The sequence below is a fragment of the Vulpes lagopus genome, chromosome 8 (genome assembly GCF_018345385.1).
Source record: "Vulpes lagopus strain Blue_001 chromosome 8, ASM1834538v1, whole genome shotgun sequence".
Classification (NCBI taxonomy): Eukaryota; Metazoa; Chordata; class Mammalia; order Carnivora; family Canidae; genus Vulpes; species Vulpes lagopus.
This window is the reverse complement of record NC_054831.1, coordinates 51,046,987-51,191,165: the sequence shown is the minus strand read 5'-3', so window position 1 is coordinate 51,191,165 and position 144,179 is coordinate 51,046,987. Positions and strand designations below refer to the sequence as shown.

At 39.9% G+C, this 144,179-nt stretch overlaps 3 protein-coding genes across 8 annotated transcripts; 2 read left to right on the top strand and 1 right to left on the bottom strand.

Annotated features, from left to right (window-relative positions):
- Positions 1 to 27,850: 27,850 nt before the first annotated feature.
- CKAP2 (cytoskeleton associated protein 2) lies at positions 27,851 to 43,988 on the bottom strand. Of its 3 annotated transcripts, XM_041764929.1 has the most exons (9): positions 43,903 to 43,988; positions 42,852 to 42,930; positions 36,392 to 36,467; positions 35,422 to 36,281; positions 34,785 to 34,989; positions 33,200 to 33,370; positions 31,269 to 31,338; positions 29,300 to 29,549; positions 27,851 to 28,615 (listed from the first exon to the last, which is right to left on the bottom strand). In XM_041764929.1, the coding sequence occupies exons 2-9, from the start codon at positions 42,902 to 42,904 to the stop codon at positions 28,360 to 28,362; spliced, it is 1,941 nt and encodes a 646-aa protein (XP_041620863.1). In that variant the 5' UTR covers positions 42,905 to 42,930; positions 43,903 to 43,988; the 3' UTR covers positions 27,851 to 28,359. The 3 variants fall into 3 exon arrangements, with proteins under 3 accessions (XP_041620863.1, XP_041620864.1, XP_041620865.1); XM_041764930.1 differs by lacking the exon at positions 42,852 to 42,930 and having other exon boundaries at positions 36,392 to 36,470; positions 43,903 to 43,928; XM_041764931.1 differs by lacking the exon at positions 27,851 to 28,615 and having other exon boundaries at positions 29,072 to 29,549; positions 36,392 to 36,470.
- Positions 43,989 to 44,349: 361 nt separating this feature from the next.
- On the top strand, positions 44,350 to 90,873 carry VPS36 (vacuolar protein sorting 36 homolog). Of its 4 annotated transcripts, none has more exons than XM_041766651.1 (14): positions 44,350 to 44,476; positions 67,443 to 67,511; positions 69,612 to 69,682; positions 73,207 to 73,321; positions 74,354 to 74,443; positions 75,187 to 75,273; positions 81,374 to 81,406; positions 81,515 to 81,592; positions 82,216 to 82,350; positions 83,822 to 83,887; positions 85,406 to 85,470; positions 86,046 to 86,130; positions 87,023 to 87,099; positions 87,185 to 90,873. In XM_041766651.1, exons 3-14 carry the CDS (start codon positions 69,621 to 69,623, stop codon positions 87,276 to 87,278), a joined length of 987 nt encoding a protein of 328 aa, XP_041622585.1. In that variant the 5' UTR covers positions 44,350 to 44,476; positions 67,443 to 67,511; positions 69,612 to 69,620; the 3' UTR covers positions 87,279 to 90,873. The 4 variants fall into 4 exon arrangements, with proteins under 4 accessions (XP_041622585.1, XP_041622583.1, XP_041622584.1 ...); XM_041766649.1 differs by lacking the exon at positions 44,350 to 44,476 and adding an exon at positions 60,570 to 60,740; XM_041766652.1 differs by lacking the exon at positions 44,350 to 44,476 and adding an exon at positions 61,321 to 61,543.
- Positions 90,874 to 93,768: 2,895 nt separating this feature from the next.
- Positions 93,769 to 122,276, top strand: THSD1 (thrombospondin type 1 domain containing 1). The gene is made up of 5 exons (XM_041767317.1): positions 93,769 to 93,909; positions 99,079 to 99,220; positions 103,347 to 104,312; positions 114,805 to 114,963; positions 120,630 to 122,276. The coding sequence occupies exons 2-5, from the start codon at positions 99,163 to 99,165 to the stop codon at positions 122,027 to 122,029; spliced, it is 2,583 nt and encodes an 860-aa protein (XP_041623251.1). The 5' UTR covers positions 93,769 to 93,909; positions 99,079 to 99,162; the 3' UTR covers positions 122,030 to 122,276.
- The last annotated feature ends 21,903 nt before the right edge of the window (positions 122,277 to 144,179 follow it).

The following is a 144,179-nucleotide window of genomic DNA, read 5'->3' as shown; positions in this document are numbered from 1 at the left end:
TCAATTATTTGTGATTCGATTAGATTATTTGCAATTCAATTCGAGTATTTTCTATTCGATTCGAGTATTTTCAATTCGATTTGATTCAATTCAAGTATTTTCGGTTCGATTCGATTATTTTCGATTTGATTGGATTCTTTTCGATTCCATTCAAATGTTTTCAATTCGAATGGAGTCCGTCGATTCGACCAATGTATTTTTGATAAGATTCGATTATTTTCAATTCGATTCCTTTCGATTCTATTATTTTCAATATGTTTCGAGTATTTTCATTTTGATTTGAATATTTTCGATTCATTTGACTATTTTTGATTCGATTCAAGGATTTTCTAGTATTTTCGAATCTATTCAAGTATTGTCAAATGATTCCATTATTTTCTATTTGAATCGAATATTTTTGATTCAACTCGAGTATTTTTGGTTCGATTTGAATATTTTCAATTTGATTCGATTCGTGTTATTTCGATTCTATTCATGTTATTTCGATTCGATTCGAGTATTTTCGATTCGATTCAAGTATTTTCGGTTCGATTCGAGTATTTTCGATTCCATTTGAGGATTTTCTATTCAATTTGAGTATTTTCGATTAGATTCTAGTCGATTCAGTTATTTCCGATGCGATTCGAGTATTTTTGATTCGATTCGAGTATTTTCTAATCGATTCAGGTATTTTCAAATGATTGCATTATTTTCTATTTGATTCGAGTATTTTCAATTCGATTTGATTCGATTCGAGTATTTTTGATTCGATTCGAGTATTTTCAATTAGATTCCATTCGATTCAAGTATTTTCGATTCAATTCGTGTATTTTTGTTTCGATTCGATAATTTTCGACTCGAATTATTCTTTTCGATTACATTCAAATATTTTCGATTCGATTGGAGTATTTCAATTCGGCAAATGTATTTTTGATAAGATTCAATTATTTTCTATTCGATTCCATTCGATTCAATTATTTTCAATTCAAGTGGAGTATTTTCCTATCGATTCGAGTATTTTCGATACATTTGACTATTCTGGATTCGATTCGAGTATTTTCAATTATTTTCGATTTGATTCAATTCGATTCGAGTATTTTCGATTCTATTCGAGTATTGTCAATTCAGTTCGATTTTTCTCGATTGATTCGACTATTTTCGATTCGATTACAGTGTTTTCGAATCGATTCGTGTTTTTCAAATTGTTTCGATTATTTTCAATTCGATTCTATTCGATTCGAGTATTTTCGATTCGATTCGAGTATTTTCAGTTCGATTCGAGTATTTTTAATTCGATTCGATTCGAGTATTTTTTTTTTTTTTTTTATTTATGATAGTCACACAGAGAGAGAGAGAGGCAGGGACACAGGCGGAGGGAGAAGCAGGCTCCATGCACCGGGAGCCCGACGTGGGATTCGATCCCGGGTCTCCAGGATCACGCCCTGGGCCAAAGGCAGGCGCCAAACCGCTGCGCCACCCAGGGATCCCCTGATTAGATTCTTTTCTATTTGATTCTACTCGATTCAATTTGATTCTATTCTTTTTGATTCTATTCAATTCGATTCTTTTCTATTCTATTCTATTTGATTCGATTCGATTCTATTTGACTCAATTCGATTCTTTTCTATTCAATTCTTTTCTATTCTATGCAATTCAATTAAATTCATTTCTACTCTATAAGATTCGATTCAGTTCAATTCAGTTCGATTCTTTTCTATTCTATTCCTTTTGATTCTATTTTTTTCTACTCGATTCAACTCGATTCGAATCTTTTCTATTCCATTTGATACGATTCGATTCAATTCTTTTCTATTCGATTCTATTCAATTCGATTCTATGCTATTCGATTCTTTTCTATTCTATTTGATTTGTTCGATTCGATTCTTTTCTATTCCATTCGATTACATTCAATTCAATTCGATTCTCTTCTATTTGATTCATTTCTATTTGATTCTTTTCTATTTGATTCGATTCGATTCTTTTCTATTCGATTCGATTTGATTCGTTTCTACTCTATTCTATTTGATTCAATTCTTTTCTATTGCATTCAAATCGATTCGATTTGATTCTTTTCTACTCTCTTCTATTCGATTCGATTCTTTTCTAATCTATTCTATTCTATTCGACTCTTTTCTACTCGATTCGACTCAATTCTATTCTTTTCTATTCCGTTTGATTCGATTCGATTCTTTTCAATTCTGTTCTTTTCTCTTTCTTTCGATTCAATTCCATTCGATTCTTTTCTATTCGATTCGATTCAATTCGAATCTTTTCGATTCGATTCGATTTGATTCTTTTATATTCGATTCGATTCGATCCGATTCGATCCGATTCGATTTTCTATTCTATTTGATTTGATTCGATTCGATTCTTTTCTATTCGATTCGATTCATTTCGTGTTTTTTCTATTCAATTCAATTCGGTTCTTTTCTATTACATTTGATTCGATTGGATTGGTTCTTCTCTCTTCGATTCAATTCGAATCGAATCATTTCTATTCGATTTGATTTGATTCTTTTCTATCAATTCGATTCGATACAATTCAATTTGATTCTTTTCTCTTCGATTTGATTTGTTTCGATTCAATTCTTTTCTATTCGATTCTACTCGATTCAATTTGATTTGATTTCTTCTCAATTGTATTCGATTCGATTCTTTTCTATTCTATTCGATTCGATTTGATTCGATTTAATTGGATTCTTTTCTATTCTATTCCTTTTGATTCGATTCTTTTCTACTCGATTCGACTCGATTAGATTCCTTTCTATTCCATTTGATACAATTCGATTCGATTCTTTTCTATTCAATTCTATTCAATTCTATTCTATTGGATTCTTTTCTATTCGATTTGATTCAATTCAATTCAATTCTTTTCTATTCCATTCGATTACATTCAATTAGATTCGATTCTCTTCTATTCAATTCGTTTCTATTCGATTCTTTTCTATTCGAATCGATTTGATTCTTTTCTATTCAATTCGATTCGATTCAAGTTGATTCTTTTCTACTGTATTCTATTCGATTCGATTCTTTCTATTCCATTCTATTCGATTCGATTCTTTTCTACTCGATTCGACTCAATTCGATTCTTTTCTATTCCATTTTATATGATTCGATTCTTTTCTATTCGATTCTATTCAATTCTATTCTATTCGACTCGATTCTTTTCTAGTCTATTCAATTCAATTCGAATCGATTCGATTCTTTTCTATTCCATTCAATTCGATTCAATTCTATTTTATTCTTTTCGATTCTATTCATTTTAATCCTATTCTTTTCTAGTGGATTCGATTCTATTGGATTCAATTCTTTTCTATTAGATTTGTTCGATTGGATTTGATTCTTTTCTATTCAATTTGATTCAATTCTTTTCTATTCGATTTGCTTCGTGTCTTTTCGATTCAATTTGATCCTTTTCTATTCGATTTGATTTGATTCGATTCTTCTCTATTTGATTCCATCCTATTCGATTCAATTCTTTTCTATTCAATTTGATTCAAATCGAATCATTTGTATTCGATTCGATTCTTTTCTATTCAATTCGATTCGATACTATTCAATTTGATTCTTTTCTATTCGATTTGATTGGATTCAATTCGATTCTTTTCTATTCGATTCTCCTCAATTCAATTTGATTCGATTCATTTCGATTCTATTCGATTTGATTCTTTTCTATTTTATTCAATTCGATTCAACACCATTCGATTCTTTTCGATTCTATTCGATTCGATTCGGTTCTTTTCTATTCTATTCTATTTTATTCGATTCGATTCGACTCAATTCGATTGGATTCTTTCCTATTCTCTGCGATTCGATTCAATTCATTTCTACTCTATAAGATTCGATTCAATTCAATTTGATTCAATTCTTTTCTATTCTATTCCTTTTGATTTGATTCTTTTCTATTCTATTTGATTCAATTCATTTTCATTCGATTGGAATCTTTTCTATTCTATTCTATTCTTTTTGATTCGATTCGATTCTTTTCTATTCTATTCTACTCTACTCCATTCTCTTTAATTCTTTTCTATTCTATTCTATTCTATTCTATTCTATTCTATTCTATTCTATTCTATTCCACTCCATTCTTTTTGATTCTTTTCTATTCTATTCTATTCCATTATTTCTTTTCTATTCTATTCTATTTCATTCTATATTATTCGATTCGATTCGATTTGATTCTTTTCCATTCTGTTCTTTTCTATTCTTTTCGATTCAATTCGATTCGATTCTGTTCTATTCTATTCTTTTCTTTTTGATTCTTTTCTATTCTATTCAATTCGATTCGATTTGATTCGAGTCATTTCTATTCTACTCTATTCGATTTGATTCAATTTGATTTGATTCTCCTCTATTTGATTCATTTTGATTCGATTCTTTTCTATTGTATTCAATAATAATGGATTCGATTCTTTTCTATTTGATTGGATTCGATTGGATTCGATTCTTTTCTATGCGATTCGAGTCATTTCTTTTCTATTCTACTCTATTTGATTCGATTCTATTTTTTCTATTCTATACCATTTTATTCTATTCGATTTAATTTTTCTATTCTATTCTATTATTTTCTATTCTATTCTATTCTCTCTATTCGACTTGATTCTAATCGATTTGATTCTTTTCTCTTCTACTTTATTCTATTCAATTCAATTCAATTCGAATCTTTTCTATTCTATATTTTTATTTGGTTTGATTCGATTCTTTTTATTCTATTCGAATCTATTCTCTTCAATTTGATTCGATTCAATTTGTTTCTTTTCTATGCTATTCTATTCTTTTCGATTCTATTTGATTCTTTTCTATTCTATACTATTCTATTCTATTATATCTATTTGATTCGATTCTATTCCATTCTTTTCTATTATTTTCTATCTATTCTATTTTATTTGATTCCATTTGATTCTTTTCTATTCAATTCGATTCAATTCTTTTCTATTCTGTCTATTCTATTCTATTCTTTTCTAATCTATTATATTCTATTCTGTTCTATACGAATATATACGATTCTTTTCTCTTCTATTCTGTTCTATTCTATTCTATTCTATTCTATTCTTTTTTTTTTATTCTCTTCTATTGTATTCTATTCTTTTCTATTCTATTCTTTTCTAATCGATTCTATTGTGTTCTGTTCTATTCCTTTCTAATCTATTGTGTTCTATTCAATTCGATTCGATGTGATTCTTTTCTATTCTCTTCCATTCTATTCTATTCTTTTCTATTCTCTTCTATTCGACTTGATTCGATTCATTTCGATTCTTTTCTATTCTATTCTATTCGACTCATTTCGATTCTTTTCTATTCGATTTCTTTTGATTCGATTGGATTCTTTCCTATTCTATTCAATTCGATTCGATTCGATTAGCTTGGATTCCTATCTATTCTATTCTATTCGATTTGATTCTTTTCTATTCAATTCTATTGTATTTGATTCTTTTCCACTAGATTTGATTTGACTCTTTTCTATTCCATTTGATTCGATTCGATTCTTTTTTATTCGATTCTATTTGATTTGATTCAATTCGATTCTTTTCTATTCTATTCTATTCTTTTCTATTCAATACGTTTCCCCTTGATTCTTTTCTATTATATTCGATTCTACTGGATTCGATATTTTCTATTCGATTTGATTCGATTGGATTCGATTCTTTTCTATTTGATTCGTTTCGATTCTTTTCTATTCGATTCGATTCATTTCGTTTATTTTCTATGCGATTCAATTTGATTCTTTTCTATTCAATTTGATTCAATTCGATTCGATTCTTTTCTATTCAATTCAATTAGATTCCATTCGACTTGATTCGATTCTTTTCTATTCGATTCCTTTTCTATTCTATTCTATTCTATTCTATTCTATTCTAATCTCTTCTTTTCGACTCGATTTGATTCAATTCGATTCTTTCTTATTCTATTCTATTCTATTCGATTCGACTCGACTCGATTCGAATCTTTTCTATTCGATTCGATTTGATTCGATTTAATTCTTTTCTATTCTATTTTATTGGATTTGATTCGATTAGTTTGGATTCTTTTCTACTCTATTCTATTTTATTCGATTGTTTTCTATTATTTTCTATTTGATTCTTTTCCACTCAGGTCAATTCAATTAGATTCTTTTCTATCCATTTGATTCGATTCTATTTGATTCAATTCGATTCTTTTCTATTCGATTCTATTCAATTCGATTCTATTCATTTCGATTCTTTTCTATTCTATTCGATTCTATTTGATTCAATTCGATTCAATTCTTTTCTATTCTATTCTATCTTTCGATTCGATTCTTTTCTACTCCATTCGATTCGATTCAATTCGATTTGAATCTCCTCTTTTCGATTCGTTTTGATTCGATTATTTTCTATTGTATTCAATTCTAATGGATTCGATTCTTTTCTATTCGATTTAATTCGATTGGATTCGATTCTTTTCTATTTGACTGGATTCGATTCCTCTCTATTTGATTCGATCCGACTCGATTCAATTATTTTCTATTCGATTAGATTCGATTTGAAGCTTTTCTATTTGATTCGACTCGATTCAATTCGATTCTTTTCTATTTGATTCAATTCAATTGGATTTTTTTCTATTCTATCTTTTTGAATCGATTCGAATTGATTCTTTTCTATTCTATTCTAATCAATTCTATTCTCTTCTATTCTATTATATTATATTCCATACTATTCAATTCTTTTCTATTCTACTCTTCTATTCTATTCTATTCTATTCCGTTATTTATTTTCTATTCTATTCTATTCCATTCTATATTATTCGATTCAATTCGATTCAATTCTTTTCCATTCTGTTCTATTCTATTCTTTTCGATTCAATTTGATTCTGTTCTATTCTATTCTATTCTTTTGGATTCTTTTCTATTCTATTCTATTCTATTCCTTTTTATTCTATTTGATTCGATTCGATTCTTTTCTATTCTATTCTATTCGATTTGAATCTTTTGTGTTCTATTCTATTCTATTTAATTCAATTTGATTTGTTTCAATTCTTTTCTATTCTTTTATTCTATTTGATTCGATTCGATATGATTTGATTTCATTCTTTTGTATGCGATTTGATTCGATTCAATTCTTTTCTTTTCAATTCTACTCGATTCAATTTGATTCGATTCTTTTTGATTCTATTCGATTCGAATCTTTTATCTTCTATTCTATTCGATTCAACTCGATTCGATTCTTTTCGATTCGATTCTATTCGATTCGATTCTTTTTATTCTATTTGATTCGATTCGATTCAATTCGATTCAATTGGATTCTTTTCTATTCTATGTGATTCGATTCAATTCATTTCTACTCTATAAGATTCAATTCAATTCGTTTCGATTCGATTCTTTTCTATTCTATTCCTTTTGATTCGATTCTTTTCTACTCGATTCGACTCGATTCGATTCTCTGCTATTCTATTCTATTCAATTCGATTCTATTCTATTCTATTCGATTCGATTCAATTCTTTTCCATTCTATTCTATTCGATTTGATTCTTTTCTATTCTATTCGATGCAATTCGATTTGATTCAATTATTTTCAAATCTTTTCTATTCTATTCAATTTCTACCCTACTTGATTTGATTCTATTCTATTCGATTCTTTTCTCTTACTTTATTGTATATTGTTCTATTCGATTTGACTTGATTCGTTTCAATTCTTTTCTATTCTATTCTATTCATTTCTATTCGATTCTATTCGATTATTTGATTCTTTTCGATTCTATTTTATTCTATTCGATTCTTATCTATTCTATTCTATTTGATTCGATTCTATTTGATTCTTTTCTATTCTATTCTAATCTATTGGATTCGATTCGTTTCTATTCAAATCTTTTCTTTTGTATTCTATTCTATTCTTTTGGATTCGATTCGATTCTATTCGATTCTTTTCTATTCTATTTTATTCTATTCTATTTTCTGTTCGATTTGATTCGATTTGATTCTTTTCTATTCCAATCTATTCTATTCTATTTGATTCAATTCGATTCTTTTCTATTCAATTCTATTCTATTATATTCGATTCCCCTCAATTCTTCTCTATTCTATTTGAATCGATTCGATTCGGTTTGATTCTTTTCTGTTCTATTCTACTCTTTTCGATTCTATTTGATTCTGTTCTATTCTATTCTATTATTAGCATTCTATTCGATTCTTTTCAATTCTATTCTATTGTTTTCTATTCCATTCAATTCGATTCGATTCTTTTCTATTCTATTCGATTCGTTTCGATTCGCTTTGATTCTATTCGATTCTTCTCTATTCATTTCTATTCTATTCTAATCGATTCGATTCTTCTCTTTCTATTCTATTCGATTCGATTCTTTTCTATTCTACACTATTCTATTCGATTCTTTTCTATTCTATTCAATTCGATTCGATTCTTTTCTATTCTATTCTATTCTTTTCGATTCTTTTCTTCTATTGTATTTGATTCGATTCGATTCAATTCTTTTCTATTCTACTCTCTTCTATTCTATTTGATTCGATTCAATTAGATTCTTTTCTATTTTATTCTATTTGGTTCGATTCAATTCGAATCTTTTCTATTCAATTCGATTCAATTCATTTTGTTTCTATTCTTTTCTATGCTATTCTATTCAATTCAATTCGATTCTTTTCTCTTCTTCGATTCTATTCGTTTATTTTCTGTTCTCTTCTATTCTTTTCTATTCTGTTCTATTCTTTTCGATTTGAGTCAATTCGATTCTTTTCTATACTATTCTATTCTATTCTATTCTATTCTTTTGTATTCTTTCTATTCTATTCTATTCTATTCCTTTTGATTCTACTCGATTCTTTTCTATTCTTTTCGATGAGATTCAATTCAATTCGATTCAATTCTGTTCTATTCTATTTGATTAAATTCGATTCTCTATGATTCCTTTCTTTTCTAATCTATTCGATTCAATTCTATTCTTTTCTATTCAATTCGTTTCCACTCTATTTTTTTTTCTTTTTTTTCTATTGTATTCAATTCTACTGGATTCGATTCTTTCTATTCTATTTGATTGGATTGGATTTGATTCTTTTCTATTTGATTCGATTCAATTCTTTTCTATTCTATTTGATTCTTTTTGTTTCTTTTCTATTTGATTCGATTCGATTTGATTCTTCTATTCGATTTGATTCGATTCTTTTCTATTTGATTCGATTCAATTCGATTCGATTCTTTTCTATTCTAGAAGATTCGATTCAATTAGATTTGATTCAATTTTCTTGTATTCTATTCTATTCTATTCGATTCATTTTTATTCTATACGATTCGATTCAATTCGATTCTTTTCTATTCTATTCCTTTCGAATTGATTCGATTCTTTTCTAATCTGCTCAATTCGATTCGATTCTTTTCTATTGTATTCTATTCGATTCAATTTTATTCTTTTCAATTCTTTTCTATTCTATTCTATTCGGTTTGATTCTATTCTTTGCTATTCTATTTTATTAGATTCGATTCTTTTCTATTCTATTCTATTCTATTCATTCGATTCGATTCTTTTCTATTCTATTCTATTCTATTTGATTCGAATCGATTCGATTGCTTTCGATTCTTTTCTATTCTAGTCCATTCGATTCCATTCGATTCTTTTCCCTTCCATTCGATTCGATTTGATTTTTTTCTATTCCATTCGATTCGATTCGATTCTTTTCTAATGTCCTCGATTCAATTTGATTCTTTTGTATTGTATTCTATTCGATTCGATTTGATTCTTTTCTATTCTATTCTATTCTATTCTATTCTATTCTATTCGTTTTGAATCTTTTCTATTCTCTGCTATTCTATTCGAATTGATTCTTTTCTATTTATTCTATTTGATTCTAATTTATTCGATTCTTTTCTATTCTATTCTATTCTATTTGATTCGATTCTTTTCTATTCTGTACTATTCTATTCTATTCTATTCTATTCTATTCTATTCTGTTCTATACTGTTCTATTCTATTCTTTTCAAATAGATTTGGTTCTTTTCTATTCTATTCTATTCTACTCGATTCGATAGGATTTGATTTGATTCGATTCTTTTCTAATGTACTCAATTCGATTCGATTATTTTCTATTGTATTCTATTCCATTCGATTTGATTCTTTTCGATTCTATTCTATTCTATTCCGTTTGATTCTTTTCTATTCTCTGCTTTTCTATTCGATTCGATTCTAATTTATTCGATTCTTTTCTATTGTATTCTATTCTATTCGATTCGATTATTTTCTATTCTGTACTACTCTATTCTATTCTTTTCGAATAGATTTGGTTCTTTTCTATTCTATTCTACTTGATTCGATACTATTTGATTTGATTCGATTCTTTTCTATTCTATTGTATTCGATTATTTTCTATTCTATTCTATTCTGTTCGATTCGATTATTTTATATTCTATTTTTTCGATTCAATTCGATTTGATTGTTTTTGATTCTTTTCTATTCTATTTGATTCGATTCAATTGTTTTCTATTCTTCTACTCCATTCCATTCTATTCTATTCTATTTGATTTGATTCGATTCGATTCTTTTCTATTCTATTCGATTCAATTTGATTCGATTCGATTCCAATCGATTCTGTTCTGTTCTATTCTATTCGATTTGATTCAATTCCATTTGATTATGTTCTATTCCAGTCTAATCTAATCTAATCTATTCTATTCTATTCTTTTCCAATGTATCTATGCTATTCGATTCAATTCAATTCTTTTCTATTCTATTCTATTCTTTTTTATTCTATCTATTCTATTCGATCTTTTGTATTCTATTCTATTGGATTTGATTCTCTTCAATTCGATTCTTTTCTATTCTATTAAATTTTATTTGATTGTTTTCTATATATTCTATTCTACACCATTTTATTCTATTCGATTCTTGCGATTCTATTCCATTGAATTAGATTCTATTCAATTAGATTCTTTTCTATTCTATTCTGTTCGAGTCAATTTGATTCAATTTGATTCCTTTCTATTCTATTCGATTCGATTCAATTTTTTTCTAATCTATTATATTCTATTCACTTCGATTCTTTTCAATTCTTTTCTATTCTCTTCTATTCGTTTTTTTCTATTCTTTCTATTCTATTCTATTAGATTCGATTCCATTCTGTTCTATTCTATTCTACTCTTTGTTTCAATTCGATTGGATTCGATTCTTTTCTATTCTATTCTATTTGATTCTATTCTTTTATTCTTTTCTACTCTATTCTATTCTATTCGAATCGATTCGATTCTTTTCTATTCTATTCATTTCAATTCGATTTGATTCGGTTCTTTTCTATTCCATACTATTCGATTCAATTTGATTCGATTCTTTTCTATTCTATTCTATTCTATTCTATTCTATTCTATTTATTCCCTTCAATTCGATTTGATTCTTTTCTAATCTATTCTATTCGATTCAATTTATTCTATTCTATTCTATTTGATTCTTTTCTATTCTACTATTTTCTATTCTATTCTATTCGATACTTTTCTTTACTATTCTATTCTATTCAATTCTAATCTATTCGATTCTTTTCTATTCTATTCTATTCTTTTCTGTTCTGTTCTATTCTATTATATTATATTCTTTTCGAATAGATTTGATTCTTTTCTATTCTATTCTATTCTATTCTATTCTATTCTATTCTATTTTTAGCTATTCGATTCTTTTCTATTGTATTCTATTCGATTCGATTCTTTTCTATTCTATTCTGTTCTATTCTCTTCAATTTGATTTGATTCGATTCAATTCTTTTCTATTCAATTCTATTTGATTCTATTCAATTCTGTTCTATTCTATTCTAATATTTCGAATAGATTTGATTCTATTCTATTCTATTCATTTCGTGTCTATTCTATTCAACTCTATTCGATTCAATTCTTTTCTATTCTATTCGATTCGATTCTTTTCTACTCTATTCTATTCTATTCGAATCTATTCGATTCTTTTCTATTCTATTCTATTTGATTCGATTAGATACAATTCGATTTGAATCTTTTCTATTCCATTGAATTCGATTCGATTCGATTTGACTCTCTTCGATTCTTTTCTATTTGATTCGATTCGATTCTTTTCTATTCTATTCTATTCTATTCTATTCTATTCTATTCTATTCTATTATGTTTCGATTCAGTTCTTTTCCATTCTATTCTACTGGATCCTATTTAATTCGATTCGATTAGTTTCTATTCTATTTTATTCTGTTCAATTCGATTCGATTCAATGCTTTTCTATTCAATTCTATTTTAATCGATTCGTTTAGAATCCATTCTATTCTGTTCTATTCTATTCTAATCTATTCTTTTCTATTGTATTCTATTCGATTCGATTCGATTATTTTCATATCTATTCAATTCGATTCTTTTCTATTCTATTCTATTCTATTCGACTCGTTTCTTTTCTACTCTATTCTATTCGATTCAATTCTTTTCTATTCTATTCTATTCTATTCTATTCTATTCTATTCTATTCTGTTCTATTCTATTCTGTTCGATTCGATTCTTTTCTATTCTATTCTACTCGATTCGGTTTGATTCTCTTCTATTCTATCATATTCGATTCGATTCGATTCTTTTTAAATCTTTTCTATTCAATTCTATCCTACTCGTTTCGATTCTATTCAATTCGGTTCTTTTCTCTTCTATTCTATTGTATATTATTCTATTCAATTTGATTCAATTCGTTTCTATTCTTTTCTATTCTATTCTATTCATTTATATTCGATTCTATTCAATTATTTGATTCTTTTCAATTCTACTTTATTCTACTTGATTCTTATCTATTATATTATATTCGTTTCGATTCGATTCGACTCGATTCTTTTCTATTCTATTTTAATCTATTGGATTCGATTCATTTCTATTCGATTCTTTTCTATTGCATTCTATTCTATTCTTTTGGATTCTATTCGATTCGATTCTTTTCTATTCTATTTTATTCTATTCTATTCTTTTCTCTTCTATTCAATTCGATTCGATTCAATTCGATTCAATTCTTTTCTATTCCAATCTATTCTATTCTATTTGATTCAATTCGGTTCTTTTCTATTCAATTCTATTCTATTATATTCGATTCTTCTCTATTCTATTTGAATCGATTCGAATTGATTCGATTCTTTTCTATTCTATTCTACTCGATTCGTTTCTATTCCATTCTGTTCTATTCTATTCTATAATTAGTATTCTATTCGATTCTATTCTATTCGACTCTCTTCGATTCTATTCTATTGTTTTCTATTCTATTCTATTCGATTCGATTCTCTTCAATTCTTTTCTATTCGATTCGTTTCGATTTGTTTCGATTCACTTCGATTCTTTCGATTCTTTTCTATTCGTTTCTGTTCTATTCTATTCGATTTGATTCTTCTCTTTCTATTCTATTCTATTCGATTCTTTCTATTCTACTCTATTCTGTTCGATTTTATTCTATTCTTTTCTATCTATTCTATTCGATTCAATTCTTTTCTATTCTATTCTATTCTTTTTGATTCTTTTCTTCTATTCTATTTGATTCGATTTGATTCGATTCTGTTCTATTCTATTCTATTATTTTGTTCTATTCTATTCGATTTGATTTGATTCAATTCGATTCTTTTCTATTTTATTCTATTTGTTTCTATTCGATTCGAATCTTTTCTATTCGATTCGATTCAATTCATTTCGATTCTATTCTTTTCTATTCTATTTGATTCTATTTGATTCGATTCTTTTCTATTCTCTTCTATTCGATTCTATTCGTTTTTCTATTCTCTTCTATTCTAATCTATTCTATTCTGTTCTGTTCTTTTCGATTCGAGTCATTTCGATTCTCTTCTCTTCTCTTCTCTTCTCTTCTATTCTTTTCTATTCTATTCTATTCTTTTGTATTCTTTCTATTCTATTCTATTCCTTTCGATTCGATTCGATTCTTTTCTATTCTTTTCGATTCGATTCAATTCGATTAGATTCTGTTGTATTCTACTTGATTAAATTCGATTCTGTTTGATTCTTTTCTATTCTATTCTATTCTATTTGATTCGATTCTTTTCGATTCTATTTGATTCGATTCGATTATATACTGAGCACAAGAGGACGTGGGATCTTATTTACGCTCAAATGCTAAAATATAAAACTAACTCTGAGCACAGATCCTGAGTATTTTAAGGTTCTTTCCTATGGCAATAGAAAATTTCCAAATCTATATCCCTTTTTATCACAAGCAGTGGGTATTTGGGTCCAAGCCACTAGAAATAATAAATATTTGTATCAGAACAGCCATCTGCCCTCATGCTCGCTGCTTTTCAAAGCAAAGCCCTCAATGAACTCCATTATTATTTTCTGAGTGTAACGGTTAACATGCAGAATCCTAACCTGCCCGTTCCCTTAACTTAAAAAAAAATTAAAATGTTGGCTGGCCATATTAACAAGCTCTCCAGGTTATTCTTTTGCACACTGACATTTGAGAACCACTGGCTAGGCACCAGGGAGAATTGATTTACCTTAAAATTGCAAAGTTTGAGATCCTATGTCCTTTCCTATTATCAGATCATAATAATTAAAGAAATGATACAGTGAAGAGAGAGGGAAGGAGGCAGAGATAGGGATGGGGACAGAAACAATGTGCCAATCAAAAATGAGATTTACATAAAGTTTGCCTTTAAAAAGGTTCTGAACAGACAAAAGACTCCATACTGATGGAAATATGTTGAAGGGACACAGGTGTCAACTGAAAGAGATCCCGTGGCCAGAATGGAGACAATATAAACAACAAAATAAGTAGTGCTGGGTTATAACCCAAAGCGTAAAATAAATATCCATGAATCTATACTAATATTAAAAATTGTGAAAGAAAGAAAGAGGGGCACCTGGGTGGCTCAGAGGTTAAGCTTCTGCCTTAGGCTCTGATCATGATCCAGGTCCCAAGGCAGGCTCCCTGTTCAGCAGGGACCCTGCTTCTCCCTCTCCCTCTGCCCCTCTCGCTCATGCTTTTTCTCCCCTCTCTCTCTCAAATAAATAAATGACACCTTTGAACAAGAAACAACCAAACAAACCCAGAAGGAAGAGAAATCTCCCGTGTTGAAGAATTTCAAACCATTTGTGCAGACATTCCCCCCTCAAGTTGATGAGCATAGCTTCCCACTCTTATGTGTGGAATACACATAGTAACTTCCTTCTACAAAATATATTATGAAAAAGTTAAAATAATAAAATAATAATAATAATAATAATAATAATAATAATAATAAAGAATCACTTTACTATGGAGAAAGCTGACAAACACTACCTCAGCAAGATGATCAGATCGATACCAAGACTGATAAATCATGTTGATAGTATCTATCCTTTATATGATATGATAAACACAGGTTCCATGGGCACGGTGGGCACTCCCTCCATCCCCGGCCTCCCAGGGGAAGGAAGGAGGTTTCGGCAGGACACAATCCCATGTTGGCCCCAGGGCTCCCTGCCCAGGATGGCACCTGGGGACAGGTCGGGGTCTGTGTCCCTGATGCCGGCTCCTCCTCCCTGGTTTTCCTGCAGGAAATGAAGGAGGAGGCCCTGGTCTCCAGGGACATCGTGCAGGTAAACCTGGACGTCAACAGGATGTTCGGCAGCCACACCATGATTTGGGACTGCTAAGGGGTCGGTTGAGGCTGCTGGGCCAGGGGGCTTTGGGGCCCCGGATGAGGCCTGGGGGTTTCTGGGTAGGGAACACAGGGCTTCTGAGGCCGGGGGGAGCAACAGCAGCCAACAACACACCGCTGCATGGTAGGGTGCTGAGGATGACCCCCGTGCCCCCACCCCCAGGGCCTCAGAGATGAGGAGGCCACTAGGATGGGGCCTCCAGGGGTTGCCATGGGAGCTGAAACCCAAAGGGGTGAGGGACGGCCCCCTGAGAAGCAGGGGGCTGGGGTGGGGGCCGTGGGGGGCAGTAAGGGGACCTGGGGCCAGGTGGCATGGCCGTGGCTGGAGCAGGACACACATCGATCCAATGAGTGTTGGACGGGTCAGGGTGACACCCACCCTCGGTGCTTTATATATTTCTAAATTCTATACATTTTATTTGAGACAATTTGCAATTTGTAAACATACATAGTATGATGACTCCCAGATAATGCCCCCAGTCTAGCCAGGGCCCTGCACTGACCACACGGGGCCCGAGGGGCAGGTGTCACAGCAAACCCCAGAAGGGGGTCGCCTTTATCTGTAGACGTCTCTGTGTGCATCTTAGAGAAAGGGGATGTCCTGTGTCCGCAGGCCCCCCACACCATCCCCCTACATCATCATCTCCCATGCCATCCCCCATACACAATCCTCCTCACACCCACACACCCACACACAATCCACACCCACACTATTCCCCAACACCATCCCCCCTACACCATCCCCCACACTCCACCACCATCATACCCCTTGCCCCTAACCATCCACCCCCACACCTTCGGCCCCCAGCAAGGACCCGGTGCAGGTGCCACCTGTGGGACATGCTCAGCCTCCCCACGGTTCTCTGGACAGCCTGCTCCCATCAGAAGCCCTGGTGTCCCATAGAGTGCCCAGGGGTTGCAGGGAAGAGGTAAGGCAGAGAGCCCCCAACAGCGTGGGTGCAAGTGGGTGGAGCAGAGGATGCACTGTGCCCTGCCTCCTCCCACTGTCCCTCCTGGAGGGCGGCACACCCTGCACAGGACACCAGCACCTAACCCAGAGGGACCTGGGCTGGCCTGGCCCTGGGCTCTCTGTGGGCTGGGGTGATTTGAGCCTCCCCCAAGCCCAACACAAAGACTAATGGGATCCAGCCCCCCATGGCCCTGGCCAGGCCTGGATTCTGGCCCCGGGCTGAGCGAGCCCTCTCACAGCTGGGTGTGGCCTCCTGGGCCCTGGGCATGTCCCACAGATCCAAGTCGTTGATCTAGGGCAGCCCTGGGGATCCCGGGACACCCCAGGCTGGGGAGAGCAGGGGTAGGCCGGTGGGCACCACCCGCACCCACAACAGGAGGCAGAGTCCTCCAGGTGCTGGGGTCCCAGGGGGCACGAGGCCGGGTTCCAGCTGCCCTGCAGGGACCCAGTGCAGGAGCCCATGAGCTGCAGCTCCAGGTCAGCTCTGCTGTCCTCAGAACCATCTCTCAGGCTGAAACCTCAGGACACACGCCCCCACCTGGAGTCCACACTTGCTGCTAGGTGGGGAACTCCAGCACCCGCCCCCCCAGCCCGTGTGATTCTTGCCCTCCCCTAAAGGACAGAAAGGTCTCCCTCCCCAGGGGAAGGCACGCACCCTCGGCTCTGAGCCTGTTTGCTGTAGAAAGTCAATAAAGTGTTGTGGCGTGAAAATGTACAGCCAGCCCATTTCTGTGTCTCCCAGAACTCTGTGCATGGGCTGTGGAGAGACCCCCAGAGAGGAGGAGGGGGCATCACCCAGACCCCAAGTAGCCCCTACAGGGACGCCACCAGGCATATGCAGCTGACGTCCCCACGTGCCTTCCAGGGGTGGCCAGACGCCAGGGTCAGGACCCCACAGACTTTACTGTGACTCAGCCTGTGCCCCTCGGGCCAGGAGGGGCTGGGACAGTGACAGCCAGGGAGCCTCAGGTCACCAGAGTCTGTGAAAAGCGACCTGGGACGTCTTTGCTCCCTCTATCCAGGGGGCTGGGGCTGGCCGGTTTCTGGGGCACTTCCTCCCCTCCCAGCATCCCTGTGCCTGTGTGCCTGGGGCACAGAGGGCCTGCAGGGTGGTCAGCGTGATCCTGGAAGGGATGTCAGGACAGAAGGCCCTTGTGTTGTGCCCAAGATTGCGAATCCAAGAAACCACCAAGGAACCGACACCGATGCAAACACCCCAGGGTTTATTTACAAGCTTGAGCTTGGGTCCAAGTGCACCCGACACAGCGGAGCAGGGACTTGGACCCCGAGACTAAGAGGCGTAGCAGCTTTATAGGGGCCAGTGGTCTATGAGATACGCAGAAAGTTGCACAGTCATGTCGGTCCACATGCAGGTGGCCGATTGAATTACTCCTTACCCTATAGTATCCACTTGAGCTGGCCTATTACTGTGGTCAGAATCGGCGCGCAGTTTTGGCGGGCACAAAGTAGGGTTACATTGTTATGAGCCGATTTCCGATTAGGGTGTGCCCAGCAGCTTGACTAGGGTGGGGCAGCGTCTTAAGCAATAAACAGGTCATGTGGGGGTCATAGGGGAGGTGCGGGTGTAGCACAAAATGGAATCAGTCCTGCTCTGCTTGTCCAGGGGTAGGGGATTTTTGTTAAATTTCCTGGGTCCCACACTTGCAGCTCACACACCTGGGCCACCCTCACCAGGTGAACTCAGCGTGCACACCTTGTGGTGCTGGATCTCTCACACCAGCGTATGGAGGGCACCCTCCTCGCCCTAGTGAGTAGGGGCTGGATGAGCATGGGGCTCGGCCTGAAGGCCAGGCAGCACAGGGGACCGAGGAACCCCAGCCCCATCCCCACCCCTACTCCCACACATAGGCAGCCCCAGGGCTCCCGGCCATGGGCAGCTGGCTCCTCAGGAGCTCCCCCCAGGGTGGCCCCGAGGTCTGGCTCCCTGCTGGAGAGGTATCAGGGAGAAGAGAAGCAGCCAGTGCTCGGCGGGTCCCACTGCCGGACATGGGAATGTGGCCGAGCCAGACCTTCCAGCTCAGCTGACCCTCCAGCAGAAAGGCGCTGCACGAGCGAGCCTTGGGTTGGCCAGGAGAGCCCAGCTTGCCGCCCAGCGTCAGCACCAAAAATGATGTTGTGCCAGCCATTTCGGTGTTTTGGGTGATGCACCCAGAGGATCTGATAGCTGCATGTGATAGACACACACACACCCCAAAACCAACAAAAGTCGGAATCCCCCCAATGTTGTCAAACAGCAGCCGGATGGTTACATACACGACGCTGTGGTCCCCAATAGGATACATGGAAGACGCTATAAACCATGACTGCAGAGGTGCTGGAGGCACAGAGATGTGCCTGCTGGGTTCCAACAAGGAGCGCAGAGGGGCAGGAAGCATCCTACGGGGCTGGGGCCGCTCCTCGGAAAGGACAACAGGTCCCTGTGAAGGCTACGGATGGTGAAATCTGTCCTCCTCTCTTTCAGCTTCTGGTTTTCCTCCTATTTTGTTCTTCCTAATTCTAGTTTAGCCTCCACCCTGCATCCAAGCCAATGACCAAAGAGGCTTCGTTATGACATCAGGTCCTAAAAGGAGGCCGAGCTTTGGCTACCAGGTTCGGGAATGATCATTGCCTAGGTTTATGCTGATCCACCAAACTCGTGCCTTCACGGGTCTTGTCTCCCTGCAGAACGAGGGGAACCACAGGTCTTACAATGAAAGACTCCCACTTCCACTCAGGCGGGACTGTCCCTTCTGGAGGACATCGTCTGGGCCAAGTAGTGCAAGCGAGGCAATCAAGAATAGGTCGCAGGTGAGACATAAGCAAGCACTTACCTTTGACATCATGCTTTATTTGTTCAGCCATTTATTATTTGTTAAATATTTTAGTTTTATGTCCTCTCTATACCGAACATGGAGTTCAAACTCACAACCCTGAGATCAAGATCCCCCAACCAGGCCAGCCAGGCACCCCAGTGCCATGTTTCATAACTCTTTGCTTCCTTGCCTATCTCTGCATTGAACTGGAAGATTGAGTCCTTGACGGGGAGCTTTAGTTATCTCCGAATCCTAGAACGTTCTCACTGTATCCCAATCCTAGATTGACACTTACCATTGAATAGCACTTTAAATAAAGTCAGTAAAATAACTACTACAGTAAAGGAAATTATCAACTTTCACATGTGTGGTCCCTGCTCCCTCGGCTCCCGGGGAAGCTATGGTTTCTTTAACATTGATCAAGATCCAAATGACTCCACCACCACACCTCAAAGCGTGGGCTCAGTTTCTGCCCTGACACATGCAACACCCCTGCTGCAATTAACATGTATCAATCAATCAAAGGGAGCCTGACCAACTCGGTGTGGTTCGTAAGAACATGGGACTTTTGTTCTTGGGGTAGCAAGTTCAAGCCCCTTGTTGGCTGTAGAGATTACAGAAAAATAAAATCTTAAAAAAATCAATCAGTTGATCTTGGGGAGACACAACCCCGGATCCCACAAGGGCAGGGAGCCAGCTGACGGGTCTACGCACAATATTATAAGCAGCAGAGCACAAAATCTGAAATTTCAGAAGTCTGCTAGAGTGGGGGACACACCAGCCTTAAGGTGTTCAGGTGGAGAAGTGGGGGGCAGTCCCTGGAGCGACACGGTGGGCTCAGGATCCCAGCGGTCCCAAGGACGGTGGCGCCAACTGTTCCCAGGCACAGGAGCAGAAACCCGGCTGAGAGCAGCGGGACTCGGGCCAGCTGTCTGCCCTGTGTGGCCATAAGCTGCAAACCCCTGTGCAGTCACAGGGCCGCGTTCCTGGGACAGGCCAGCAAAGACCAGGAGTGGGAGGACACCCTCCTGGGCAGGAAGAGCACAGGTCTCCACCAGGGCAGCCCCTCAAATTTGGAGTTTTAAACTTCAGTCACTTGTCTGTGTGGAGGCTGAGAAAATTAAGGCCGTTCCACTTTATTCAGTGTTAGCACAAGTACTTCCATCCCAGGCCCCTGTGGATAAGAGCTAAAATTTACATTACTTCAGTTACAGGAAAAAAAAAACAAACAAACAGCTTACAGCTTAAGGTCCCAGAAAGCCCCATATTAGAATGAGAACAGAGCTCAATGCCCTTGAAGGCCCCATATCAAAATGTAAACAGAACTTGAGGAATTTCTCCAGCCCTTCTGGAGGTCCCCGAGACCAGCCCTTAAAACAAAGCTAAAACCCACCTTGGGGTCCAAGTCCCTGCTCCGCTGTGTTGGGTATACTTGGACCCAAGCTCGAATTTGTAAATCAACCCTCCTGTGTTTGCATTGGTGTCGGCTCCTCGGTGGTTTCTCGGATTTGCAATCTTGGGCACAACAGTCTGAGATAAAAAAATAAAACCAAATGAAGCTCAGACGCAGACAGTGAACACAGGGTTCTGAGAGAAGCGGCGGAGACCCGGGGGCTTGGGGGGCTCTTCTGTGGAGGCCCCTGCAGACTGGGGAGCGGGATGCTCAGCCCCAGAGCCAGAGGACCAAGCATACCCACCCGGATCCCGCCGAGTCTCAGGGAGCAGCACAGCGCCGCCCACTGGAGGCCAGAGGCGCTGATGCCCACCCTGCCTCTGACGCTGCAGGTGCATCTCCCAGGCAGATGTGCACCTGACAATCAGCGCCAAAAGCCCGTCCCCAGACCCCGCACAGACCACTCGCTGCCACCAAGTGGTCGGACCACAGAAGCTGCAGAGCTTCAGCTCTGCCAGGAAAGTAGAGTCTAGCTTCCTTTGTACTTTGTGCTATATTTTCATTTGTTTTCTTTGATTCTTTTTTATTTATTGCTTTCTTTGAATTTTTATGTATGTACCTTATATATTTCCTATTTTTGTTTACTTTCATGATACTTTAATTGTGTTTCTTATTTTGGGATTTAGAATCTTTTAACAAGCAGGCCAAAATAAACACAGTATCTGGTGTTTCTTTGGGAGGGCAGTTGTTATTGTTTTTCTTGGTTTTTCTTTTTCTTCTGTCTTTTCTGGAAAAAAAATAATGAGATTGAGAAATTCACCTCCATCAAATAACATGAGGCAGGGTGGGGGCAAGATGGCGGAAGAGGAGGGTCCCCGAGTCACCTGTCCCCAACAAATTACCTAGATAACCTTCAACTCATCCTGAAAATCTACGAATTCGGCCTGAGATTTAAAGAGAGACCAGCTGGAATGCTACAGTGGGAAGAGTTCGCACCTCTATCAAGGTAGGAAGACGGGGAAAAAGAAATAAAGACACAAAAGGCCTCCAAGGGGGAGGGGCCCCGCGAGGAGCCGGGCTGAGGCCGGGGCGAGTGTCCCCAGGACAGGAGAGCCCCGTCCCGGAGGAGCAGGAGCTGCACCAACCTTCCCGGGGGGGAAAGGGGCCGCAGGGAGTTAGAGCAGGACCCAGGAGGGCGGGGATGCCCTCCGGCTCCCGGGGACACTAACAGGCACCTGGGCCCCGGGAGAGTGCGCCGAGCTCCCTAAGGGCTGCAGCGCGCAGGGCGGGACCCGGAGCAGCTCAGAGGGGCTTGGGCGGCGGCTCCGCGGAGGGGGCAGCAGGGCGGGAGCGCGAATCCAACAGCACAGGCCCCGCAGCACAGGGCGCCGGGACACAGCCCAGGATCCGGCCTCCCCCGGGACAGGCAGAGGCCAGGAGGGCCCAGGACAGCGAGGATGCTCCTGCCCCGAGCTGAGCAGATCAGCGGCCCCGCCCAGGAGCCTCCAGGCCCTGCAGACGGAGAGCCCGGAGCTACTGCAGGGCGGACTCCAGGGCTGCAGAGCTGGCCCCGCCACTGCAGTTGTTCCTCCTGGGGCCTCATGGGGTAAAAAACCCGCACTGAGCCCTGCACCAGGCAGGGGCAGAGCAGCTCCCCCAAGTGCTAACACCTGAGAATCAGCACAGCAGGCCCCTCCCAAGAAGACCAGCTGGACGGACCAGTTCCAGGGGAAGTCAAGGGACTTAAAGTATTAAAGTATACAGAATCAGAAGATACTCCCACGTATTTTTTGTTTTTTTTTGTTTTGTTTTGTTTTGTGTTTTTTTTTCTTTCTTTCTTTTTGATTTCTGATTGCTTCCCCCACCCCCCTTTTTTTTTCCACCTTTTTCTTTCTCTTTTTCTTTTTTCCTTTTTTTTCTTCTTTCTCTTTTTCCTTTTTCTCTTTTCTTTCCTTCTCTCTCTCTCTTTTTCTCCTTTTCCCAATACAACTTGTTTCTGGCCACTCTGCACTGAGCAAAAGGACTAGAAGGAAAACCTCACCTCAAAAGAAAGAATCAGAAACAGTCCTCTCTCCCACAGAGTTACAAAATCTGGATTACAATTCAATGTCAGAAAGCCAATTCAGAAGCACTATTATACAGCTACTCATGGCTCTAGAAAAAAACCATAAAGGACTCCAGAGACTTCATGACTGCAGAATTTAGATCCAATCAGGCAGAAATTAAAAATCAATTAAATGAGATGCAATCCAAGCTAGAAGTCCTAACGACAAGGCTTAACGAGGTGGAAGAACGAGTGAGTGACATAGAAGACAAGTTGATGGCAGAGGGAAACTGAGGAAAAAAGAGACAATTAGGAGACCATGAGGATAGATTAAGGGAAATAAATGACAGCCTGAGGAAGAAAAACCTACGTTTAATTGGGGTTCCCGAGGGTGCCGAAAGGGACAGAGGGCCAGAATATGTATTTGAACAAATCCTAGCTGAAAACTTTCCTAATCTGGGAAGGGAAACAGGCATTCAGATCCAGGAAATAGAGAGATCCCCCCCTAAAATCAACAAAAACCGTTCAACACCTCGACATTTAATAGTGAAGCTTGCAAATTCCAAAGATAAGGATAAGATCCTTAAAGCAGCAAGAGAAAAAAAGTCCCTGACTTTTATGGGGAGGAATATTAGGGTAACAGCAGACATCTCCACAGAGACCTGGCAGGCCAGAAAGGGCTGGCAGGATATATTCAGGGTCCTAAATGAGAAGAACATGCAACCAAGAATACTTTATCCAGCAAGGCTCTCATTCAAAATGGAAGGAGAGATAAAGAGCTTCCAAGACAGGCAGGAACTGAAAGAATATGTGACGTCCAAACCAGCTCTGCAAGAAATTTTAAGGGGGACTCTTAAAATTCCCCCTTAAGAAGAAGTTCACTGGAACAATCCACAAAAACAAGTACTGAATAGATGTCATGACGACAAACTCATATCTGTCAATAGTAACTCTGAACGTGAACGGGCTTAATGACCCCATCAAAAGGCGCAGGGTTTCAGACTGGATAAAAAAGCAGGACCCATCTATTTGCTGTCTACAAGAGACTCATTTTAGACAGAAGGACACCTACAACCTGAAAATAAAAGGTTGGAGAACCATTTACCATTCAAATGGTCCTCAAAAGAAAGCAGGGGTAGCCATCCTTATATCAGATAAACTGAAATTTACCCCGAAGACTATAGTGAGAGATGAAGAGGGACACTATCTCATACTCAAAGGATCTATCCAACAAGAGGACTTAGCAATCCTCAATATATATGCCCTGAATGTGGGAGCTGCCAAATATTTAAACCAATTAATAACCAAACTGAAGAAATACTTTGATAATAATACACTTATACTTGGTGACTTCAATCTAGCTCTTTCTACCCTCGATAGGTCTTCTAAGCACAACATCTCCAAAGAAACGAGAGCTTTAAATGATACACTGGACCAGATGGATTTCACAGATATCTACAGAACTTTACATCCAAACTCAACTGAACACACATTCTTCTCAAGTGCACATGGAACTTTCTCCCGAATACACCACATACTGGGTCACAAATCGGGTCTGAACCGATACCAAAAGAACGGGATAGTCCCCTGCATATTCTCAGACCATAATGCCTTGAAAGTAGAACTTAATCACAACAAGAAGTTTGGAAGGACCACAAACACGTGGAGGTTGAGGACCATCCTGCTAAAAGATGAAAAGGTCAACCAGGAAATTAAGGAAGAATTAAAAAGATTCATGGAAACTAATGAGAATGAAGATACAACCATTCAAAATCTTTGGGATGCAGCAAAAGCAGTCCTGAGGGGGAGACACATCGCAATACAAGCATCCATTCAAAAACTGGAAAGAACTCAAATACAGAAGCTCACCTTACACATAAAGGAACTAGAGAAAAAGCAGCAAATGGACCCCACCCCCAGCAGAAGAGAGTTAATTAAAATTCGAGCAGAACTAAATGAAATCGAGACCAAAAGAACTGTGGAGACCAACAGAACCAGGAGTTGGTTCTTTGAAAGAATAAGATAGATAAGCCATTAGCCAACTTTATTAAAAAGAAGAGAGAGAAGACTCAAATTAATAAAATCATGAATGAGAAAGGAGAGATCACTACCAACACCAAGGAAATACAAACGATTTAAAAAACATATTATGAACAGCTCTACGCCAATAAATTAGGCAATCTAGAAAACTGGAGCAGGAAGAAATAAAAAACCTGAACAGGCCAATAACCAGGGAGGAAATTGAAGCAGTCATCAAAAACCTCCCAAGACACAAGAGTCCAGGGCCAGATGGCTTCCCAGGGGAATTGTATCAAATGTTTAAAGAAGAAATCATACCTATTCTACTAAAGCTGTTTGGAAAGATAGAAAGAGATGGAGTACTTCCAAATTCGTTCTATGAGGCCAGCATCACCTTAATTCCGAAACCAGACAAAGACCCCACCAAAAAGGAGAATTACAGACCAATATCCCTGATGAACATGGATGCAAAAATTCTCAACAAGATACTAGCCAATAGGATCCAACAACACATTAAGAAAATTATTCACCATGACTAATTAGGATTTATCCCCGGGACACAAGGCTGGTTCAACACTCGTAAAACAATCAGTGTGATTCATCATATCAGCAAGAGAAAAACCAAGAACCATATGATCCTCTCATTAGATGCAGAGAAAGCATTTGACAAAATACAGCATCCATTCCTGATCAAAACCCTTCAGAGTGTTGGGATAGAGGAAACTTCCCTCGACATCTTAAAAAGCCATCTACGAAAAGCCCACAGCAAATATCATTCTCAATGGGGAAGCACTGGGAGCCTTTCCCCTAAGATCAGGAACAAGACAGGGATGTCCACTCTCACCACTGCTACTCAACATAGTACTGGAAGTCCTCGCCTCAGCAATCAGACAACAAAAAGACGTTAAAGGCATTCAAATTGGCAAAGAAGAAGTCAAACTCTCCCTCTTCGCCGATGACATGATACTCTACATAGAAAACCCAAAAGCCTCCACCCTAAGATTGCTAGAACTCATACAGCAATTTGGTAGCGTGGCAGGATACAAAATCAATGCCCAGAAATCAATGGCATTTCTATACACTGAGACTGAAGAAAGAGAAATTAAGGAGTCAATCCCATTTGCAATTGCACCCAAAAGCATAAGATACCTAGGAATAAACCTAACCAAAGAGGTAAAGGATCTATACCCTAAAAACTGCAGAACACTTCTGAAAGAAATTGAGGAAGACAGAAAGAGATGGGAAAATATTCCATGCTCATGGATTGGCAGAATTAATATTGTGAAAATGTCAATGTTACCCAGGGCAATTTACACATTTAATGCAATCCCTATCAAAATACCATGGACTTTCTTCAGAGAGTTAGAACAAATTATTTTAAGATTTGTGTGGAATCAGAAAAGACCCCGAATAGCCAGGGGAATTTCAAAAAAGAAAACCATAGCTGGGGGCATCACAATGCCAGATTTCAGGTTGTACTACAAAGCTGTGGTCATCAAGACAGTGTGGTACTGGCACAAAAACAGACACATAGATCAATGGAACAGAATAGAGAATCCAGAAGTGGACCCTGAACTGTATAGTCAACTAATATTCGATAAAGGAGAAAATACTATCCATTGGAAGAAAGACAGTCTCTTCAATAAATGGTGTTGGCAAAATTGGACATCCACATGCAGAAGAATGAAACTGGACCACTCTCTTTCACCATACACAAGGATAAACTCAAAATGGAGGAGAGATCTAAATGTGAGACAAGATTCCATCAAAATCCTAGAGAACACAGGCAACACCCTTTTTGAACTCGGCCACAGTAACTTCTTGCAAGATACATCCACAAAGGCAAAAGAAACAAAAGCAAAAATGAACTATTGGGACTTCATCAAGGTAAGAAGCTTTTGCACAGCAAAGGATACAGTCAACAAAACTAAAAGACAACCTACAGAATGGGAGAAGATATTTGCAAATGACATATCAGATAAAGGGCTAGTTTCCAAAATCTATAAAGAACTTCTTAAACTCAACACCAAAGAAACAAACAATCCAATCATGAAATGGGCAAAAGACATGTAGAGAAATCTCACAGAGGAAGACATGGACATGGCCAACATGCACATGAGAAAATGCTCTGCATCACTTGCCATCAGGGAAATACAAATCAAAACCACAATGAGATCCCACCTCACACCAGTGAGAATGGGGAACATTAACAAGGCAGGAAACCACAAATGTTGGAGAGGATGCAGAGAAAAGGGAACCCTCTAACACTGTTGGTGGGAATGTGAACTGGTGCAGCCACTCTGGAAAACTGTGTGGAGGTTCCTCAAAGAGTTAAAAATAGACCTGCCCTACGACCCAGCAATTGCACTGTTGGGGATTTACTCCAACGATTCAGATGCAATGAAACGCCGGGACACTTGCACCCCGATGTTTCTAGCAGCGATGTCCACAATAGCCAAACTGTGGAAGGAGCCTCGGTGTCCATCGAAAGATGAATGGAAAAAAAAAAAAAAAAGATGAATGGATAAAGAAGATGTGGTTTATGTATACAATGGAATATTACTCAGCCATTAGAAACGACAAATATCTACCATTTGCTTCAACGTGGATGGAACTGGAGGGTATTATGCTGAGTGCAGTAAGTCAGTCGGAGAAGGACAAACAGTGTATGTTCTCATTCATTTGGGGAATATAAATAATGGTGAAAGGGAATATAAGCGAAGGGAGAAGAAATGTGTGGGAAATATCAGGAAGGGAGACAGAACATAGACTCCTAACTCTGGGAAATGAACTAGGGGTGGTGGAAGGGGAGTAGGGCGGGGGGTGGGGGGGAATGGGTGACGGGCACCGAGGGGGACACTTGACGGGATGAGCACTGGGTGTTTTTCGGTATGTTGGTAAATTGAACACCAATAAAAATTAATTTATTAAAAAAATAAATAAAAGTGAAGCCAACGTTATGATCACTATGTTCCTTGAATGTCGTGCGCTGGGGGCGACAACCGTCCAGGGATGAGGGTAAGGGAATGAGGAAAAGAAAAGAGACATAAACAGAGTGGGAGCAGGAGGGACATATGGCTGGATTCAGCCACAATGCCAACTTTATTTGTATTATTCACTCTTTTATAAAGCAAGGTTGTATAACAAGCAGGATGTCTTAAGCTTAGTTCTCCAAACATGTCTTTTCACAATAGATAGCAATAGTATGCACCCTTGAATAGATAGCAATAGTATGCGTCCTTGAGCCACAAGCCTTCAACAAGGGTGAGACAGGTGGGCCGCGGTTGGAAGAGTCAACAGAGAGCCATTGCTCGATCCATTAACCCCTTCCTGGCACGCGGCTCCCAACACTTGAATATAAACAGGTTTGAACAACTTGACAAAATTTAACCTTCTTAGTAACTCCCTCTGCTGAGATTGACAAGGCAACTCCTGCTATAATGTGAACATCAGTAAAAGAGCTTACTGCCATGAATACTTAGGTACTTGGCCAACTTCTAAGAGACAAAGCCACAACAAGCAAACAAAAACCCCAGAAAAATAAAAGTCCCATTACTGATCGTTGCTTTATTTCTCTTGTGCTGTTCCAGTCTCTGAGTACATCGGGCATAGGGCTGTGTTAGGACGGCATACAAAAGCATCAGTTTCACCTCCCAACTCTGTTAACTGCTCCAGTGAAGACACACATGGATAATGGTCTTTTAACATATCTGGCAATTTAGAAGTTTTCTCTTGAATACGTTGAGAACGTCTAACTGGTGTTAGAAACTTTAGCTCTTTAAATGTAGAATCTGTATTGTCAAACTGTATCTTCTTTTTTATACTAAAACGACACAAAATCATTCCCATAGTTAAAAAACATTAACATTTTCACTTTATTCTCCAATATCATTTATCACACTATAACTTGTAAGTTGCAATCATGTGATTGCCTGTCTTAAAAAAAAAAAAAAAAAAAAAAAAAAAAACAGTTAGGAACTGGTTTCTCTATTTGTCATTACAGTAGACTCTTGGATATCTGTACAATTGGCTAATTGCTCAATTCCAAGACCTACTATTACCAATAGCATACAGACATTAAAGTAAAATGATACCAAAGTTTTCTTTTACAAAATGGCAATACTTAGGGAAAAAGCAAAGCAAATACAGTATTTTAAAAGGTGAAGTGTCCATGGGTGCCTGGATGGCTCACTCAATTAAGCATTTGACTCTTAATTTCAGCTCAGGTCATGATCTCAGGGTAAAGAGATCGAGCCTGTAAGAGGGCTCTGTGCTGGGTGTGGTGCCTGCTTAAGATTCTCTCTCTCTCTCTCTGCCTCTTGTCCCCAACTTGTACACTCTTTCTCTCTCTCAAAAGAAAAAAAGAAGAGGTGATGTGTCCCAGTGATATTGATTTGTTTAAAACCTTTTTATTAACAGTAGTTCTAATTGGAAGCTAAAGTTTAGGTACCGCATTTATTCTTCCTAAACATAAAAACAAATCACAACGTACATTTTGAAAGTTTACCTTTGTAGATATGGTGTAGTAGACACATTATATTTAATTAAGCAACTCCCTCCAGTTTCTGCACTGGGGGTTTTAACATCATTGGTTAGATATTTTGTTTTGTCATCTTGCTCTTTTTCATCATCTTGAAATACCACATTTCTAGGTTTCTTTTCCGTTTCTGGTTTTCCTGACTCTAGATTAACACATATATCTTCACTGCTGACATCCTGGATGTATTCCTTGGTTGCACAAGCCTCAACATTTTCTCCTATAGAAATACGTTAACAGATTAAGCTGTTGATCAAATTTAAAGAGCAAAATCAGAAGACATTAGAGTTATTCATAGTTGGTCAGGTTTTCAAAACAGAAGAACCAAACTGCCATCACCTAACCATTACTTTTCCTAAGCCAATACTGCTGACAAATTATTAAATATTCACTACCACCTATGGGTTGGGATTATAGATACAGATATAAGAATGAAATCATCCCTGTTAAGTTCACATTCCATGGAAGAGACATGCTTGAAAGTAATTAAAATGTGAAAAATTCCATTTAGTTTACATAAGAACAAAGGGCTATGGAACCCATAAAATGTAACAGCTACCTTTGCTTGGGGGACAGGGAGAGGGCTATAGAAAGCTTCACAAATCACATTTAGACTGGCTCTTAAGAAACAAGTACTTGACAAGACCAAGGAAGACAATCTTGGTTATAAAGCTTAAAAGGAAATGGACCTATTAAGACAACATTAACAAGCCAGCATACTTTGAATATACAGTAAATAATAGCAAGGTGGGAACGTGGAGAGGAGATGATGAGTTCAGATAAGTAGAAAGTGCTGGATTGAATAATAATGAACTTTACATGCAAGAATTTTGATTTAAAAAAATCTTCACTGCAGAAATAGAGATACAATCAGATTTGATCTCTATAAAGGATAGTTTAGAATGGCAAAGAATGAAAAGGAATGATCTGTGATGAAAAGACAATAAAAGACAGTAAGGCTGTGGTTGTCTCTATGCAAGGTGGTAGAGAGGTAAGCAGTGAGAAGAAAGAGCCTGATTTGTAAGTTATTTCTAACTTAGGGCTTAACAAATGAATGCATGTGCATTCGGAACAAGGGCATCTCTTCTAACATTTCTTGCTTAGGTCTCTTAAATGGCATAGGATTTTCTTTTTTTTCCTTTTCTTTTTTTGGGAGAAGAGATGATGGTATGGAGAAGCAATGAGGGAAGGACAGTGAGTTCAAAATAAAACATGCTAGGTGAAATACCTGAGACATCTTGAGAAATCCAGCAAGCTGAAAAGACATTTATATCTGACTATTAGAGATTTTCACCAAGAGATGTTTCAGTTATAGGATATACGTGAATCTAGAAAAATTTTACATTTCATATACCTGAGAGCTAAGTGACCTTCTTCCCTCTATCTACTATCCCTAGCAAAGAGAATTCTTTAATGAGCTTCTCTAGAGCACAGAAGAGATGATAGAATTTAATAGGTAAAATTTTAGAGGTCATCTAATCAAACTGCCTCATTTTATTTTTATTTATTTATTTTTTAAAGATTTTATTTATTTATTCATAGAGACAGAGAGAGAGGCAGAGACACAGGCAGAGGGAGAAGCAGGCATCATACAGAGAGCCTGACGTGGGACTCGATCCAGGGTCTCCAGGATCACGCCCCGGGCTGCAGGCGGCGCTAAACCACTGCGCCACTGGGGCTACCCAAACTGCCTCATTTTAACAAAGGGAATTAAGGCCAAAGAGGTAAGGTAACTTTCATAGACACTCAAAGATAAATTTGAGTTTTGAACCAGACATCCTAACTAAAAGTTCTTACACTACATAAAGCCACTGAATCTCAGAGGTATGCCCACAGATGTAAGAGGAGAGAAACATCCTATAAACTTGTTTAAAAAAAGAAAAATATTCAGAGAAATTTAATAAAATCATAATTCACTGGAAAAAAATAAAAAACTTACCATATTTGACTTTTTCTTGACTCTTCATTGTTAAAATATCTGCAATTACATGTCGCATTTCTTCGATAGGCTTAATTTTTTAATAAAAAAATACGTTTTATATTCTCAGACATTAACTCAGTTGTGCAAGTCAAAAATATTAAAAACAGTGATTCTATTTCATACTTTAAAACAAGGCAGTTCTTAGACCACGTTTCTTTTCTTAGAATACTTGTTTTGCCACTTGAATTTTTGAAAATGACTCTTAATTTATAGAAAAAAAAAAACCAGAAGGAATAGAATTATCAGATTAAAATTTTCCCCCACAATTTTTCTTAAGCCTCTGGTAACTATTAACTGCTTGTTTGATATTAGCAAAATTAATGGACAAGTAGCAAACTAACAATATTTAAAGAGCTGATAATATAAGTTTAAAATGAATTTAATATAAAGTTTACTTCTTTTCTCCTACATTCAAGCCTATGGTTATGTTTTTTTCACATGCTATTATGCATCTCTGAACAGCTCAAGGTTGACCAGCATAACATTCACTCATTCAAAAATCAACAGTTGGGATCCCTGGGTGGCGCAGCGGTTTGGCGCCTGCCTTTGGCCCAGGGCGTGATCCTGGAGACCCAGGATCAAATCCCACATCGGGCTCCCGGTGCATGGAGCCTGCTTCTCCCTCTGCCTGTGTCTCTGCCTCTCTCACTCTCTCTCTCTGTGACTATCATAAATAAATAAAAATAAAAATAAAAAAACAAAACAAAACAAAAAATCAACAGTTCACTGTGTCCATTATATGCCAAAACATATAAGCACTTACTATGTTCCTCTGTACTACCATGATTGCTAACGTAACATGTTCAAGATATTATATAAAAGGGAAGTTCTGGCTCATATTCTTAGTTCTAGAACATAGTCCTGGACCACTCACTCCTGCTTTCCACTTTCTTGGCTAATTTTCATCCTTGTTTTCAATATTCTGCTCCAGTGTCACATATTTCTCTTTACACTCTGCTTTCTATGTGAATCCTTGGCTCCAATTATGCATCCTAGCTAACCTCACACCCTTTTCCAGGTGGGATTCTGTCAAATACAATTACCCTTCAGCAAGTGTTTTATACAAATTAGCCATTGAGAGAGTATCTGCTGAATATTTTATTTTTGATTCAAGTGCAAGGTCAAATAGCATTTTTTGGCTTTGCTGAGACCAAAATGAGTAGACCTTTCTTCAAGGCTAAAGAAAATAATTTTTAAAAACTCTCTGCATATAATCTCCAAAAATGCATTTTTGAGAAACTTGGTCAAAAGGAAATACATTTTAGAAACATCTGCCCATAAAAACAAAAACCCCAACCAAACCAAAAAACCTAGAGATACAATTTATTCTGTACCCAGAGCCTTTGGTAGCAACAGTAGGAAGAGGTGAGATCACTATGGGTCTAGTAAGTCAGGGAAACTATTTTATTGTCATTTTCTATGTGTGGACAGGACCAAACATATAGCATAAAAATGTGAGAATATTAAGAAATGCTCTTCAAGTGAAAGACTTCTCTCAAAAAGCCACAGAACCTGCTAATATTTTAAAAGTTAATTTAACTCCACTTGCATTATATCCATTAAATAAATTTTAATATTAAAAATTCAATTTCCCAGATTTCTTAATTATGAAATGTGCGAAATGACATGTTGTGCTAACATTTCTCACAGGTTTCATTAAATGTACATTTCAGCATATATCCATCTTCTAAGGTCTGATTATCACTAGTTCACGGGCAAGTTTTAGAAGGTGGAGAAACAGCTTTTATAATATGTGATCATTGTGGTTTTTAAACATTCATTACTACTACATATGTAATCACAATTTTATCAAGTTACATTGTGATATGCTCCAAAATAACTCAATCCTTTACATTGTGTTAACAAAGATCAGTAAGTCTTAATCTTACCTGAGCCCCTGCCAAAATAGCTTTCTCATAGATTGTGATGATATTTTCAATAGGACTTGCGAGTGGTTCAATACGTGCAAGGCATATCCAATATTTAACAAGTTTTTTAGCATCTGGAATATCTTTAATCAGGTCATTGAGTATGACTAATATTTCCTCTTTTGGGCATCCCTAAAATAGCAAGTAGTGAAGTGAGTGATACCCTTTAGCCTCCAAACTATGAACAATTAAGCTTACTATAATCAAGATCAATAACAAGAGAAAAAGTGGATAGAAAAATCATTCATAAAAAATTCAGTGTTCTCTTCCCTACTGTAAACTTACTCTGAATGGTTAGCAAGAAGCATATTAATCTGAAGTACAAAGCAGGAGAAAAATGAAATTCTAATTGAGAAAAATAATAGTCAAAAATGACTAATACTTTACTTGGTTTGACGATTATCCTTTTATAGATTGTGGGACTCCATTTAATACTTGATGTAGAATTTCTGCACCTACCCAATGTTTGAGGGGGAATAGCTTGCAGGTTTTTAAAAACTGTCTTTGTCAGGTCTTGATATTAAGGTTAAAATCAATCTGTAATGGTTTATGTAAGTAAGAGCTATATACAATTCAATGGTAGGGCTGAAAACTTCCACAGTAATCAATGGCAAACCCCAACTGAACAGAAATAAGGATATAATCAGGGAAACTCCAATTCTAATTTTCACTGGTCCTCAAAAATCACAAAAAGCTTAAGGATGCTCATGAAGACCAGAGTAAGGTTTGAAATCATATTCAGTATATTCAGTCTTACTATGGATCTCAAACACCATGGGTGACCAAAGCAAGATCAAAGAGTAGTCAGGAAATAAAGTCTGGAGTTAGTATACTCTGCAGGGTTTTGTTTTGTTTTGTTTTAAATGATTATTTATGTATTCATGAGACACAGAGAGAGAGAGAGGCGGAGACAGGCAGAGGGAGAGTCAGGCTCCATGCAGGGAGTCTGATATGGGACTCGATCCCAGGTCTCCAGGATCACACCCTGAGCCAAAGGCAGATACTCAACCGCTGAGCCACCCAGGCATCCCACTCTGTAGGATTTTGATCCAAATAGTGAATCTCTACAATAAGTTTAAGACCATGATGATGCTGGTTTAGATTAATGGAATTTTGTTTGCAAGAATTTTGTTAACTTGAATGTAATCTGTGGTAATGAATCACTACTTTATATTGCCTGTCTTCGGTAAAGTATGTAATGAGTGGAAAAAAATATGTAAATATGCTGAAGGAGTGTAAAAAAATAGAGGTGTCAGAGTAAATATCCATTCCAGCCCATTCTATATTAACATCTTAGAGGAATGCAGAATTTCTAAGTTAAAAAAAAAAAAAAAGGTAAAAAAAATCTTATTATTCCTTTGATGTATTTATATGAACTCAATGAAAATGCAGTCCATTTTAGGCTAGGGGAATCTCACAATAAGTCTACAGAACACCACTAACGCATTATATGGTCAAAAGAGTGACAATGTAATTAATTTAGTGAGATAACATTTATAAGATAACTTACAAACTACAATCTACTACACAAATATAAGGACTGTACCTCATTAATCAGATTTAGGCATTCAGAAAATGTCTTGTTCACTTTTTCAGTAAATAATCTTTGCTCATCTTCTTCTACCATGGTAGTCCAGAAGGACCCAGATGATTTTTCATTTCGCCCTTCGGGCTCAGACTGGGTAACTCCTGAGCTAGGAGGTCTTTTTAGCATTTTTCTTTTGCTAGCTTTCCACTCACTCAGACGAGCTCTACAGTGAGAAGCAGGATATAAGCATCACTGATACTGACAGAATTCTGTCAGAGAAGTTAAAAACTAACTCTGGTCTTTGAGTAGCTCCACACTAGTGGCACACAGGTAAGTTCACAAGTTCAAAGAAAAAGAAATCCCAAACATATCAATGTTGGTAATATGATCAGAGACCCTAAGAATGCATTTTTAAATGGAGAGGTTATAAAATATTTCCTAATGGTATTAAGCACTGCAGATTATATTACAACAACTTAATGAAACACAAACACAGTAACTTAGCTCATATTGTCCCACACATAAATTTGCTTCAGTTGGTCTGCGTATGACAGAGGAGAATCCACATACAAATCCTAATACATTCAAGGAGTGTATAAACCAAATTTATAAGTACTCTACTGAAAATTAAGCTAATAAAATTACATCCACTTACTTTCTCTCTTCTGCTGTTTCTTTGGGCTGAATTGATCTATCAATAGTTGCTTTTGCTACAGAGTATCTGCAAGGGTCAATGCTTTTTGACTTCTGGATCAGTCTGGTGTTAAAAGATGAAGCAGGTCTGGCTACAATTTTGGACATCAGGGGTCTTGACACTGTTGTCTTTCTCTCCACATCCTGAGAACTGGTTTTGGCACTAGATGAAACTGTGTTTGATTGCAGTAATTCCTTCTCCTGAGGCCCTTTCCAGATTGTAACACTGGCAGTTCTCCTGATGCCTTGTTTCACAGGGTCCTGAGCACTGTTGCAGTGACTTCTGATAGGAGGCCGCACCAGCCGTCTGTCCTGAGAGGCAGTGTTCACAGGTCGAGTGGTGGTCATCCCGTTTGGGGCTCTGTGACTTCTCACTGTCAAACTGCTGGTGTCTGCGGGCAGAGGCTCTGGGGCTTTAGGGATAGTAGCTGAAAGTTTCTTTGTTGCTACAGAACTCTCATCTCTGGCTGGTAGGGGCTTTCTAAATGAATTAATCTTAGATTTAACAATTTGACCATTGTAAGACCCAAGCACAAGCTTCTTAGGCATGTTAGCATCTTGCTTTGGTTTTTCTGTAGATATTTGTTTCTTTTTACTGTTGTTTTTAAGATGAAACATTTGGCTCAATGTCATGCGTTGACTTTGAGGGCCATCTTCAATTGGTACCGACTGTCTTGTGTGATTATTATCCTCCAAATTATGTGTGTCAGTTATCATTGTTAAATTGGCTAATTCATTCGAAGGTCTTAAAGGAATACAATTTTCCCCCATAGTTATATTATTTTTGTTCACAGGAAGTCTACTGACATTTTCTTCACCAGCCTAAAACAATTATTTAAGACAAATCAGTATTTCAGAACTCATTTCTTTAAGAGTTTAGGAAGGGGAAGGGGGAAAGAGGACAGTTTATGAGGGCTATGTCCATTTCTTACCATTTTTGTTTTGAATATCAGAACTTTTGTCTCTTCCTGGATCTGGCCTTCAGAGTTCATCACTTTCTGGCCTGTACTACTTTAAAAAGTAAAAAATGAAAAAAAAGTTTAACCACATACTAAGGAAGATTTCTCTTTGGTGAGGAGGAATGAGAGAATATTAACAATCATCTGACTTTGTAATATTAAATTAAGGCAAGAATGGAGCTGACGTTTGTCCTTTTTCTTCATTATAGGATGAGTTAATAGTGTAAACAAGATAGGTGAGGAATTTAAAGATATATTTTTAGAAGTCTTAACACCCTCCCCACACAGTGTACATAAACATATGATAACCTCATTCCAAACCATTCTTCCTAGTCACTCAAATCTTCAAAACCTTTATTAGGCAACATTTTCTGTAGTTAGTTTTAAGTACTTAGTAACAGACTTCCATTGAAAAAAATTTAGCCCTCTACACATAAATTGTTTGGGAAAAACTGTACAGCCCAATGCAAAAGAATGAAACTGGACTAATTTCTCACACAATACACAAAAATAAACTCAAAATGCATTAAAGACCTAATGAAACCATAAAACTTGTAAAAAGAAACAGAGGCAATAAACTCCCAGACATCAGCCTTAGCCATATTTTGCTGGATGGGTCTCCTCAGGCAAGGGAAACAAAAGTAAAAATAACTAGGACTACATCAAACTAAAAAGCCTTTGCACAGCAAAGGAAACCATCAACAAATGGAAAGGTGGGGTGCCTGGGTGGCTCAGTCGGTTAAGTGTCAGACTCTTGATTTTAGCTCAGGTCATGATTTGAGGGTATGAGTCAGAGCCTCACCTTGAGTTTCATACTGGGCTTGTAAAAGATTCTCGGTCTCCCTCTGCCCCCCATCCCCACTCAGACACATGTACGCTCTTTCAGTTTTGTTTTGTTTTGTTTTGAGAGAAAAAAATCTAAATGAGAGAAGTTATTTATGAAATACATATCTGAAAAGGAGTTCATTTCAAAATTTATAAAGAACTACTCAGGCTTTTCCACAACAGGTTTGCCACCAGAATACAGGGGTCATGAAAACCACCACTAAACCTAAACCAAAATGGAAAGGAAAAAACTCACACCAGCGTCGTCATTGGACACACAGATTCAGGCAAGTCTACCACTACTGGTCATCTGATCTACCAAAGCAGTGGGATCAACAAAAGATTGAAAAATTTGAGAAGCCGGCTACTGAGGTGGGAAAGGGCTCTTTCAAGTATGCCTGGGTATTAGATAAACTGAAAGCTGAATGTGAACATGGTATCACTATTGACATCTCCCTGTGGAAATTTGAGACCAGCAAGTATTACGTGACCATAATTGATGCCCCAGGACACAGAGACTTTATCAAAAACATCATCTCAGGCTGGCTGTGCTTTCCTGATTATTGCTGCTGGTGTTGATGAATTTAAAGCAGGTATCTCCAAGAATGGGCAGACCTGTGAGCAAGCCCTTCTGGCTTACACACCTGGTGTAAAACAACTGTTAGTGTTAACAAAATGGATTCCACTAAGCCACCCTACAGCCAAAAGAAATATGAGGAAATTATTAAGGAAGTCCGCATCTACATTAAGAAAATTGGCTACAACTCCAACACAGTAGCATGTGTGCCAATTTCTGGTGGAATGGTGCAAAATGCTGGAGCCAAGTGCTAACATGCCTTGGTCCAAGAGATGGAAAGTCACCCACAAAGATGGGAATGGCAGTGGAACCACACTGCTTGAAGCTCTGGATTGCATTCTGCCACCAACTTGTTCAACTGATAAGCCCTTGTGTCTGCCTCTCTAGGATGTCTACAAAATTGGTGGTATTGGTACTGTTCCTGTGGGCAGAGTGGAGACTGGTGTTCTTAAACCTGGCATGGTGGTCACCTTTGCTCCAGTCACTGTTACAATTGTAGTCTGTCCAAATGCACCATGAAGCTTTGAGTGAGGTTCTTTTGGTGATAACGAGGGCTTCAGTGTCAAGAACGTATCTGTCAAAGATGTTCATCGTGGCAATGTGGCTGGTGACAGTAAAAATGACCCACCAGTGGAAGCAGCTGGCTTCACAGTTCAGGTGATTATCCTGAACCATCCAGGCCAAATCAGTGCTGGAAATGCACCTGGGGATTGTTACACAGCTCACATTGCTTGCAAGTTTGTTGAGCTGAAGGAGAAGATAGTCATTCTGGAAAAAAGCTGGAAGACGGCCCCAGGTTCTCGAAATATGGTGATGCTGCTATTGTTGAAATGGTTCCTGGCAAGCCTATGTGTGTTGAGAGCTTCTCTGACTATCCTCCTCTGGGAGGTTTTGCTGTTCGTGACATGAGACAGATGGTTGCTGTGAGTGTCATCAAAGAAATGGACAAGAGGCAGCTGGAGCTGGCAAGGTCACCAAATCTGCTCAGAAGGCTAAATGAATATTATCCCCAACACCTGGCACCCCAGTCTTAATGGTGGAAGAATGGTCTCAGAACGGTTTGTGTCCATTGGCCATTTAAGTTTAATAGTAAAAGACTGATTAATGATAACAATGCATTGTTAAACCTTCAGAAGGAAAGGAGAATGTTTTGTGGACCATTTGTGTGTGTTAAAGTTGTTAGTTTTTAAAATCAGTACTTTTTTTTTTAAGGTAAAGAACTAAAATTTATTTACACTTAACTAGGATGTTGAACTGACAAGAAATTGCTTTTCTTCCTTTGTTTCTTGTATATTTTTTTTATTGGAGTTCGATTTGCCAATATATAGCAGAACACCCAGTACTTTTTAATGGAAACAACCTGACCTAAAATCTTTCACAGAATTTTGAGACCCATTAAAAAAAAACTTAATGAGGGGGAGAAAAAACCTCCTACTCAGGATCTTTGTTCCTGTGATGATTTGCTCATTCTTTGCATCATTAACTTGCCCCTCTACTACATCACTCCCATCAGCATATTAAACACTATGATATCTCATCTTAAAGCCCTTAAGCCTCATATTCCCTTTCAGCCCCTGCCTTCTCTTTGCTTTATATTTATAGCAAAAGTCCTCAAAAGTATGTACCTGTACACTGTCCCCATGTTGCCATATTCCCTGTGCCTATTAGGTACGTGTCCTCAGCCCTCTACTGGAGATTCCTAATGTCATCTGCTTCCATGTTTCTACATTCAAGGGTCAATTCTGTTTCCACCCTCCTGAACCTTTAAGCAGCACTTTCTTCACTTTGTTACCAAACACCAGCTCTTCTCCTTTTCCTCCTACCTCAGTGGTCCACTTCTATTGAGTCTGTCTTTCTTCCTAACTTCGCTAGGGCTCAAAGCTGCATTCAAATTTTAAATTTTTCATCTGCTTTTTAAATTTTTAGTTTTATATTTCTCAGGGACGACTCCTTTTCTGTGCTAACAGAAGCCTAATGCTTAGTCTTGAAACTGTTGGCTCTTTTTTACTTTTTAACTGCTAGCTAAAAAAATTTCAGGGTAAGGAGAGAATGTACCTGATTCACCGTCCAGTATGGAGAGTTATCTGAAAATGCATTGTCCCATTCCATCTTACGATAAAACGTGACCTCACAAGAGTTATCTAAATATATGAGTCTTAAAATACCCACACTAGAGATTGTAAAATAGAATGATTTAATTTTGAAAAGCTGCAACTCTGATTGGTTGTCTAACAATTTACTGCTCAAATAACAGTATTTAAGTTGACATCCGTTTTCTGAAATGAATATAGTACTTGTGAGATTTCTTGGTAAAACCAGAAGAATTTCAGAATTTTCTTTTCTTCCCATTGTGTATAAGAGTATTATAAACCCCACGATCCAGCTGAATTCCTTATTTAAGTAAGTAATTGAGAGTTATGCTCGGTCTTACTTGACTATTCTAAATCACTCTTCAGTAGTCTTATCACACTTCAAAGTTTTAAATAAATATCTACAAACTGATAATTCCCAAGTTTAAATCTCTAGTCCCAATTTCAACCCAACCCTTCAGACACATAACGACTTGGCATTTCCACTTTGATGTCCTTTTGGTATTTCAAACTTAGCATGGCCAAAAGAGAGCTCCTGATTCCCCCATTCCTCCCTTGGTCTTCCCCATCTTGATATATGGTATCACTATCCAGTCACTTATTCAAACAAAAAATCCAGGATTATCTTTGTTTTAAATGAGGAATGTGAGATTTGTAAAAGAAAATGTAAAGCATGTAAAGTAACTCATTAGTGTAAAGTTAAAATTTGGAAATAATGCCAAACTTACATAGAGTTACAAAATTATAAATAGTTCGAAGAATTTTCATATGCTATTTACCCAAATTTGCATAGTGTTAACCTTTATCCCATTTATGTTATCATTTGCATTGTTTCTAAACATGTGTAAGTGTGGAGTATATGCAATTTTTTCTACCTGAATCTTTCCAGATATATACATGATTACCCTTAAACCCTAAATGCTTCATTGTTCAAAAAATAATGATTTTCTCTTACATAACCATAGTAGTTATAAAATCTATAATGTCCCATCCATACCTAATCCAGCATCACCAAGTCCTGGCATCTGTACCTCCTAAATATAAGCACCATCTGACCACCTTCAACCATGAGGAAGGGTATTAAGTATTTACAAAGACAACATATAGCAATAACGGTTTGGAGAAACGAAAGAAACCAGAATAGAGTAACTCAAGAACCAGTACTCTTGTGTGTAAAGCCACTGAGAGATCAGGAAATAACAGCTACCACTTACTGGGGTTCTCTCCATATACCAGGCATAGCACAATGCATTCTGTATCTCATTTAATCCCCAAGAAACACAATTATCCATTTTTAATAGAAGTTATATGGACTCTAAGAGGCCATGTAACTCCCCTGAGGTTACACAGCTATAGTAGCAGACTTACAGAGTTCAGTCCTTATCATTCTAAAGCCAGTGCTCTTAGAATGCACAGAAAGGGCCTAAAGGTTGTTACTAACAGTTATCTCTAGAGGAGGCCTTTTGATCTTCTGCTTTATATACCTTCACGGGGTTTTCTTTTGCCACAACTATGTACTACTTTTAAAATTTTACCACAGTAACACCTACATATTCCTATCCAGAGTTGAGACTAAAACAAATAATCTCTAAACATTTTGGGGGAGCCACCTCCCAAAGAATAACCATCCATGTCCCAGCCCCCGAAACATACTGAGTATAAACCTTGCTAAATTAAGACTGACCTTTGGGGCCAGCCCCGGTGGCGCAGCAGTTTAGGGCCGCCTGCAGCCCAGGGCGTGATCCTGGATACCCGGGATCGAGTCCCGAGTCCCACATCAGGCTCCCTGCATGGTGCCTGCTTCTCCCTCTGCCTGTGTCTCTGCCTCTCTCTCTCTCTAGCTGTGTCTCTATGAATAAATAAAATCTTTAAAAAAAAAAAAAAAAAAAAAAGACTGACCTTTGCAGTGCTGCATAGACCATAAGTCAATGATTTTATACAAACACTTTGCTTTAAAATTGTTTCATCTGAGAGTCTGAATTAATTTACACAGGAAATGCTGTGCTATCCAAGAAGGTATGGCTACTGAACACTTGAAATGTGGCTAGTCCAAATTGATGTATGAAAGTGTAAAATACAGACACTGATTTTGAAAACTCAGCACCACACACACACAAAAAAATAGTAAAATATCTCAATAACTGTCAAGAATTACATGTTAAACTATAACATGGGATATACTGGATTAAATGTTATCACAATTCATCTTTTAAAAAGACTTTCCATGGGATCCCTGGGTGGCGCAGCGGTTTGGCGCCTGCCTTTGGCCCAGGGCGCGATCCTGGAGACCCGGGATCGAATCCCACGTCGGGCTCCCGGTGCATGGAGCCTGCTTCTCCCTCTGCCTGTGTCTCTGCCTCTCTCTCTATCTCTCTGTGACTATCATAAATAAATAAAAAAAATTTTAAAAAAAAGTATTAAAAAAAAAATAAAAATAAAAATAAAAAAAAAAAAAATAAAAATAAAAAGACTTTCCAGAGGGCACCTGGGTGGCTTAGATAAACTCAGGTCATTATCTCAAGGTCCTGGAATTGAGCCCCACCTCAGGCTCCATGCTCAGCGAGGAGTCCCTCTCCCTCTGCCCACCCCCACGCCCAGCTCTCTCTTAAATAACTAACATATTCTGTTAAATAGACTTTTCAAATATGGCTACTAGAAAATTTTTTAACGATTTACTTAAGAGAAAGAAAGAACAGGCAGGGTGAAGGGCAGAGGGAGAGGGAGACAAGCAAACTCCCCACGGGGGAGAGCCTGAAGTGGGGGATTGATCTCAGGACGCTGAGACTATGACCTGAGCCGAAATCAAGAGTGGGATGCTTACCTGAGCATCCCAGGCACCCGGAAAATTTTAAATTACGTTACAACTGTGGTTCCCACGACATTTTTATTAGACAGTTCTGATCTAATTTTATAGATCTGAAATGAGAAAATTTGACCTCACCTGGATATATGATTTTCCTGTTTATATGCAAAAAACGTTTTTCTTTGTAACATCCGTTCCTTGAGTTTTTGTTTTTGTTCTAAGTGACAAAAAAGCAACAAGTCAACATTTGTTATAACATTATCAAATAAATATTCGCTAAATGAACACCTCATTTTGAAAAGTGACCTACTAGAGACATCTTACAAACAGAAAATATCTCAATGAGTACTGGCTTTGAGAAATAATCCCATTTTTTAAGGGATCGGTACCATAAAAGCTTCCCACAACCACTTCACGAGAATCGCATTCTCTTTTGTCTGAAAGTGAAAAACACGGAGAACATATCTTCAACATATGGTTACCGAAAGCCAAGCTTTAGGAAACTGAGGAGAACTGAGACACTAGACTCCAAGTTCTAATCGACCAGAACTGGGTTGGGTGAGAGTGTCTTTCCTCTGTGTTCCCATGTGCAGGACAAAGAACAATATGATTTCTGAAAACCCAGCCAAACCCAGAATCCATAAAGCCGATTCAGAAGAGGCAACCCCACGTCTCCCCAAAATCTGTTTCTCCGCTCAGGAGGCGGGAGCGCCCTGCGCAAGCGCAGTCGTCTCCAGCCCGGCGCGGCCCCGCCCGCCCGCCCGCCCCCCGGGGTCCCGAGTGCCCGACGCCCGGGCCACCTGAGAGGTGAGGCCCGCGCACCGTCCCTCGCTAAACCGGCTCTCCCTCAGCAGGCCCGCCCCGCCACCCGAGGGTCACGCCCGGCCAGGGACGGCCGCACAGGAGGCGCTCAGCCCGCACCCAACCACCACGGACCGGGCCCCTCTCCGTGGTCCAACTCGCAAAAACGGAGGATGCAGCTGAAAGGCCGGGGGAGCTTCCTGGGGCTCTCGCGCGTCCGGGCAGGGCTGACGCCGGTCGGCGCACTCGAGGCCCCGGCTGCCGAGTCCGCGCCCCTCTCTCGCCCACGGTGGCCCTCGTCCCCCGCCCCGGCCCCTCCGGGAAACCAGGCGCCCGCGGGCTGCGCCGCCCCGGCCCCCGCGGCCCCCGCGGCCCCCGCGGCCCTCACCTCTGAAGTTCTCAGTGAAGGCTGAGTTCTCTGACTCGGGGGCCGCTCGCCGCCACCAGCGGAGCCGGGCGCGTGTGCGCTCTGCCGGCCGGACGCCGCCGCCTATGAAGCTCGCGGGCCGCAGAGGCCGCGGCGTCAATTGAATCAGCCAATGGGCGCCAGGGGGCGGGGCCGGGCCGGGGCGGGCCGGGGCCAGCTGGAGATCCTCGGTTCGGTGAGGGCTGCTCCGCGGCGTCCCGGCCGCCACAGAGGCCTCCTGCTCCCGAGTCTGACTGGCGCCCTTGAGGAGGGTGGGGAGCCGGCTGCTAGGTCCCTGCTGCGTGGCGGCTGGGACTAGTGTGTGGACGTCCACAGCGCACGGAGGAGGGCGCACTAGGAAAGTGTGGGTGGCTGCGCTTAGTAAACCCGGGCGTGCAGGCCCAAGAGGCTGTGAGCGCCCACTGCTGTCCCGAGCGCAGGGGAGTCCCCTTCCCGCACCGCGGCTGCTGGCCACCTTGACTCCTCCTCCCGCGGGCCGGCGGTTCATGCCCACGCGGTGGCTTCCCTCGGACCCCGTGTTCCAGGCACCTTGCAGGTGAGCGTGTGCCCTGTCCGGGATGCAGGAAGGTTTGCTCTGGTTGTCCCTAAAGCGGCACACAGGAGCCACACTTTAGGGAACCTAGTGCACTGGACGGTCCCACAAAAGGTGCCGCTTTAATCACTGTTTGAGCCGGGCTTTAAGCATGGAGACTGAGACAGTTTTTATATCTCCTGCACAGGTCTGAGAGCTTCCAGAGCTGGCTCTCAACTGTCCGTTTCTTCCTATCTTTCTCTGCTTTTTTCCTAAAGGTATCGAATGTATGGTAGCATCTTGCTAATAAGGAAGTTAGTTTGGAATATTCTGTTTTTTTTTTTTTTTTTTTTTCTTGATGAAATGTCAAGTGTAGTTGTGTAACTTTGCACTTAAGGCCAATTCTGGAAGAACCAACAGCCAATCAGCACCCAACACTGTCCCTAAGACAACACTGCTGTTGGCTATTACTGTTAATATTGTCAATTATGTACTAAAGTTTCATCAGACAGGCTGGGTAACCAGGGATTCCCATTAAATAACAGAGAACAGTTTAACAAAATAGAACAGTTTTAAAAAGACTCAAGAACCTCCAAGCCATTTTGCTAAGTGAAAGCCAGCCACAAAAGGTCACACATATGGTATGATTTCCTATGAAATATCCATAATAGATAAATCCACAGAGAAATGGACACAGATTGGTGGTTACCAGGGGCTAGGAGTAGGGGGGAATGGGGAGAGACCACAGAGCTGTTCACTTTTAAATGATTTGTGTTATGTAAATTTCAGTGTGTGTTTTTTAATAAATGGGCGTTGTTAAAAAATAGTGACTCAAGAAAACTGTGGAGAGGTCGTAGGCTGAGATGGTGAGTAGGAAATCCTGCAAAACTGCTAGGTTTCCCAACATAGCAAATACCCCCATCTCCAAACTCACCCACTCCAAGAATGAATTTTTTTTTTTTTAAGATTTTATTTATTCATGAGAGGGATCCCTGGGTGGCGCAGCGGTTTGGCGCCTTCCTTTGGCCCAGGGCGCGATCCTGGAGACCCGGGGATCGAATCCCACGTCGGGCTCCCAGTGCATGGAGCCTGCTTCTCCCTCTGCCTGTGTCTCTGCCTCTCTCTCTCGCTCTCTCTATCATAAATAAATAAAAATAAATAAAATTCAAAAAAAAAAAGATTTTATTTATTCATGAGAGAGACACAGAGAGAGGCAGAGACACAGGCAAAGGGAGAAGCAGGCTCCATGCAGGGAGCCCGCTGTGGGACTCGATCCGGGGTCTCCAGGATCACACCTTGGGCGGAAGGGGATGCTAAACCGCTGAGCCACCCGGGCTGCCCAAGAGTGACATCTCTTTAAAGACACTTTTTAAAATATCATCATCCCACAATTGTTGGAGGAAAGGCAGACCATTCCCTAAAAGATCCAAGAGAAAATTTCAGAACAGATCATCACCAACTTAGCTGACCATTTAACTGCAGCCACCTGGAGCATAGTTGATTGGGTTCCTGTGAAACAGTGAGAGCACCTGTGGAATAGCAGGATGAGGACACAAAGTCTGGGGAGGAAAGAGACTAAAAAAAGGAGTAATGGTCCAATGTTGGCACTGAAGAGGTCTAGTAGGATTGGGACTGAAATAAACCCTTGGATTCAGAAGCTAGGAGGTTCCGGCAAAAACATTCTGTGGACAAATACAAAATATTGCTGAGAGATATTAAAGAAATCCTAAATAAACGGAGAGAGATAAGATGCTTATGGATCAGATGACCCTATGTTGTTAAGATGTCTATTCTCTCCAAGTTAATCTATTAAATCTCATTCCAATCGAAATCCCAAAAGCCAAAAAGGTGTTTCTATAGAAACTGACAATCAGGGACACCTGGGTGGCTCAGCAGTTGAGCCTCTGCCTTTGGCCCAGGGCGTGATCCCAGAGTCCTGGGATAGAGTCCCACATCAGGCTTCTTGCTCGAAGCCTCCTTCTCCCTCTGCCTGTGTCTCTGCCTCTCTCTCTCTCTCTCTGTGTGTGTGTCTCTCATGAATAAATCTTTTTAAAAAAGAAATGGACAGATTCTAAAATTTAAATGGAAACGCAAACAATCTAGAGAGGCAAAACAATTTTGAAACAGAACAAAGTTGGCGGACTTATACTACTTGATATCAAGATGTATTATAAAGCCATGGTAGTAATCAAGACAGTGTGGATGGCATTGGTGTAAAGAAAGATAAAGAAATCAATGGAATGCAGTAGAAATGCCAGAAATACACTCAGGTCTCTACAGTCACTTGATTTTCCACAAAGTTTCCAAGACAACTCAATGGAGTATAAAAGTATAATCTTTTCAACTAATACAAGTACAGGGACAACTGGATGTCCACGTAGAAAATGTTAACCATGACCCTTAACTCACCCCTTGTACAAAAAAACAAAACTCAGAAGAGAATGTAGACCTAAACGTAAGAACCCAAAGTATAAAACCTCTAGAAGAAAACATAGAAGAAAAATCTTAGTGATTTCATGTTGGGGAAAGTTTTGTTAAATAGGAGACAGCACGAACTATAAAAGATACAATACACTGGATTTCATCAAAATTAAAACCGTTTGCCTTTCAAAAGACACTTTAGAAAACTCAGAAAGCAAACTACAGAGTAGGAGAAAATATTTGCAAAGCATATATAATAAAGAACTTTCACCAGAAGCACTCTTACAACTCAAATTTTTTTAGTGTGCAAAAAAAAAAAAAAAAAGAACTTCAAAGAAGATACAGGAAACTAAAAATAAGCACATGGGAAGATACCTAACATCCTTAGTCATCAGGAAAATGCAATTAAAATCACAATGAGGGATCCCTGGGTTGTGCAGCGGTTTGGCGCCTGCCTTTGGCCTGGGGCGCGATCCTGGAGACCCGGGATCGAATCCCACATCAGGCTCCCGGTGCATGGAGCCTGCTTCTCCCTCTGCCTGTGTCTCTGCCTCTCTCTCTCTCTCTGTATAACTACATAAATAAATAATAATAAAAAATTAAAAAAAAATATTTAAAATCACAATGAAATACCACTCACTATGTACCCACTAAACTGACAAATACTTAAAATACTTAAAAGGTTTGGCAAGGAACCGGAACTCTCATATACTACTGGTAGTAATAGAAAATAATATAGCTATTTAAGAAAACAGTTTGGCAGCTTCTTATAAAGTTAAACTTGCACTTACCATATGACCCAGCAATTACTCTTCTAGATATTTCCCCAAGAGAAATGAAAGCATGCACACAAATGTTTATAGCATCTTTATTCATAATAGCCCTATGCAGAAAATAACCTAAATTTCCACCAACTGATGTGTAGATAAACAAAAGTGACATAGTCATACAATGGACCACTACTCAGCAATAAGAAGGAACAAAATACTGAATAATGCAACATGGATAAAATGAAAAAACTCAGTTTTTTTTTTCTTTTCTGTGCAGGGAAACATCCAACTCCTCCCTATTGTGTTTCTTTGCAGTGTGTCATTTTTAGTTTCACACTGAACACTTCTGACACCTCTGGTCACCAAAGGTATGGAGGGTTTTAGTCCACAACAAGCAATTCTCTGTGACACCAGCTGTGTGTCCTACAATTGAACTCAATTCTAACACAACCTGGAGAGTGTCAGCTACCACAGGCTAAGGACTCAATCCCACAGGACTCCTTCCCTTCAACTTCAGATGCCAGTGGAAACCCAGGTTATCACTTGTGCTTCTCCCTAAACCCCTCCTTGGGTTTGAATAATTTGCTAGAGCAGCTCACAAAACTCAGGATACAGGTGAACTGCCAGGTGAAGAGATATAGAGCAAGGTCTTGGAAGGATCTGGAATGTAGGAGCATCTGTCACTGTGGAGTTGGGGTGTGCTAACTCCTGGTGTGGATGAGTTCAGCCTGGGAGCTCTCTAAACCCCTAACTATTGGGATTTTACAGAGGCCTTCTCATGTAAGCATGATCGATTTTTTAAAAATTTTTATTTATTTATGATAGTCACAGAGAGAGAGAGAGAGAGAGGCAGAGACACAGGCAGAGGGAGAAGCAGGCTCCATGCACCGGGAGCCCGATGTAGGATTCGATCCTGGGTCTCCAGGATCGTGCCCTGGGCCAAAGACAGGCGCTAAACCGCTGCGCCACCCAGGGATCCCAGCATGACTGATTATTAACAATGTGTTCAGTCTCTCTCCTTTCTCTGGAGAAGTGGGGGGGGTCAAAGGGAACCTGAAAATTCCAAGCTTCTTATCAGGGCCTTCTGGTGACTAGCCCTCATCCAGAAACCTACCAAGAGTCACCTCGATAAAATGAAAAATTCTCCTAGTGTGCTTATCACTTAGAAAATTACAAGGGTTTCAGGAGCTCTATGCCAGGAACCAGGGATAGAAACCAATAAATATTTTCTATTACCTCACCATAAGTGAATCCCAAAAATATGGCATTACATTTAAGAAGCCAGAGACAAAAGACTACATACCTTATGATTGATTTCACTTATATGAAATTCTAGAAAAGATATAGATTCCACATGAGTGAATCATATGGTATTTGTCTTTCCCTGCCTGAGTTATCTCACTTAGCATAATGCCTTCTGTGTCCATCCATGTTGTCATAAATGACAAGATCTCATCTTTTTCTTACAACTGAGTAAACTGTGTGTGTGTGTGTGTGTGTGTGTGTGTGTGTGTGTGTGTGTAAAGAGAGACAGAGAATAAAACCTCTTTTTTATCCATTCTTTATCCATTCATCTATTGGTGGGCACTTCAGTTGCCTCCATATGTTGGCTGTTGTAATTAATGCAATAAACAGAGGGGTGCATATAGCTTTTTGAATTCATGTTTTCATTTTCTTTGGGCAAATAGTAGAATTACTAGATCACATGGTATTTCTATCTTTAGTTTTTTTTTTTAAGAAACTCATAATGTTTTCCACAATGGCTATACCCATTTACATTTCCACCAACAGTGAACAAACATTCCTTTTTCTCCACAGCCTAACATTTCTTTCTTGTCTTTCTGGTTCTAGCCATTCTGACAGGTGTAAGGTAATACCTCATTGTGGTTTTGATTTGAATTCCCCTAGTAATTAGAGACGAGCATCTTTTCATGGGTCTGTTGGCCATCTGTATGTCTTATGTAGAAAACTGTCTATTCAGGTCCTCTGTCCATTTTTTAATGGGATTGTTTGGGGGGGTTGCTGTAGAGTTATAGAAGTTCTTTATATATCACTTTATGTATTATCTTTATCACATATATCATTCACAAATATCTTCTGTCATTAAGTAGGTTGCCTTTTTGTGTTGTTGATGATTTCCTTTGCTGTGCAAAAGCTTTTTATTTGGTGTAGTCCCGATTGTTTATTTTTGCTTCTGTTTTCCCTACCTGGAGACATATCTAGAAAAATGTTGCTATGCCCAATATCAAAGAAATTACTTCCTATGTTTTCTCCTAGGAGTTTTATTGTTTCAGGTCTCACATCTAGGCCTTTAATCCATATTTTTTTTGTAATAATAAATTTATTTTTTATTGGTGTTCAATTTGCCAACATACAGAATAACACCCAGTGCTCATCCCGTCAAGTGCCCACCTCAGTGCCTGCCACCCAGTCACCCCCACCCCCCGCCCTCCTCCCCTTCCACCACCCCTAGTTCGTTTCCCAGAGTTAGGAGTCTTCCATGTTCTGTCTCCCTTTCTGATACCCATTTTGATTTTATTTTTGTGTATGGTGTAAGTGGTCCAGTTTCTCCTAATACCATTTATTGAAGAGACTGTCTTCCCCATTGTATATTCTTTCCTCCTTTGTCACAGATTGATTGACCATATAATCATGAGTTTATTTCTGGGCTCTCTATTCTGTTCCATTTGTCTATGTGTCTATTTTGTGCCAGTATCTTACTATTTTGATTATAGCTTTGTAGTATATCTTGAAATCTGGGATTGTGATAGTTCCAGGTTTGTTTCTCTTTCTCAAGATTGCTTTAACTATTTGAGGTATTTTGTGGTTCTATATAAATTTTAGTATTCTATGAAAAATGAATATGGTATTTTGAAAAATGTCATTGGTATTTTAATAGATTGTGTTGAATCCATATATTGTTTTGAGGAGTATGGATATTCTAACAAGATTAATTCTTCCAATCCATGAGCATGGGATGTCTTTTATTTGTTAGTGTCATCCTCAATTTCTCTCATCAATGTTTTATAGTTCTCAGAGTTTAGGTCTTCTCCTTGGTTAAATTTATTCCTAGGTATTTTAGTCTTTTTGGTACAATTCTAAATGGAATTGTTTTTTTTTTAATTTCTCTTTCTGCAACTTCATTATTAATGTATAGAAATGCAACTGATTTCTGTGCATTAATTTTGTATCCTGCAACTTTACTGAATTCATTTATTCCAATAGTTTTTGGGTGGAGTCTTTATGGTTTTCTGTGTATAGTATCACATCTGTAAATTGTTTTTCTTTTTTTTTTTTTTTATAAGATTTTACTTGTCTATTCATAAGAGACAGAGAGGCAGAGACACAGGCAGAGGGAGAAGCAGGCTCCATGCAGGGAGCCTGATGTGGGACTCGATCCCGGGACTCCAGGATCAGGCCCTGGACCCCAGGCAGGCACTAAACTGCTGAGCCACCCAGGGATCCCCTGAAAATTGTTTTTAATCCCCCAAACTACTCAAACTTTCATCTGAGAGTACTTTGTTCTATCATTCTCATTTTATAGCTATCAAGATGAGCAATTTCTCATGTTCACTTTTCATTACCTCTTCTCTTAGAAAAGGAGAATTAGGGGATTATGAATAAATAAATAAATAAATAAATAAATAAATAAATATTTTTTTAAAAAAAAAGAAAGAAAAGGAGAATTAGTGATGTTGAAACTCCTTTCTTTTTGAAAGAGGATGGCAGTGTTCCCCAGAGGCAAAAACACATCATGCTTATTCAGCATCACTATTTATTAGGGAAATGCAAATCAAAACCACAATGAGCTGTGTCGCCTCTCACTGGTTAGATTGGCTATTATTTTTAAAAAAAATAAAAAATAAAAAAAAAGTGTTGGAGCAGATGTGGGAAAAGGGAACCTTCATGCACTGTTGGTGGGAATGTAAATTGATGCAGTCACTGTGGAAAACAATATGAATATTTCTCAAAACATTAAGAATAATACTACCATATGGCCCAGCTATTCCACTTCTGAGTATTTATCCAAAGAATATGAAAACACTAAATCAAAAAGATATATCACCCTTATGTTGATTGCAGCATTGTTTACAATAGCCAAGATATGGAAGCAACCTAAGTGCCCATTGATAGACAAATGAATAAAGCAGCATTGTGTACACACACACACACACACCCCAGTGGAATGCTAGTAAGCTATATAAAGGATTGCAATTTAGCTATTTGCAAAAACATGAATGGATAAACTTGAGGGTGTTATGTTTAGTGAAGTGAGTCAGGAGGAGAAAGACAAAAAAACATGACTTCACTCATATGTGGAATCTAAAAAGAAAACAAAACAAATGAGAAAAGAAAAGAAAAACTTATAGACACAAAGAATAGATTGGTGGTTACCAGAGGGCAGAGGGTTGGGAAGGATTAAATGGACGAAGGGTGTCAAATGTATGGTGGTGGATGATAACTAGACTTTCAGAGGTGATCACTTTGTAATGAATACAGATTTTATATAATGTTATACACCTAAAGCATATATTAAATACCAATTTTACTTCAATTTAAAAATAAAACAGGGATCCCTGGGTGGCGCTGCAGTTTGGCGCCTGTCTTTGGCCCAGGGCACGATTCTGGAGACCCGGGACCGTGTCCCACATCGGGCTCCCGGTGCATGGAGCCTGCTTCTCCCTCTGCCTGTGTTTCTGCCTCTCTCTCTCTCCCTGTGTGACTATCATAAATAAATAAATTAATTAATTAAAAATAAAAATAAAACAAAATACATCATGCTTTTAATAAAGAATTAGAGATCCAGGGACACCTGGATGAATCAGTCCATTGAGCAACCAATGCTTGGTTTCAGCTCACATCATGAGATTAAGCCCCTGTGTTCTGCACTAGTGGAGAGTCTCCTTGAGCTTCTTTCCCTCCACCCTTCCCCATGTTTGTGTGTTCTCTCACTCTCTCTACAATAAATCTTTAAGAAAAAGAACCAGAGTTACTAATAATATACCAACTATGATGATCTATAAGATCTTATATGATCTTATATAAGATCTTATAAGATCTTATATGATCTTATAAGAACAAAAATCTTCCCATTACATACTCAAAAAAATCATAATGTAGAATAATTTTAAGTAGTGATAATAAAAATACCTGTACCAGTTTTTAATATTTTACCACTATTATAGAAGAACATCATCATTTAAAAAGTTGTATTTTAGGGGCACCTGGGTGGCTCAGTGCTTAAGCATCTGCCTTTGGCTCAGGGCGTGATCCTGGAGTCCCGGGATCAAGTGCTACATTGGGCTTCCTGCATGGAGCCTGCTTCTCTCTCTGCCTGTGTTTCTGCCTCTCTCTCTCTCTCTCTCTCTCTTTCTCTCATGAATAAATAAATAAAATCCTTTTAAAAAATCATATTTTAGAAGGGGAACATAATGCTGGCAGAAAAACAAAACTCACAAATCAAGCTTTTCTTCTGTCTCTAGCTTTCTTCTCATATCTTTACTCTGGTTTTGGTCTCAAGGTTTATGAGCTATGCTGTATAAGATACTTAACTCAAAAGGTTTATAACCTGGTGTGTGTGTGTGTGTGTGTGCGTGTGTGGCTTTGGTCATGAAATTACGTTCTAGGATGTTCTCCCACGGTTCACAGGAAACAGGGGATCCTATACGATTTTCCCTACATGTAGTGGAATACCAGGTCATGGAACCCAACCGTGTATACTTTTATTATCTCTGATCTTCTTAGGGAGCTGACTGGTGGATAGTTTTAATCTTGATTGTTGCATTCTGAGTGAAAGAGGATCTTTTTCTTGGCCCTTCTGGCTTCTGAGTTTTCTTTCTCCCTGACTCCCATCTTTGGAGACTTCTCCTAAGTCAGGGATCTAGGAACTGACAGCCCTGTTCATTGGATTTCAACATCTTTTAGTTAGATGCTATGATGGTTAATTTTATATATCAACCTGAGTGGATCACAGAGTGCCCAGATATTTTGTCAGATATTATTCAGGATGTTTCTGTGATGGTGTTTTGGGTGAAGTTGACATTATTTTTTTTTAAGATTTTATTTATTTATACATGAGAGACACAGAGAGGCAGAGACATAGGCAGAAGCAGGCTCCCTGTGGGGAGCCCGATGTTGGACTCGATCCCAAGACCCTGGGATCTTGATCTGAGCCAAAGGCAGATACTCAACTGCTGAGCCACCGAGGCATCCCTGAAGTTGACATTTAAATTGGCAGACTCTGAGTACAGCAGATTGTCCCTTATAATGTGGGTGGGCCTCATCCAATCAGTTGAAGGCCTGGACAGAACAAAAGGCTGACTCTCCCCACTCCTAGCAAGAAAAATTCTGCAACAGATGGCTTTCAGACTCAAAGTGGAACATCTGCTCTTCTTAGTTCTCCAGATCAATGGCCTGATGGCCTTTGGACTTGAACTATATAGCCTTAGCTCTCCTGGGTCTCCAGCCTGCCTGCCAGTCTTGCAGATTTTGGACTTGCCAGCATCCATCCATAACAGCACAAGCTAATTCTTTATTCTGTTTCTTTCTCTGGAGAACTCTAACTAATACAGATGCCCTGTTCTCATTCTTTGATGATTTATCAGGCAGGTACTCTGGCCTACTCCATTCTCATATCTTGATATGTCTGAGACACATGGCCTTTCTCCTTGCCCAGCCTGGAAAGAGAAAACCCTTGTACAAGTGTCTATCCTAGCAGCTGTCATATGTCAGGCTTCAAATTGTGGGCACCTCAAGGACAAAAAGCATTCCTTCTTTTCATATCCATACTGCCCACCATATCAGTCATCGCAAGGTCCAAGAATTTGGACCATTGCAAGGTCTGCACAATTCTCCATCAGACTAGGACACTTAGCTTACATGATATTAGTTTCAATAGGAGAAAAGACAAAAAAAATCATAAATAATCTAATACTAAAAAATCAGGAAATGACAGTAAATGATCACATGTAATGATATATTACCATGATTAAAATGTCAAATAGGGATCCCTGGGTGGCGCAGCGGTTTGGCGCCTGCCTTTGGCCCAGGGCGCGATCCTGGAGACCCAGGATCGAATCCCACATCGGGCTCCCGGTGCATGGAGCCTGCTTCTCCCTCCGCCTGTGTCTCTGCCTCTCTCTCTCTCTGTGACTATCATAAATAAATAAAAATTAAAAAAAAAAAGTCAAATAATGTTTAGTACTTTGAGATATTTTCAGGATATTAAATGAAAAATACAAAAATACCAAGAGAAGGGTCAGAAATAGACCAGAATACACAAGGATTTTAGAACGTGATAAAGGTGGCAGTTTAATTCAGTGGAGAAAAGATGGTTTCTGTTCATTGGAAAGAGTCTTCTCTTTCTTATAGAACCTGTGCTACAGATCAGTGACTCCATGATTAGGGGAAATGCAGAGCCCTGAGAGTAGAGAGGGAAGGAAGGGAGACTTCACTCTTCTGCCACATGGGCAGGCATGCAGCTTTGGTACTTGAAAGACTGGGACAAGAGTGAGGTAAGTGGCCTCACACACATGGCCTGGTCTCATTCACCTTGGCCTAATTCTGGCCTGTTGATCTTGTCTTTATTTAAAATGATATTTTATTTATCATGGATTTTTTGGAATTAATTTTGGATTTTTAAAAACATACTGCTTTATTTTACCAAAATAAAAAGTTTTTGGACAGCAAAGTAAACCAACAACAGCACTAAAAGGCAACCTACTGAATGGGAGAACATATTTGCAAAGAATACAGCCATTAAGGGGTTAATATTCAACATATGTAAAGAACTTATAGAACTCAACCCCTCAAAACCAAACAATCCAATTAAAATGGGCAGAGGACCTAAATTGACATTTTTCCAAAGAAGACATGCAGATGGCCAACAGATACACGAGAAGATGCTCAACATCACTAACCATTAGGGAACTGCAAGTTAAAACCACAATGAGATATCACTTTATACCTTTCAGAATGGCTAAGTTAAAAAAGATGAGAAAAAATAAGTGTTTGTGAAGATGTGGAGAAAAAGGAACCCTTGTGCAATTTGGTGGAAAGGCAAACCAGCAGCTTCTCTTGCCAGCAGCATCACGGAGGAGTTGAACAGTGCCTCTTCAATAAATATCCAATAAATATTTTTTGAATACTTATTGAATGATTGAGTAGAGTGAGAACCAAGAGCCCTGTCTTGAAGTGACTCAGAAGAAATGTTCTCAAATTTGGTGGAAAATAGTATGGAGGTTCTTCAGAAAACTAAAAATAGAATTACCATATGATCCAGTAATTCCACTACTGGTTATTTACCCAAAAAAAGTGAAAGCACTCACTCCAAAAGAAATATGCACCTCTGTGTTTATTTCAGTATTAATTACAATAGCCAAGGTATGGAGGCAACCCAAGTGTCCATTGATAGATGAATAGATAAAGAAGAGGTGGTATATATACATACAAGGAGTATTAGTCGTAAAAAGAATGACATCTTGCCATTTGTGACAACAGGAATGGACATAGAAGGCATTCTGCTAAGTGAGATAAGTCAGAGAAAGACAAGTACCATATGATTTCACTCATGTGGAATCTAAAAAACAAAATAAATGAATAAACAAAAAGCAGAAAAGGACCCATAAACACAGAAAACAAGCTAATGGTTGCCAGAAGAGGGTGGAGGGGAGGGCAAAATGAGTGAAGGGAAGTGGGAGATACAGGCTTCCAGTTATGAAATGAATAAGTCATGGGAATACAAGGTACAGAATGGGGAATATAGTCAATTAAGAGAAAAGAACAAAAACCCACACATATTGCTTTAACCTATCATTCATATGGATTACTGAATTTTTTGGCACCCTCCCCCCCACTAAGTTTTGCACCCAAGAGGAATGCTTCCTAAATGTCAATCCTGCCCAGCTTGGGAGAAACCAGGGGCTTCTCTTGCCAGCAGTACCAGAGAGGAGTTGAATGGTGCCTGACCATAGCAGGTATTCAATAAATATTTTTGGAATACTTGTTGAATAAATGAGTAGGCTGAGAACTAAGAGACAGACCTGTCTTGAAGTGACTCAGAAGAGATGTTCTCAACTTACTGACCTCCTTGCCTACGGGTCCTTGTGAGATTTTAACAGGCAGCCTTACATAGGCACTGTGAGATTTCACGTACACGGATACTGAAAGGCAAAAGTGACTATAAGACACTTAAGGAGACAGTGGCTTAAAGCAGAAGGAACAAGAGAAATTAGAATAGGAAACCTCTGTGGAGGGTGTACTCAGGGATGTCATAGAAGAAAACTTTATTAAAAATAAAATGAGGGCAGCCCCGGTGGCGCAGCAGTTTAGCGCCGCCTGCAGCCCAGGGTGTGATCCTGGAGACTCAGGATCGAGTCCCACATCAGGCTCCTTGCATGGAGCCCGCTTCTCCCTCTGCCTGTGTCTCTGCCTCTCTCTCTCTCTCTCTGTGTGTGTGTGTGTGTGTGTGTGTCTCTCATGAATAAATAAATAAAAATCTTTTTTTTTTTTTTTTAAATTTTTTTTTTTTATTTATGATAGTCACAGAGAGAGAGAGAGGCAGAGACACAGGCAGAGGGAGAAGCAGGCTCCATGCACCGGGAGCCTGATGTGGGATTCGATCCCGAGTCTCCAGGATAGCGCCCTGGGCCAAAGGCAGGCGCTAAACCGCTGCGCCACCCAGGGATCCCAATAAATAAAAATCTTTAAAAAATAAAATGAGAACACTACGTAGATGTCATTGGAACAGTCACTCAGGTGTTTCTGGAACTAAAACATTATTCTAGGGATGCCTAGGTGGGTCAGTGTTTGAACATCTTCCTTTGGCTGATCCTGGGGTCCTGGGATCAAGTCCCACATCAGGCTCCCCACAAGGAGGCTGCTTCTCCCTCTGCCTGTGTCTCTGTTTCTCTGTCTCTCATGAATAAATAAAATCTTTTAAAAAAAAATAAAATAAATTATTCTAGAACTTAAAAGAATTCCCAATTTAAAAATTCAACAGAAGACTTGGAAAAGTGAATGGTCACTGTGAAAAACACAAATTCATCCCCCCAATATATAGAAATGAATATGGTAGGAGAAAAAGTAGGGGTCATGGGAGACAGTTATGACGGGCTTAAAATAAATAATCAGGGATCCCTGGGTGGCGCAGCGGTTTGGCACCTGCCTTTGGCCCAGGGCGCGATCCTGGAGACCCGGGATCAAATCCCACATCAGGCTCCCGGTGCATGGAGCCTGCTTCTCCCTCCGCCTGTGTCTCTGCCTCTCTCTCTCTCTGTGACTATCATAAATAAATAAAAAATTAAAAAAAATTTTTAATAAATGATCAAAGGTCCCAAAGGGGCAAAAAAAAAAAACCCAAACAAACAATAACACATAGACCAGAAATAATAATCAAATTAATAATAGAAGAATATCTTTCTGAAGAAGACAGCAACTCGAGTCTTCAAATTGAAAAGCGTCATTATCTCACAGGCAGGAAAATGAGGAGGGATATACACCCAGAATCTCTGACCTGATAGAAATTCTGAACTTCAAGGATAATGAGAAAATCTTATAGGTTCCAGGCAGACAGAACAGATCACTTACAAAGGCAGAAGTAGTCTAGTGTTGGACTTGCTTAGACCCTTCCCTTCCCAATCCATGACCAGGCAAAACTACATGCCTAATTAAATCCATAGCTTTCCTACTCTCCCATTTGGTTTTGCCTCTGAATGGGGCTGGAGTATTGCTCCTCTGACTTCACTTTAATTGCATGGGGGGGGGGGGGTGGTGGTAGCGCCTGGGTGGCCCAGTGGTTGAGGGTCTACCTTTGGCCCCGGGTGTAACCCCGGGGTCCAGGGATTGAGTCCTGCATGGGGCTCCCCATAGGGAGTCTGCTTCTCCCTCTGCCTCTGTCTCTGCCGCTGTGTGTCTTCCATGCATAAATAAAATTTTTTAAAAAATTACACATCGGGAAACTTCAAGCAGGCCAGGCAATCAGTATCCTAGTGTGTTCATAACTCCTCCCACCTCTCTCTTCTTCTAGTCTTGCTTCCTCCTCTGAGAAAACCAAAGCAGTTCCAGAGAACGTTTGCAGATTCCCGTCACAAAAATTCATCTGCCTCACATACTCTGCTCTCCTCTGATAATAGCCACATCTCTGACCCTCTCTTGCGCATTCTCTCAGCTTCTCAAGGACATCACTCAAGCAGGTCTCCCGTCTCTCTCACTGCTATCAGTACTCAAACATACTATTTTTTTTTTCCACCTGGAAAACAAATCAACAAGCAACCCAAACTCCGTTGACCTCACTTTCCCTTCCTGTTACCAGCCTATTTCTTTGCTCTCCTTTGCAGCAAAGTCCTCAAAGGAGTTGTCTATGTTCCCTACCTACAATTCCTCTCTTTCTCTTTTAAAACTGCTCCATTCAGACTTGTCCTGTCCCCCAGCCCCCCCAACCCCCCTCCCCCCATTGCAGGCACTCTTGTCAAGGCTGCCAAATAACTCCACGTGGTAAAAGCAGTGAGCCATATTCAGTCCCATGGACTTGACCTGTGGGCAGAATTTTACACCGGCTTTTTCCTTCTCCCTGATATACCGTGTTTTCTTAGCTTCCAGGACACCATTCTCTCCTGGTTGTCCTATCTCACTAGTGCTCCTTCTCTGTCTTCTTTGCTGTGCCTTTTCTTCTCCTTACTTGTGTTAATCTGGTCTAAATTAATAATCTTATCCTCTTAATGGAGGCTGTCCAACCTCACAGGGTGTTAGGCATTATTCGGGACAAGATTTTCCTTTGACTGGGGCACCTGGATGGCTCTGTTGCTGAGCATCTGACTTTTAATCACAGGGTCGTGAGTTAAAGCCCCATGTTGGGGCTACTTTAAAAAATTTTTTTCTTTCGATTAAAAAGTATTGAGAAATAGCCTCATCAGTAAATGAATCAAAAAATAAAATCTCTGTCAAGTAGCAAAAATAACAAAAATGATAATGTCTAATATAGACACAACTATTTGGCCTTGGAAAGAAGACCAATCTGCAGGTGGCACTGCATCCTTGTTAAGTTCCCAGTATGCAGCAAGCTGCCTAAAATGTGTGCAAACTCTTTAAGGCAGTAATTCTATTTTGGGAAGACACTCTAAGAAAATAATCCTTAAAGGCCCAAAAATATATCAGTTGTACAAGTACTACTATAGGTGTTCCATTTATAATGTAAACTATGTAAATGAGAGAGGCAGTGACAGAAGCCCAGCAGGTTCTAGCAGCATCCATGGACCAGTTTGTGGCACAGAAAAATTATGGAAGATCTGTATACTAAATTCATGAGGTCCGTGTTGATATTGAAAATGTTTAAATGACAATGATCTTAATGGGGAAGAAAGAGGGGCACAAGGTAATACTTTTTTTAAAAGATTTCATTTGTTTATTCATGAGAGACACAGAAAGAGGCAGACAGAGGCAGAGGCGGAGCGAGAAGTAGGGTCTCTGAGGGGAGTCTGATGTGGGAGTTGGTCCCAGTACCCGGGATCACGCCCTGAGCGGAAGGCGGACGGTAAACCGCTGAGCCACCCATGTACTTTCATATTGATCGCAGCTGTATAAAAAAAAACAGTTCAGGCGATAAAACTTTAATCGAAAAGTCACAGTATCAATAGCTACAACCTTTCATGAACGTGGCAGCACGCTGGGCATCGACGAGGAAACGGCACACATGTGCAGGAATAATGCTCCGTAAGGAAGTCCAGGCTGTGGCCCGCGTCCCCCAAAGTCCCCACCGCCTTCCACCCTAAGCTTCGGGCTGCAGAGCCGCGCCCAAGGCCGACAAAGCGCGGCGTGGACGCGCCCGCCGAGCCCAGGCCGCCCGCCCGCCAGGGGGCGCTCCCGCAGGACCCCGGGTCCTGGGCCGCCTCCCCGCCCGGCCTCCGCCCCGCTCGCCGCCAGGGGGTGCCGCAGGCTGCGCGGCGCTCGGCTCGCCGCCCCGGAGCGCCCGCGCGGGCGAGCGGCGAGGCCGGCCGGCGGCTGCCATGGACCGGTTCGTGTGGACCAGCGGCCTCCTGGAGATTAACGAGACCCTGGTGATCCAGCAGCGCGGGGTGCGCGTCTACGACGGCGAGGAGAAGGTAGGGGCGGGCTCCCGGACGGCGCGCGGTCTGGCCGCCGCGGGGCCTCCATCCGGGCGCTCGGGCCGCGGAGCCCGGGAGCGGCGGCGACGGCAGTCCTGGGCCGCGGCGGGCCCCGGTGAGTGACGCCGCCGTGACCCGGGGTGCGGCGGGCGCCCTGCAGGGGTTTCCGAGAAGCGTGTCCGGGCCTCGCCGGGCTCTTCCCCCGCCCCGCACCCTCGCCTTTTTTTTTTTTTTTTTTTTTCTGGAATGACTTTGGAAAGGAGTCTTGAGCGTGCGTTTTGTGAAGCGACGTGGTAGGTCGTGCTCGTCCTCCAGGCACCGCGGGGAGGGGAGGGGACGCGCCGGCTGGCGGACTCGCGTCCCACCGCGGCCGCGCGGAGCCGCCTGCGCTCGGCTGAGGCTGCGCCCCGCGGCAGATGCGCGCCCCCGAGGCGCGGGCCGGGGCGGGCCGGCGCGGGGAGGGAGGCCGCGCTGTTCCGGACGCGGGCGACCCCGGAAGACCGGGGGCTGGGGTCCCAAGGACCCTCCTCAGCGTCCCGGCGAAGCCGGAAGGGCTTCTAGGGCGAGGGGGCGGGGGAAGGAGGGAGGTGCTCCGTGCGGGAGAAGCAGGTGCCCCGGCCCTGGACAGCCCGGCTGGCCTTGGCCGCAGCTGATCTCCAGAGCGGTCAGGCCGTATCTTCTGGAAAAGTCTGGCCCTTCACTCCTCAGGGCCAGTGGTCTGCAGGCCTCCAGGGAAGGAGCTGGGTTCTGTGCACACCGAGGGGACTTGGGTCAGCCAGCAAGGAGGGCACAAGCTTGAGGCAAGTCAGCCGTTAAGACTGCTTGGAGGGCTGGGGGGAAACTACTAACCCCTTCTGGGTGAAGCTGTAAGTTGGAATCAGAAGAGTGCTAAAAACCCTCTTGTTCACCAGCATTTTTAGTTTCCAGAAGTTTTCACTTGCTGTCTCTTCTTCGTGGTCTTGTTGATGAAACTTGCCTCTGTACGTTTGCGTTTGTTCCTTGACGCATAGCTTTTCCTGGTCGGTGCCTGCAGACGCTTGAGACTTCCTTCCTCCTAGGTCGTGGAGGACAGGGGTCACCCAGCTATCCAGGGGCACAGTTGATGTGACGTAGGACCCAGGTGTTCTGCCTCCCTGAGGGTATTTTCCGTGTACTCTGTTGTCTCCATGACCAAGACAAGGTCTTTTTCTTAAAATAACTTGCTTAGATTTACTCCATTTCCTGCCTCAGCACTTTTATGAACTTGACCTCAAATTAGGTTTGCGTCGTTTGGTCGCAGTGACTAGCTAAACGTTTTTCTGACAAGCTAAATGTTTGAACATTTCAAACACCTTCAAACTTTTGTAAATGGGAAGCGTAATCAAATTCCCCTCTTTCAGCTGGTTTGATTATGCCTCCCTCTCAGAATTGAATGCTGAGAATCATAGATTGGCCTTCAAAGACTCCCTAAAGACAATCCCCTGCTGGAAGTCACACTTTTGCAGGATCCCACACTACTTCTTTTAGCGGACAAGTAGATGTAGTTATCAGAGGATTAATCAAAAGGTATCGGGGAAAATTTAGTTAAGACACTTTGATCTACTGAAGAATTTTTTCCTTTTTTTTATTTATTCATAGAGAGAGACACACACACACAGAGAGACAGACACAGGCGGAGGGAGAAGCAGGCACCATTACAGAGAGCCTGACGTGGGACTCGATCCCAGGACTCCAGGATCACGCCCTGGGCTGCAGGCGGCGCTAAACCGCTGCGCCACCCCCACCGGGGCTGCCCTACTGAAGAATTCTTTTTTCTAAATTTTTTAAAAATTTGTATTTATTTATGATAGTCACAGAGAGATATTGAGAGAGGCAGAGACGCAGGCTCCATGCACCGGGAGCCCGATGTGGGATTCGATCCCGGGTCTCCAGGATCGCGCCCTGGGCCAAAGGCAGGCGCCAAACCGCTGCGCCACCCAGGGATCCCCCCTACTGAAGAATTCTTAACTGTGGTAAAAGCTGAGGGTAGCGAGGGAGGGATGTCCTGCAATTGAAGCAGAAATCAGACAAGCCTGCTGAGCTCCATCTAATGGTCACTGGCTGAGCTGTCCCCTGTGTGGCTGAGGGCTCGGTTGATTCCTCGGGGAAAGCCCCATATCCTGGCTTCTTCCATCTGCTGGAAGGCTTCCAGCCTTTACCTGAAGATTCTGGGAATCTCTTATCAGCCTCCAGATGTGATCAAGTCCTCTTTCAGTATCTTTCACTGGCTCCCTTGGTCTAGGGCATTCCAGTCCAGTCTACTTAGCCTTCATGGCTTTGCATCCCCCAACACATTCCTCAGGCAAGTGTGCATATGGCTGTCTACTAGACAGGTGGACGCCCCTGGAGGGCAGAAAGTGTGCCTTACTTGTTCTTGTATCTTTTGGCTCATTGTGGGTGTAAAATACATTAAAAAAAAAAAAAAAAAGACTTGAATAATTTGAGCACCTACTATGTGCCAGGAGCTTTACATATAACCTCATTTAATCCTCTCAGTGGACATATGAGATACTTTATGGATGAGAAAATAACTCTTAGTGACTTGCTGGGGACCTGGGTGGCTCAGCCATTGAGTGCCTGACTTTGGCTCAGGGCATGATCCCGGGGTCCTGGGATGGAGTCCCACATCTGGCTTCCCGCAGGGAGCCTGCTTCTCCCTCTGCCTCTGTCTCTGTCTCTCTCTCTGTGTTTCTCATGAACAAATAAATAAAATCTTAAAAAAAAAAGAGAGAAAACTCTGACCTGAGGTCACACACGTGGTATTGGGTGGAACCACAGTACTGCTTTTCCCACTGCCCAAACACCCAAGTGTCTCATGAGAATAAATGTGTGCTTGCTTGTTTCTACAGGCATAGTTTTCATGGGCCCCTTATGGCTGGATAGTATGTTGTTTTCTTAAGCAGCATAGACAGGTCATTTGTTTAAATCCACAGAAGCTTCTATAGCCTCCGCTAATTTAAAAATAAAATGAAAGCAGGATAGTAATGTATAATAAAGTGGCAGGTTGGCAGCATATTCCAGGAGACTTAGAAAATGTCTGTTTTCTTTCATCTAGCTCTTTCACTTTTAGGAATTTACCCTTGAGAAATAATCAGAGATACATAAAAATATAATGAATGAGGATGCTCATCTCAGCATTTTTATATATATTCTACATTATTACATAGAAAATTGGGAGCAATCTGAATGTCTACCAAAGGGTTTAGTTAATTAAATATGACAGGCCTTAATCAACATGAAGGCTTGCTAATGAAGGGCCACCAATTGAAAAACAACAAGTTATAAAACTATAAATATGATGACTTCATTTTATTTAAACATTATTTACACATGCACACATATGTATACATATGTATATATATGTATGGGTATATACACATACACTCTGGTATGATTATGAGTGATTTCATTTTCTTTTTTAGACTTAAATTTTTTCCCAAATTTTCTGTGTATTATAAAATAATAATTTCTGTTATAAAACAGAAAAATGCTAAATATTAAAACAAAACAGGGTAAGAGCTTATCCAGCACATGTCTACATTAGATCAACCTTTAAGTAGTTAAAATTATTCTAGCTCTGAGTGGCAGGAGTAAACCAGCCTAAACTTGTCTATCAGGTTTAGCTCATAATCCCTTGGAATCCCTGAAGGGAAGTATTACACAATTTCTTGACTTAAAGCAGCAGCATTTTATGTTTGCACATTGTTAATTAACATAGCAATGGAATATACTCTGCCTTCAGCTTTAAGTTCTCACCCCTATGCTGGAATTTCGGTAAAAGAAAGTGCATTTTCTTAATCAGAACTGTTATGCTGTAATGTAACATCATGTACTCTCAAGTTGATAAAATATTTGTTTTTTATAAAGGGGAAATCTTATTCATTGACAAAAAAGAGGTTTTTAAAGTCTCAAAAGCTCAATTAATTTGGTTTTGCTATAAACATTTGAAGCCAGAATGAATCAAGTGCCAGGAGTATGTATGTTTTACTTCTGATTTATTATTATTATTATTATTATTATTATTATTAAAGATTTTATTTATTTATTCATGAGAGACGCACAGAGAGAGGCAGAGACACAGGCAGAGGGAAAAGCAGGCTCAATACAGAGAACCTGATGTGGACCTGATCCCGGGACTCCAGGATCATGCCCTGGGCCCAAGGCAGGTGCTAAACCGCTGAGCCACCCACGGATCCCCTTTACTTCCGATTTAGTAGAAAACATGGAATTCATCAAGTGTTTTCTCTGAGGTGTTGAAATAGTTTTGTGGAATGATCTCTTAACAGAGTTTTTTAGACTAGATAGTTCATTAGGTCTCTTATCACTAAAGCTTATAACCATATTGATGATTACTAACATATTGCTAGTAGAGTCATACCTTGCTCTTAGAAAACAATTTTTAAAAATTCATATTAAAACTGTACTGCTTATCGATTATACAAAGAGTTTTTCTGACAGAAACAGTATTTCTGTGTATGTTTGACTTAACAAAAAATTTATATACACTCCAGATTACAGGAAATTGTTATATATGTTTCTAACAATTTTTAAATTTTTTTACTAAACAAATAATAAAGCTGTTAAATATGGACAAGCCAAAAGAAGAAACTTGAAATAATAGTAATCCTGCTACCATAAACTTTTGGCACATTCTCTATGTGTTTGTGGCTGTGTGTATAATTATGCTATGTATACTACTTTGAAACCTACTTTTTTATTTGTTAATATCATGAGTATCTTGTAATATATTAAATCTCAATTTGCATACTTAATTAATTTCATGATTATTTTTACTTAAAAATGAAATATAACAATGTTCTAATTGGTTATTCATGTGATAGACATTTGTAACCACATTCTTTTATTTATTTATTTATTTATTTATTTATTTATTTAATTTTTAACCACATTATTTTAAATTCCAAAGGATTATTTCTGATAAACTGGACCCTAGTGAAAATGCTTTCCTTTGAAGTTATTTTTTAATTAAAGGATTTTTAAATTTTGAGTGTAGTTGACACACAATGTTCTGTTAGTTTGGGGCGTACAACATACATAGTGATTTGACTGGTTTATGTACTATGCTGTGTTCACCACAACTGTAGCCACCACCTGTCCTAATGTGAATCTGGTATCATTGATCATATTCCTTTTGTTCCCATGACATTCCTTCTGTAACTGGAAGCCCTTAAATCTCACTCCCCTTCACCCATCTTGCACGCACCTTCTCTTCCCTCTCTGAATTTGTCTTGCAAGGCAGCCTTAAAATGGGACCAACTTTTAACTTTTGAAATAACTAATTACTCCTTAGAAAAGGATACAAATAAGTCCTACCTTAGGACAAATTCTACTTCCTAGTAATTACAGTTAATAGAAGCTTCCAATATATTTCTTGATCTTAACGCAAATGAAGGGATTTGGTATCTTATCTCTTGGGTTTCAGCTCTAAAATTTGCTCATTTTATATAATTTTCAATGCATAATAATAAATGATGAGGATTAAGGGTTTGGTCCTAAAGACATAGATGGCATTTTTTGTGTGTGTGATTGTATTATAGTTTTTTTAAATATTTTTTATTTTTTAAAGATATCTTTCTTTTCTTTAAAGATTTTATTTATTCATTCATTCATTCATTCATGAGAGACACAGAGAGAAGGCAGAGACATAGGCAGAGGGAGAAGCAGGCTCCTCGCAGAGAGCCTAATGTGGGACTCGATCCCAGGGATCATGCCCTGAGCCGAAGGCAGACGCTCAACTACTGAGCCACCCAGGCATCCCTAAAAATAGTTTTTACACTTTATTACATTTTTATTTTGAGTAGGTGACATGATCCCATGACAAAAGTCCCCAAAGCCCAAAAAGTCTACAGTTAAAATCTCCATTTCACCTTTGTCTCTTTGTCACTCAGTAGCCCCTCAGAGGCTACCAGGGCATCATTCTAGAGAACTGTGCATATGTATCATGCATAGGTATTTGTATAAAGTAGATTGTATTTCCTTATTTAAAATGCAAATTTGTAATAATACTATGCTTACAAAGTTCTGAATCTTGCTTTTTTTTTTTTCACTTAATCTATGTGGAGAATTTACCATATTTCATCAATTCTAAATGCCCATTCTCATCCCTTCCCCCCACATTTTAACAACTGAATCAGAATGCATATATCTCACAATGTATTTTGGGGTATATGGAGATTATCTATCCAATTACATTCTATGTGATATGCTGTAAAGTTGCTTGCTTTTGTCCGCTAACTCTTGTAGAATTCTATGATAGTCCATATAGTTCTTCCTCATTCTTTTTTAACGTCTGTATGGATTCCACAGTATGAATGTATCATACTTGACTTAACCACTAGCCTGTTTTTACACATCTAGGTTGTTTGCGATTTTTTTTTTCATAATTTTATTAAGGCTGTACGTATATGTGTGTGTGGGACTTGATCCCGGGGATCACGCCCTGAGCTGAAGGCAGACGCTCAACTACTGAACCATACACACACACACACACAAGACGTCTATGGCTTATGAAGTGTGTAGCATTGTTTCTCCTTAATTTGTGGTAAGCCTAATTCTCAAATGTTTTTACGATTAACTTACTATTGTGTAATTCATGAGGAATAAAATCTGAACCACATTGATATACATCATTAATGTTCTGTGATGATCTTCTCTTTCTAGATAAAATTTGATGCTGGCACCCTCCTTCTTAGTACGCACCGACTAATTTGGAGAGATCAGAAAAATCATGTAAGATAAAGGGTTTTTTTTTTTTTTTTTATCTGTTCTAGGTTTTAAATCACTGAGGTCCCTTATCTCTTTCTTTCTTAACTAAAAAATGTGATAAATTTCCATTTTCAGAATGTTAAAAGAACGGTCTCATGTGATCTCTCTGAATGGAGTACAGATAGAGGACTTCGGGGTTGTCCCTCATTTGCTGAATAGAGAGAGAATCATGGTCACTCGTGTTTGTTTGTTTGTTTTTAAAGATTTTATTATTCATGAGAGACAGAGAGAGAAAGGCAGAAAGAGACACAGGCAGAGGGAGAAACAGGCTCCATGCAGGGAGCCCAACGTGGGACTCCATCCTGGGTCTCCAGGATCAGGCCCTAGGCTGAAGGCAGTGCTAAACTGCTGAGCCACCTGGGCTGCTCTCACTCCTGTTTTTAAACCCCAGTGAGAATATAAATATACCCCATATCTGAATGTTTTATGTGTAATGGGAACAACAACAAACCATTTGTTGTCAGGGATCCTCAGAGTAACCTGTTTCTGAGAATCTGAAGGATAGGTCTGCAGGGGAGTACATGCTTTTACCTAGATATTGAGAAGAATAGCCTCTAAGTCACTCAGCAAAAGGAGAAAACTCCTTGTTTTTTCATTTCTAGGAAGAGAGAACAAGTTATATATATAAAGCTATTTTTATTCCAAAGAGCTTAACTTCAAAGTGTATGTGTATGTAAATTTCAGTGTTGCCAAGTAAAATAAACAATCTATTTTATTTTCATAATTGCTGCACCCTTCACCATGAAAGTTTAATTTTATAGGCAAACTATATACTGTACTGAGGCTCTTTGGTTTTTTGTTGTTGTGTGTTTTTTTTAAATATTTTATTTAATAGAGAGCACAAGCAGGGGGAAGGGCAGGGAGAAAAGGAGAAGCAGACTCCCTGATGAGCAGGGAGCCCACGGAACTTGATCCCAGGTCCCTGGGATCATGTGATCTGTACTGAGGGCAAATGCTTAATCGACTGAGCCACCTAAGTGCCCCTGTACTGAGGCTTTATGAAAGGCCACTAATTATTGCAAAATCTGACTCTCTTTGGCCCCCAAAAATCAGTCTTTGTTCCCTTAGTGGTGGTATTATCCTCGTTGGTAATACATACCTACACCTATTAATGGTGTCTAATTCTTTTAAAAGAAGTATATATTTAGGAAAGAAGTCTTTGTTGGAAGGATAGGTATCCTTAAAACATTTATAAATTAATCTTAGTATAATTTTTTGATTATCATATAAAGAGACTAATTTAGAAATCCTTAGACCTATTAAATGCCAGTCATTTATAATAACTTAAAAATAAATGTGCTAATAAAGGGAACCTATATCAGTATTTTCTGTTAAAAATGGTGAATGAGGGGATCCCTGGGTGGCGCAGCGGTTTGGCGCCTGCCTTTGGCCCAGGGCGCGATCCTGGAGACCCGGGATCGAATCCCACGTCGGGCTCCCAGTGCATGGAGCCTGCTTCTCCCTCTGCCTGTGTCTCTGCCTCTCTCTCTATCTCTCTGTGACTATCATAAATAAATAAAAGTTAAAAAAAAAAAATTAAAAAAAAAAAATGGTGAATGAAATACAGAAAATTTAAAAAGAAAAAAGATCACCTGTACAGCACACTCCTTAAAGTTGTTTTGATTTACCTGTTCTGTTCTTTTTTTGGTTTGGTAGTTACAGTGGCTTTTAAACCTCTAATGTTGGGACACCTGGGTGGCTCAATGTTTGAGCATTTGCCTTCAGCTCAGGTCGTGATCCCGTTGCCCCAGGATCGAGTCCCACATCAGGCTCCCTGCCTGCTTCTCCTTCTGTCTCTGCCTCTCTCTGTGTCTCTCATGAATGAATAAATAAAATCTTTAAAAAAATAAACCTCTTATGTTTTTCTATGCAGCAAAATGCCACCGCAGTACTATTTTCATTCCATTTCTCCTTCAGCTTATTTAAGGAATAAAATCATTTTATTATTTTTAAAATTGTTTTATTATTAAGTACCTCAAAAGTATATGACACTCTTAAATACTATAAAACCAAGGTTTCTGACAAAGAGTCTTATGAATCCTGTTTTGTGTGGTTTCCTTCTAGGAGTGCTGCATGGCCATTCTTCTTTCCCAAATTGTGTTCATTGAAGAACAGGCAGCTGGAATTGGGAAAAGGTGAGGTGTCTACAGTGCAGTCTTGATCACAAAAATGTTCCAGTCAAGTTGTCATTATTTTTTTTTTTTTTTTTTTTTTAAGTTGTCATTATTAACTCAGTAGATTTACTGCTGTGCCATGATTGCCTGTTTGGGAATGAATCTAATGATTGTACAATTAGATTGTAATAATCTAAACTATTATTTATAATCATTGGTCAGGAGCTCCCCTAAGAAGACGTTTCCTACATTAAACTCAGGGATAGGGATCCCTGGGTGGCGCAGCGGTTTGGCGCCTGCCTTTGGCCCAGGGCGTGATCCTGGAGACCCGAGATCGAATCCCACGTCGGACTCCCGGTGCATGGAGCCTGCTTCTCCCTCTGCCTGTGTCTCTGCCTCTCTCTCTCTCTCTCTGTGTGACTATCATAAATAAAAAAAAAAAAGAAAAAAAAATTAAACGTTAAAAAAAACTCAGGGATAAATAGAAGTCATTCTTACAGCACAAATCAAGCATTAAGGTTTGCTATAGTATCCTTGGGTCAAAATAAATAAATGTTGGGCAGCTGTCATTGCATGTATTTCCAGAGACTTTCGCTTTGATGTGTCTGTGTATCTAGTACTTAAAATCAGAAGTGATTCATCTGAGAAAAATGACTGACTTTACTCCTATTTCTAGTTGATCATTAATTTTCTACACTTTGACTTTTTCAGGTATCAGTGTTAAATAGAGTATCATGATAGTTATTGTCCAAATTGGGATGTTTATAGTAGTAACAGGAGGCGCTGTTTTTTATTTTATTTTTAAGATTTATTTATTTGAGAGAGAGAATGGGTGCACTCACATGTGTAGGGGGAGGGGCAGAGGCAGAGAGTCTATCAAGCTGACTTCCCACTGAACTTGGAGCCCAGTGCAGAGCTAGGACTCAGCGTTTGATCCCATGACCCATGAGATTGTGACCTGAGCTGAAACCAAGTCTGGTGTTTAACCAGCTGAGCCACCCAGGTGCCATGGGGGTGTTGTTTATAATTGGACCAAGGAAGCATAAAATGAGACAGTTTTAAGCAAACCAGGATATGTGATCACCCTCGTTTAAAGCCACATGTTAAAATATTTCTTTTAATCAAGTATGTTAAAAATTCTGGCTTTATATTTTAAGTACATGTAATTGAGGGCAACTTATGAACAAATATTGCTGATCAGATTTTTTTTTTTCCATGTGGGCCCATTTTGAACTTTAATATAGTTATTTCAGTAGAGGTGAAACAAATGTTGAACTTCCTGGAAATGCAATGCATGCCTTAATCAGAATGTTGTAGCTAGCATGAAAGATTGCTTATTTAACATAAAAGAAACTGATGTTTTAAAAAGATTAATAAAGGCTTAGGTGTTTAGAGTAGACTCTTTCTCCAGTTTCTGTTTTTCCTCTTGTCACTTTTTTCCATCTTACTAAGTTCTTTTTTTTCTAAATGGAGGTTCAGTTAGAAATAACATTGTATGAGTTTCAGGTGTATAACATAATGATTTGATATTTGTATATATTACCTTAAGTTCTACAAAGTAAAACTGGAAGGTGCTCCAGATCATTTGAATTTTCTTCTGCTGTGTCCCAAGAAAATCTAAATTGTATGACAAAAATTATATAAAATATTTACCTTCCCCACTAGTGTCTTATTTTTAAACATCTCCAGTGAGGAAGAATTTAATAATGTATCAGGTTAATTTTTCTCAAATATTCTCTTTAGTTGTCAGCAATTACCATATTTCATTGATTCAGAGTTGCACATATAGTATCACCTTTTAACTTGTCTCAACCCAAGATGCTTCTTTGATTGGGGAGTTTTTAAACTTGAAATATGGTAATCCAATCACCTGCAAAAGAATATATTTAAAAACTGGCCTGGATCATTTATGCTGACTTTGGGATTTTTAAGCTTCATTTTAGTTCTTCATTGAGTTTCCTTTGACAAAATCTGATAGTAGGGCCCAGGCCTTTTTAGTTTTATTTTTTTTTTTTTTTATTTTTTTTATTTTTTTTATTTATTTATGATAGAGAGAGAGAGAGAGAGAGGCAGAGACACAGGCAGAGGGAGAAGCAGGCTCCATGCACCGGGAGCCCGATGTGGGATTCGATCCCGGGTCTCCAGGATCGCGCCCTGGGCCAAAGGCAGGCGCCAAACCGCTGTGCCACCCAGGGATCCCCTTTTTTAGTTTTAAAAATCAGTTGTGTACTGTTTTGCTTGTTCACCTTAGCCTAATTGTCGTATTTTGTTGCCCTCCTTGACAGTTCATTTCAAACAGTCCTATTACTGTGCTTGCATAGTTTATTTGCTCACCTCATTTAAAGAAGTTCACCACAAAGGAATAGGTGAAGAAGCCTTACAAGTCTGGCCCCAGTTTAATAACCAAAGCATTTATTACACTGAGGAGGCCCCACACTTGGTATTTCAATTTGACAGTGACATTTGGGCAATCGTAGGGGCCTAAACAAAATAGAGCAATAAATGGATGAATCTGTAATGTGATCATAAAGAAAAAGCTCTAAGCTGCGTATCCAAAGTATTTTGATTGAGGTTTTTGGTTTTGCTAATTTTGGAAGAAGATTATTTATTGAACAGGTGTTGGGGGGGGAGGAACAGGAAAGGGGCTTATGAAACTGAACAAATATAGTGGTATTTTTAATAGCACAGAAGATAATGGTAGTCATAGAGATTTTGGTAATTTGTGTTTCCAGAGCAGCAGTATTTTGAGACTTATTTTTGCTGTTGGATTATCTTCTAGATCATGCTATTGATTGAGCAGCATTTTCCAAAAATGATACTGTAGAATGTTAGTTTTAGATGGTGTTTTAATAAAATGTCAGTTGGCCAGTTTTCACAGATAAGTTTTCATAGTTTGTTTTTAAATGAATAGAGTAGTATGCTTTGGCAGAAATTATAGGTCCCCTGGTAACCTCAGGGATGACTCTGTACATGGAAAGCCTTAATCATAAACCAAAATAATGAACTATCCCAAATTTTGAAAACTCATTTTGAACTTATTTTTTGAAACCACAGTTTTAAATAATCTATAGAGCTAGTAACTTGAACTTCTTGGATCATAGTTTAGAAGTTGTAAGTAGAGGTATTTTTGAAAGATTCATTAATACTGAATTAATACAGAGTTTAAAAGGATTCCTTTCAGGATGTCCTTTGTTTATACATGAATTTTATTTTATTTTATTTTTTTTTTTATTTTTATTTTTTTTTTTTTTTACCTTTTTCTTTTTTTTTATTTATTTATGACAGTCACACACACACACACAGAGAGAGAGAGGCAGAGACACGGGCAGAGGGAGAAGCAGGCTCCATGCACCGGGAGCCCGACGTGGGATTCGATCCTGGGTCTCCAGGATCGCGCCCTGGGCCAAAGGCAGGCGCTAAACCGCTGCGCCACCCAGGGATCCCTATACATGAATTTTAAAAGTGAATTGAGATATATTAAAGGTTATGAAAATAGAATTAGTGATTCTTAAAAGGTAATTAAATTCACTACATTTATACTTCAGTGCCAAAATAGTGGTTCATCTTCACCCACCTCCATCCAACAAAGAACCTGGTCCGTTCCAGAGTAGTAAGAACTCCTACATCAAACTATCCTTCAAAGAACATGGCCAGATTGAGGTAGGAAGCATGTCCTAATTTTTGTTTTTGTTGTTCTTTGTTAATATGCGGTAAATTGATATTGTACAACATACCAGGTTTCACCATATTTTTCAATTAAATTTTTATGGTATCTTAAGCCTTATCAGTAGAAAATATGAAGTTTAAGTTTTGGGAACAGGAAACAGGAGGGTGTGGTCCCAAGGAAAAAGCAGAAGCTAGAAATACAGTAAGTCATGCCATTAGGCTACTAGTAAATTTTTCAGTGGCTTAGTTAAAGAGGCAGAGTATAATGCAGTGAAATGTGACAATATCTCAGTATCTAATAGCTCACCAGCCTTAAATCAGGAAGTCTTTCTTCCTTGATGCCACACAAATCTAATCACTTACGTACTTAGTCCATCGTATGATAGTTTACACGTTCTGATTAGTAAGTTGGTATATAAGTATTCTTCAGATATTTACAAATGTGTTTATTTCCACATTGATACCCTAAATTATTTATGTGGGTTTTTTATATGGCACTTCACCCAGTGCTCTTCACACAGTAGGCACTAAGCAAATATAAGCGACTAACTGAAGTCATTTTCACTGTAGTTAAACAATGTAGTTGATTTTTTGTGAGTGTAGGGATGTTTTGGCCTTAATTTCTGGCTTCACGTTTTCACCAGACAAATTATTCTCTGCTTCCTTCATGAATAATGGTTGTATATTTTTCTTGGCACTGTATCTGTTTCACTATAGATTGAAAACAATCCACGTATGTGGGATTGTTTAAAGTAAGTCTATTTATTCAATGTCATTCATCTCTTTGTTGAGAATAGCTCAGTTTATATAGAAGGTCAGTTTCTTTCTTTTTTTTTTCCCCCCTTTGTGCTTTCTGAAGCTGATCCAAGAAAAGAACTTCCTTTGGTTTCTTTTGATGTCCCTGAGAGTTCTAGGTTTGTTGCAAGATGACTGAACAGACCTTTTCAACTAAAGACATGTTAAGGAATGATTTGTATGAGGATACTGTAACCTGACTGACTCATTTAAAGTGTGTGTGGACCACAGTTTTACAGGCGTTTATCTGAGGAAATGACACAGAGAAGATGGGAGAATATGCCAGTTTCCCAGTCATTGCAAACAAATAGAGGACCCCAGGTATTGTTGCAACTGTTTCTTAATAGTTTTTTTCCGTTCTGTACTGTATCTTCATTAAGGGAAAAGATTTCTGTGATTATAGAACTTGCCAGAAACAATGATGATATTCTGATTAAAGATTTATTTTCATAGAACCTAATTTAGTGCTCTGCAGATAGTAGACACTTAGCAAAAATAATGACTACTCACCAGAGTCATTCTTGGGGTGGTAGATGTTAGATTCCATTCACTGCATTCTGTCCTTTATAATCATTGTGGCATCTGAGAGAACAGTGCCTCTGAGTGATGTTTTCAGGCCAGTCTAAATTAACCACCACCTATAGATAGGCACTCAAATGTGTGAAAGTAGTTTGTATAATAACTATCAAATACCAAGATTTTAACTACAATTTCTTACATGTTTGAAACCCTATTAAATATCTGATACAAAAAAAAAACTTTTAAAAAAAATCTGATAGAAGTATAATAGCTTGCCAAAGAACAGATACGAATTTAATTTATAACTAAAATACAGAGTAAATTATGCCAGTTAATGTATGTTCAATTTTTTTTTAAAATAATGATTTGAAGATCATTATGTATGACGAGAAACTGACATATTTTGAAAGGAAACTAGATGTAATCATATGCTGGTTTTCTTTGGTTCTTTGTCAGTCCCTTTCTGCCATTGAAAAAACATTGTGGTGGGCTGCAAAAGAGTGTGTCCTTCCTATTTTGTATGTTGTGTTTTCTACTTTTTTCAGCCAGGAAGAATAAGAGCTGTAGGAATTGTAGGCATCGAAAGGAAATTGGAAGAAAAAAGGAAAGAAACTGACAAAAACATTTCTGAGGTAACTCATCCATAAGTTCCAGTCAGCTGTCTTTTTTAGCCATTTGTGTTTATTCTTTTGGAGGTAGCTGTGACTCATTCCATTCTGTGTATTGGAATATATTTAGTTTGCCTGAAGCCATGGTCTCTTATTCTAGGTCATCTTCAGGTTGGCATAATTTAGGCAAAACATGTTTTCAAAACCTTTTCCAAAATGAAATGAAAATGAAATGTTTTCTGTGATGTTAGAAAACATCATGGGTTGTTTTGTGTAAATTTTAAAGTCTAGATGGAGTTGATTGGAGAATACTCCTAATGAATTCAGGGTCCTCTGTATAATTATCTTGGATGTTTGGTTAACTTAGTTGAGGGGAAAATGCTGTTCTGTGGCTGTTAACCTGGCCAGACATCACTGACCGCTCAGGAACCAGACATAGACACAGTAAGAGAGGCACAGATCAGCCCATTCCTTCCACTAGGAGAACAGCCTTGAACATGTGCATCACAGTGTTTCTGCAACTTCATCATAGCTGAGGAAATGCAAGTGGAAGGAAAAGAAGTCTAGTTAAGAAAAGCAGTTATGGATGTTAGATTCTGCAGTCAGCTACTATATCGGAACATGTCATTGGTTTTCCTATGTTTATATAGAAGTGGTCCTGGACTATTTTTGAAATGACTCTGAAGTAATTCTTCAGTTTTTAATAATACCTTGGAAGTCAAATTCCATTGACTAGTGCTGTTCATAGAATTTCAAAGATGTATATCAATCAAATAAAATCTAAGCTGCAAATGGTTATGAGATATCTGTATTAATGAAGGTTCTCCAGAGAAACAACCAATGGGAGATAAAAAGATATCAGTATACAAAAGTAGGTATCAATCTCTTTCTCTATATTGATATCTAATATAAGAAATTGACTCGTGATTGTAGGGACTGGAAAGTCCCACAATCTGCTACCTACAAGCTAGTGACCCAGGAAAGCTGGTGATAGAATTCCTAATTTGGGTCTGAAGGCCTGAGAACCAGGAGCGCTGATGGTTTAGGTCCAGTCCAAGGGCTGGGTAAGACTTGGCTGCAGCAGTCAAAGCGTGAGTTCTCCCTTCCTCCAACCTTTTGTTCCATGAGGCCCTCTGCTTATTGAATGTTGCCCACCCGCAGTGAGGAGGGCAGTTCTATGTCTGTCTACCAATTCAAAGGTTAACCTCACATGGGAATACCCTCACGGACACATCAATAACGTTTGATCAAAAACCTGGGTACCTCATGATCTAGTCTAGTCAATACATAGAATTAACCATTATAGTACCAATTCTGGGCCCACTAGATTGAAAATATAGATTATCATTGAGAGACCAAGGTCATTTGACCTATTCAATACCCACCGCCTAGATTTTACTGATCTCAGATTTATGGTTAAGTTGTATATGTTTCTCAGCTCTATGTATTTCCTGCAAATTGGCAGCTGGATCCAGAGGCTTGATCAAATTGTGTTTGACCCCTTTGGTGAGACTAGCAGTGATGCTATGTTTTTCCTAAGAAAGCACATCATGTCTTTGTTGATGAGGGCAGCAGTTATTCATGTTCATTGCATAGATCTCCTGGTTCATTGGTGGTTACAAATGGTGATAGTCTAGGATTTATTTTTTATTAGTTGGAATACTTTTTGAAGTGATGCTTCCTTTCATCTATTATTTGGCTACTCAGTGATAATAGTTCATACCGGGAAAGCAAGATGAGTACCATTTTCTTTATCATCAAGATGATAAATTGGTTCCTTATCATCCTCCAATGGCAACTCATTAGAGGTTTTTTACATATTATTATGAATTTATAGATTTTAATATATTTGATGGATTTCAGTCAGTTGCAATTATTATCCTGTTTAAAGCTCACATTGTCCCATCTGCGGTCAGTGGGAGCCTCTTCAAGTTGGCTCCTGAGTGCTTTTAATGTGACCTGGCAGACTTTGATAGCTTCCTTACTATTTGGTGTGACAGTAGTTCCAGGACCATCTTGTACATTTCCTGCCCCAGATCTGGAATCAGCCATTACCTAAGAAGTCGCTGTTTTTCCTAGATGCCCAAAGGCTCCCCACTAAATTTTAAAATAAATTTTAAAATAAAGCTCAGTAATTTTACTAGAATGTGTTGATGAGTTGGTCACTCTGGATTGTTATTCTCAGGTACACAGTATGCTCTCAGTATTTGGTTCTAGAAATTGTTTCTTTTAACTTAGGGAGTTTTTTCAATTGTATAATTTTTAATAATTGCTTTGATTTTTCTTTTCTTCTGAGACTCCTATTAGTTGTATATTGCAGCTCTGTTGCCTAGTCCCTTTGCAACTTTCAAACCCTTTTTATCTTTAATTTCTTTTTTATTAGGAAATTTTCCTCTTTTTAATCTGTTGTTTCTCTTAAGATAGTATTTGTTGTGTTTATTCATTCTTGTGTTCTAATAGTCTTTATTTCTGAAATGATTTTTTTAAAAGTTCTTTCCTGAATCATGTCACTTCATTTCTAATTTATTTTGTCAGTTTATGGCTTGTGTCATTTTATTAATATCTTTTAGCTCATATTGAAATAAATGGTTAAATTTTGATCTGATCTGTGAACATGTCTTTCCGATTTGCCTTTATTATCTAAAATGTTATTCTCCTTATTTTCTTTTTTTGCATGATAACTTTGTGTGGCATTTGACCTTGATACTTTGCTGTTGCTATTTTTCATGTTAAATGAGTTTTCCTGAACTTTCAGAGGAAGGCCTGGTCTAGGGTAGTTTGTCTTACTCCCCACAGCTCACTCTTCTGCTGTGTTCATACAATGTTAAGGAGGTGGCTTGCTCTCTGATTTCCTGGCCCTATTCTCTTACCCTGTTTTTATCTGGGCCTTTTTTTCCCCCCTTCCTCTCTTCTTATTCCTATCTTGCTCTGTTTTTGACTCCTGTGTTAGAGGTTTCTCCGTGGTGTAGGATCCCCTCCTGGAAGGGAAGCCTGGAAGGCCAGCGCTTCCCAAGGAGCCCTCCTCACACCCACCAATTACTGAAGTGGGCAGAACCCTCCCCATTTTAGTTATGTCCTCACATTGGTCAGACTTCCTGTGGGCTCCTTTGGGGTTCACTTGCCCTGTTGCTTCCCTTTTCTTTCTCTTGCCTAGATGCCGATAGCATGCAGGTAGTAGATACTGATAGATCTTGTGTCCCTATGTGCTCCTATCTTGAGGTTCTTTATTGCTATCTTGTCACTTAGTGTTATAGTATATCCTGCCCATGGATTTTTGGTTTTGAGATCTAGTTGCCTTGTTTTTATGTTGGGATTTGGAGAGATTCAAAGGTTTTGCTGCCACAACTTCCATCTTTCCAGCATCTTTAAATTCATAAAATTCCAGCATTTTGGTAGTAAAGGGGTTCTTATTATCCAGAGAAGTAATCATCTCAGAGCTAGTGACTAGATTCAGAAGCCAGATTATGAGAGCTCTGGTCTCCTGATTTCAGACCACGTGTAGTTCCTACTACAGTATGGCCACTCTCCTTGCCATTTGGAAGGTACTGTCACTATCCTTTTCTAGTGACATTTGCATCATTTTACGTGACAGTTTTGGAGATGGCATGGCGCAGTGAACTAATTTTGAATTATTAGTATTTTTCTGAGTGGTGCCATATTAATTTGGTGTTCAAAATTACATTTTTCTTAATTTATGAAATGCCATTCTGTTTTAATATAATTTTCATGGAGTTGCATAGTCCAGAGGATTCAACTCCATCATCATACTCTCTCACACAGGTCAGTGATTTATTTAGCAGGTGGTTCCTGCTCCCTGCTTTGTACAAACCCTGCATCAGATAGAGGTTTTAGATATGACAGCACACCAGATAGGCAGGCAAACAGGCATTCCCTGCAGTGAGAGAGATACCGTGTTAGAGAAAACAGTGCCTGCAACAGGAACACATTACATGGCCTCTGACTTCTTTGGGGGTCAGGGAAGGCTTGTTAGTGCATGTAATGGAATTGAGGCCTGAAAGTTTAGCAGGTGCTAACAAATGACTTGTAGGGATAAGAGGATCCAGATAGAAGGAACAGAATATGTAATGGTAGAGAATCAAGAAAACTGAAATGGAGTAGGGTGCCTGGGTGCTCAGTCAGTTAAGCATCCAACTCTTGGTTTTGGCTCATGTCATGATCTCAGGGTGGTGGCATTGAGCTCCATGTTGGGCTCAGGGCTGAGCATGGAGTCTCTACCTCTCCCTCTGCCCCTCCCCTGCGCATACATGCACACTCTCACTCTCTCTCTGGAAAAGAAAAGAAAAGAAAAGAAAAGAAAAAAGAAAAGAAAAGAAAGAAAAGAAAAGAAAAGAGAAAGGAAAGGGAAAAGAAAAGAAAGAAAGGAAAGAGAGAGAGAGAAGGAAAGAAGAAAGAAGAAAGAAAACAAAAAGTTGAAACAAAATTAAAGAATATATTAATAGTTACTGAAGCTAATAACCAAAAAATGGAGTGGAAATTTGACTGTGGACATGGTAGAAAGATAGATAGTTCTATAAACTGGCAGATAAAATAATAGATTGAGCAAATGCATCTATTTTGCATTTGTACATATATTGCTTTAATTTTATTGTAGGTAGTTTCTTTACCTATTTTTTAGATAATTGGCTAATTTCAAATTTTAGAATAGTAATACAGATAGAAGTAAGAAAGTTTTTGTGTTTTATGATTACTTAAAATACAGGTAATTCTTCTAAGACACTAAAATATCTATTTTTTATGGACTGTAAGCAGTGAGGCTAATTTACATATTCTGTATTCTTTGTGGACCCATTATTACTTTTAGCATATTTTTTCTATGAAAATGTAACAGTAAATAATGTGATTTACTGTATCCAATTTTTTAAAGTGTTGTCTTACTAGTTTTCTTTACACAGGTAAGAGAAATATATTAATATTTTGTATAAGAATAAGAATAGAAGTGTGTAAAGCATGTTGTTTTATTTTTGAAAACTAGGTTGGTGTGTGATTTGCCTTCCATTTCAGTGTTAGAGTGACTTAGTTTCAGGTTTGGTGCCCAGAGTTTCCCACAAAAGGTTTCCTGCATCTGCTGGCTGTTGCTGATAAGAATCCAATGTTTAAGCCTTTTGTTTATCTGAGGAAATTCCTGTTAGGTGTGTGCACATTCCTCTTTGTTTTCAGTATTAGCCTTAGTTAGTTTGGCTATAAGAATTTTACACAACACTCTATTCTTTTAGCAAAGTTCTTTTGCAGATGGGGGCTACTTTTCTGCATGTAATTAAGATGGGCATGAGCTAATCTGAATCCGTTGACCACTGTTCTATACGGACTAAAAAATTTTTCATTTAATGACAAGTTGCTTCATTGGTTTAAAAAGTAACATCTATGCACATCATTTGGAAGATGTTCTTCCCTGGAAGTATATTTTTGGTAATATGAAGTAAATTTTTTATAAGTATGTCTGAGTTTGAAGAAGACTTTGAAGTGGATATTCATTGTAGTAAATCAAACTATTGATGAGTTTTATTTAAGTATGTTTTGGTGGCATTCAATGTTTTTCTTTTGTGATACCCACTATATCCAAAGCTGCAGGTATAATCTGTTCAAGATTTAGAGGCTGATGTCTACAGTTCCAGTTGAATCACACCTGCTATCACACAAGATCATAGGGCCCAAGAAAGTATTGTGGCAGCTCCACATTGCACATTGTGGCAGCTGCACACTGCCAGGAAAGCGTACAGACCTTTGATTCTCAACCTCCTATCAGGAAATGGTTCTGGGAAAAACCAGTGACAAATTTTCTTACTTGTGTGAAAGAACATTAAATAATATTTTCTAAACAATTTATTATTTATGTCACCTTTTGTTTGTTTAATCAATAATAACTTTTCTTTTTTAATATGTGAAAAGTTTTTCACATTTTTGGAAAATTTATGGTTTCTTAGCTAACCTGAATTCTTGGAATAAGGTACATTTATTATTACTTATGTAAAAATTTATATAAATTGATATTTGTAAGAAATTTTCAAAAAATCTTTAGTCTAAGGAAGAAACTAGAGTGCTTCATTACTTTAAAACATTTTAATTCTTTAGATAGATTCCAACAAAAACTCATTTCTCATTTCAGGCTTTTGAAGACCTCAGCAAGCTAATGGTCAAGGTATATGTGATTTGTACCTATTGAATTCTTACCAGTTATGATATGAGTTTTGTTAACAGACACTTTGGGGACATGATTTTTTTCAGTCTTTTACTGTTCTCTTGACAGGCTAAGGAAATGGTGGAGTTATCAAAATCAATTGCTAATAAAATTAAAGACAAGCAAGGTGACATCACAGAAGATGAGGTAAATAGGCTGCTTTTTTAAGGCATTAGAAACCAGATTAGACAAATAACACAGTGATGTTTTGGTAGTTAGCAGTTTCTTTTTAATGTAGTGATTTCTGTTACGGCTTGCAGATCTATGAAAATATTAAAGAAAAAGTCAACCATAAAAACTTGGTTGGTTCCAGTAGGATCAAAAGATACTTCAATACCTTCTCTTGGAGTGTGGAGAAAAGAGATATTGAAATAAGTAAGGAGTGGTTGTTTTATACACATCCATACATTTGATATTTCATTAAATTTGTCTACAATCTGGTCACAGCCATTATCTTTCATAAGTTTTTGGCTATATCATTTGGTTGGCATTAAATTTATCACAGTTGTTACGTAAACAACTTCTTACACCAAACTTGTGAAGTCAGTAGAGTATGAGACATCAAGACAGGAGAAGGAAGAATAATTAGTTTTATGCAGGGAACTACTAGAAATGTACTTTTTAGAGTTTACACTATAGAAACAAGGTAGAAGAAATGGATGGATATGGAAATAATTGAGTAGAATTGATTTTATGATAGAAAGATTGTTAGGGTAGAGAGACTAATGCTGTTTATTTGTCTTTTTGTGCACTTTCTTCTCTCATTATAGACCATCAGGTTTAAATCCTATTTGCTGAGCATGGGAATAGCTAACCCAGTTACCAGGGAAACCTATGGCTCCGGCACACAGTACCACATGCAGCTGGCCAAACAGCTGGCTGGAATACTGCAGGGGCCACTAGAGGTAAAAACAAAACCTAAGTGATCTTTTTCAGCTGTGTTAAATTATTTCCAAGTCATCAGAGATCTTAACATGAGTTTAACTCATTTCCTAGTGTGACTCCTCTTCAACCACATGTTATTTTTTTCTTTCAGGAATATTAAGTTAGTTTGGTATACTTATTAGTGGATTTTGTTGTCAACATCTAGATTGTTTTCAATTTCCATTTCAGATATCTGTAACTTTGATAGGAAGTTTTTCTAATCTCTTGTTTTCTAAAGGAAATATATGATTTCTAGATGCTTACATATATTCCTGTATATCTAATCTTCATATAAGTGTACTATTTCTCATTTCACAATACAGATTAATCTTCCAATATTACTCAGGCAATCAAAACTTTATTTATTAAAACACTTACATTAAGAAGTATTTCTGTCAGGACAAAATAGAGTATAAAGAATCCCTGCATGTCTCTCATCCAAATTCATGTGTAAGCAGCCTCCACTCAAAATTACTTTAAGGCAGTCCCAGACATCACATCACTTTGTAAATTCTTCAGTATGTAATACTGAATTATCATTCAAGACATCATTAAAGATACCTTTAAATGTATTATAATCCCATTTCACACATGAAAAGTTAGAATAGTTTTTTAATGTTATCGTATGTCTGGTTCGTATTCATATCTCTCACAATTAGTTTGTTCAAATCAGGATACATTGCTTTTGGTTGATTTGTCTCTCAAGGCTTTTTAAAAAAATTCCATGGGTTTCTCCTCCTCCTATCTCTTTTTTCTCTTCCATACAATTTATTTATTGAAGAAACTAGTGATTTATCTTATAGTGTCTCAGAGGGCAACCCTCTCAGGTCCCCTCCCTCTTTGGTGAGCTTTGAACTGTTACTCAATAAACTTTATTTTGCTGCCCACCACACACAAAAAAGAGTGTCTCAGAGTTTGGATTTTATTGAATTGTATGTTAACATACTTCCCTGCCCCATGTATTCCTTAGGTAGACTGATAGTTCTACCTAGAAGTTCCTTTTTTTTTTTTTTCCTGACAGATATTTCATAGAGGGTTCTGTGCATTTCCATCAGGAGGTACATAATGTCTTGTCTTTGTGATGTAACAGCAGGCAGTAACAGTCAGCATCTAGACCTGTTACTTCATTTGGGGTTACAATGGCGATATTCCTATTTAATTCCATAATTTCTTCATTTATTAGTTGTAATAACTTAAAACATTTAAATACCCTTGTTGTAGAGGCTCTCTTTCCATTTAAGTGAATGTTAAAACAATAATAATGATGTTAAAGTCCAGGTATTGAATTTTAAACACCTCATGTATCTGACTAGGTTTTCCAGTGTGTAAATTTAGTTTTTGAAGACTTCTTAGAACGTTTTATGATTCCTGATTCCATTCTGATTATGATTTCTGTTAAGAAATGCTACCTGGTACCAATTATAATACTTCTAAATTTTCATATTTTAACAGGAACGAGGGGGAATAATGTCACTCACGGAGGTGTACTGTTTAGTAAACCGAGCTCGAGGAATGGAAGTAAGAGCATTTATATATTCTTTAACTAAATATAGACTTTCTTAATATAACATAAATTCAACAAAGCAAATACAGTTTGAGGACGGGATGAGAATATACAAACTATTTGGAAAGCAGTATGGTGTAGTGAAAAGAATCCTCTGCTGCCTTGGGATCTAGGAGGAAGACTCTGTCCTCTGTTTTGCCGGTGATGTGCTAAGTGACCTGGAGTAGCTCACTTAACCTCCCTGAGACTTAATTCTCTTACATTTTAAGCCTGGATTTGGACTATTACCTTCTGGCTTTAATATTCTCTGTGTGTTTTGTAGTTAATTAGATTGTATCTGATGCCATCCAGAGTACTGGATGTTACCTATGCTGGACTAACTGGGTTGGATGCAGGTTGCCTGTAGAGAAATGGGGAAAGCTGCCCATCTCCTCTGGCTCTGAAACAGCAGTGGCTGTTCCCCAACATTCCTTGTCCCTTCACACATACATGTCCTTGGCCCCCAAGTTCTGATTCGTGCACTCTTCGTGTCCATTAGTCAAACATGGTTTTGTGGTGTCAGCTGTCATCTCTCTGCGAATAGTTCATAGATATGTCTTTCCAGTGCTCCCCACAGTCCCAAGTTGAGCCTCTGCTCTGTTTTTATTTGAGCAGCCGTCCTGACTGCCATTGGCAAGTACTGACTATTTCCCAGGCACTCTGCACATGTTACTCCATTTGTCCTCCCAGTAACTCAGTGAGGTAGCTGCTGTCACTCTCACCATCTAGGGCATAATACGAGGATAAGGAATTTGAGGCTCAGAAAGATTAAATTATATGACCAAGGCTGTGCCTGGAAACAGTGGTTTGACAGGCATTTGGACAGGCGGTCCTAGCTTTGGAGCCATTCCTTGTGATTCAAAGTTATACATGTCAGCCACCACTCCCTAGGTTAGAACCTAATTTAGTGTCTTAAGTTACCACTGGGCTGACTCTTTAAGATTGCCTGGTCTGGAAGGGGTGGCTATGAGCTAGCTACATGTGACATCTGGGACCTTGAAATACAGTTAATCCAAACTAAGATGTGCTATAAGTGTAAATTACCAGCTTTAGAGGACTTGGTACAGAATAAAGGAATGTTAAATATTCATAATTTTTATATTGATTATATGTTGGCATTTTACATTGGTGGGTTAAATAAAGTACATGTATTGTAATCAATTTCACCTTTTTCTTTTTATTAGATTAATACAACACCTAGAAAATTTTAAATTATGTATATGGTTTCATTGTTTTCTGTAAGCACTGCTTTGCTTCTTTGTTAATCCTTTTTGCCTTACAGTGATTAAGCCACCTAAAGGCCTTAATAAATTATAATTTTTATATTTTTATTTAAAAAAAATTTTTTAAATAGACTCCATGCCCAAAGATCAAGTCACAGATAAATGATATTTGTTAAATTTTCTCTTCTGTTTTAGTGATCATTATAATTATATAGCATCGCTCTATTAATTTGCAGTGTAAACTGGATTTTTTTTTTTTTTTCCTATTAGTTGCTCTCACCAGAAGATTTGGTGAATGCATGCAAGATGCTGGAAGCGCTAAAATTACCTCTCAGGTAAAAGAACCTCTGCAGGAAGCCTGCCAACTAGAGCCACTATTCCATACAGAGTAGACAGGAAGGTCCTGCCAGGCCTGCCGTCTACGTGGTGAGCCAACATATTGCCCCTCTTGGAATTAAATGAGCAGAATTCACTTTTCATCCTAGCTTCCCTCCTTTTCGGGGCTATGCATGAGCTGAGGGGCCAGTAGCCCAACTCTTATTGATTTGGGAGCAGTGAGATAAGAATGTAGGCTTTTCCTAGAACATCAGAATAACCAGCCCTTCTGCTAGACATTGTGTGTTAGTTTCTGGAGATTTAAAAGTACAGATGTTCAGCTGTGAATTATTTTTTCTTCTCTTCAAGTTAAAAAAAGTGCCAGACATATTTTTTTTTAGTATGTGGATTATAGTTCATACTTTTATTAAATGTTTATTCATGAGCATTTTAGTTATGCTGTAGTTGCTTGTGGTTATGTTTTAAACATTGCCCCCATTCTTGGGCATAAAAGAAAGCACAGGATATTTGCACCTCTTTAGTAGTTGAAGAGCCTATATATTCACAGCTTTGTTTTCCCATCTATGATTTTTAGGCTCCGAGTTTTTGACAGTGGTGTCATGGTAATTGAGCTTCAGAGCCACAAAGAAGAGGAAATGGTGGCCTCAGCCTTGGAGACAGTATGTGAAAACCCTGTTTCCTCCTCATCAGTCTGCCCACCAAGATTTGAATGCTTAGCAACTCCAGAAACAGGATTTCCTTTTAAATTTAACTTTACTAAAAAGTCATGTTTGTAGACCCAATTAAAAACACCTATTATTAACAATACTAAATACTAATTAAAATTACGCTTCTAAAGCTTTTAAAACTTACCAAGGAGAATTGAAATTTATGACATACTATCTTTTTGTTTGAAGCTCAGTCTTGCAGACAGGTTTTTAACTTTGTTAATCAGAATATTACCCTTGACTGAAGTTTTTCTTTCAGTGACACCTACATAAGCAGTATTATATAACATCACAAGTTGTTTTATGAAATCATTGCTTCAAAAAATATGACAAGCAACTGTAGTTTACTGGATTTTACTGCTATTACTCATTAGGATACTTGAAATATCCCTTCATAGACTCTGTGGTGACCGTATTTAATTTAACTAACTCATACATTTTAACCTAGATGAAAACATCAAGACTATAGATATTTCTACCATTTATTTTATGTTAAATCTATATATAAGGTTCTTTTACTGGAACATGTGGTATGCACTCAGTGAGAATTTGTTATCTGTTCTTTTTCAGGATGTCAAAGTTCTAGGGTTCAGTACAGTGCCTTTGTTACACTATAGAAGGCTTCATGATATTTTAGGCTCTACTGTATTTTTCTCAGTCCTGGAACGTTTGTAGAATTAAACATTAGTGAAAAGATTTAGTTCTATAGTGAATATTCTTTGTATTTTACTAGGAAATCCAGTAAATTGTATCCTGAGTAAACTGGTAAACACTCTCCCTAGGTTAGTACCTAATTTAGTGTCTTAAGTTACCACTTTTTTTTTTCTTGTTGTGTTGCTGTTAGGTTTCAGAAAAGGGATCCCTGACATCAGAAGAGTTTGCTAAGCTGGTGGGAATGTCTGTCCTCCTAGCTAAGGAAAGGTAAGTGAGATCCTTGCTCTTCATTAGAATTATATTTGTATTTCTGAATGGATAAATGATTGTGGATTTCCCCCTTGATTCCTAGGTTGCTTCTTGCAGAGAAGATGGGCCACCTTTGCCGAGATGATTCTGTGGAAGGCTTGCGGTTTTACCCAAATTTATTTATGACCCAGAGCTAAGGGTTTTATATTTCACATACTTCTTGTTCATATACTTGTATCACGTAGAATTTGTAGGACATTGAGCTCAGAGTAAACCCTGATAATCTGAGAATTTCTGGAATGTTATACTATAATATAAAACCCTTTTTTAAAAAATTTATTTATTGATGAGACAGAGAGAGAGAAAGGCAGAAACACAGGCAGAGGGAGAAGCAGGCTCCCTGCAGGGAGCCTGACATGGGACTCGATCCCGGGTTTCCAGGATCATGCCCTGGGCCGAAAGTCGCACTAAACCACTGAGCCACCCGGGCTTCCCAATATAAAACCCTTTTAATTTCTCTCTAAATATTATGATCCAGGAAGTTTAGTTAGGATAAATATAGAGAAAATACAGAAAACTAAATGCCACTATGATTTTGAAATCATGCTACAGTTGATAGAACCTTCAGAGTTTAACTTGAAATATGGTGACTTTTAACTTGATATGACCTTTTTTTAAAAAAAAAAAAAAAAAAAAGAAGGGAGTTTAGTTAATGGGGGAAGAAAGAAGTTGCATGTTTGGACAGGCCAGATCATTTTTCTGGTGTGACTAAAATTCATTGAATTATAAACAAAGTTTTTCTCTGCATCAAATGTGCCCATTTTGGAGGGGCAGGGCTCATGAAGCAAGTCATACCCACAATGTAGTTTGAGAACTGATGACATTGGAACAGAATATGAAACTGCAGAATGGCATATGAGGCTCCTTTCCTAAGGGCTTTTCTTTAGAAGCAATCATAAGCATGTCTTCAACAGATACTTTAAAAAAGGAGAGAATTGTATTTGACTTAATGTATGTGTGTGTGTATATATATGTGTGTGTGCGTGTGTGTGTGTGTATGTATATATATATATATATATACACACACACACATATATATAGTCGGACTCATTTTTTTTTTTCAAGTGATGATTTCATGGCTGGCATTTAAAGAATGCAACTATCTCATTTTGTTTAAAAATGCTGTGGATTTTGAAACTGAATTAACAAGCTATATAGACATGCCCAGAGATCTGATTACAAATTTGGAAAGTAGAGGGCTGAGAAATTCCCTAGGATTGTGTGGGTGGAAAGGCGGGGAGAACCTTTGAGTAGCTTAACAGGAATCTTGGTGCTCTTTGACCTCAAAAATCAAGGACAAGAATTGAACACCAATAAAAAATAAATTTATTATTTAAAAAAAAGAAATCAAGGACGGGAACAAAGAAGGTAGACAAGTAATCGGTCTCCTTTTCCTACCCTTAAGGAGTTTCAGTAAGGAGCTTTAAAAAAATCTTTTTTGTTCCAGCAATATTTTTTTTTCTTTACCCCATACATTAGAAGTTGTGTAGAGAAACTATCTCACTGCAAAGTATTACCAAGATAACAAAAACTGGCTAATGTTGGATGTAGACATTGAATACTATTTCTGACTTCCTGTGTTATTGCTAGCCAGCATATGGTGTGTTGGCATAGCCTCAAACTCAGGGATCCCACAGGGACAGAAGGGGATTCCCCCCACCTTTCCAAGACTGCTGAAAATAGAAAGTAGTGATATTGTTTGGCCCAGCCTCCAGAAAGGATAGTGTCTGTATTGAGATAACTGTGGTGACTAGCAGAACGGGATACCCCAACCCACACTCTGGGATCCTGGAGGTGGTGTCACCAAATGAGGTGAGGGTCACTGCCAGTGGCTACTACAAATGCCCTTTGGTGAAGTGGCAGGGATCCTCAGCTGCAGACCTAAGGGAATCCTAGCACTGTAGCCACCCACAGTCCGTCCCTGACCCCTGCCTGCAAAAGTGGCTGTTGCTGCTTCACATCCTCCAGTGTCATGGGAACATCTTGGCTGAGGCATCCTTCCTTCCTGCTTGTCTTCATTTACCAGACTTGTGGTGGATTCTATAGTGTGATGACAGATCCCCCAATTTCCTCACTGCTCAGCCTCGGGTTTGTTTGGGGGTGGAATCCAGTATCTGGCTGCTCATGTCTTTCAGGCCATTGTGTAAACTTGTTTGTGTGGCACTCCTATTTCTAGGTTGTACTCATACTGCTGTACACGCACATTCATGTACACAAGCACGCACACACGGTATCTCAGTCTGGCTAGGGTTTTTAAAAATTACAAAAGTAAATAATCTCTTTCAGCTGTTGGAATGGGTTGCAGCTAAGATTGAGCTAACTGGACTTAGCTCTTACAATCTGGATTCATTATCGCATACTCCCCTGGTTCAACATACTTATTAACATTAGTATGATGACACATTAATAAAAATGGAGCAATCTAAATTATATAAGGTGAACTAAAGAGGAAGGAAAGTGACATGAATATATTTTGCAAATGGCACATTAATTAAAAAAGTATTATTTTACTGTTTTATTTTTAAAGTGGGCATTCTCCACGGTTTCCAGGCCTCTATATTTTTTATTCCTCCCCTGTTTGTTTGTTTGTTTTTTTTGCCAAATAAGGTATCATAAAGTTATGTTTAAATACAACCAATCAGGCCCTAAATGCAAAAAACTCATCTTGGTGCTTATCACTGGTATAATTATTATTTTTGCTCTTAGGAGCATAAATTTGTAGCTTTACAGTAATGGAATTTTTCTAGTCACTGTCAAAAATTTTTGTATATTGTACGAGTAAATATTGTTTTCAGGGTTAAATGATTGGAATTGATGTATATAGAGTAAAATTACTGTAAAACTTTTACATGATTTTCCTTAACTTGGTGTTCTTTTCAAAATACTCTTTGAAAAATACATGAAAGTGATAAACCTTAAATCCAAATAAGCTAATATGCTAAGATTTTTTTCTTTATGACCTCAAAATCTTACTGTTTTAGTTTTTTTAAAAGAATGGGAAATGGCTCTTGAACAGTTTTTTTGTTTTTTGTTTTGATTCTTGATGTGAACTCCACTGTTGACTGACCTTGTATATTCACATGAATGTACTATCTCTCATTCCCTATAACCAGACTAGCTTGAGCAGACATAGACTCGTCATATTCTCATTCTCTGCCCAGCAATCTCAGCATTTTCATTTTGATACAGTAGAGTCACACTCATAAGCTGGTTATATTTTTAGACCGTGCCTCGGAATTAAATCAAGCATGCTCAAAATTATCCCTGAAAATCTCAAATTGCCAGTGAAGTTCTCTGTATAGTCTTAACAGTTAGAATCCCTATAGAGTGATACACAGGTATGAATATATTATGAATATAGTAAGTATACTATATACAATACACAATAAAAACTACATGGCAACAGTAGACTCTTTTAACACCAATAATTAAACTATTTAAATGTGTGTTTTGTTTTCTGGGCACTAGGTATGCTTGGATTTATGTAAATTTATTGCTAATTCCATGCCTTGTGATAGATCTAGAGTGTGAGCTCCACAAGGGTAAAGATTTTTATCTGGTTTGTTCGTGAATATATCCTCAGAGCCTAGAACAGGGCCCAGCACACAGTAAGCATTCAATAAATATTAACTGAATGAGTGAACTCTGATGTATATACCTATTTATAACCTGGCTCCATTTATCCTACTTTATCTGCCATTCAATTCAATTAAAAAAATTTTTTTTAATACATATTGACTGTATGAGGAATTATGTGGGTCACTGGTTGGGGCGGGACGGGGGGAGGGAGGAACAAAATGAATATGATACATCCTCTGCCTTTACCCTGGGGGCCTAGTTGAGAAAATAGACATGTGGACGATATTATCTGAAGAAAGAACGAAGTGCTTTTCATGTGCTTTTCATAGGAGCGGCACAAGTACTATGCTGTGCAAGGCAGAAGGAGGATCCTTCAGTCCGGATGGAGGGATCTAGAAAGGCCCTGTAGGAGAGGAAGAGCCTCTTATACTAGGCTCACAAGGACCAACAGATTGTCAGCAGGTAGAAGGTGTTGGGTTAGGGCCACACAAGGTGTGCCCCTTCCTTTTCGTGGGGCCAACTTCCTTTGTGCAGACTTCCCTTTCTTTACTTTTTCCCATTCACTTACCTCCAGCCCAATAATCAGAATCATACTTTGCTCATTCCCACCTGCTTTAGAAAAATCTCTTTCCAATTCACAACTCTACTATTTCTAAACTCCATAATAATTATTATCTGACATTTGTCTGACTGTATTTTGTCTTGATGCCATAAGAAAACAGAGGAAATGGGTTTCTTTAAAGTTCAAGGACTGTCCTATATATAACAATCTTTGAACTCTCTTCTGGCCTCAGTGAATAATTGAACATGGTAGATTCCTAGTTACATATTAACTGAATACTTGAGCAATTTTTGGATTATAATGTGTCATGAATTGACTCACAAACATAAATCTATGTCCTTTACCATCTTCCCAAGAGGCTTCTCAACCAGACTTGTTAGGGCTCAGCCTGTTTGAGATACTCTGTTGTATTCGATTCCATGACATGGGGCATATCCATGTTGTGGGAAGCACTCCAGAAAAGTCAGGTAGACACACATGTAAGATCTTGTTGTTACACTGTGAAAATTGGGTCATTTGTGTTCTTCATTGAGTCCTGATAATCATGAGTCACTTAAAGCTTTTCAGAGTGTGTATGAAGGATACTGTCAAGATAGTGAACATGTTTTACACAATTTGCACAAGATTACTAGACCAATCACTGACCCAGAAAGAATTAAAGCTACCTTGACAGCAGCTTGTTTTAGTTAATTCCAACAAGAACATACCACTGTTCTTTGGGAAGCTTTTTTTCCCCTTCATTTCTTACGCTGCCTTCTTTTAGAAAAGATCATACTTTAAATGTGCAGAAGTACAGTTTGGCAAGAGTTCTAATCAAGGCAAAAATGACCAAGTATCTCAATTATAGCTGTTTTTTTTTTTTTTTTTTTTTTAGAATTTATCCCATTTTTTTTTAATTTTTTTTTTTATTATTATTTATTTATGATAGTCATAGAGAGAGAGAGGCAGAGACACAGGCAGAGGGAGAAGCAGGCTCCATGCACCGGAAGCCCGATGTGGGATTCGATCCCGGGTCTCCAGGATCGCGCCCTGGGCCAAAGGCAGGCGCCAAACCGCTGCGCCACCCAGGGATCCCTCAATTATAGCTGTTGTTTAAAAAATGTCCAAGCACACTGATCCAGCCACTTGTACCTGTATTTAGGTCCTCCCAAGTCCCAAGGGTGGGTTTCCAGGGAGAGTGTGTCTGAAATAATGCAGAGCAAGTTGCTTTCTATATGTTTCACTTAATCACCACAAAACTTCGGTACAACTATTACATGCTTTTTACAGTGGAGGAAAGAAGGGATTAAAAGTGTTTGCCAAGGTTACTGAAGTAGGACTAGAATTAATTTTAACTTTATCAAACTCCAAAGCACTCTACATTGAGCTTTTGCTTTTAAAAATGCCAAGAACTGTGTGTGGCATATATTTGAAAAGAAATCCCAACCTGGGATGATGAATGGACGTTGGACTAAATAATTCTGTCCCTGAATCCTTGGGTGGATTTCATTAGTACTTTCTAGTATTAATTACTGGACAATGTAAGTACGTGGCAAATTTGATACCTCTGATAATCGAGTAATTGTGCCATCTTTTAGAAGATTAAGTGAGATTCAAAGACCTGCAAATACTTTATTTTTAAGTCTTAAAAATTGAGGTAAAGAGGCGCCTGGGTGGCTCAGGCAGTTAAGTGTATGTCTTAGGCTCAGGTCCTCCAGGTGCTGGGATCAAACCCCCTATGGGACTTCCTGCTTTGCAGGGAGGAGTCTGCTTCTCTCTCCTTCTCCCTCTGCCCCTCCCCACTGCTTGTTCTCTGTCTCTCAAATCTTAAAAGAATAAATAAATAAAAATTGAGGTAAAATTTACAGTGAAATGCATAGATCTTAAGTTGGATGCCAAATGAATAATACATCCTTGTAACTCACACCACAGCTAATAGACCATAACTGTCATCCCCCAAAGTTCCCTGGGGCCTCTTAACAGTCACCTGCTCCCTAGGGGCCACCACTATTCTGATTCGTTTTAGCACACACTAGTTTTGTCTGTTCAGTGGTAGATTTGTGTAAAAGAAAAGCAAATGGTAAGCTATTCACATTACAGTGTACCTAAAAACAAGCAGAGCTTTTAAGGTGTAACTCTATCCTCTAGTGCTCTTAAACAGACAACTTTAACAGTTGCAAATTAGGAGGGTTTTTTTTAAGTACCATTTTTTAATTTAACCAACTCTGGCTCCTGAGAAAGAAAAGCTGAAAAGAAGATGCACTTGACCTGTTCTCTTTTGAGATTCTACGAGGACATTTGGGAAACCAAGTTTAAAGCCCACCCAGTGAGGCCAGAGGATGACTTCGTTTTGTGATCCCCGAGAAGAAACGACCCCGGGGGCAAAGTGAGAGCGTCGGAACGGGGGGAGGGCGGGGCTCCCCGGGGCCGTTGGGTGGCCGCGCCGGCCGCGCGCAGGGCGAGGCGAGGCCCACAGCGGGCGGGGCTGGCTGCGGGGGCGGGGGCGGGCCCGGGTGGGGCCGCGGAGCCGAGCGCCGGCGGCCTGGGCGAGCAGTCCCGGATCGCGGGATGCTGGGCGCGCCGCCTCGCCGCTCCTGAGGCCTCCCGCCGCCCCGGCTCTCCGGCCCCCGCGCCCGCCTGTCCGAGAGGTAGGAAGAGCCCGCCGCGGGCACCGCCGCCGGCGGGGTCCTCGGTGGCTCCGCGGGTTCGGGGAGCGCCCCCGGCCCCGCCGGCCCCCCGCGGTCTCCCTGCGCTCCTGGCTCGGCGGCTGCTGCCGGAGACCGGCTGACCGCGGGCCGCAGGTTGAGCCCGAGGGGTCGGGGCCCCGAGGGAGAGCGTCTGGGGGTTCTGCGCCTTTCGGAACGACTTCGCCTCTTTCCAAACAGAAATCCTTTCTGGCGTACAGACTATGAGATTTAAGATTTCAAGACGGTCCTCGTTTTAGGAGGACTTTGTGCTGACGACTGGGCCAGGGCTGGATTCCCCAGCGTGAACCGGGCCTGTGGGCCTCTGCGGAGCAGGAGCGCGGAGCGGGGGGCGCGGAGCGGGGGGCGCGGAGCGGGCGGCGGGGAGCGCGGAGCGGGGGGCGGGGAGCGCGGAGCGGGCGGCGGGGGGCGCGGAGCGGGGGGCGCGGAGCGGGCGGCGGGGGGCGCGGAGCGGGAAGCGCGGAGCGGGCGGGCGGGGGGCGCGGAGCGCGGAGCGGGCGGCGGGGAGCGCGGAGCGGGGAGCGCGGAGCGGGCGGCGGGGGGCGCGGAGCGGGGGGCGCGGAGCGGGCGGCGGGAAGCGCGGAGCGGGGGGCGCGGAGCGGGCGGCGGGGAGCGCGGAGCGGCGAGCGCGGAGCGGGCGGCGGGGGGCGCGGAGCGGGGAGCGCGGAGCGGGCGGCGGGGGGCGCGGAGCGGGGGGCACGGAACGGGCGGCGGGAAGCGCGGAGCGGGGAGCGCGGAGCGGGCGGCGGGGAGCGCGGAGCGGGGAGCGCGGAGCGGGCGGCGGGGAGCGCGGAGCGGGGAGCGCGGAGCGGGCGGCGGGGAGCGCGGAGCGGGGAGCGCGGAGCGGGCGGCGGGGAGCGCGGAGCGCGGAGCGGGGGGGGGCGGGGGAGCGCGGAGCGGGGAGCCGCGGAGCGGGGGGGCGCGGAGCGCGGAGCGGGGCGGCGGGGAGCGCGGAGCGGGGAGCGCGGAGCGGGCGGCGGGGGGGCGCGGAGCGGGGGGCGCGGAGCGGGGCGGCGGGGAGCGCGGAGCGGGGGGGGGCGCGGAGCGGGGCGGCGGGGAGCGGGGAGCGCGGAGCGGGCGGCGGGGAGCGGGGAGCGCGGAGCGGGCGGCGGGGGAGCGCGGAGCGGCGAGCGCGGGAGCGGGGCGGCGGGGGGCGCGGAGCGGGGAGCGCGGAGCGGGCGGGCGGGGGGCGCGGAGCGGGGGGCGGGGGAGCGGGGGGCGCGGAGCGGGGCGGGCGGGGAGCGCGGAGCGGGGAGCGCGGAGCGGGGCGGCGGGGGGGCGCGGAGCGGGGGGGCGCGGAGGCGGGCGGCGGGGGAGCGCGGAGCGGGGGGGCGCGGAGCGGGCGGCGGGGAGCGGGGAGCGCGGAGCGGGCGGCGGGGAGCGCGGAGCGGGCGAGCGCGGAGCGGGCGGCGGGGGGGCGCGGAGGCGGAGAGCGCAGAGCGGGCGGGCGGGGAGCGCGGAGGCGGGGAGCGCGGAGCGGGCGGCGGGGAGCGCGGAGCGGGGAGCGCGGAGCGGGCGGCGGGGAGCGCGGAGCGGGCGGCGGGGAGCGCGGAGCGGCGAGCGCCGAGCGGGCGGCGGGGGGCGCGGAGCGGGGAGCGCAGAGCGGGCGGCGGGGAGCGCGGAGCGGGGAGCGCGGAGCGGGCGGCGGGGAGCGGGGATCGCGGAGCGGGCGGCGGGGGGCGCGGAGCGGGGGACACGGAGCGGGCGGCGGGAAGCGCGGAGCGGCGAGCGCGGAGCGGGCGGCGGGGAGCGGGGAGCGCGGAGCGGGCGGCGGGGGGGCGCGGAGCGGGGGGCGCGGAGCGGGCGGCGGGGAGCGCGGAGCGGGCGGCAGGGAGCGCGGAGCGGCGAGCGCGGAGCGGGCGGCGGGGAGCGCGGAGCGGGGGGCGCGGAGCGGGCGGCGGGGGGCGCGGAGCGGGGGGCGCGGAGCGGGGAGCGCGGAGCGGGCGGCGGGGGGCGCGGAGCGGGGGGCGCGGAGCGGGCGGCGGGGGGCGCGGAGCGGGGGGCGCGGAGCGGGCGGCGGGGAGCGCGGAGCGGGCGGCGGGGAGCGCGGAGCGGGGAGCGCGGAGCGGGCGGCGGGGGGCGCGGAGCGGGGAGCGCGGAGCGGGCGGCGGGGGGCGCGGAGCGGGGGGCGCGGAGCGGGCGGCGGGGAGCGCGGAGCGGGCGGCGGGGGGCGCGGAGCGGGGGGCGGGGAGCGCGGAGCGGGGAGCGCGGAGCGGGGAGCGCGCGGCCTCCCTCGGGAAGCGGCGTCCGACGCCCTGGACGAGGGCAAAGCCCGCTGCGCTGAATTTATAAATGAAGCCTGTTTACACCAGCTGCTTTGGAACTAAGAATTTCCTGCTAATAAATATTAGTGGTAGATGGATACACGGGAACGTGTATGTGTTTGAAGGGCCAAAATCACTTTGCCTCCTTTTGTTTTCACTTTTATTTGAGAAATAATTGGTCCCAATGGACTATTAGCTTAATTCTTTTTCTTTTTCTGCAGCAATGAAGACACTGTAGGGATTTATTTTTTATTTTTTTAAAGATTTTATTTATTTATTTATTCATGAGAGACACACACAGAGAGAAGCAGAGGGAGCCCGACGTGGGACTCGATCCTGTGTCTCCAGGATCACGCCCTGGGCTGTAGGCGGCGCCAAACCGCTGCGCCACCGGGGCTGCCCTGTACGGATTTATTTTAGCCGGTTTCAGCAAAAGCGTGGGACCTGAGCCTGGCATGATGCCATTAGCCACTGAGAATATTCACTACTTCTTACTCTCTAGCTGATGCATTTGAAATTTTTCTGCAAATGCTTATGTGTGAATGCTATATAGAAGCATTTTTAAATGTGCATAAAAAAGCCCCACGTTTTTGTTTTCTCAAAACGATTCTCAAGCCAAACATTTTAAGTAGCCAGTCCTGGTATTGGGAACAACATGTTGGAAGAAAACAAGCAAACAAGGTGAAAAGAGAGAGGAAAAGACAGGAAGGAAGGAATCTTCTTTTTTAAAAAACAACAATGCTTTTTTATGCAGCATTCCACTACATTGTGGGTTGCTCTGTTCAGATCTTCAAATTAATGGTTGAGCTAGTAAAATTAAACATTTATTTTTGAAAGCTTAAGAACATTTTAAAAAATCCATAGCCTGATTTTTTAGGTAGGCTACTTTATTTTATAGTGTGATCTGTGTGATATATATGTGTATATGTATATGATCACACTCTTCTGCGCTTTACCGGTCATTTTCATAAGAAGAAAAATGTGTTATACTCACAAAATCAGTGTTATTAGGAGCTGCTTTAAAAAATTGTTTTTATGGAAAAGCAAACAATTTGAGAGGAGCCAGTTCAACTTTTGGGAGCTGGGGAATGCTTGCTTCTCTTACTCTGGTTACTGAGATCAGTAACTGAAAAGGAAGCATTTTATTCCCCTAAGTGCCCACACTTGCTTGGAAGATACAGTGATGCTCACCTGCTATGTTTGGCCACACTTCCCAGTCTGAAGTTCAAGGAGAGGATTGGATCAAATCTATGCTTAATAACAGCAAAATGCAGTTTTCTTTTTTTGTTGGGGAGAGGAGGGAGGGGATCCCCTAATCATCTGCCTAATTATACTTCAAATCTCTGCTTCCCTTTGAGGAAATAAAGTATTTCCTTTGTTCAACCAACTCCTATTGAAAGAAAGCTAATAGAGACACAGTTTTCTTTCCATTGAATTTTTTATTTTTTTTAATTTTTTAATTTTTTATTTTTTTAAAATTTATGATAGTCACAGAGAGAGAGAGAGAGAGAGAGGCAGAGACACAGGCAGAGGATCACACCCTGGGCCAAAGGCAGGCGCCAAACCCCTGCGCCACCCAGGGATCCCTCCATTGAATTTTTTATTATTTTAACAGTCCTTTTAATTTCATAAACTTCTATCTTTTCTAAAGAGATGTAACGTATATATTTAGAATATAGTATCTTATTAAAATATATTAACTGTGGATAATGGAGGAATGTAAACCTTAAGAAAATAGGTAGTTGATTATGTTTAGTAGCCCATCGTTTATTAGACTTTAGTATGAAAAAAACTGGCAAGCGCCTTTGACTCTTATTCTACAATCTTAATAGTCCTTTCATATCAAAGTAAGTGCCTCCTCCCACAAATCATTCTGAAGCGCAGGCCAACAAGGTCTATCCTGCCCTGTTAGGTGGTCTGGGAAGATTGGTGCATGAAAGCCACATCTCAGGATAGGTGATGCATAGTGACAGTGACAAGTATTGGAAAACTGATAGACGATGATAATTGTTATTTATCTTTTCTCTTTAGAGTGCCCTGAACAAGGGAATTCAGTGTGACATGGAGGTCACATTGAATTGCAATACTCTGGGTGTCTTTTTGAAAGATTTGATGGTTTTGATATAGCTCCTGGGCATTAAGAAATGAAGCGATCCAGATAACATACCACTTGTGCAAGAAGGACAGTTGGTTTTAAAACCATTGGTAGAAGCCTGGTCTGTACAGCACAAAGAAAAATGAAAATCTGGCAGAATTTTAGCACATTGATCAGTGTGAACTGCCAAGCAGATAAAGAGGTGAAAATGTATTATCCAGATTGGCTCTAACCTTTGATAAAATTCAGCGAATAACTAAGTCTCCACTTAAGTATGTGTTACAAAGTGATCCCTGGATGGCGCAGTGGTTTAGCACCTGCCTTTGGCCCAGGGTGTGATCCTGGAGATCCGGGCTCCCGGTGCATGGAGCCTGCTTCTCCCTCTGCCTGTGTATCTGCCTCTGTGTGTGTGTGTGTGTGTGTGTGTGTGTGTGACTATCATAAATAAATAAGAATTAAAGAGAAAAAAAATTTTTTTTAAAAGTATGTGTTACAAAGATAAGAGGCTTGGTGTTTTGTAAAGATAATCCTGGTGTGGAGAACATCTGAATGTTCTTAACTGGTGAGCTGTAATGGAACAAAAGACACGTGCAATTATAAATCATTTTCCTAGGGAACATTAGTGTCCTCCCTCTTCTCTTTTCAGTGGCACCTATGATGTTTGACTTCTTAGAATGTTTTTGCCATTTCATGAGTACTATTTTATGAATCACCTTGAATAGAGGCATCATTTGTTTGAGTTTCTAATTTCAGGTGTTTTTGAAACAAAAAAAATTCACAGTTTGGATGTGACAAAGGACATGAGGAGACCAAAGACCTGGGATTTTTCTGATCAGAATGAAACAAATGTTGAAAGACTTTTCAAATCTGTTGTTGGTGGTGCTCTGTGACTATGGTGAGTATAGTAGGTATACTTCATGCTATCAGTATCAATTAAGAAACATACATGTGAGGTTTATAAGTGCATAGATGTTGATGACCTTGCATGAAGGAAGCAGGGAAGAGTCTGTAGTACCATACCTTTTCACCTGGAGTCCTTGCAACCCTGGGTTCTCTTAAGGTTTTGTATATATTGATATAAATTTCCCTTTCAATGTATTTTTAAATCTTTAAAAAAAAAAAAGAATGACAAGTCACTGTCATTTAAACAAATTGGAGACAAATGTTTTACATTTGTCAAATGTTTTACATTTGACAATTGTGTTACATTGTGTTCTCTTTGATTTCCTAGGAATTCAGTATTATGCATTTGAACTCCACTCCATGCACAAAATGTTTTTTTAATTGGGATTCTCTGTAAGATTTCACTCTACAGGAGAGTTTTGCAGTTAGAATTCTATCTTTGGAGCCAGTCCAAATTTCAATCCTTGCCAGTTGTATGCCTTAGACAAGGTTCTTGTGACATCATAGGGCTGTTGTGATGATAAAATATAAAAGGCAAGACACCTTGACTGAGCAAATAAGAGGTGCTTACTGTTATTCACTGTTTCCTTCATTTAGTTTTGTTTCAGTGAAAAATCAAGTTCATTTTTTAGAGAGATTTAAGCAACTACTGAACCAACAGATTCAATAGTATAAAACTTACTACTTTTCTTTTGATTTTTGCCAAATACTTCGTAGACGTCTTAGCAGTTGACTGTATAAAAGTGGAAATTATTTTCAAATTGATGAAGAAATGTGATCTAAAGGATAGAGAATCCTGCCTTGTGTGGTATCAGTGGCACATCCACTTAAATGGACCAGAGTGTGCACTGTTCATTTTGTCCAGGGACTCTCTTCCCTCACTCAGCCTTTTCTTTCTAGGAAGTTTATTTAAACAAGAAGATGCTTGATTTGCTGAAAATCAATCTGGGATTCAATTATCTTAATGTCATTTATCCCTACTTGAAAACAAGTCACTCTGCATATAACAGCCTCATCTAAAAAATTATAAAAGTGCTCTTGGTTTCATAATGATAAAGACATCAGAATTTTCCATTTACATAAAATCTGCAAGGATGTTTGTCATTGTTGAGAACAAATATCTTACTGGAGTATAAGAATAAAAGTTCAGTGAGCATAAAATAGAGCATAGAAGTTGAGTGTACCTGCTGATAATGGAAAAGGAAGTATTTTCCTACACGTGGGTTTTTCCCCGTTCTCCACTTGATATTGATCAAAGTATACCAGTATACCATTAACAGTTGTTGTTTTTTTTTTTTAATATTTTATTTATTTATTTATTTATTTATTTATTTATTTATTTATTTATTTATTATAGTCACACACAGAGAGAGAGAGAGGCAGAGACACAGGCAGAGGGAGAAGCGGGCTCCATGCACCGGGAGCCCGACGTGGGATTCGATCCTGGGTCTCCAGGATCACGCCCTGGGCCAAAGGCAAGCGCTAAACCGCTGCGCCACCCAGGGATCCCCAGTTGTTGTTTTTTTAAAGCAACATGCTTATACTGAGATACCAGTTACTTTAATAAAGGAAAGGGAAGGACGACTGGGTGACTCAGTTGGTCAAGCGTCTGCCTTCGGCTCAGGTCAGGATCCCGGGGTCCTGGGATTGAGTCCTGCATCAGGCTCCCTGATCAGCAGGGAGTCTGCTTCTCCCTCCTTCTCTACCCTTCCCCTCTGCTTATGCTTTCTCTCTTAATTGCACTCTTTCAAATAAAATCTTTAAGAAAAATAAAGGAAAGGGGAGAAGGGAATTGAAAGGATAGAGAAAACTATACTATAGGAGCCAGAAGGTGGTACAACCAAATTGCAGTTTTCTAAATGAGGATGTATTCTCGTCTGTAAAAACAAGAGTTCTGTAGTAAAGTAGCAAGTTCTCTCTTCAGTACACACTTGCTGTCTGCACTGCTGGAACCCATCAATTGTATCTTTTTTCTCTGCTACTTACTGGGCATGTGTGTCTTTTTAATTGATTGGCTGTTCATCAAATCAGAGTCTGATCTGCCTCTTGACAATCCCTATCATCCACAAAAGGGTTTCACTAGTTAACTAAGTGGTATGTGGTCTCGATCTTAAAGTGCACCAAAAACCGTCCTGCTCCATGAGATTCAAATTAATCTGACCTCTGTTCTCAGTCTTAATTCCTTCCTTGGGCTGTGGTGAGTGTTAGAGTCTCTTTAGCCACCTGTTTACAAAAGAGTGCTAAGGAGGTTCTGAACCAGGCCTGAGCTCCACCAGAATCAGCTACCATCCTCACCCCTTGACTCGTTTCCTTCCAGAAGGGAATATCTCTCAGCCTCTGTTTTGACTAAAGCTAAAACAAAACAAAACAAAACAAAACTAAACAAAAAGCTTTTATTGTATGATGGTTTTCAAGCAAGTGGTGATCAAGCATTCAGGTCTATCCAAATTATATATTTTATTTCATCTCATCTTAAATAAGAAATGGGTGAAGTGCTGAGCTATTTAAAAAAAAAAAAACAACAAACCTCTATGGGCCAATATATACATGTGCTGATTCTAATGATCATTAACTGAGTACATGTAAGGGTAGATTTAAAGACGACCAAACCAAAAATATATTGAGGCCCTTTGGACATATATATGATACAGTATAATATGTGTGTATTATATAAGACAATCCTAATAAGAATAATAATACTTACACATGTTATTTTTCCAGCCAAAAGAGCCCTGCAGTGTCTTAAATCTAGAATTTTTTTTATCCTAGCCATGGGCCAGCTGATTGATGCACTGCCAAATTCTGTCTCCTTTGATACGTATTTGGATAGGGTTCAAAGTAGAAACAAGGATTCCTGTGTGTTTGTGTTTTTTTCCACTCTTTACTTCAGCTGTTCTGATGTGTCTCTTTTTTAAAAAGCTATGATTAATCTTAACTAAGTGATACTTGTGGACTAGTCGTCATCTATCACTTCTAGGCTAGCTGTGATGTCATTAAAAATTGCTAAGGACAAGCCTGGCTGTGTCATAAATTTTATTCACTCTGTCCCTTGGGTGACCCATGAAGAATAAAGTGTCAACATTTCTTATTCATCTAAAAACTTCTGCTTCATACAAACCAACAGAACAGGTTCCCTTACTGGTGAAGATGCTTAAGTACTTGTCTTGAATATCAAGAAAATGATAACCTTGAGGTATATTTAGGGTCTTCCATTTTAAGTAATCTAGAGCAGTTTGTACTACATCATTTAAATCAAATTTTCTCACTTTACTGTGTATCCATTTCCCCAAAAGACCTAAACACCAGAATATGATTTATTAAAAACAAACAAACAAACAAACAAACAACAAACAAAAAACCTCACCTGTGTGAATTTGAAGCTCTAATTGGCTTTATTAAGCAATTCATGTATTAGGCACCATTCCGTCTAGCAAGTAGAGATGGCCCGAGGAGTTGCACAAAATGGAAGGTTTTTATGGGAAGGAGGGTGGGGCAAGAAGTTATTAGCAAAAGAACAGAAAGGATTGTTTCAGTCCAGGAGTCTTCTTTGTGTGTGTGTGAGGGGGGTGTGGTCAACAGGTTTTTTTATGGTGGTGGTAACCTCACTAGTGCGGATCAGGAATTTTCAGATTGACAGAGGCAAGGCCACATTCAGGGGTTAGGTTGAAACTGCAATTAAGTCTTGGTTTCCTGTCCTGGGTGGGGGCAAATGTCCTCATCTGGGCTTGTTTTTCTTTTCTTTTTAACAGATTGAGATGAGGAAAGTGTGGTATCGGATTTACATTTTGAGAATTGTCAGTTGTTATTCTTGCTTTATGGATTTTCACTGCAGATGGGTTACATTGTTGAATGTGGTGCATTCAGGGTATTTACCTTGAATCATTGTTTTAAACATAACCATGAAAGCCAAAGATGAAGGCCCAGAGCTATGTTAGAATGGGGAATGATGCAGGCAGGGCCCAGCATGACTGGCCCAGGACCAGCACTCAGCATCATTGTACTTCCTCTTTGACTGAGTTGATACTTCTCTTACGTATAAAATGCTGTTTTCTTCAATGTCACCAATACTGCTGCTCCATGATCTCTTTGTAAAACCAATTCTGACACTTTTGTTTCAGTTCTGGGAGAAGCTGACTATCTCCTCTTGGGAAAGCCAGGCCATGTAGCTCTAAGCAACAGCACGGTGTCTGTGGATTTCCAGTATTTCAGTGGTGCTAATGGGACCCTGAGGAATGTATCTATCCTATTGTTGGAGGCCAACACCAATCAGACTGTTATCACCAAATACCTCCTGACCAACCAGTCACAGGGAACACTCGAGTTTGAATGCTTCTACTTCAAGGAGGCTGGAGACTACTGGTTCACGATGACTCCAGACGCAGCTGACAACAGCACTCCAGTCCACCAGTGGGAGCAAAGTGCCTTTCTCAAGGTCAAGTGGCCCGTCTTCCACATTGACTTGAATAGGACATCCAAGGCAACGGAAGGCACCTTCCAGGTGGGTCTTTTTACCAGTCAACCACTGTGCTCATTCCCCGTAGACCAACCTGACATCTTGGTGGACGTCATCTTTACCAATAGTCTTCCTGAGGCAAGAACGAGTCCAAGTCAGCCGCTAGAGATAAGAAGCAGCAAGAGGACAGAACTCTCTCAAGGTCAGTGGGTTGAGTTTGGCTGTGCACCCGTGGGGCCAGAAGCCTATGTCACTGTGGTGCTGAAGCTGCTTGGCCGAGACTCGATCATTACCTCTACAGGACCCATTGACCTGGCCCAGAAGTTTGGGTACAAACTGGTGATGGTGTCAGAACTGACATGTGAGTCCAGGGTGGAGGTGATGGTACTGCCTCCACCATGCATCTTTGTCCAAGGAGTGATCACAGTCTTCAAGGAGGCCCCAAGACGCCCTGGGGAAAGGACCATTCAACTGGCTGAAAACAGCCTGATGTTGGGAGAGAGGAAAACAGTGTTCAACTGCACTTTGTTTGACATGGGGAGGAATAAATACTGCTTTGACTTTGATGTCTCAAGCAGAAGCCATTTTTCTGCAAAGGAGAGGGAGTGCATGCTAATTCAGAGAAACATAGGTTGGTATTGAGATTTAAAACATTTTTTAATCCAACTGATGCCCTCCTGCAATCAAAATTATTATTTTGAATCTAGGTGAACTTAATTTTCTGTGAACTACACCATCATTTTTTTGGTTCATGCTTCAAAATGTCCCAAATGGCATTATCATTCTTATCTGAAGAATTAGGAATACTGGCAAGCAGACCCAGCTCACCGCTTACTTCCCTAGGTCTCAGTTTCTCCATTAGTAAAACAGGGATAATAAGAGTATCTACTTCAAAGAGTTGTGACAATTGAATGAAATAAGTGTGCACAGTTCTCAGCATAGTGCCTGGTGTAGAGGAAGCACCAATAAACCTTAGCTATTATTGTATTATATCTTAAAAAACTATGTTATTACATCATATGGCAAATCCTTGGCAGGTATGAGTAGAATTCAAAGCTGAATCTTGAACTGTATTTGGTTAACTTCTGGCTTCCTCTAGCTGAGCATGTCACTTTCCTGTTATAGCCTTCATTACAGGAATGAGTTTCTTTAGAAGTGAGATTTCCAAACAAGATTTCTAAAACCTTCAAATTCTAATTTTTTTGTGTAATGCCCTACCTAATCACAAAGAAGTGGGGTTATTACAATTCCATCCATGCCCTGTGCTCCTCATTGCATTTCTTTTCCTTTTCCTGGGTGTAAGCCTGGTCTTGGCAAGAGATTCATCTGGCAGAGATTGTCTGGTTTGCATATATCTTCATCCCTATTAAGCCCCAGGCCCCCTGACAGCCCAAGCCTCTGACTGTCTTTGGAACCCCAAATGTTTCTTACTCCAAATACACCCATCTCCTCACTTAGAAGTCCATTTCCTTTGACTCTCTTCGCACCCCCTAATCACTTCCCTGCTTGTACTTACCTCTCCATCCAGCCTAGATTACATGGCCCATCCCTATCATCCCTCTCCTACCAATACCCTAAACTCCTCTGCCATCTTTTTCTTCTGATGCATGAATCCAGCCATCTGCTGGCCACTCACTGCATGCAAGCTGCAGAGGGCCACATACAGGTGGACAGGAGCACCGTGAATGGGTTATGCCTCCCCCCTCAGTTGGACCCATTATGCTACCCTGACCAGCTCTGCTCCTATTCTCTAGAAAAGCATCCCTCAGACCTTAACCCCTGCCCCATGGCTGACTCTCAGAGCTGAGTCTGTCTCCTGCCACACAGGGCAGCTGGCATCCGTTAGGTATGTGCTCCCTTGACCTCCCATAAAATATCTGTAGACCTGTAGTCATTGTTCCTCCTTTGCTGTCACTATGGAAGAAGTGTTCATTCTTCCCCTGGACTATGGATCCCAGTCCCTTTGCTCCTATCAGGAATCCTCTGTTAATCATTATCCCCTCTCTCTTCTCTGTCTCTATTCCCTTACTGGCTCATCCCCATCAACTTTGAAATATATACTTAATTCTCTTACCTAAAAACAAAACAAACACTGCCCCTCAACCCCTGGTTCTCCTCTAGATGATCCCAACTTTCTCTGTTTTTCCTTTTATAGCCCGAGTTCTTGAAAAAGTCATCTGTACATTGTAGTTTATTTCCTCACCTCACATTCACCTTTCAACCCACATGCCTCTCCTGAAAATGCTTTCACTGAAGCAACTAGTGCATGACTTCCAAGGTCGCCAAGTCCAGGGATGCTTTTCCACCTGTATTTTCTGTGACATCACCCTGGACCCTCTTCTTGCTTACCTCCCACTCCCCTGGCCATTCCTTCCTCATCTCCCTTGCCTGCCAATTCTCCCACCTGGTCACATCCATTAATTCTCAGATTTCCACATCCTATATTAGATCCTCTTTTTTCACTCTTCACACACCTGCTAGGTGATTAGCATCCTAATACTGATGGCTCCACATTGGCATCTCTCCCCAGCACCCAAGTGCTACCGCATAGCTGTCACCCTCACATGTCTCTCGGGCATCTCAGAGGACTCAGACTCATCACCTTACTCCCTCAACCTGCCCCTCAGTATAGGCTTTCACCATCCATTTCATTGTTCAAACCAGAAGCCTGGGGGTTTTCCTTTTCTTCACCTCCTATAAATAATAAATAACTAAGTCCTATGGGTTTTGGCTTCGTGGTGTCTGAATCCTGGTTTAAACTTCCATCATTCATTAGCTAAGCTATGGATTCCTGATTGATTCCAATCCCTGCCATGTCCACTTCATTCTCTCACTGCAGGCAGAGTGATTATTTAAAATTCAGGTTAACTGAGACTGTTCCCTGCTTAACATCTGTCTGTCACCTCACTTGACCTGATGATGAAAATCCACAGACCCCCTAGAGCCAGGCTGCCCAACCCACAGTCATTGTATCTGGGTTGGAGTCTCCACCCACCTTCACCTGGTTGACATTAGCCTATCCAACCCCAAGTCTCCACTTGGATTACTCTTCCTTGACCCCCCAAACTAGTTAAATTCCCTTGGTGTAAGCTGGCACAGCATCCTTCATTCCTCTTTCATGGCATTGATCATTTCTGTCACGGCTCATTCAGTGTCTTTCTCCCCATGCCCCTCACCCTTATCCTACCATCCTGCTGATGGCAGGGAGCTCATTGGGTGTGAAAAGCCAACTTGTGCTACCATGAAGTTATTTATGGTATATATTTGGCCCACTTAGTATGCTTGGCACATTAATAGGTGCTCAATACATGTTTTATTAAAGTGAAAATTGAACACAAATGTGGCCACTCCAGGTATTAGTAAGAAAAATTGTATTAAACTATATTAATCATCCAAGATAGATTCGCCATCTCAAAAGAAGTTACTTGTTAGGAGAAAAAAAAAATCTAATTGAATTTAGTGGAAAAAAACCTAAGGAAATAAAGATATTTGGGCCATTTGATTAAACACATTGGGAGCAGGAGGTCTACTCTGTGGCTCTCCCAGCTATTGGGGTTTCCATAGATTCTTCTACTTGTCTAAAGACTGAGTTTTCCGCCCCCCCACAGCAGTAGGGAAGAGACCCTAGAGAGAGGCAGAACAAAGGAGTGGTTCTTTGTGTTTCCAGGCTGAGGGTGGCAAGGGGTTCCCCATGGAGCTGCAGCAACTAGACACAACAGAGCATCAAGACCAAAAGCCATGCCTGGAAGAGCTAATGCTTCTGGAGACCCCAGGAGTGTGACCACCCAACAGTGGCTTTGACTCCAGCTAATCAGTGACATTGATGCTAGCTATGGGACCTCAAGCTTTCCAATGTTTTAGCATAATAATTTATGACTGGATCTAGTTCTCTTCATTTTCCACTTATATTGACAGTTGGCTTTTTTGGGCAAATGGTATCATTCTGGGACCCCACTGAATCCACCATGATTTGTGCGAGCCAATGCTTCCACCAATTTCTTATTAGTTTCTTTTGAAAATGGAGTAATGTGTTTGATATGTTTGTCTCTTTTTCTAAATATGTCTTCAGACCTTAAGATAGTATGTAAATAACATTTTATAGAAGGATATGTTGCCACAAGTGATTATTTATGATCTTCATTTATCTTACATAGCATGAATGTTTCTATTTTTCTCTGCAGAAATGTTAATGTATTAGGTTATGGGATGCTACCTGAGATCCTGCCAGGGGAATATTAGTAACATATGGCATGGCACTGTAATAACTTACAAAAATAAATTGAGAAATACTAAATCCTAAACATCTTCCCAAGGTTTTCAGACAAGGGAGTATATAAATTTAGGGCAAAACTTGATAATTAATGATAGAGGGTATGAAGTCATAGTTGCATAATTTTTTTAACTTAGGGTTTTTTTTTATAAATGAAAGTATATATTTAATATATAGCTTCCTTAATAATTTAAATTTTTAGACTTTTTGCTTCTGTGATTAGATGGTCTTGTTTTTTCTTCATAATGACTGAACAAGAGTTTTTTTTTTTCCCAAGAACTGTCAACACTGTCAGTTCCTTCCTATTTGCAGATTGTGTATTATCTTTTTAATTCTCTGCCAGAATCCTTTTAAGCCACTTGTCCACTTTCTGAACCAGTTTACCTAAAACTAGAAATTATAATTTTAAAAGTTCATATAAGCAGATCCTTAGATGCTTTAATACTCCACAGTTCTCTGAAAGTGAATGAAACCGTAAACCCTTCCAAGAGTAAACTTTTCTTTTGGGATTCGTTAGGAATATCCTCTCAGGATATGCAACATACTGTGGTGATCATCTGACATAATAAAGCTAATATTTATATAGTGATTTCTTTGTACCAGGCACTGTTCTGAGTGATTTACAAATATTAATTTGTTTAATCTTAACAATGTTTTGAGTTAGGTTTGTTATTTTGTCAGTTTTATAGGTGAAGAAATAGAGGTACAAAATTAACTTGCCCAAGGTTAAGTGGCTTAAACCATTACTGGTGGTTGATTGGCTTTTTCCATTATTCTATACTGCCTCCCATAGAATCAATTTATGTCAATTTATGTATTAGACTATATAAAACTTTTAGATTGAAAAAAAGTTATATTTCCTCCTCACTGGTTCATCTGGTGCTGTCCACTCCTCTTGAAAGATGTGAAACCCACTTTGGAATCCACTGACTCAGGCACAAGCATGATTTGGCCAATATAAGTGAGTCTTGTTCTGTGCACAGAAAACCGGAACTGCTTATCCACGTGTCTTTGCTCCATTTGCTGCTTTTAGTTACTCACTCTCGTCTATAGGACTTTCTTATAAGCATGTTTTGTTGAGTTGCTTTAGTTTCTTGAGCAAAGTGTCTTCTAGGTGTGAATATTTTAGGGGCTATATATTCTTTCAGATAGTCTTGAGGGCTGGAAACAAATCCCCCTTTTCCTATTCCAGACAAATTTTGCTCATTCAGAATTAATATTCTCCATAGTAGCCTGGAAGGTATTTATCCTGGCCAAACAGGTTTGTTATGTAGTGTGAGTGTGGGTATGGACATCTAACCAGGCCAAAACAAAACAGCTTTCATTCATAAAGTAAGAATATTTGAAATATTGGTTATCTTGCTCTTCATTTCTAAAACATGAACTACAATTGTCTAGTGACTTTCCATTTGCCTAGTATTTCCCTCAAAAAGTTATTGGTAGAAATCTTCAGGGAACAGGTAGAATTGCTCAAGATATTTTTAAAAATATGCCTGATTAAATTTGTTTATTGCTTTGAGTGATTTCCTTTATTTCCTGTTTGATTAATTTGGTTTACAAATAAAAGGACATACGATATAGCTTCAATGTTTTTTTTTATTCTTGATTGTCCTATAAACCAGGGTTTTACTTCCAAGGGAAAAGGACACAACATTTGAAAATGTAATTTTTGACATTAAGATTCATGCTCTTATTAAAACTTTGATTTTTTTTTCTGGCTATTGCTAATGGAAGTTTTGTTTTTAGTTTGACAAATAACTATATATTATATTTATGTGAAGTAAGAGTTAAGAAAGAATAACAAGAAGATTCTTAGCATTTGTGGTTTTACTTTTTGTGGCCTTGAATATGAGCATAAGAAAAGGATAAACTATGCATTGACTTAATTTTCAATTTAGATTTCTCAGTAGTGGAATTCCCAGTAGATTTTTCAAAAATAAATCACTAAAGTTTAACTTAGAAAGACTTTTGTATGAGAGTCCCAAAGCTTTGCAGGCATGGGGGGCTTAATATCTGAATAGCTCTGAAGTTTAAGTACAAAGCTGGCTCATTGTTCTTCCATCTGAAGAGCTGCAGTGTGATCTGAAGACACAGAACCAATATTGTGTTCAGTTGGACCTCTGGATGGAACATAATTACCACACCTCAGTTGATGTTGGTCCAGGATAGTGGTTTGTAATGCTCCCACTCTTGTGAAAATCCCAGAGACTTTTAATTGCCATAAAGAACTCCTATTCTGTGACTCACTCCAAAGATTGCACCACTTAGATTACCTGAGAATATATTTGCCCTTTGTGTTCTCCTTATATTTTTGTAATGCTTTATATACTTTTGCTCTATTGAGTTATTGTCCATAAAGGATAAAAAAAGACTTTTTACAGAGGGTGCCTTGAGTTGGCATGACCTGGGTCTTGAGGTTGGTTGCATACTGATAGAGAAGGGTCTTAGGCTAATTTTTATAGGGAACTATTTAATTATTCTATCTGGCAGTGTTTGCATATATGCCTGAAAGAGATAATTTGCAGGTGTCAGTCAGTAATAACTGTTCTGGGAGTATTTTGTATGTATTTTTAAACTCTGATGTTAGGTGCATCCCCATCTAGCATTGTTGAGCCCCTTGCTGAATTGATCCTTTTATGATTATGTAATGTCCCTCTTTATCCCTGGTAGTATTTCTTCAGTCTGTTCTGCAGTCTACTTTGTCTGATATTAATATAACTACTCCAGTTTTCTTTTAATTAATGTTCACAGGTATAACTTCACCCATCTATTTACTTTTAACCTATTTGTGTATTAAGTTTTTTTATTAAACATTTTTTAATTGAGTATAGCTGACACACAATGTTACATTAGTTTCAGGTATACAACATAGTGATTCAACTTCTCTATGTATTATGCTATGCCCACAAGTGTACATACCATCTGTCATCTGTCAATAGCATCTGTCATACAATGCTATTAAAACCTCATTGACTACATTCTCTATGCTGTGCCTTTTATTCCTGTGACTTACTCTCACTTCCCTTCATTCATTTTTTCCCTATCCCAACACCCCCTTCCTTCTGGCAACTATCAGCTTGTTCTCTGTATTTATATGTCTGATTCTGCTTTTTGTTTATTCATTTGTTTTTTTAGATTTCACATATGAATAAAATCGTATGGTATTTGTCTTTCTCAGTCTGACTTATTTCACCTAGCATGTTGCCCTATAGGTCTATCTATACATGTTTTGCAAATGGCAAGATCTCATCCTTTTTTGTAGCTGAGTAATATTCCATTGTATGCATCTGTATGCATGTGTGTTTATGTGTGTACATCTTCTTTATCCATTCATCTATCAATGGACATTTGGGTTACTTCCATATTTGGGGTATTGTAAATAATGCTGCAGTAAACATTGGAGTGCATACTTCTTTTTGAATTAATGTTTAAAATAAGTTTCTTTTAAATAACATATAGTTGGGTCATGTTCTTTTACCCAATTTCACAATCTCTGTCTTTTAATTGGTGTGTTTAGATTATTTACATCTAGTGTAATCATTATATGGTTGGATTAAGATCTGTCATCTTGGTATTTTTATATCTGTTCCATCTGTTCTTTGTTTCTTTTTCCTCTTGATTCTGCCTTCTTTTGTATTAATTGAATATTTCTTATGAGTTACTTTAACTGTACTGTTGGTTTATTTTTTATACCTTAAAATATTTTTTACTGGTTGTTCTAGAGTTTATAGTATGTACCTTTAATTATTCTTTTTTTAAAAGATTTTTAATTTGTTTATTCACGAGAGACACATGGAGAGAGAGAGAGAGAGAGAGAGAGAGAGAGGCAGAGACACAGGCAGAGGGAGAAGCAGGCTCCATGCAGGGAGCCTGACGTGGGACTTGATCCCCAGTCCCCAGGATCAGGCCCTGGGCTGAAGGCAACTGTAAACCACTGAGCCACCTGGGCTGCCCCTAATTATTCTTGATCTATCTTTGAAGTATAATATTTTTTTTAAATTTTTATTTATTTATGATAGTCACAGAGAGAGAGAGAGAGGCAGAGACACAGGCAGAGGGAGAAACAGGCTCCATGCACCGGGAGCCTGACGTGGGATTCGATCCCGGGTTTTCAGGATCGCGCCCTGGGTCAAAGGCAGGCGCCAAACCGCTGCGCCACCCAGGGATCCCTGAAGTATAATATTTTGATTCACATATAGTATAAGGACCCTATTAACAGTATGTGTTCAATTCATTATTCCCATTCTTTGTGTGATTACTGTCAAAAATTTTACTTTATATATGCTATGAACACATACTACTATTTTTCTCTAGCCATTATATTTCAGAACATTTAAAAATAAGGGGAAAATGAATTTTATCTTTTCCTTTATAAATGCCATTTCCAGCACTTTTCAATTCTTTGTACAAATGGAGGGTTTTTACAGGTATCACATTCCTTCTGCCTGAGGATTTTCTTTTAGCATTTCTGTAGTAAAAGTCTGCTAGTAATTAATTTCATTCATTTTCCTTTGTCAAAGAAGTCTTTCTCAATTTTTGGAAGATACTTTCACTGGATATAGAATTGGGTTGGTCAGTTCATGGGTTGGTCATTTTTTTCTTTCATTACTTTAAAGATATTACTCCATTATACGTGGCATGCATGACATGAAGCCTGCTGTATTTCTCTTTATTCTTCCATATGCAGTGTGTTTCCACCTTCTACCTTCCCTCCTCCTGCACAGCCTTCAAAATTTTGTTTTTAGTTTTTATCAGTTTAAATATGGTGTGTCTGATTTTTTATTTGCTTTTTTGTATCTGTCCTGCCTGTTTTTTTCTGAACACCTTAATGTAACTTAGTATCTTTCAATCTTTCATTAATTTTGGAATTATTTCATTAATCTTGGTCATTATTTGATTTTCTTTTTCTCTTCTGGGATTCTAATAGCATGAATGATAGACTATTTGATATTGCCCCCCAAACTCTTGCATATCCTATTGGTTTATTCACTCTTTCTTTTTGATCTTTGTGTCTCAGTCTAAATGATTTCTACTCACCAATATTCAGATTTATTTTTATTTTCCTTAGCTCTGTTGAGTCTACTGGTGAGCATTCTTCTAAAAGGCATCCTTCATCTTTGTTACCATGTTTTTCACTTCTAGTATTCCATTTGCAGAATTCTTCTCAGTTTATAAATCTCTAATGAAATTGTTCATCTGTTCATCTTGTTTACCTTTTCCACTAAAGTCTTTAATATTAATCATAGTTAGTGTAACTTCTCGCTCTGGTAGTTCCAATATCTGGGTCACATTTGAATCTGGCTCTCTTGATTACTTTATCTCTTGATAGTTTTTTTTTCCTGCTTCTTTGTACGTCTTGTAATTTTTTATTGCAAGCTGGACATCTTATTTAGAACTGAAGACACCACTAAATAGTACTTATGTGGGGAAATGGGCATACCCTGTTTTTGCTAGGCCTTTAGTGTGGGGATCAGGTCAGTGTACTAAGGAATTAAGCTGTGTTTGGGTTTGTGCTGTTGCTGTGGCCATTCTCAGGACATGACAGAGTTCATAATTTTGCTAATGTTACCTTGCAGTTAGTGTAGGAGTTGGCTTGCCAAAGAGTTTTCCTCCATGCTTCTGTTGCACCCTCAGCTTTAGGCTTGAACCTGCACCTCAGAGATGTTTTTGCCTGTCACCATTGTCCTTGCTCTAGCAGTAGGTTGTTGTTATTAGATACTTGTAAATTGCATGGTGCAAGATAAGGGTTAGGCAGTGAGAGCTAGAGAGCTTTTTCTTGTTCTAGTTCATCCTTAGTCATAGACAGAGATGGAGCCTTTTGATGATCCAGTGATAGAAGCTCTCTAATAGTCTGGGCCCAGTATATTTTCTGCTCCTCTCCAAGGGTGAAGGATTACCTTCTTTTTCTATTCTCTGTGGCATTAGATCTTCAGTGGTGCCCTTAGAGTGACAGGGCTTCTGCTTTGTCACTAGTGGTTGAGGCTGTTATTGGTAGAGCTAATAGGGAAAAGCTTCCAGGTGAGGTTTGTGTCTTTCCCACAGTGCCACCCCTCCCATCCTTAGGCTTCCATCACAAGGGAGGCTTTCTCTGGTCTTGCACCTACCCTCAGTCCTTCTTACAAGCATTTGGTAAGATCCATGAAGAAGAGCCTGCAAGTGGATACAAATTCCTATTGAGTTTGTAGCTCCCAGGGGGTCTATATTCTCATGCTAGCTGGGGGCCAGTGTCCCCACCTGTGACCTTAAAAATTCATTCTTGCTATCTCATTTTTCCAGCCAGTGGTATGCTCTTGTTTCCTTTATTACAGCATCCTGAGGGGTGTTCTTTCTTCTGTTTTTCCTCAGACTTAGGCTCTTCTGCTAGCCCTCTGTCTGCCCTTCTTCTTTCATAATCCTTTGGCCCCACTCTGAATCTATTCTTTCTCCAGTTATATCTCATACTACTTTCTAAGGTTCTCCTCTTTCTCTAATCAACTACTAGGCTTCTAGTAGTTCATTACATTTTTAGATGATTTCTCACTAGCTTTTAGGAGGCCTGGTGCCTACCCCAGGAAGCAATGTTTGTATTCTGTCTTTCCTTATAGGAGCTCATCTTTCCTTATATTTCAGGCCATTTGGTTGCCTTGTGACTTTTGTTCTCTGATGGATTCCAAAAAGGTTAACATTTTGCAAATTAAACAACTTTCCTTTGTTTTAAGGGTTATTAAGCACTCTTTCCAGCTTTCCACATATTTGGGAATGTTTTTATGTACTGACTTTACAAGGCCTGAGATTTGAGTTTGCTGCTTCATTTGGGTGCAGTTAAATTCTGATTCTCGAATGAGCATTAAAAGTATGGCTGATGTCCTTGCAGAAACATGGGGACTGTGGCAGCCGTGGAGCCAGTGCAGTGCCACGTGTGGTGATGGTGTCCGAGAGCGACGCCGTGTGTGCTTGACTCCCTTCCCCTCCAGACCTGGCTGCCCTGGAATGTCCTTGGAGACCTCTCTGTGTTCCCTGGAGGAGTGTGCTGGTAGGTATTCTTCTTTCTTTGGGAATCTCTCCCCAGAGGGACTGTTGAACCTCAGCCTGCCTGAAAATCACCAACCTGAATTCCGAGGTGGACTCTATTATTGCTGCTGGCTTTACCATGGCTGTGTCCATTAGTGTGTCTATAACGGGGAGTAGCTTGTCAGATGATGGGGTCAGTGAGATGACTGAACACAGTGAAAGACAGGGAAATGATGACATGATCTAAATTAAAAACTCAGACATATGAAATCATTTTTAAAAAGACAAAAACAAGAGGGATGATCATTTCTTCCTAAGATATTTTTAATTTTGCTTTTGTTTTCTTATTTATCCTTCCTTTACTCCCCCCCCCCCAATTATGGAAGAACATCTCATCGTCTCAGAGAAGCCTGAGGGGACCACATAGACTATTATTTGTCAAAATGGGGCAAGTCACCCTTTCTTATCACCTGCATGGCCCTAGCTTTATTCTTTACTACCCCTACCAAGGAGGAGGTAGTGGGGACATTTCTTCTTATGACCTAGAGACTGGCCTTTCCTTCATCCTGTCAACATCTTGAAAGCACTTAGTAAGTGCTCAATGAGTATATGATGTGAATGGTTTATAGATGTGATGCTGATATGACTTAGGTTTGCTTCAGCTTACGGAGTTGAATTCCATTCTTTTGCTACAGGTTACAGTAATAAGAATCCTTGCTCTTCCTACATACCACCTCACTTACTGATCTACAGCCAGTCCACCATTTAATTTGCCAGGCTTTGCTCTGGTCCTGACTTCTTCCACACTCTAATTCCAGGTTAGAAAACCATTGGTAATTCCCTGTCCCTTGGGATCTGGGGGAGTTAGATAGGGTTCCTTTGTGTGTGTTTGAATTTCAGAGTACCTTTTAGCCAAAACTACAGGCACCTGGCAGCAACACCTTGGCCAGTGTCCCCACCTGTGACCTTAAAAATTCATTCTTGCTATCTCATTTTTCCAGCCAGTGCTATGCTCTTGTTTCCTTTATTACAGCATCCTGAGGGGTGTTCTTTCTTCTGTTTTTCCTCAGACTTAGGCTCTTCTGCTAGCCCTCTGTCTGCCCTTCTTCTTTCATATTCCTTTGGCCCCACTCTGAATCTATTCTTTCTCCAGTTATATCTCATACTACTTTCTAAGATTCTCCTCTTTCTCTACTCTTTCTTTATAAGTCTCCTTCATTTTCACAGTTCCTTTCTTGGGTATAACTATCTTCAAGTACACCCACCCATTCCTCTCAATTCTGGGATGTCATGCTGTGTTAAGATATTTTATTTAGAGTTCCAGAATGAATGAATGAATGAATTCAAATGAATTTAAAGTCAATTGTTACGGCTTCTACTGCACCTTTAGAAGTGACAACAGTATCAGCCATTGATTGATCATCTGCTATGTGCCAGCACTTTAAATACATTATCTCTCTTATTTGGGATGCTGAGGCATAGAGAGGGTAACTGACCTGACCAAGATCAAAAAGCTAGAAAGCAGAGGACAAGATCTGACCTATCTTGAACACCTTGCCTATCTACACAGGCCCAGTCTAGCTTTCTGGAAGCATCAACAACCTGGAATTAACAATCATCTTTGAGGATAGGTGAAATTATTCATGTTTTGATGTCTTAATTCTTTAATATTGGAATGGAACTCGAAACATATATTATAAATTAGCAAAAAGGGTTAAGTGCTATAGACACCCCTACTTCTATAAGTGGTCCTTAGATAAATGCTTAGGTGGATAAAAATGATCATTTCTTCCAAGTGTTGTTCTTTCTATTCAACCTATTTCATACTGCTTGGAAATGTAAAGATCTGTTCACAGGCTACTTAGCATCAAGAAATTTCCTTCATTTCAGGTGAAAGAGAGAGTAGATGGGGCAGAGAGGGCTGAGGTCAGCAGCTCTTCGGCTTTTCTCTAGCCATCATTTTGAAGGGAGCCAGCCATAGCCAAAGAGAACAGCTAAGTAAAGAGGTCCATGATGTGCAACTGCATTGCTGCTCCCCACGGATATAAGTAGCCACTGTACATGAAAGAAATAAGTCAGGAAACAATTCTTTCATCATTCAACTGTGTTCAGCTGATTGAGAGTTTAGAGTTTTGTTTGGCTTTGAGAGGATGTTTCTATGTCAAGTTCTATGTTAATTTGGCCATCTTGTTCAAACAGGAGAGTGAGAGGATTTGTTGTCATTGTACCTACATTCCATCTAGTGGAATTATTGATCATTTTGCTATTACCTTTTTAAATGAATTAACCTAACATTTATTGGAGACCAAGCATGTGTAAGTTACTGTGACTGGGGTTAGGAATGTATAGATAAGACATGTTCCTGTCTGGAAGGTACTCATGATATAGTAGCTCAGCAGACACATAAATAGGCATAATATACAGTACAATGTAGAGCCTGCAGTGAGAAAGGTATCCATAGCAGGCCATGGAAGCTTGCGGGGGTGAAAATTCATGCTGGGAATACCTCCTTTCTTGGAGATGGTGATATTCTAGCTGAAGTTTGAAAGCTAAGTAGGTGTCGTCCTAGGTGAGCTAAGTGAAAAAGGGAATTTTAGCAAAGGGAGCAATGGATGAAAGCATGGAAGAAGATGGCACATTAAGAGACCCAGAGAACTGAAATTAATTTAATGTATCTAGAGCATAATGTGCCAGGAAAGAGTGGAAAAAATGAACCTGAACAGGTAGGCAGGAGTCAGATCCTGAGGAGCCTTGAAGGTTTGGCCTGTATTTCAGAAGTTGTCTCTCTCAGCTGTAGTGTGGAGAATACATGGGAAGGGGTAGGCGTGGCAGCAAAGCCTCTTAAGAGTTTTTCAGTAACCCAGATGAAAAGTGAAATGATGGCTAGTGGGGATCCAGAGGAGAGAGGGACTCAAAGATTCTAGATATGATGAGTGATGAAGAGGGAAGCATCAAGGATGAAAACCTGGACTCTAGTACTGGCAACTGTGTGGACACTGGTGCCATTTCCTTGAGATTGGATATACGGGAATGAGGGGCACAGATTCTAGGGGAAAGATGATGAGTCTTGGGCATGTGGAAATGAAGGTATTGGTAGGACATCAGTGGAGAGACCAGAGCTAATGGACCCAGGTTGAGATCCAGATCTCCTTGCTCCAGAGTTCATGTTCTTCTTTTTCAAATTAGATAAGACAGCAGAGGAAACCATCAATAACACAAAAGGGCAACTTACTGAATGAGAAAAGATACTTGTAAATGATATATCTCATAAGGGTTAATATCCACAAAATATAAAGAACTTGTACAACTCAACACCAAACAAACAAACAATCTGACTAAAAAATGGGCAGAGGATATGAATGGACATTTTTCCAGAGAAGACATACAGGTGGCCAACAGACCCATGCAAAGATGCCCAGTGTCACTAATCATCACGGAAATGCAAATCAAGACCACGGTGAGATAATACCTCATAGTAGTCAAAATGGCTAGTATGAAAAATACAAAAAATAGTAAGTGTTGGTGAGGACGCAGAGAAAAGAGAATCCTCATGCACTGTTGGTGGGGATGTAAATTGGTGCAACCACAAGAGAGAACAATATAGAAGTCCTTCAAAAAATTAAAAATGGAAATACCATATGATCTAGTAATTCCATTACTGGGTATTTACCCCCTAAAAATGAAAACACTAATCCTAAAAGATATATGCACCCCTATGCTGACTGCAGCATCATTTACAATAGCCAAGATATGGAAGCAACCCAAGTGCCCATGAATAGGTAAGTGTATCCATTTATCAAGAAAAAGATTGTGTAAATATATAGTGGAACATTACTCAGCCATTAAAAGAATGAGGTCTTGCCATTTGCAACAACATAGATGGACCTGGAGGGTATTATGCTAAGTGAAGTAAGTCAGACAGAGAAAGACAAAATACCATATGATTCAATTTATTTGTAGAATCTAAAAAAAAATAAAACAAAACAGGAAACAGACTCTTAAACACAGAGAACAAATTGGTAGTTGCCTGAAGGAGATTGGAGGGGGATGGGCAAAATAAAGGAGATTAAGAGGTACAAACCTATAGTTATAAAATAAGTCATGGAGATGCAAAGTACAGCATAGGGAATATATTTTTTAAAAAGAGTAGAATTTTTATATGGAGGTGAAAGAATCAGTTGAAAATGGCAATTAGGAATGAGGAAAGTATAAATAAAAAAAAAAAAAAAAAGGGATCCCTGGGTGGCGCAGCGGTTTGGCGCCTGCCTTTGGCCCAGGGCGCGATCCTGGAGACCCGGGATCGAATCCCACGTCGGGCTCCCGGTGCATGGAGCCTGCTTCTCCCTCTGCCTGTGTCTCTGCCTCTCTCTCTCCCTCTCTCTCTCTCTCTCTCTGTGACTATCATAAATAAAAAAAAAAAAAAAAAAGGAATGAGGAAAGTGAGGAATACTCCCTGCTGGTGGTCCCGTTTGCTTATAAAAAAAAAAGTATGTACCACAGCTTACACCCAAGAGAGTGGTCAGGGGGAGCCATGTCCTGTAGTCTAGTCCTCAGGTAAGGCTAGGAGGCAAAGGGAAAGGTTCTGGATGTAACGAATTTGGTTATCCCACTGGGGTGGCAGAAAGGAGAGAGAGAAGCAGTGGGAGGATGGGTCATGGACATGACACGTGGAACGGGTGCTGATAAGAGCATGTGGAAAAAAAGGGGACAGGAAGGTGACTGGAAGGCCTTGAAGGGTGGACAGTGACAAGAAGGAAAGAGAGGTGATGGTAGTGGCATTAGTGGGCTTTAGGTTCCCAGGTATTTAAGTGTCAGTACAAGCTGAGGCCCCAGGTGGCATCTGAGTCTTGATGAAACATTTTGATGACCATGGGACAAACCAGTCGGAGAGAAGAGGGAAAAAAGGCAAATCAACATCCCATGGAAGGAAGCAGGGGAATAGATAGCTGGAAACTGAAGAGTGAGAAGCAGGAAAGATAGTTTCTAGATATTAGAAGGGAAATGTAAGTTGCATTACATTGCCTAAAGATTTATTTTCATCTAATAATTTCTCAAGATGTACAATTTTAGGTACAACCTACCTGAATTATTTTGCATGTCAGTTTTTTTTTTTTTAAGATTTTATTTATTTATTCATGGGAGACACACAGAGAGAGGCAGAGATACAGGAAGAGGTAGAAGCAGGCTCCCTGGGGCGGGAGTGGGGGGTGGGGGGTGGGTGGGGGGAGGGGGCGGATCCCCGACTCATCCCAGGACCGGGGATCACGCCCCGAGCCAAAGGTAGATGTTCAACCACTGAGCTCCCCAGACGTCCTGCAAGTCAGGCTTCACACCTGGTCAGCGTTTTCCCACGTGCATCTCAAAGGTACATCGAACTCTAGATGTTTACCGTGTTTACCTTATCTTAAGCAAAAACCTTGATTTTTGCCTCGAAATCGCCCTTATGCTGCTGCTTTGTGGACCATTCGAGACCCGCGTCGCAGGAGTCACCCTGATTGTGGTCCATCTGCTCACCTCAGTTCTGGGGCCCTGGTTTCTGGTGTCTGAGCTGCCGGCAGAGATGCGTGTGTAGGGCCAGAAGCCCGGTCCTCGTCTCCCTCCCTTTGCTGGACGAGCCGAGCCAGCCCAGACCCTGGAAACCGCGCAGGGAACAGTCCCGGGAACCCAGCCGCTCTTCCTCTCCCGCAGCCCTCCAGCCGTCCAGCGTGTCTCCCCTTCAGCCCCAGGGCCCCGGGAAGTCCAACAACGTCGTGGCGATCACCGGGATCTCACTGTGTCTGTCCATCATCGTGGCCACCGTCCTCGCCACGCTGTGGAGGAGGCTCGGCCGCGCCCCCGAGTGCGCGTGCGGGACGCGGGCTCGGCGCAGCTCCACGCGCGCCCCCGGCCCCGGCTCCCGGAAGCGCTCGGACGAGGAGACCATCTGCGAGCTGGGCGGGCGGCGCGGGAGCGTCTCGGACGCGGACGGGGACGCGGGCGCGGGCGAGGGCGAGGGCGACGGGCCGGCGGGGGGCGCCAGGGGCGCGGGCATCGCCCTGGGCTGCAGGCGCAGCGGGGCCCCCGCCCCCGAGGACGACGGCTCGGGCAGCGAGAGCCTGCAGGCCAGCGCCCAGAAGATCATCCCCCCGCTGTTCAGCTACCGCCTCGCCCAGCAGCAGCTGAAAGAGATGAAGAAGAAGGGCCTGACGGAGACCACCAAGCTGTACCACGTGTCCCAGAGCCCCCTGACCGACACGGCCGTGGACGCCGCCGCGGGCCTGGGCCTGCAGAGCCCCGCGGGCGCGGCCGCCGACAAGCTCCGCAGCAGAGCCCCGTTTCCCGAGCAGCCGGCGGGGGGCGCCGCGGCCGGGCCCCCCTGCGGGCTGGACTTCCCCAGCGTTCATGCCAGTCGCGCCCTCAGCCCCAGCCAGACGGCGATCCGCAGGTCAGCCCCGAGGCATGGGGCGGGCAGAGGGGTGCTGCTGGAGAGGAGCCACCCCAAGGGCTCCCACTTCAGGAGGACGTCGAGTTTCCACGAGGCCAAGCAGGCCCGGCCCTTCAGGGAGAGGAGCCTCTCCACCCTGACCCCACGGCAGGCCCCCGCCTGCAGTGCCAGGGCGCGGACCTGGGACCAGGCGGACGACAGATTCCGGCCTCACAGTCGAGGCGCTGCCCTGCTGCCGGAGAAACCTGACCACTTCCAAGGGGCAGGTGCCACCAGAGGTCCCTTAAGTCCTCTCCCTAAATCCTACACCCTGGGAGAGCCGGCGAGGAAGCCAGACCTGGGAGACTGCCACCCAGGCTTCATGGCAGGGGGTGACAGAGCTCAGAGGGGCCCGTCCCCCAGTCACAGGAGTGTCTCGAGGAAGCAGCTGTCCCCTGCTGTCCCCAAAGACAGCTACCAGAGGGTCGGCCCTCTGAGCCCTTCTCAGTGTAGAAGAGACAAGTGTCAGAGCTTCCCAGCCCACCCTGAGTTCGCCTTCTATGATAACACCTCATTTGGCCTCACTGAGGCAGAGCAGAGGATGCTGGACTTCCCGGGCTATATTGGGTCAAATGAAGAGGATGAAACCACAAGTACCCTCAGTGTGGAGAAGCTGGTCATCTAACCTAGATCAGCCTGTGACTTCACACAACTGAGGTCCTTTGCCCAGCTCTTGGTATCAGCTGCTCACAGTGGTCTGTGGGCTGATTTTGTACATTAGGATTGGGTGGCAAGGAAGTAACTGAAGTGTATGCATGTGTTTTAATTCATAAGGAAGAAGTTACTTATTTTGAACTTTTCCCTTTGTTATCCTAATTCTCTTGGTTTATTACTAATAAGTTCAATAATAAAATTTAAATGGGTGAAACAGGGCTTGGTCTCATGTGGATGTGAAAGAGGGCAAATGTGACTTTAAGTATGGAGTGCTTTGAACACTTTCCTGGCAGTGTCCAACATGAAGTAAATTTGAGAGTCTCCACAATAATGAGGGCTGGAAAAAGTTAACTTGTGAATATAGCTCTGAATTAGAATTCATTAAGTTCTAAATGCTTAAGAATTGATTCCTGAGGGGGTAGTATTGAATGAGTTTCATGTTTGGTTCATCAAATCAATTATGATTGGTATGTACTAGACTACCTAGAAAGGCTGATACCACAAGATATTCCACAAGAACTTTCATGCCAGAGTTGGGTGAAATCTTAAAATTTTTTTGTGCAACAAAGAGACTGGTGACTCAACCCCAAATTAAGTGAATTAATTCTGCTTTGGAGAAATAATATAAAAAGCTGACTGTTCAAGTAGTGAGTCAAATGAAGATCTATCCATATATCCATCATTGTTTGAAGGAAAAAGTATATATTTTAGAAAGGAAAATATGTCTCCCGAGAGAGTATCAACTAGAACATGGGCAGTGGGTGCTGTCAAGGACACTGACTGGCATTCGGAGGCTGACTGTGTGTTCCTGGACCAAATTGGCAGCCAAGACCCTAGGGGGTGTCATTCTGAAACCAATGTGTATATGTCTCTAAAGATGACTTTATCATGTTACTCAGACAGTATATGAATCTCAGGTATATGGAAAGCAGGTAGATTATGATATTATAGCTTAAGTTTTTAAATTGGAAGAATGAAGTAAAGAAGAAAATAGAGAAAATAAGTCCTTTAGAAACCAATCTTTTGTTTTCTGGTTCAATCTGCCTACCACCTTTTTAAGGTGAAGTATTTGAGGCTCAGGGAGGGGAATTAACTCCTGTAGGGTTGGATGAACATGGACTCATATTTTTATTTAATGACCATACTCTTTGCACAATGTCATCATGGCCTTTACAAGTCTTTTCTAACAACGAGGACCTCAAGAGAAATCTGGCCCTTTTAGCAAGAAGAAAACACAGAAAGATGCCTTTACTCGCTTTTCCAAAAGGAAGGAAGCTTTCTGTTGCTTGACGTTAGGACTAGTCTTGCAACTTGCTTTGTTTGGAAGTGAGGGCTAAACCGAAGACCCTAAGGTTGGCCTCTTTCCTTGAAGTTTGTCATCAGGTACCATGTGGGCACTCTCCAACCTGATATACTTCCTTTCATCCCTTGAACCTAATGCCTTTATCTGCGTACACTTGAGTCGCTGCACTTTCCTTCTTGTTCACCATGACCTCTCTAGCTGCCACACCCGCCTTGCCTTTTACATTGTTTTTCTTTCTTTTAGAATTTATCAGGATGTCAGCCTGCTGGTGAGGTTTCAGAGACCTGTGGAAAGAGTAGAATTAGGTGGGACCAAAAAATCACAAACGCAAATAATACACTTTTTGAAGTTTCTCTTATATTGTTGCATTACCTACTTCATTCATGCCATTGTTCAAAATTAAATCATACTTCCTTTTGGAAATGCTTTAATAATAACTATCTACCTTTCAGGAACAAGAGGAGTAGATTATTCAGTGGTATCTGACAGCTGTTATATACTGATGCAAAGAAGAGGAAACCAGACTTCTTAATCTACATTTTCTTGGTTTACCATATTAGAAAACTTTGTTCTCTTTCCAAGTTCACAGGCTTGCATGTGAACTTTTGAGGACAGAGGAAACATGCTCACTTATTCCACACTTCACAGTGAATTTCCTTACAGTGTCAGACTAAGACCAAAACAGCCACAAGGAAGGTGAAAATTAGAGGAAAACACTATAACTAGAAAGGTTTTGTTAAATGATGTTCTTCCCCAGTATATCATGCATCTAAATTAATATAATAGTGAATTAATATCAGTTTATAACCTGCTCACCATCTACCTAGCAGTTTTCTGTGGCTCTGATCAAGAGTCCATCTCTGCTACATTAAGATAATTAAGATAATTTGGCTCTTAGAGAAAAAAGAAAAGTAGATGCTTCAGCTTTTTTTTTTTTTTTGGCAGATAAGTAATAAACTTAATTAGAAATAATCTACAGAGGAATATGTTCCAAATGAAAGAACAAGATAAAATATCAGAAAAAGACCTTAATGAAATGGATATAAGTAATTACCAGATAAAGAGTTCAAAGTAATATTCATAAAGATGCCATCTGAAAATGGAACAAAAATGGATGAACACAGTGTTCATAAAAATACCAAACAGACTTCTAGGAAGATGGTGGAATAGGAGGATCCTGAGTTCACCTCATCCCACAGCACACTTAGATAGCAGCCACATCAGTGCAACTAACCCAGAAAATAACCCCAAAGACTGGCAGAATAGATTATAGCTAATCAGAAAGAGGAGACCACATTGAAGAGTGGGAGAGGTGGAGTTGTAGTAGGGAACCAAACTCCCAATGAGACCACAAATGGGAGGGTCACAAGAAGCAGAAAGAAGGGAGGGGAGCAGACCCACAACAGGCAACCCAGGGTTGGTGGACCTGCACTGGGAAGACAAAGCCTCATAACATTTGGTTTTCAAAACCAGCAGGGCTTAATGCCAAGTCCTTTAAATATCTGTAGGCTTAGCTCTTTGAGAGCCAGAGGGCAATAGGAAACTGAGTTCCTGCTTTTAAAGAGCCAGAATAACAATCCCACCAAGATAAGCATAGGATCAGCAGTTTCAAAAAGAATCTGGGGGTAGCTGAGGAAGATTTATTTACTAATCTCAGAATGTGTGTTGGAAAGCAGGGATCTTTAGGCAACTTCTCCAAGAACAAATGTCTAATGAACAACCATTTCTCTCCCCTGCCCCCACTGTAGATATCTGTATACCTGCTGACACCAGCATGAGCACTCCACTTACCTTGCTAATACCACATGCCCCATACCCACATTCTCCTGAGGATCCCCCCCCCACAACCAACTTGCCCCACTCAGAAAAAGTCCCTCTAAAACTCCTCCTGCCTCATCTTATTCTGAAAACAGCTCTGGCAGGAATTGTGCACTCAAAGTACTACTCCTGCCCTGGGGAGATGGAAAGATAACCACACACACCAGTACACTCACAGTCCTAGGAGTCAAAACTTATAACTGGCAGTGCAGAGAGAGTACCCTGCTAATCAGTGTGTCTACAGCCCCAGAAGATGGAATGGGGGCAGGAATCTATCTGATCTTACTGCTGGCCCTACCTACCAACAAAAACCTCTCAGGGGGCAGTACACAGAGAAAGCCCTGCAGTTTGGGACACTGCAGCTCTAGCAGACAGATTGGGGACAGGCATCTGGTCTGATTACCGGCTCCACCCACCAACAAAATCCTCTCAGAGGATGAGCTAGGGAGAACAGCCTATAGATTGGTACTGCTGCAGCCCCAACAGACAGACTGGGGCAGGCATCTGGCTTCACTGCAGGCCCCATCCAACAAGAAAAACCTATCAAGGGATGAGGTGGAGAGAGTGTTCTGCAGTTTGGTGTGACAGCGGTGACAGCAAATGTGCTGAGAGCAGGCATCTGGTCTGACTACCAACACTGCCCAATTACAAGCCCATAGCAACCCCAAACTGGCTTCTCCACAGGACCAAACCCTGCCTACAATTGGCAGAATGGGCCACTACAGATGACTGGACTGAAGGCAAACCAGGCTCAGCCAAAACAATAAGGTGCACACAACCCCACCACCACCACCAAAAGTGCACACAACCCATACAGGAAACACCAGAAGTGCCTGGTTCTGGTGAGCAGGGGGTACTGCACTCCAGGATACCATAGGACCTCTTTTTCATAAGGTTACTACTTTCCAGATAAGGAGACATAACTGACTTCTCTAATGCATAGACACAAACACAGAGAGTTAGACAAAATGAGACAGAGGAATATGTCTCAAATGAAAGAACGGGACAAAACAACAAAATGGTAAATGAAGGAAAGACAAGCAATATACCTGATACAAAATATAAAGTAATGATCATAATTATACTTACTGGATTTGAGAAAAGAGTGGAGGACCTCAGGGAGATGTTCAAGAAAGAGACAATATTAAAAAGAACCAATTGTAGATGAAGAATTGAATGACTGAAATGAAAAAAAAAAAAAGACAATACACTAGAGGGAATCCATAGCAGATTAGAGGAGGCAGGAGAATGGATCAGTGAGCTAGAAGACAGAGTAATGGAAAACAACCAAACTTAACAGCAAGAGGTAAAAAGAATACAAAAAAGAGAGTAGGTTAAAATAAAAAATAAAAAATAAATAAAAAAAAAAGAGAGTAGGTTAAGGGAATTCAGTGACATCATCAAGCATAATAATATTTACATATAGGACTCTCAGAAGGACACAAGAGAGAAAAGGGGAAAGAACACTTACTTGAAAAAATAATAGCTGAAAACTTCCCAAATCTGGGGAAGGAAACAGATATCCAGATCCAGGAGAAACAAAGAACTCCCAACAAAATCAACCCAAGGAGGTTCATACCAAGACATATAGTAATTAAAATTACCAAAAGCAGTCATAAAGACAAAATTCTAAAAGCAACAATAGAAAAGAAAATAGTTACATACAAGGGAAACTCCATGAGGCTATTAGCTGATTTTTCAGCAGAAACTCTTCAGGCCAAAAGAGAGTAGCATGATATATTGAAAGTGCTGAAATGACTAAAGCTGCAATCAAGAATATTATACCCACCAAGGCTGTAATTCAGAATAGAAGGAGACATCTTGGGTTTTCGGACAGTTAAAAGTAAGAAAAGTTCATCATCACTAAACTAGACTTAAAAGAAACATTAAAGGTAATTCTTTGAGTGAAAAGAGAAAGCCATTGCCAAGAGTAAGAAAATTATGAAAGGAAAAAATTTCACAAGCAAATACAAACATAATAAAAGTAGTAGATTAACACTTAGGAAGTACAAAGGTTAAAGCACAAAAGCAGCAAAATCAATTACATATATAAAAATCAATCAATGAATTCACAAAAAAGGGTATAAAATATGACATCATATACATAAAATGTCAGTGCAAGTTGAGAAAAAAATTACTTTTTCTAGAAAGAGTTCAAATTTAAGTGGCCATCAACCTAATATAGACTGCTATATGCATAAATGTTACGTGTGAACCTAATGGTAACCACATATCAAAAGCCTGTAATAGAGGCACCTGGGTGGCTCAATTGGTTAGGCATCCAACTCTTGATTTTGGCTCAGGTCATATTCTCAGGATTGTGAGATTGAGCCATGCATCAGGCTCCACATGGAGCCTACTTAAGATTCTCTCTCTCCCTCTTCCTCTCCCCCTCTGCCCCCATTCCTCTCTAAAAATAAAAAATAAACCTATAATAGATATGCAAAAAATTAAAAAAAAAAGGAATCCAAGCATATCCTAAATACACCATCAAACCACAAAGGAAGAGAGAAAGAGAATAAAGGAAAAGAGAAGAACTATAAAAACAGCCATTAAACAAATAACAGAATGACAGTAAGTACATACCTATCAATAATTACTTTGAACGTAAAAGGACTAAACGCTCAATTCAAAAGATATAGAATGACTGAATGGATAAGAAAGCAAGAAACTACCTGTATGCTCTCTACAAGAGATTCACTGCAGTTCTAAATACACATCAAATGTGAGGGATAGAAAAACATTTACCATGCAAATGGAAGTGAAAAGGAAGCAGAAGTAGCAATAATTATATTGGAGAAAATAGACTTTAAAAAACGACTGTAACAAGAAACAGTGGACCCTACATAATGATAAAGAGAATAATCCAACAAGAAGATAAAATCAATTGTAAATATTTATGAACCCAACCTGGGGACACCTAAGTAACAATTAACAGATATAAGGGAAGAAATTGACAGTAATAAATAATAGAAAGGGATGTTAGCACCCCACTTATATCAATAGATCATGTGGACAGAAAATCAACAACAAAACAGTGGCTTTGAATAACACATTGGACTAGATGGACCTAATACATATATTGAGAAGATTCCATTGAAAAACAGCAGAATACACATTAATCTCAAGTGCACATGGAACATTCTCTAGAATAGTTCATATGTTAGACCACAAAACAAGGCTCAATGAATCTTAAAAGGTTGAAATCATACCATGTATCTTTCAAAATCACAATGGTATGAAACTAGTTATCAATCACAAGAGAAGATCTGGAAAGAATGTGGAGGCTAAATAACATGCTAGAAATTTCCACTAGAAAGTGAGTGGATCAGCCAAGAAATAAAAGAGGGAATAAAAAACTGCAGACAAATGAAAATTTAAACACAATGGTCTAAAATCTTTGGGATGCAACAAAACTGTTCCAAGAGGAAAGTTCATAGCAATACAGGTCCATTTCAAGATACAAGAAAAATTTCAAATAAACAAACTAAGCTTATACCTAAAGGAGCTAGAAAAGAACAAAGGCCAAAGCTAGCAGAATGGAGGAAATAATAAAGATGAGAGCAAAAATAAATGAAATAGAGACTAAAAAACAAAACAGATTAATGAAACCAGAAGCTAGAAAAGATCAACAAAATTGATAAACCTTCAGCCAGGTACATCAAAAAAGAGTGGCAAGAAATCAAATAAAATCAGAAACGAAGGGGGGAAAATAACAGGCAACACATAAATACAAAGGAGTATAAAATAATATTATGTAAACTTATATGATAACAAATTGAACAATCTAGAAAAATGGATAGATTCCTAGAAACATATAACCTCCTAAAACTGAATTAGGAAAAATAGAAAATTTGAACAGATTGATTACTAGCAATGAAATTCAATCAATATTCAAAAATTCCCAACAAACAGAAATCTAAGACCAGATGGATTCACAGGTGAATTCTAACAAACATTTATCTTTATTTTTTTAAAGACTTTATTTATTTATTCATGAGAGAGAGAGAGAGAGAGAGAGAGAGAGAGAGAGGGGCAGATACACAGGCAGAGGGAGAAGCAGGCTCCATGCAGGGAGCCCGACATGGGACTTGATCCCAGGTCTCCAGGATGAGGCCCTGGGCTGAAAGCAGCGCTAAACCACTGAGCCACCCGGGCTGCCTGTCTACCAAACATTTAAAGAAGATTTAATCTATATTCTTCTTAATCTATTCCAAAAAACAGAGGAAGGAAGCATCCAAATTCATTCTCCAAGGCCATTATTACCCTGATACCAAAACTAGATAAAAGACACTAAAAAAAAAGGGAACTATAAGCCAATAGCTCTGATAAACTCAAATGCAAAAACCTCAACAAAATATTAGTAAATCAATTCCAACAAGACATTCAAAAAATCACTTACCATGATCAAGTGGGATTTATCCCAGGGATACAAGGATACTTCAATATTCACAAATCCATCAATGTGATACATCACCTTAATAAGAGAAAGGATAAAAACCACAGGAGGAAATAGATGCATAAAAAGCTTTGGACAAAGTCCAACATCCATTCATGATAACTCTCAACAAAATAGGATTAGAGGGAACATACTTCAACATAATAAAGGCCATTACTTGAAAAATCCACAACTAACAACATACTCAACAGTGGAAAACTGAGAGTTTTTCCTTTAAGATCAGGAAAAAAACAAGGATGTCCATTCTGACCACATTTATTCAAAATAGTATTAAAAGCCTTAGCCATAGCAATCAGCCAAGATAAAGAAATACAAGGCATCCAAATTGTCAAGACATAAGTAAAACTTCCACTATTTGTAAGTGCCATACTACTATATATACATAAAACCCTTAGGGGGACCCTGTAAAGAAAGAGGAAGCCCAAAGAAATAATCCACAAAAACCCACAAAAACAGGGACTGAATAGGTATTATGATGACACTAAATTTATATCTTTCATTAGTTACTCTGAACGTGAATGGGCTAAATGATCCTATCAAAAGATGCAGGGTTTCAGATGGGATAAAAAAGCAAGACCCATCTATATGCTGTCTACAAGAGACTCATTTTAGACCTAAGGACACCTACAGCCTGAAAATAGGGTGGAGAATGATTTACCACTCAAAAGGTACTCGAAAGAAAGCTGGGGTAGCAATCCTCATGTCAGATAAATTAAAGTTTATCCCCAAGATTATAGTAAGAGTTGAAGAGGGACACTATATCATACTTAAAGGGTCTATCCAACAAGAATACCTAACAATCATGAATATTTATGCCCCTAATGGGGGAGCTGCCAAGTATATCAATCGATTAATAACAAAGTAAAGACGTACTTAGATAATAATACACTAATAGTAGGAGACTTCAACACGGTATTTTTTGCAAATAACAGATTTTCTTAGGACAACATCACCAAAGAAACAAGGGCATTAAATGATACCCTGGACCAGATGGATTTCACAGATATATACAGAACTTTCCATCGGAACTCAACTGAATACACATTCTTCTCAAGTGCACATGGAACTTTCTCTGGAATAGATCACATACAAGTCAGGTTTCAACTGATACCAAAAGACTGGGATTATCCCCTGCATATTTTCAGACGACAATGCTTTGAAACTAGAACTGAATCACAAGAAGAAATTTGGAAGAAACTCAAACACGAGGAGGTAAAACAGCATCCTACTAAAAGATAAGTGGGTCAACCAGGAAATAAGAGAAGAATTAAAAACATTCGATAGAAATTAAGGAAAATGAAGATACAATTGTTCAAAATCTTTGGAATACAGCAAAGCATTCCTAAGAGGGAAATACATCACAATGGAAGCAACCCTCAAAAAATTGTAAAAAATCAAATACATAAGCTAACCTCCCACCTAAAGGAACTGGAGAAAGAACATCAAGTAAAACCTTCACCAAGCAGAAGAGAGATAATAAAGATTAGAGCAGAACTGAATGAAATAGAGACGAGAAGAACTGTAGAACAGATCAACAAAACCAGGAGTTGGTTCTTTGAAAGAATTAATTAGATAGACCACTAGCTAACCTTATTAAAAAGAAAAAGATTCATATTAATAAAAACACGAATGAAAGGGTAAGATCAAAACCAATACCAAGGAAACACAAACGATTTTAAAAGCATACTATGCAGCTCTACGCCAATAAATTAGGCAATCTAGAAGAAACAGATGCATTTCTGGAAAACCACCAATTACCAAAACTGGAACAGGAAGAAATAGAAAACCTGAACAGGCTAACAACCAGGGAGGAAATTGAAGCAGTCGTCAAAAACCTCCCAAGACACAAAAGTCCAGGGCCAGATAGCTTCCCAGGGGAATTCTATCAAACATTAAAGAAGAAACAATATCTATTCTACTAAAGCTGTTCCAAAGGATAGAAAGGGACAAAATACTTCCAAACTCATTTTATGAGGCCAGTTTCACCTTAATTCCAAATCAAGACAGAGACCCCACCAAAAAGGAGAATTATATAGACCAATATCCCTGATGAAGTCAGATGCAAAAATTCTCAACAAGATATTAGCCAACAGGATCCAACAATACATTAATAAGATTATTCACCATAACCAAGTGGTATTTATCCTTGGGATGCAAGACTGGTTCAACACTCATAAAACAATCAGTGTGACAGGTGATATCAACAAAAGAAAAACCAAGAACCATATGATCCTCTCAATAGATGCAGAGAAAGCATTTGACAAAATACAGCATCCATTCCTGATCAAAACTCTTCAGTGTAGAGATAGAGGGAACATTCATCAGCATCTTAAAAGTCATCTATGAAAAGCCCACAGCAAATATTCTCAATGGGGAAAACCTGAGAGCCTTTCCCCTAAGATCAGGAACAAGACAGGGATGTCCACTCTCACCACTGCTATTCAACATAGTACTAGAAGTCCTAGGTCGGCAATCAGACAACAAAAATAAATAAAATGCATTCAAACTGGCCAAGAAGAAGTCAAACTCTCCCTCCTCACAGATGACATGATACTGTACATAGAAAACCCCAAAAATTCCACCCCTTGTTAGAACTCACACAGCAATTCGGCAGTGTGGCAGGATACAAAATCAATGCCTAGAAATCAGTGACATTTCTATACACTGACAAGGAAATTGAAGAAATAGATATTAAGGAGTCAACCCATTTACAATTACACCCAAACCATAAGATACCTAGGAATAAATCTAACCAAAAGGATAAAGGATCTATACCCTAAAAACTATAGAACACTTCTGAAAGAAATTGAGGAAGACACAAAGAGATGGAAAAATATTCCATGCTCATGGATTGAAAGAATAAATATTGTCAAATGTCAATGTTACCCAGGGCAATTTACACGTTTAATGCAATCCCTATCAAAATACCATGGACTTTCTTCAGAGAGTTAGAACAAATTTTCTTAAGATTTGTGTGGAACCAGAAAAGAGCCCGAATAGCCAGGGGAATTTTAAAAAAGAAAACCATATCTGAGGCCATCACAATGCCAGATTTCAGGTTGTACTACAAAGCTGTGGTCTTCAGGACAGTGTGGTACTGGCACAAAGACAGACACATAGATCAATGGAACAGAAGAGAGAATCCAGAAGTGGACCCTGAACTTTATGGTCAACTAATATTCGATAAAGGAGGAAAGACTATCCATTGGAAGAAAGACAGTCTCTTCAATAAATGGTGCTGGGAAAATTGGACATCCACATGCAGAAGAATGAAACTAGACCACTCTCTTTCACCATACACAAAGATAAACTCAAAATGGATGAGAGATCTAAATGTGAGACAAGATTCCATCAAAATCCTAGAGGAGAACACAGGCAACACCCTTTTTGAACTTGGCCACAGTAACTTCTTGCAGGATACATCCACGAAGGCAAGAGAAATAAAGGCAAAAATGAACTATTGGGACTTCATCAAGATAAGAAGCTTTTGCACAGCAAAAGCTGTGCACAGCTTGTGCACTGTTGCACAGTCAACAAATCTCAAAGACAACCTATAGAATGGGAGAAGATATTTGCAAATGACGTATCAGATAAAGGGCTAGTTTCCAAGATCTATAAAGAACTTCTTAAACTCAGCACCAAAGAAACAAACAATCCAATCATCAAATGGGCAAAAGACATGAACAGAAATCTCACAGAGGAAGACATGGCCATGGCCATGGACATGGCCAACATGCACATGAGAAAATGCTCTGCATCACTTGCCATCAGGGAAATACAAATCAAAACCACAATGAGATACCACCTCACACCAGTGGAATGGGGAAAATTAACAAGGCAGGAAACAATAAATGTTGGAGAGGATGCGGAGAAAAGGGAACCCTCTTACACTGTTGGTGGGAATGTGAACTGGTGCAGCCACTCTGGAAAACTGTGTGGAGGTTCCTCAAAGAGTTAAAAATAGACCTGCCCTACGACCCAGCAATTACACTGTTGGGCATTTACCCCAAAGATTCAGATGCAGTGAAACGCCGGGACACCTGCACCCCGATGTTTCTAGCAGCAATGTCCACAATAGCCAAACTGTGGAAGGAGCCTTAGTGTCCATCGAAAGAGGAATGGATAAAAAAGATGTGGTTTATGTATACAATGGAATATTACTCAGCCGTTAGAAACGACAAATACCCACCATTTGCTTCAACGTGGATGGAACTGGAGGGTATTATGCTGAGTGCAGTAAGTCAATCGGAGAAGGACAAACAGTGTATGTTCTCATTCACTTGGGGAATATAAATAATAGTGAAAGGAAATATAAGGGAAGGGAGAAGAAATGTGTGGGAAATATCAGGAAGGGAGACAGAACATAAAGACTCCTAACTCTGGGAAACGAACTAGGGGTGGTGGAAGGGGAGGTGGGCAGGTGTCGGGGGTGACTGGGTGATAGACACTGAGGTGGGCACTTGACGGGATGAGCACTGGGTGTTATTCTGTATGTTGGTAAATTTAACACCAATAAAAAATAAATTTATTTAAAACAGAAGCTAGATTTTAACTACAAGAAAAAAACTAGAAAAATCAGAAAGATATGGAGATTAAACACTAATGAACAGTTAGTTATCAATAATCAAGGGATATACCAAACAATATCAAGCAATACAAAAAGACAAAGGAAAATGTAAATACAACAACCCAAAATCTATGCAAAAAAATCAATTCTAGGGGCACTTGAGTGGTTAATTGAGCATCTGTCTTTCACTCTAGCTGTGATCCAGAAGTCCTGCAATTGAGTCCCGCATTGAGTTCCTCATGGAGAGCCTGCTACTCCCTCTGCCTATGTCTGCCTCTCTGTGTGTCTCTCATAAATAAATAAAGAAAATCTTTAAAAAAAAACAATTCTAAGAGGGAAGCTAATAGTGATACAGGCCTATGCTAGACACAAGAAAAAATCTCCAATAAATAACCTAACTTCACACCTAAAGGAACTAGAGATAAAAGAACAAAGCACAAAGTTAGCAGAAGTAAGGAAATAATAAAGATCAGAGCAGAAATAAATGAAAGAGACTAAAAATGTAATAAAAAATCAATAAAATTAAGAGCTGGTTCTTTAAAATGAGAAATAAAATTGATGAACCTTTAGCTAGACTTAACAAGAAACAAAGAAAGAAGACTCAAATAAATTAGAAATGAAAGAGAAGTTACCATTAGTACCACAAAAATACAACAGATAATGAGAGATTACTTGAACAATTATATTCCAACAAACTGGACAACTTAGAAGAAATGAATAAATTCCTAGAAACAAAGAATCTTCCAAGACCTAATCATGAAGAAATAGAAAATCTGAATAGACTAATTACTAGTAAGGAGACTGAAGCAGTAATCAAAAACCTCCCAACAAACAAAAGCTCAGGACTAGATAGCTTCACTGATGAATACTACCAAATATTCAAAAAATATTTAATAACTCAAAATTTTCCAAAAAATTGAAGAGGAGGGAATGCTCCCATACTCATGAGCCCAGCATTACCTTGATACAAAAACCAGACAGGGATACTACAAAAAAAGAAAACTACAGGTCAATATTCCTGATGAATACAGCTGTAAATATCCTCAACAAAATATTAGAAAACTAAATTCAACAATACATTAAAAGGATCATACATCACGATCAAGTGAGATTTATTCTAGGAATGCAAAGATGGTTCACCATTTGCAAATCGATCAACGTGATACAGTACATTAACAAAATAAAGCATAAAAACCATATGATCATCTCAATAAATGCTGAGAAATCATTTGATAAAATTCAACATTTATGATAATTCCCAACAAAATGAACATAGACATAACATACCTCAACATAATAGAGGTCATATATGACAAACTCACAGCAAACATCATACTCAATAGTGAAAATCTTCAAGTTTTTTCTTTAAGGTGAAGAAGAATACAAGGATGCCCACGCTTACCACTTTTATTCAACACAATATTGGAAATGCTAGCCAGGAGAATTAGGCAAGAAGAAGAAGAAAGCAAAGGCATCCAAATAGGAAAGGAAGAAATGAAACTGCCACTATCTGCAGATAACATGATTTTACTCTAGCAAATCTTAAAGACTTCACTAAAAAATTGTTAGAATTAATAAATGAATTCAATAAAGTTGCAGGAAACAAAATCAACATATAAAAATCAGTTGTGGGTCAGCCCCAGTGGCTCAGCAGTTTAGTGCTGCCTTCAGCCCAGGGTGTGATCCTGAAGACCTGGGATTGAGTCCCACATCGGGCTCCCTACATGGAGCCTGCTTCTCCCTCTGCCTGTGTCTCTGCCTCTCTCTCTCTCTCTCTCTCTCTCTCTCTCTGTGTGTGTCTCTCATGAATAAATAAATAAGTCTTTAAAAAAATAAAAAATAAAAATAAAAATCAATTGTGTTTCTATATGCTAATAACAAATGATCAGAAAGAGAAAATTTTAAAATCCTGCCTACAATAGCAACAGAAAGAATGAAATATAATTTAAACAGAGAAGACCTGTACACTAAAAACTACAAGACTTTGATGAAAGAGATTGAATAAGACATAAGTGGAAAGATATTCCATAGTCACAGATTGAAAGAATTAATATTGTTAAAATGTCCATTCTACCCAAAGCCATCTATAAATTTAATGCAATCCCTATCAAAGTTCCAATGACATTTTTAAAAATAGATGTAGAACAAATCTAAAATTTGCATGGGACCTCAATAGCCAAAACAATCTTAGGAAGTAAAAACAAAGATGGACATATCATGCTCCCTGATTTCAAACTATACTACAAAGCTGTCATGTTTGAAATAATATGGTATTGGTATAAAAAGAGGCACAAAAATCAATAAAACAGATTAGAGCCCAGAAATTAACACATGTGTATATGCTCAATTAATTTACAACGAAGGTGGCAATAATATACAATAGAGAAAGGGCAATTTCCTCAATAAATGGTATTAGGAAAACTGGACAGCTATATGCAAAAGAATGAAACTGGACCTCCATCTCTCACCACACACAAAAATTAATTCAAAACTGATTAAAGACTTAAATATAAGTGGACAAACCACAAAACTCCCAGAAGAAAACACAGACATTAAGCTCCTTAACACTGGTCTGGGCAACATTTTGTTTTAATTTGACTCCAAAGGCAGTGGCAACAAAGACAAAAATACACCAGTGTGGCTACATCAAACTAAAAAGCTTCTACACAGCAAAGGATAACATCAGAAAATAAATAGAAAGAGAATCTACTGAATGGGAGAAGATGTTTGTAAATAATATATTTGATAAAGGGCAATATCCCAAATATACAAACAATAACATAAAACTATCTGATTAAAAAGTGGGCAGAGGATCTGAATAGATACTTTTCCTTTAAAAAAAGATTTTATTATTTATTCATGAGACACAAAGATAGAGGCAGAGACATAGGCAGAGGGAGAAGCAGGCTCCCTGGGAGGAGCCTGATGAGGAACTGAAATCTAGGACTCCAGAACCACACCCTGAGCCAAAGGCAGATATTCAACTACTGAGCCACCAGGCATCCCTGAATAGGTACTTTTCCAAAGAACACATACAAATGGCTAAGAGGCACATGAAAAGATGCTCAGCATCACTCATCATCAGGGACATGCAAATCAAAACCACAATGAGATATCATTTCAGACCTAATATCAGAGATATTAGCAAAAAGACAAGAAATAACAGGTGTTGGAGAGTTTGTGGAGGAGAGAAAACCCTCCTACGTTGTTGGTGAGAATGTAAATTGGTGTTGCCAGTATGGAAAAACAGTATTGAGGTTCCTCAAAAAATAAAATATAGAAATATCATATGATCCAACAATTCCATTCCTGGATATTTATCTGAAGAAGTGGAAAACACTAATTTGAAAAAATATATGCACATCTGTGTTCATCACAGCATTATTTATAATAGCAAAGCCACAGACACAACTTAATCAATGAATGAATGGATAAAGATGTGGTATATACACATAACAGAATACTACTCAGCCATAAAAAAGGAAATCTTGTCATTTGTGACAACATGGATGGACCTAAAGGGTATTGTGCTAAGTAAAATAAGTTAGAGAAAAACAAATACTGCATGATTTCACATACATGTAGCATCTAAAAAACAAAACAAATGAACAAACAAAACTCATAGATACAGAGAACAGATTGGTGGTTATCAGAGGGGAATGGGGTTACAAGGTGGACCAAAAGTGTTAAGGGATTAATTTTATGGTGGTGAATGATAATTCAACTTATTATAGTGACCACCTTATAGTTTATACAAATACCAAATTATTGTGTTATATACTTGAAACTAATATAATGTCATATGCCAATTTTACCTCAGTTAAACAAACAGAAAAATAAAGTGGATTTCATACAGGCAAGAGAGCACCAAGTATGCCAAGCCTTTGCCATAACTACCTGAATATTAATCCTACTCTTCCTACCAATTTTGTCTACTCAGGCTGTATTCTGCTCCTAGCTGACCCACAAAATATAAAACTGTTGTTTTATTACTTTGGTGATTTCTCATTTTATTCTATACATATATATATAACTCATAAAATGATATTGTAGTTTTTAGTCTAGGCAGTTTCTGAATTATTTTTATATAGAAATGACAGCATATTTATAACCTATAGTATTATATAAAGACCTTTTTCTCCAGGTCCTATCAGCTGAGTCGTGGTTTGGACAAAAAGTAGTAGTGTGGCATAGTCAAAAGCATGCCAATTTAGTTCTGGTCATTCCCTTTCTATCTGTGTGATCTTAGGCAAGTCGCTTAACCACAGGTGCTTCTGTTTTCCAAATGTATAATGGGAATGATCCCTACTTTTGCTACTGGTTCAAGAAGAGAACGGGAGCACATATATTTATTCCCTCTTCCTCCTAGGACTCAACTGTAATTATATAAAGGATTATAAAAGGTACAATACCAAAAACAGTTTAGAGGACAGAGGACAAGTGCTACCAATGAATTTCTAGAAGACAAAGGGCATGAGACAATACTGAGTGATGGAAGCTATAGCTCAAGATATGCTTGGAGGGTCTCGCAGAAGACAAGGAAACCTACCTCCCTGCTAGAACCTGGCAGACATTGGGGACTCAGGTTAGTAGAGTGAAGAGAAGACAGAGGACAGTGATAATCTATCTGTATATGAAACTGTCATCCTCCACATTACTTCTCAATTCTGATACTAAGCACGCCCAGCAACTAGGTGCTGAACTACAGATGGAAACAAAACCAACCAATGAGTGACCAGAGGGGACTTTCCTAAGGACACTGAAGGATCTATCTGAGAAATGTGAGCAGTGGAGTTGAGGCTGGTGTCCAGCACAAAGCCATCTACATTCTGGCATTTGAGAGGTCTCAGTGTAACGATCAGGCCTCTTACTAGTCACCCCAAATTGAAGCCAGCTGCTCAGCAAGTTCCACAAGTGTGCTTAGAACCCCTCGGAAGCCTTGGCTCTTGTCCCATTCTTAAGAACTGAGAATCACCAATATTTGAGAAAAACCTACAGTGTGGCTCAGTCCTGTCTACATGGGTGGAGAGCATCAGCAGGAGATGTAAAAGCCAGGAAGGTAGAAGTGGTTGTATCTACAAAGAAGTAAAAAGCGAGGCACTTCTTGCTGTAAATCCTCCTGTACTATTTTTCCCCTCCCTACTTTAACAAAGCAAAACCCAAACCTAACAGTCCTACCTTACAGGGCTGTGGTGAGAGGGTCTGGGGTTGCCTATGACTAATGCCTGGATATTTAATTCGTGAGCCATCCTGTGGCTGTTGTCAGCAGAATCAGCACCTAGTGTTGCCGCTGGACCTCCGCCTTCCCCACCCTGGGTTTGTTTGTTTGCTTTTTACCCTTCCTTGGGGAACCTTCCACCTCTAGCTGCCCTGTCCTTGTCTACTGTTGCTGCCGGCACCAGCTGTGCCACGCGTCTCTCACTGCCCACCCTTGCTCCGAATGCCACCCCTGCTGCCAGTGCTCACCACCTAGATCCTGCAATTCCGGCTGTGGTCAGATGCTCCCTCCATTGGTGCCAAAACACATCGAGTAGCCCTTTATTATTCTTAATTGGCTGGCATGAATTTATTTTATAAGTTCAAATGCATGCACTTAAAATATAACATTTAGGTCATAATCCTATAATAACTCAATTAAAAATATAGTTCCAATTCTGCAAAACCTTGTATCAGTTTTGGTGTTTCTGAGCTTTACACTGCAGAACTGCTCATTGTGTATTCTCATGATAGAAGATTTGAAAAATAGATATAATTGTTCCATTCTCTTCATCAGCTCAGGGTACATAAATAAATCCCATTTTGTTAAAATGACATAATTCTGAACCCTCATACCACTTCTGAAGAGAAGAATCTCTTTTTCCTCCGTGAGTCCCTTGGCCTGAAAGTCTTCCCAAACCCCAGGGGTGCTTACACCTCCTCTTCCTGTGGTGTCTGGCCAGAAATCTGGAAGTCATCCTAAGATTCTCCTTCCTCTTCATTCTTCAGATCTACTCAGTATTAAATCCTTGGGGAAATTAAGTACCCTGCCCAGGTCACATACCTTCTTGTGGGTGGGCTTTAGGTGTCAAAATCTAGTGTTTAGGAGGCTCATGTTAAAGCACACCACTCTTAAGTATGATTGTGCGTATTGGGGCCGTGTGGGTGGGGGCTCTGTGGAGGATATGGATAGACTAAGGCATCTCCCAATACTCTTCCACTTCTCTTCCCAAAAACCTTCTCTTGGTATCATTGCTATCATATAGCTACTAAATACCAAAGGCAGGATTCACTTCCTCTGTGAGTTTTCATTCAAACTGTTATCTTTTTTCTTATTTGGTTGGAGCTTTTTTTGGCAAAATCTTATTAATAAAATGTTCACATCAGAAGAGTTGAAAGAATGTACAGTAGTACTCATCTATCCACCACCAGATTTCAACAACTGTTAATATGTCTTATTTATCTGTTATCTGTTTTTAATAGTAGCCATCCTAATGGGTGTGAGGTGATGTCTCAATGTGGTTTTGATTTGCATTTCCCTAATGATTAGTGGTTGAAAATCTTTTTTTTTTTAATTTTTTTTGTTTTTTTATTATTTATTTATGATAGTCATACAGAGAGAGAGAGAGAGGCAGAGACATAGGCAGAGGGAGAAGCAGGTTCCATGCACTGGGAGCCTGATGTGGGATTCGATCCCGGGTCTCCAGGATCGCGCCCCGGGCCATAGGCAGGCGCCAAACCGCTGCGCCACCCAGGGATCCCAGTGGTTGAAAGTCTTTTCACATGCTTATTGGCCATTCAAATATCTTCTTTAGAGAAATGTCTATTCAAGAACTTTGCCCATTTCGGAAAAAGGTTATCTTGCTTTATTGTTTTTGAGTGGTAGAAGTTCTTTATATATTCTGAATATTAATCCCTTATCAGATATATAATTTATAACTATTTGCTTCCATTCTATAAGTTGCCTTTTGACCTATTATGGTTGTGTCCTTTAATGAATAGATCAATTCAGATTTTTAACACTATCATATTTTTTCAAAGATTTTTATTTATTTATTCATGAGACATGCACACACACACAGAGGCAGAGACACAGGCGGAGGGAGAAACAGGCTCCATGCAGGGAGCCTGAGGTGGGATTCGATCCCAGGTCTCCAGGATCACACACCTTTAGGCGACGCTAAACTGCTGAGCCACCTGGGCTGCCCAACACTATCATATTTTTTAAACTCCTATACTATGATATTGGTATACCATCTTTCTTTTTTTTTTTAATTTTATTTTATTTATTTATGATAGGTACACAGTGAGAGAGAGAGAGAGGCAGAGACATAGGCAGAGGGAGAAGCAGGCTCCATGCACCAGGAGCCTGACGTGGGATTCGATCCCGAGTCTCCAGGATCGCGCCCTGGGCCAAAGGCAGGCGCCAAACCGCTGCGCCACCCAGGGATCCCTACCATCTTTCTTATACTAAACCTCTTGGTTCCTAAAAATATCAAAATATTTATTTATCTATAATATACACAAAATAGTGTATATAGTTTATAATTGCCACTCAAAGTAAAAGTACAGGATGAAGTTTAAGATATCTTCAAAATTCCTTTTGCCCTTAAAATATATTGCAGTAAGGCTTATAAATAGAGCATTGTGCTAAAAAAATTCATTCAAAATTCTTATCCCTATGTGGTTATCTTACCAATTTGATACATAGTTTGATTTGTTTCAGTCTGTTTTTAATTTTTTTTAATTTATTTTTATTTTTTTTAAGATTTTATTTTTATTTGAGAAGAGTGAGAGAGAGCATAAGGAAAGGAAGGAGCAGAGGGAGAAAAATACTCCCTGCTGAGCTGAGAGCCCAATATGGAACTCAATCCCAGGACCCTGGGATCATGACCTGAGCTAAAGGCAGACGCTTAAGCGACTGAGCCACCCAGGTGCCCCTGTTTCAGTCTGTTTTTAATTTTATGATTCTCTTGTTTCTTTTTTAAATATATAAAACATTTATATGGATCACAAATAAAACTATAAAAATATATACTCAGAAAAGTCTCGTTTCCTTCCCTACCCTTCTAATCCATTCCTCACACCCCTAAGAGGTTTCTAATTTGTCCTTCCAGTGTTTCTTTATGCAAAAATAAGATCTATATTTATATTTATGCATTTATATTCTTATTTCCCTCCTTTTCTACCCAGAATGTGAAGGTTTTGATCTATTGAAGCACTTTACTTTCAATGTATGAGTCTTAAACTGTCTGCTTTTAAAATCTGCATATAAGACTCATAGTAACCAACCATATATAATCTTAAGAAATTGCTGATTCTAAGGATCCCCATGTGGCTAGGTCTGTTAAACATCTGACTCTTGATTTCAGTTCAGGTCATGATCTCAGGGTTGTGAGATTGAGCCCCACATCAGGCTCTGTGCTCAGCAGCAAGGCTGCTAGAGATTCTCTCCCTCTCCCTCTGCCACCCCCCCAAATAAATAAATAAATCATAAAAAAGAAATTGCTTATTCTAAATGATGAATATTGGATACACATTTTTAAATAAAGTGGCATTGGAGGATACTCATTGTATCATCATGAGAATTTATTTATATTTTGCCTTTGTCATTCCTGTTCTCCCTCCTGGGTAACCATAAATATACAGCTGCCTGGGAGAATTTACAAGCCTGTATTCCCACAGCACTTTGCTCATAAGCCAGTTTTGCATTTATCTCATTGTTTTATAGTTACTTATATGTTTTTATTCCCAAGAGACTGTGAGAGCTGAGAGCAGGGATCATAACCCATTCCTCTTTGTATCTCAAGCAGCATGTTGCAGGGGAAAGTTCACTGTCTCTGGAATTTTGGCACTGTCACCTCCTCCCAGATGTGTGAACTTGTGTGTGGTACCCTAGTGCTGTGGACTTCAGTTTTCTCATCCATAAAGCAAGAATAATCTCTTCTTGCCAGACTGTTGATAACATTAAGTGAGATGATATGAGAGAAGGGCCCAGTGTGTGACCCAGCTGTCCTCCAAGCTCTCAATGTCACTTGGCTACTATTTTTTGTCCCTAGATTCAAATTCCATTTCTATTTCTGGTTTCTGAAATCTTAAGATATCCCTCTGCTCTCTCTTTTGAAAATAGGCATTCTTGCTTCCTAATTCATAGCAAAATTGGAGTTAATGGGGGAGATGAGTTGGAACACCCCATCTTACAACACAAGGCAACAGCAGTCCCACAAAGTAAGCAGTGTCCCCTGGAGCTGCATGACTTTGCAGCCCCTCTGCCTCAACTCCAACCTACAAAAGTCTCTGTTTCCAGACCCTTCTTTGTCTACATTTCTCCTGTCCCTTCTACCTGTGCTTAGCATCTCTGCTCTGTGGCAGCAGACTTCTTGAAAGACCTATTCACCCATTTCTTTCTCTTTCATCAACTCTTTCTTTCTCTCCTTCCCATTCACTCTTTAATTTGTTGCCTTCTGGCCTTTACCTTCAGACATTGAAACTAATTGCAGGGCAGCCCGGGTGGCTCAGTGGTTTAACGCTGCCTCCAGCCCAGGACTTGATCCTGAAGACCCAAGGTTGAGTCCCGCATCAGGCCTGTGTGGAGCCTGCTTCTCCCTCTGACTCTCTCTCTTTCTCATGAATAAATAAATAAAATCTTTTTAAAAAGAAAAAAGAAACTAATTGCAATAAAAGTTGCCCTTCTGACAAGGCCTTTACACTTGTTTCCAAAAACATTTTAACCACTCTATTCTACACTGCATCCACACCTCTCCCAGACCCAACTCCAGACCTCCTTACCTGTTTTTACTTTTCTGCATAGTACTACAATATATTAAACTTTCACATATTTATTTGTTCATTGTCTGTGTCCCTCACTAGAAATAAGACTCAAGGCATGTATTTTTATTTTCTATTTTGTTCACCTCAGGGCCTTGAATAGATGAGTACCTAACTGGTACCTAATTGGCTTAGTGCATACTCACCGATTTGAACAAAACACATGACTT

Coding starts and splice junctions, on each gene's coding strand:
- VPS36 (XM_041766649.1), top strand. CDS start 60,645: ATGGACCGGTTCGTGTGGACCAGCGGCCTCCTGGAGATTAACGAGACC. Junction 73,322..74,353: donor AAGAACATGGCCAGATTGAG/GTAGGAAGCATG, acceptor TGTGGACCACAG/TTTTACAGGCGTTTATCTGA. Junction 74,444..75,186: donor AAACAAATAGAGGACCCCAG/GTATTGTTGCAA, acceptor TACTTTTTTCAG/CCAGGAAGAATAAGAGCTGT.
- CKAP2 (XM_041764929.1), bottom strand. CDS start 42,904: ATGTTACAAAGAAAAACGTTTTTTGCATATAAACAGGAAAATCATATA. Junction 36,282..36,391: donor TGATATTCAAAACAAAAATG/GTAAGAAATGGA, acceptor TAATTGTTTTAG/GCTGGTGAAGAAAATGTCAG. Junction 29,550..31,268: donor TCAAGAAAAAGTCAAATATG/GTAAGTTTTTTA, acceptor GTATTTCTATAG/GAGAAAATGTTGAGGCTTGT.
- THSD1 (XM_041767317.1), top strand. CDS start 99,163: ATGAAACAAATGTTGAAAGACTTTTCAAATCTGTTGTTGGTGGTGCTC. Junction 99,221..103,346: donor GGTGGTGCTCTGTGACTATG/GTGAGTATAGTA, acceptor CTTTTGTTTCAG/TTCTGGGAGAAGCTGACTAT. Junction 114,964..120,629: donor TTCCCTGGAGGAGTGTGCTG/GTAGGTATTCTT, acceptor CCTCTCCCGCAG/CCCTCCAGCCGTCCAGCGTG.